Source organism: Ictalurus furcatus, chromosome 27 (assembly GCF_023375685.1).
Source record: "Ictalurus furcatus strain D&B chromosome 27, Billie_1.0, whole genome shotgun sequence".
NCBI classification, from domain to species: Eukaryota; Metazoa; Chordata; class Actinopteri; order Siluriformes; family Ictaluridae; genus Ictalurus; species Ictalurus furcatus.
Genome location: NC_071281.1, coordinates 11760760 through 11900367, shown reverse-complemented (window position 1 = coordinate 11900367; position 139608 = coordinate 11760760). Strand labels below are relative to the sequence as shown.

The window sequence follows — 139608 nt, the reverse complement described above, 5'->3', positions numbered from 1 at the left end:
ATAAATCACTCAAATTAAAGTCAAAGTCTACAGTATAAATTCCCTTGTGGGTTTAGCTAAGATTTATTAAGAAGTCATTACAATGCCATTAAAAATAAATAGCCTGTATTTCTAGCTACAGTATATGAAAATATTGTCATGGGGGTGTAACTTCGTAAATATAATTTGAGTATATGATAGCTCACCTACATATTAACAAAACATCCCGGTAAGGACAACAATAAGATTATTTGTTGTTGTTTTTTTATTAAAGAAATCTTTAGACTCTTGAGGTGATTTTTACAAACTTAGAATGTATATATACCTTGTATTATATGTAATCACATAATCGAAACATTATTAATATTTATATATTAATTATTATAACAATATCCCAAATTGTATATAATACAGCCTATAGTGGTATAAGCATGGATATTTAATCACTTTTTATGATCAATTTCAACCACTGTAATAATTATTTAAAATGTAAGCAGATACAAGGTTGCACATCATTCCCATGTAGAAAGTAAAACATCTAAAGTATAAAATCAATATTCATTAATCTGTTCTTTCCAGCATTTTACCTGACATCTGTCTAAAAGAAAAGGGGGGGGGACACCTTATAAGCTTTGGATCTTAGCTCATCTATAGATAAAGTTCTTTTGGCAATTTGCTTCACTTTGTCTTGATCAGGATCATTTACATACATCAGCAAAATACAGAATAAATGAAGTTTGAGTTTAAGACCAGTCTGTTTGGCATGGAAAGTATTTTTTTTTTTAGTTAGTTAGTGTGTCCATGTGGAAAGTTAGTCATTTGGATGTTGTCTCTTTGCAGTCCAGGATTGTAGTATGCAAATCCATCAAATTTCAAATCCAGAGGCTCACTGTTGTCCAATTGGAGAACTGTAAATAGAAGAAATAAACAAATTAATGCCAGGTACGTAATCATATTGAAATCCAGAAATATTAGTTATCATAACTGCATCAAGGTGTGGTCTGAATCAGATAGGGCATATATACAGCTTAGTGCAAACTTTGCACAGTAAAGACAAAGTAAAGAGGACAAAGTAATAAAGCAACAATATATTTAGTGTGTTTGGTTTGACAGATGTTCCTTCATGATCACAAATAAAAAAATGGTAAAAGGTTTTTGTTAAGAAATTATTAGTTTGAAACCCCAAATAGATATCAGTTCAAAGGTTTGCATTTCAGTTCCTGAATAGGATATTCTGTTATATTATTCTCTAATCCCACACATTATTCCAGCCAGACTGCATAATTTTTGTATGGAAAAAGCAAAATTTATTTTCAAAGATATGTTTCTGTTGAATTTGCTTTCTATTTTGGATTGTTGGATTGATTTTGCTAGATTACATTTTTAAGTTCTTGGAGTACAATTTATTTCTGACAAATTGTAAATTAGAGGTACATTTTCCTTCCTTTTCATTCACATACTATGATGGCATGCAAAGACTTTTGCACTAGAATGTAAAGCAAGCATGTAAACTATGATTGCTATGTTTTTACCCTGTAAAGGTGTTAATGCTATATTATTAAAGCTACCATTCTGCACTTTAATAATTATTGTTTCATTTGTTTCAAAGATCATAATGAGTGAGGATAATGTATAGTTGGTTGTTACCTGGATCAGATGGCATGTCCTCCACCAGTTTCCTGTGTGAGAAATCTCTGTAGTTCCTCCGTTTCACAATGATTAAGATCACCAGAGCAATAATTGCTACTCCAACACCGATACCCAGAATGGCTCCCCATGCCTGACTTTTGGTTTGTTGTTGAATATCTGGAGACAGACCTGCAAAATAATTATACATGATTAGATTACACCAAAACTAATTGCTGATCATACAACCAAATGTTGATAAATATATTAACTACATCTTGCGTTGTTCTTATAACAATAGATGCATAGTTACATGTTCTCTAAAAGTTGGCCTTTGCAATAAATTGTCAATATCTTCAAAGTGATCAACCCAGGTTTATGGCATAGCTGGTTTTGGAAAACATCTTGCTGCTTTCTTTGAGTGGATATAATAAAGTTAGCTCAGTGGTTAGGTATTCATAGACTAGTGTGCTCCTAATCTGGGGGCACAACCCCTCCCAGGACTTGATGAGGGAACACAGAACTCATTGTGCTTTAAGGTTAGGTGTCAGTAACCAGAGAGCTCGGCCCAGCACAAGAGACAAACCAGCCCTGAAACCGAAGCCTACGCATTGAGCCGGTGGGAGTTGTATAACTGAAATGAGACACTGAAAATGTGGGACAGCTTGAGAGGGGAAATGAGGAGATGTGTTGTTTGACTATGGATGCACTTTTTTTTCCGATAAAAAACAATATCAGTGTCTCAGAAAGAATAACGCATCCTATTTCCAGGTTGCAACTGAAACCTTTTTATGTTCCTTGTTGATCTCATTTCCAATTAAGATGGAAACATTTCTGTATTCAGCACAAAAAAAATGAAAACTAGAAGGAGTTCATTACAGTGTATGAGTATAGGATGTCCACTGAGAAATCAAAGGTGAGAAAAAAATAGTGTTAGCTGTTATTTTTCTGGGACCAGATTGCATGCACTCATTTCATATCCACCTTTAAAATGCAAAATAACAAAGCCTTTACTGAAGCATGACCTGGTGGCCTTTACACACACACACACACACACACACACACAGAGCCCTCTCAAGTAATGCTTGCAACATAGAGAAAGTGAAAGAAATGTATAAGAATGTAAGAATGAAACATATTCAGCTTTGAGTTAATCTTGTGGGTTTCACTCTTACCTCTATCCATGCTTCCTCTGGAATCAAGAGATACCCCAGTTGCGTTCAAAGTTGTAGTGGACGCATTGCTAGAGTCATTAATCAGTACAACACTGGTGTGATTGTACATGATAGTTGTTGTAGAGGCCGTCGTATTTGTTGAATTTTCACTAGGAGACTTTGTGTAATTTTCAACTTGTGGTGGACTTGTAGTCGAGAAGTTCCCACTGACTGTTGATGTTGAGCTCTGCGTGATGTTAAAAGCAGGAGTAGAAGTAGTACTAGCTGTATTAATAGTAGTTGAAGTCCCAGGACTTGAAGTTGTGGTGTCGTTCTCTGCGAGGTTTACATGGCTGCCATTGGTTACTGACGGTCCGAGGTTTGGGTTCGGTGTGACCGGATTGCTCGTGTTATTTTGCGGGATCGAGGTTGCATTGGTTGTTGTTGGGTTACTGCTGACATTGAGTGTAGTCTGAGGTGATGAGGTTGTATTCGCGTTATCAACATATTGTCCTGTAGCTGCTCTGACAGTCTGGTTGCCATCTTGAGATTCACCATCCCCACTAAATGTCATGGATCCTGAAGAAATGTCAGGTGAGATTGAATTATATTCTTTGTTCCGTTCATTAGGTATCCCATTGACTGGTGAAGGAGTTACGTCTCCATTCTCAAGATTAGAGGATTGAGTGGAAACCAGCTGGAGACTCTGGAGTGTCAGCAGTAAAGCAAAGGCAAATCCTAAAGACATCTTACTAGCGTGTTTTCCCTGATTAAAGAAACAAAATAGTATAAGGAAGGAGCCATCATTGGTTTGCTTTTACCAAGATCAAATGTTTTAATCAACATCTATCAAAATTTTTCCATTTAATATCAGTGTTTCATAAAAAAAAAAATACATTTTAGCAGTAAAATATGTAACTTATAACCATTTTATATATATATATATATATATATATATATATATATATATATATATATATATATATATATATATATATATGTGTGTGTGTGTGTGTGTGTGTGTGTGTGTGTGTGTGTGTGTGAGTGTGTAGGGTAGGGCATAACATCACTATGGTGCAACAGAAGTCATTTGGCTTAAAAGCCTGCTGAGTTGTCTCAGGAGGAAATTAAATCAACAAAAAAGACAATTATAATAAAAGCCTCTATGTTTCAAAATCAGAATTACACATATTATATTACTTCAGTAACACACCCAAGATTAGCTTTTGCTAATCCCTTCAGGCCTCTTTAGGAAATTTAACTCACTGGACAACCACTATATAACAAGCACAGTTATGCTAATATTTACTTAATATATCACATTCCTTTAAAACTTTATGGATTTGACGCACATAGACAGTAAATTTAATATGTAGGTTTGGGATTTGTAAATTGTTTCATACTTTAAAAGGCTAAATGATAAAAAAAAAAAAAACAAACTACTAAATGTTTTTTTCCCCCTGTAACTAGAAAGGGAAGGCTATGGAAGGGTAAAATTGTACTTGTTTGAATATATGGAAATCTGCGTGATGTGATGTGACCTTTGTTAACCATTGTTATTCGAGTTACATTGACCACATAGTACACTCTAGATTTTACAACTCTTCTCACAACAATATCAGACACAGCAACAAACCAACACACAATACAGTCTCTTAAACCTTTTTACATCAGTATATCAAATAGATCAATACGGGTGTCATTGCTGAGGGTATTTTGTACTATGTCTTTATTTGTATTATGTTTTAAAGTCAGAATACTAGTAACAAACAAGAATGTTGTCCTACCTGCATTTGTCAGTTAGTAAAGGTGAGGCAGCTAAAGAAAACCGTTTGCATAGGATCTGATGATGAACTGAAACTGACAACCAGCTTTCTGTCTCACCTGAGGTTTTCCTGGTACTGAATGTACCTGTTGGCCACACCTCTGTATCAAGCCTACCTCACGAAACACGTCACGCTAATGCACAGAAAAGCGTGTGAAGAGTCCGGAGCTCCATTTTTTTAGAGGTCACTCATACGTCTTTGCTCCATTTACAGACATGTTCTACTGGAAGAACAAGTTTCTGAGATATTTTGGCAAAACCTCCAACATATAATTCCCCTGTGGGAGGGAGCATCTGTCAAACAGGTCTCTAAGGATTGGAGCCGTGCCCTGTCTCCATGGCAGCACCCTGACCAGGTGCTGCCTCGATCTATTCAGTATATCTGATAATGGCATGTATATCTGGTCTGATATGCGTCATAGTATTATTGTTACTATTGCACTTGAGGGCAGGGCAGTGAGGAACCAAGCCCATACAAAACCGTCCACAACAATGAAAAGAGTGTGAGAGACGTTTCTAGAGTGTGTGTGTGTGTGTGTGTGTGTGTGTGTGTGTGTGTGTGTGTGTGTGTGTTTGGGAATGCTTTTGTACAGAAAATGTTGGTATAGCAGTATTTAGACGCACATACATAAGGCAATGAAATATATATATATATATATATATATATATATATATATATATATATATATATATATATATATATATATATATGTATATATTTTAAAAATTGTAATGTGAATAAAATTACTGACTTATCTATACGTTAACCCTTAACTACTAAAATATATTATTATGTACATAATTTCTGTAATATTACACTATTATGATGTACAGTGTATTATGATGTGAAGGACTAAATGCTATATATGACTAATATCAAACTACTACAACCATTATATAAAATTTGTATAGCATTATATAAACTCTGTATCTATATAAATATTTAACTGTGAACATCAGTGATAAGGACAATCTGCGTTTTTTCTTTTGCTTAAAATTCTTATCTCTGCGGTGAATGTGATAAATGGTGATTAATTAGCGGATGAAAGCATTAAAACGTTGACATTAAACATTAAAAAGTAATTTAAAAAATGCTCGTTCTGCTGTCTGAGTTCAAACAGCAGAGGGCAGAATTGACTAATCACAGTTTGTTTATAGCGGGTAAGCAGACATTGATGATCTAATCTTATGGTTGGAGTCCAATAAAGGGTCTTGTGTAAGACTAATATGATGGTTAACATTACTGTGTTTAAAGGGTTTGTGCTGCTTTTCAACCATTCAATGAAGTAATAATAGCTTTGTGTAATATGTAAATTTATAAAATGTAAATTTATCCAGAGGGGAGAAGGATTTAGAAGGACAGTGCTGACACTGAAAAAACATATATGGAAACAATTATTGAATTGTTTTTCATCAGTTTATTAAATGCTATTGCTGAAAGAGTTTTGTTCATTTATTCAACCTTCTCAAATACTGAAACACTCTCAAATGAAAAAACAAACAAACAAAACAAAACAATGTAAGACTAGCAACAGAAAATCACCAGTATATGGTATGCCACTATACAATTATTCCTACATAAAGGCATAGTATAAAAAGACATTTTAAAAGAAATTTTAGAATATCTTTATTTATTTTGTAAATATCACACTTTTATAATGTTGCATAAATTTAGCATTTACACATCCATTATATAGAAACATATGGTGGCATATATTAAACATTATTAGCAGAATTAATAAGCAGCTGGGAATTATAAGGATAAAACAAAATGCCCAACAATACAATAGTACAATGTGAACCAAAAAAAAAAGTTATGCAACAAAGACTGTATTACTATTGCTGCTTTCGGTTGGAAATATTCCTTTAAAAGGTCAAGAAACAGCACTTTCTTCACTTTCATGACGCATTAAAGGCAGCACTGAATACCTTACCCACATCTTTCTATCCAACACTTTATATAAGCATTTTGAGACCTGTTTTTTTTTTTCTTCCTCAGAAGTATTCTGTCATATAAATAAACTGATGAAATGTGCAAACTGGTTAGAAATCTGAAAACATACACAGATCTGGTGATTAAACTACAGGGCAAGTTTCTATAAAACGTCAGCCAGTGCTACAAAGATTTGAGTACTCAGAAAACACCCAAAGCAATTATATAGAGTTGACTGAGGCTGAATGAACTATCGTTTGCCAGTAGCTGTGCATGACAGCAACTTTTAGGAAAAAGCTAGACAATTAGTTGAGGTGAGTTTTCTGTTTCAGCCAAAAGAACTGTTTTTAAGGAACTCATTCAGAGGCCAGACCTAATACAACTCCACAGGGGATCTGAGAGCTACCCTGGATTAAAGAGCTATGACAGAAAATGGAAGTGAGGCAAAACACTGAAGCAATGCAAACCATAAAAATCGAATGATTCCGTGCACTTGACTGAATTAAAGTTGACAGAAGTATGTAACTGAATAATTACAGACTGTAATCATGAGTCCCTGTGCCATGAGGTATCATGAAAGAGGAATTAACCTTTATATTCCAAATCTTTCATCAAATAAATATATCCAGATTGTTGTTTCAATCTACTCGTATTATTTTGCCCTTATGTTTTTAATTTTCTTCTTCTTCAGTCATAAACAATTCCTCACTTGTATACAGAATGTTCCAAGTTTGATTGCTGTTTTCCATAAATCAAGCACTGGTTTATTCAGTCTTTGGCTTCACACAACGGTGCATGTTGTATGTTGGTGTCAGAGTGGAGATCTGGCTCAAACAAACTCTCTATTAAAACCGTAATTTGTGACTGGATCTTATCAAAACTGGCCAATAATGGACTTAATAATTGTGTTTCTGAATCTGTTCACTGTTGCAAGGCATTAAAATGCATTTCTAATGTGTGTGCTGTTACTGATTTATTTGCCAAATAGAACCAATTTATCATTCAGAAGTGAATAACTTTTTTGGAAGATCCTCGAGTGGTCTGGAATGTAAAAGGAATGTTCAATATGATCTACCATCTGCAATCTTAATCCCTCTCACATTTAGACACTGATAAATGTTACCAGGAAAGGATTAACGCATTTGGTAAAATGCTCAACCAGGAGTTACAAACAGAAACTTCTTATTACACGTTCCTCTTTACTCAAAGATACAATATTTACTTTAAAGTCAATCATCATGATCACAGTGATGTCTCCAGGGCAGGAAAGTCACATTGTGTTCTCTGACTGCATGACTCTCCAAGGAAACAGAATAAAATTCATTTAAGATGTCATTTTTTTCTCCCAAGAATAACAATACTTTTATTGCAAAATGCATTAAACCTTTGAGAGGGTGTGACATAATGCTCCAAAGATGTTCAGTTAGAACAAAAATCATTCAGGCAAACTTGCACAACATGTTTTTATGGAGGGTAGACATTAGAGGATCCACTGTCTGCTAGTCATGCACCTCTCCTGGCTGTCTATCAAGACTGAAGTCTGCAAGAGCAGAAAGTCTTTCCTCATTTCCCAGCACGTTGTCTCACTCCTTATATTTTTCTAAACACAGCAGCTGGTTTTCCATTTATCCCGGTATTACATAAAGGCTGGAAAAATGTGGGAGTAGAGAGAAGCTCTCCCATCAAGCATCATTTGAGAGGAGAGCTCAGTCTACAATTTTGGATCCTGACATCAACCTCAAAAATAATATCTCGTTCTGTTGGAGCCCGGATTTCCTCTGTCAGGAATTATTACACGGCTGGTTTTGTCTACTGTATAAAGTATTGCAATGTAGCAGTGCAAAGCTTTTGATTTGGAATAAAGATAGTAAGCCCGCTGGAGTCATCACACTCTTTTTATTTTATTTAATCAAACATAAAATTAAATAACAAAGAAAAAGGAAAGATAAATATAACTTAAAAAGCTGAACAAACCTTTAAAAAAAAAAAACATTCAAAAACTAAATACATTTCTCATACACAAATATGCCATAATGCATAGCTTAGCTATATAATAAACATAACTAAAATCATTTGCTTGTAACTTGTAAAATAATACATAAATAACAATCCTAGTTTTGTAAGTGTTCATTGGATTTGCACGCATTAAAAATGTTTAAACTGATTCAGAAATTGTTCCAGTGCAGACCAAGCACAGACCCCAGCTCTCCTACTGAGGGAAAATGACTCCCTATGCTACATGTGCACATTAAAACCTACAACGAGACATGAGATGGAAGACATTTGGAAAAGCACTTCCAGCATTCTCCAAAAGAGAATTTCCAGATTTAGCCAACGATGAACAAAGTAAAGGAGTGAATAGTGAAGTGTGATTTCAGCATCTTAATGCACTAATGAGTGTAGCCAAGAACAGTCCAAGAGGAAAATGACATTTGGAGGAGTTGCTTTAGTTGAAATGATAGGACATGTAGAGAGAAGATTCCACAGTGAACAACTTGATCTAATTCCCTGTCCGTAAAAACACCCTTACATTCAGAACAGAAACTGTGTCCTCTGAAACAATTCTTCAGTAATTCTGGCAGTTTATTCTGAACTGAGAACCAAACTGACCTGAAACATGCTTCTGAGAAACTTCACATATTACCCTTACACTCACACTTTGGAAATGGCTGATTTGACAGATGGCTTTATTTATTTTTTATCTATATCCTTATTTGCTTTAATGACGTATCCGTCTCATGCTGCTAAAACAGACACTGTAGCCTTGCCACAGTGGTTTAATAATGAGGGAAAACACAGCTAGAACAGCAATATTCATGTTGGGCTTATTTATTTATTTATTTTTACACTTTGGGGCTTTGTGACTGGTAGTGATTGGTAGGGTGGTTGATAAATGCTACAAGAACTTCAAACCCTCCAAGTAAGCACATTCATTTGTTGCAGCATTTAATTTCATTGAGGATTTCATTGAGGATTTCTTCATTTCAAGGTCAGTAAATAAAACCCCCCAGTTCAGTTTCTATCAGAAACTGGAAGTTTAATTCAAATCTGTACACAGAGGAAAGGCTTGTACACAGTCTTGCTGCTTTTCAAAACTTGCCTGGGCGTGCTCCACTCTTTGAAGTGCTCCAATAATAATGTGGAGAGACCAAACACATGCTAAATAAAGGTTAGCTTACTGTTCTTTTCCAGTAATGAGCCTTTAAACAAATGGTTCAAGTTATTTTTAGAACACAACACACTCCCATTATCTGAAGCCCAGATCATGTCATGGAGCTCATTTCAAGGAGCTTCCAGAAACAGTTGCAGGGACTACCAGAGGGCTAATGAGGCTTGTTTAGCACCATAGTGTCTACTGTATTAGAATATTTTCAATCAGGATTAATGGTATGATGTGCACATCTAGGTTGGGTATGACTCACAGGAGTAGACCGTGATTGATTGTATTTTGGTACTCTCTCAGTAAGTGGGGATTTCTCTGACTAACAGACCTGTTTACAAAATTTCAGTTAAACCATTTCCAGATGTGACTATCATGCAGTGATGCATTATTGGTCATCATGAAAGGACACATAGACTCATTAGCAATAATAAATTCCCAGTAATCTCATTTTAAGGTACATAACCAGCGTAGTTTCCAAGCTATTAACGTCATCTGTCTGAAAAAATCAACATCAATCATATAAGGACTTTGAAAATTTCTGTCTTTTCGTGTGTTCTGTCATTTCTTCCATGATGAATGAGTCTTAAAGCAAATTTCAACACCGTCTCTAGGCTTTTGGTGCCTGTGTAGTCCTATAAAGTCTATATAGTATATGTACAGTATAGTGTGTGTATAGTCCTATAAAGTCTATATAGTATATGTATAGTATAGTGTGTGTATAGTCCTATAAAGTCTATATAGTATATGTACAGTATAGTGTGTGTATAGTCCTATAAAGTCTATATAGTATATGTACAGTATAGTGTGTGTATAGTCCATCTGAACCTCAGAAAATTTGTCCTGTTTTTAATAGGAATGTCTGTATAGGACAGTGACGATATCATGACGCGTTGTGGTGTCTGTAAAGCCAGCACTGTTCTTTGCACAATGAGGGCATTATGATGGAGACAGCTCCAGTCCCACGGCAGCACTGCTGGCAGACGCCTGGAGGTTTGATCTCCACCGCAGGCTGAGCGTGCTCCAACCATTAGCGCACTAGTATGGGCACACAACTCTTAACACTTACTGCATATGGAAGGTATGCAAAGTCCTCCTACTCTGGCTAAAAAGAAGCCTTCTAAACCACTGACTCAAGACGTTCTCAACAGCTCCATTGTTTGAATTTACTTCACACCTGTGGGTTTTTAACACATAAACACACACAAATACATGCACATACAGAAATATTATCCTTCCAGCACAGTATTTGATTCACTGAGTCATCATTTGGGTAAGTAAATAAGCAAAATATTAATCGATGAGCTTTACATTTGTCTACATTTTACAACCCCAATTCCAAAAAAGTTGGGACACTGTGTAAAATGTAAATAAATGTATAGTAAATAAAAGCAGAATCAAATGATTTGCAAATCTCATAAAAAATGTTATTCACAATAGAACATAGAAAACATGTAAAATGTTTAAACTGAGTAAATGCACCAACACATCACAAAAAAATTGGGACGGGGCAACAACAGGCTGGAAAAGTAAGCATTACTAAAAAGGAACAGATGGAGGTTAACTGGCAACAAGTCAGTAACATGATTGGGTATAAAAAGAATATCTGAGAGCCAGAGTCTTTCAGAAGTAAAGATGGGCAGAGGTTCACCAATCTGCGATAAACTGCGTCTACAATTTGTGGAACAATTACAGAATAATGTTCTTCAACAGAAAATTGCAAATACTATGAATATCTCATCAACTACAGTACATAATATCAAAAATTCTGAGAATCTGGAGAAATCTCTGTAGGCAAGGGACAAGGGTGAAAATCAATAGTACATGCCCGTGATAATCGGGCCCTCAGGCGGCACTGCATTAAAAACAGGCATGATTCTGTAATGGAAATCACTGCATGGGTTCAGAAACACCTCCAGAACTCATTGTCGTGAACACAGTTCACCGTTCCATCCACGAATGCTGGTTAAAGCTCTATCATGCAAAGAAGAAGCCATATGTGAACTTAATCCAGAAGTGCCACCATCTTCTCTGGGCCAAAGCTCATTTGAAATAGACTGAGGCAAAGTGGAAAACTGTTCTATGGTCAGACGAATCAAAATTTGAAATTCTTTTTGGAAACCATGGACTCCGCGTCCTCTAAACTAAAGACGACTAAAGAGGAGAGGAACCATCCAGCTTTTTATCAGCGTTCAGTTCAAAAGCCTGCATCTCTGATGGTATGGGGTGCATAAGTGCCTATGGAATGGGCAGCTTACACATCTGGAAAGGCATATTCAATGCTGAAAGGTATGTACAGGTTTTAGAGGAATATATGCTTCCATCCAGATTCCATCCTATCTTTAATTCTGAGAGACTCTGCTTCTCCAAGGTACTCTTTTTATACCCAATCATGTTACTGACCTGTTGCCAATTAACCTAATTAGTTGCAAAATGTTCCTCCAGCTGTTTCTTTTTAGTAACACTTACTTTTCCAGCCTTTTGTTGCCTCCGTCCCAACTTTTTTGAGACGTGATGCGGCCACCAAATTCAAAATTACCTTGTTTTTTTTTCTTAAAATGGTACATTTCCTCAGTTTAAACATTTGATATGTTTTCTATGTTCAATTTTGAATAACGTATGGGTTTATGAGATTTGCAAATCATTGCATTCTGCTTTTATTTACATTTAGTTACATTTTACACAGCTTCCCAACTTCTTTGTAATTGGGGTTGTAGATAAATGATATCAATATATTTTGTTGATTTGTTCGAGATTGTTGCAGCATAATTAGCATCCAGTATTTTGTATTAGATAGCATCTGTTTTTAAAAAAAAGGTAGCTAAGTGCTTTGTCTGACACTGCCCTTAAATCACCAGACATGAAGGCATATTTTAGATTCCATCACAACTGCAGCTATTGTAATGAAACATACGGCAAACTTTTGAGCTGGTTGTGGCTATGTTGACCTCTACTATTGAGTTACTGCAGTTTTGGTCATTTTCATTTGTTTTGATTCAGGAATTATGCAATCATTTTACCTGAGCATACAAGTGTCTCATTAATGTTTTTAAATAGTATCTGAATAGCAAATGATCTAGATTGTGTCACACCTTGGGGTTGGGTGAATTGAAGCATCCAGTTATGAATGTACACTCCCTCCACTAATATTGGCACCCTTGGTAAATATGAGCAAAGAAGGCTGTGAAAATTAATTTTTATTGTTTAACCTTTTGATCTTTTGTTAAAAGAAATTCACAAAATATTCTGCCCTCATGGATATCAAACAATTGCAAACAAAACACAGGCTTATAAAAAAAATATTTGTTAACTATAGATGTGCAACAATTATTGGCACCCCTATGAATTCATATGAGAAAAATATACTGACGTATATTCCCTGTGTATATTGTTTCAAAAGGTGAAACAATAAAGACAATTTTTCACAGCCTTCTAATCTCATATTTACCAAGGGTGCCAATATTAGTGGAGGGCACTGTGTATATATATATATATATATATATATATATATATATATATATATATATATATATATATATATAAACCCCATATAAAATTAAACATTGCCTTTAGTCTGTGAAAACCTGACAGATGTCATTAAAAAAAAAAAAAAAAAAAAAAAGCCAAAATGATGTGGAAATGTTTTTATTTAGGTTAGTTTCTCATTTTCACTCGGGTGTCTACCCACAAAGATCATACTTAGTAACGAGCCAGTTTAGCTCCTGCACCGTCACATTATCAGAAAAGAGCTTACACACAAAGTTTTACAATGTTTAAATGACCAAATAAAATGTCAGTAATAACATGAGGAGAACTCACTGAATGAATCAGCGATTATTTTCCACAAACAGAGATCAATAGAGTGAGGAGTGAAGAGATGATGGCGAGGCTCATGTTTCAATGCTGTGAGTGATGTCAGGTGACCTCAGGTGTTGAGTCAGAGGCTGATAATCAGAGTGAGAACTTAATTTACCATTGTAAACTTGTAATATTATGTTTCCATACGTAGATAGGTTATAAACTGCATCAAAGGGGCATCTTTCAGTGGAATTGGAATGGACTCTTGAAATGCAATAATCTCCATTTGCAATTTTATGGGTAATCCAAATTTACTGCAGAAAAACCTGTCATTTTCAGAACTATATATAGTAGAAAATGTCCAAATTTAACCATGTGCAGGGTTTTCCCAAGCCACCACTTATATGTGCTCCTGGGAGTCATTTTTTATGCCAGCGTTGCAAATCGGATATGTCATTGCACCAATTTCAAACCACCTCCAATGTTGACATAATTTCTGGGCTTCTCTGGCTTCGTCTGGCTCTACCGCCTTTTTCAGTGGCAGATTGAGATGCCTGATTAGAACCAGAGCAACACATAGTTTGACACATGGCCTTGGCTGACCTCACTACAGGAAACACAGTTAAAACACCATGCACATACAGTAGTTACTCCTTGAATTTTAACACCACTATTCAAAATCCATCTCCAAAAATAGCCTTTAACGTGAACATGTTTCTATCATAAATCTAGGACCATGGAGTCATTAAAGTCATTATCGTTGCTCATCTAAGCATAACCTTTGTACCATTTAAGGTGTTTCCAATGCTTCTACTGATGTCATTAGATGACTCTGATGTTATTATTAACCCTTTCATGCAAAGTGGTCATTACAGTGGGCAGCTATTCAAAAGCCATTTTCTGGCAATTGTAAGAATTTCAATAGAATAACAGCCACTATAGTGGACACTAATTCGTCGTTTGAATGCATGCGGTCCACTGGAGTGGACACTTCAATAACATTTTGAAAAATGTATGTAAAGTAAATTGAAGGTAAAATAATTTTTTTTATGCCTAAAGAAGAGTAAAAACACACACAGAAAAAAATCCTTGATCAGGATTTCATAACTCGTGCATGCAAGGGTTAAGGTGTGTTAATCTGGTTGTTTGTTGCTGCTACTGTCACATACCAGAACTTCCCAGATCCACGTCACCGGGGCAGGCTTAAAGGCACATGTTCTTTGTTTCTTGTAACTGTTGAACCAATACAATATCATGGATGCCAATCAGATATCAGCACATGATTGCTCTGCTCAAACACATACGATTAAATTCACCAGGTATATACCAGGTTTAACTGTGTCTTACACCAGACTGTGTTCCAGCACTGTCATTTCCACCAAGTCCTGTATCATTGCCCCAGTAAAGACCACACTAGTATTCACAAACTGATCTTAGTTTAGTCAGTTTTTTTTATATATAGCCATAGGTTCTTTGTTTCAAATATTCTGTACATAGTATCTTGTACTACAGCTCTGATTTCCTCATTTATAAGTCGCTTTGGATAAAAGGATCCGCTAAATGAATAAAATGTAAAATGTAATGGATGGTTTTCATTTGTATAAAAAGAAAAGAAATTAAAAGAAAACTTATCTGATTGACTTGCCTTTGAAATCCAATCACTCACTGTATTATTATTGTAAACAGTACAGAAGTAGGAGTGTTATAAATACTCAAACAGTCACTCTGTGTGCATAGCTCTGTGTGCATAATGGGTAAATGTGAGGGCGTTAAATTTTAGGGCGTATTTCACATACAGGTCACATATAGAAATACAGTGAAATAATTAAAATAATTAAAATAAAGAAAGCAATTAAGTAAGTAAATGATGCAATTAAGTAAATGATGTGGGATCTAATTATTTACTCACATTTCAATTCGTTTTTTTTATTATTATTGTCACATTACATAATATATTTAATGAATTATATATTATTTATTATTTATAGCCAATTATAGCATTGATGTTTTGTAAATTACCTGCAGGACACCCAATAACTGAGATCCTAATACATCAGGGCCTAGATGTAACAGTAATTAAACTTCATCTGCATCTTCTGTAACTACTTTGTCCTGGTCAGGGTCATGGTGGATCTGGAGCCTAGCGACAAGGTGGGAGAATTCATCCCAGATGGGATGCCAGTCAATCACAGGGCACTATTCTCACACACAGTTACACTAAAGGGCAATTTAGCATAGCTACTTCACCTACCAACATATTTTTGGACAGTGGGAGGAACCCGGAGAACCCAGAGAAAACCCAGGTGAACATGGGGAGAACATGCGAAACTCTGCACTGACAGTGACAGTAACGGTAACCTGAGCCCAGGATTGAACCATACTTGCTGCATTACGGCGCCACCGTAAAAGTTATTGATAATCATACTCTCAGAAATGTATAACCTTGAGGAATATTCTTTCACCATATATTGCCTCACTGATAGTTCTTCACTTCACGCCTTCACTTGTCTGCTTATATTTGTTTTAGTTAACATTTGGTTTAGATATAAAATATATCAGTGAAGTTAATCAAACCAGGATGTTTCCTAGTCTTTATAAGGAAATCATCACTTCACTGACTAACTCTTGAGAATTCAGCTTAATTGCGGCACTTTCCCAGTTATTTTATTTGCCATGAATTGGAGCCTCCAATTCTACACCGGAAAGTTCTGGATGAGGTCTTCTTGGGTCGCTAATCCTCTGAGTTGTTACAATCTCCTCATAGTTAATCTGTCTGACTCTCTCAGACATTACAAGGTCTGGCCAAAGAAAGAGAAAGAGCGAGGAGCTTTACGCTGGGGTGAACATGCATAGCTGGAAGACTCATACACATGACGAATGCACAAGATAAAAGCCAAGCAAACACATAATGCGTATGCGCAGGTATGGTGTGTCTCTCTGTTTACCCATCTCTGACGTATTCGTTTGTTGTATAACTGGTTTTGGAGTGTCTTCCCTGAAAGAGACACAGATACATATAAACACAGTAACGCAACAGTTTCAGTGTTTGTGTGGAAAAATCCCATTTGACGTTGTTCAGATGGTTCATATAATCCCAGCACTGCTAAATTCAGATATGGTATGCACACAGGAATAACCATCAGGGTTCATGATCAGAGAGAATTACTGCAGTCTAAAGTCAACATTTGGAAATCACATTAAAGGTCAACATTTTGCTGATTTGGCCTCATTCTGCCTTAAATACCTCCCCGGAACAACATATGAAATATCTTTCACACATGTGAACACACCGCAACGTTGGAAACAGATACTATCAAAACGGGTTTCCCATAAATCTCACTGACAGCGCTTGCTGCTGGTTTGTTGTTATGGTGAGATCATTGCTGTAGCAACATTATTTATGCTTGGCATTAAATCCGGCATAGCCATAATTTACATAAGAAAAGGAATTTGACAGGCTCTGAATTTTCCTGTAGAAGCTCTGTTGTAATAAATGAATAAGATGAAGCTGTTTTTTTTGGCTCGATTTACTCCTTGACATTTGGTTTGTTTCTAAATGAAGCATCCTGTTTACTAATTTACCGATTTATTGTGAAACACGATGAATAAATGTTAATAGAACTGTAGCTGAATTTGTCCATTATTGTTAGAATATTCATCAGAAGTAAACCTTCCCTAGAGGAAAAGGTATGTGAAGCAGGCTGTGCTTGTAAAACTGATTATTCCTCAATTAATTTTTTTTCTCTCTTCCACATTTCAGAATGACAGATGGGGAACAAAGAGGCCCCTCATATCCTCATGGATGGAAACTAGCACCAAGCCAGAAAGATCACAGTTTGCCCTCGCTTCTGGGCGCCTGCTGGTTGTCAATTACTGTCTGTCAGTCTTTATTTCTTCACTTCTTTTTTTCTTTTTGATATATTCTGGTATTCTTAATAGAGAGAATTATGAGTCTGCAGTTGGCATTCATGCAGTTGCAAAAGCGGAACATAATTATTGTGATAAAAATCTTGATAGAAATCTTTTTTTCAGGGTCGTTTCTCATTATTACAGACAAAAGGTTTGATTCAAAGAATTGCTGCCATGTGGGAACTTCACAATAGAAATGGTGCAGCAGAGTCAAACCAACTCTACATGGTCATGTAGGAATGTGGAAAAGTGGTGGGTGGTAATATATAGTGAATTTTTCAGAAACCCTGCTGGAATTGTCAACAGTGTCAGTGTGGTGCCAAGAACTATATATATTATTGCACAATTATATATCTATATAGTGTTTAGCCAGCACTGTGCAAAAGTTTTAGGCAACCTATTTTTTTTAGTACAAACTTTGTTATAGATTTTTTTTATTTTATGACATCTACATTATTGAGTCAGTACAAAAAATTTTTTAGATTCCCAAACATTAGTTCTCTAGCACAAAATTAAAATGTAGAAAAAATAAAAAAAAAAAGCAGCGTATTACGTAAAAGGCTACTTTTCACACAAAAAACACAATGAAGGCTGCTGGGTTTTGCTGTAAAAATAAGAAGCGAGTGCAACAGAAGTCTCCAGGAGAACTGTGTCTGTGTTACAAAATGGATTTGAAACGGAAGCAAGTGCAGATTCAAGTATTTATTCACAACCAAAATCAATGTACATGAAACTGGGAAACAAGGTCTAAACGTGAAACGAGAAACAAGGTTTAAACATTAAACTAGAACCGAGGCCTGAAACATGAAACTAGAACAGGACATGGAAACACTACCGCTTGGCATCTAGGTATCTAACACATCCATGGAGTCTATACATTTATTTCTCAAACTAAGGTCAAACACAAAACGACGTCTAAACATCAAACTGGAATTGGGGCATGAAACGAGAACAGGACATGGAACCTTAACCGTATCGACATCTATACACTCCGGTACAGCTTTACACCTTAACGCATTTAATACTGTGCAAAGTGCGCAGCTACACGAGGGGTTTAAATAACAAATGTAATTTACCTTGAACGCTGACAGCTGGTAACAATTAATACACACCCTCGAAAAACAGCCAATGGAGGTTGAACAAGGAGGAGACAGAACAGAAACAAACGCACGTGTCCATTGTAAACAAAGTCTCCATAGTTCATACGCAATCCACAAGCGTGTGCCTGCTCTGGTTCATGCGCGCGCGCGCCCTCCGGCTCTCCGTGCACGTCACCGCCGCAGCGCCATCTGCAGGCGAGATCATGACAGTCTGGTTCTGCAAGATGCTCAATAAAACGTACAGCTCATTTCCTTATAAAACTGCACTAACTGTGCCGGAGACTACTATTTTCATTTTCATTTTTTTTGTCACACCAAATATTTACTTTGTTTCAGTTACTAATGTTTACTGCTCTTTACGGTATTTTTTTTTTTTTTTTAAATGTAGAAACATTTCATTTAATTATTTTGAAGGCATCTTTGCTCTACAGAATTTCTATACAGTACTTTTGCACAGTACTCTATATACACACACACACACATACATACACACACACACACACACACACACACACAGTGTAGTCAGACATTCTGCCATTATCAGGATGTGGCTTGGTAAACTGTTCTCAATAGCTCCATGACATTGCTGAATGGAATAGAAAGTACATGCCAATTACTTAATTTGTTTTTATATCCCATTTCGATCCATGACACAACAACTTCTATTTTTTGCCAAAGCACTGTTGATAAATTACTTCACAAACAATCACAAACAAGACAAATGTTCTGTTCTTTTAACATATCAAAGTTTATGGGCTTTAAAATCACAAACAAGACAAACGTTCTGTTCTTTTAACATACCAAAGTTTATGGGCTTTTGTTCAGCTAGGAGCTAAAAAAAGCACCTAAAGATGCTTCAAAACCTGTAATGGAATTTTAAAGAGATCCTATTTCATAAGGATTTTAGAGTCATACAATTTATTATTCTTTCATACATTTAATACACAACTCAAATTCTTTCTTCAAAAATCGAAAGGAAAATCAAGCATAACTAGGACATACATCCTACCATTCAGCATGATAGTGATAGTGTTCAGATGCTCAAAGGTCAACTGCAGTGACTTCAAATACAAAATGTGTGTGACACTCAGTTGAAAGACTGAGAACTATCCTAGCAATGTTCATGTGATTGCAGCTGAATTGGATTTAATAAAATGCATAACAAACCAAAAGTGAAACGTAAACCCATCACTCCAGCTCTAGAAAGTTAGAGCACTGTTGAGTCTACCCTTTTCCATGATTCAAATCTGGTGTGCTGAAACAGATTCAAATATTTATCAAGTCTTTCTTAGGAATAACAATTCTACATCACTTTGTCAGGACAATCAGGATAATTGGAATAAATACTTTTGAGTTACTAAGACAATTTTACACCATATGTTTTGTTAAAGAGGTAATTGATTATTACTACAAAAAAAAAAAATAAAGATCAATGTTTAAAAAAATCCTGCATCCTAAAAATTTAGCAATGCCAAGATTTCAAAACAAAGATGTGCACATGAGGCATGCACAAGGAAACATGGGTTTAATTTGAGTTTTGGCATCTGTCAAGGAAAATTCAGGAGACTCAACAATAAAAATGTGAGGAAATATCAAGAATCCTGCTCGCATCCTCATGTCCATTGCATTTAAAAAAAAAAAAAATGAAGCTCAGCTGTAACTGTCAGCTAAATAGACTACGTTGATCAGCGTTAATGCAACGTGTCACATTCAAGATCCTTTTAATTCCCAAAGTCCATCACATTTCATTTCAGAGTCGATCACTAGTCTCTTAGAAAAGAGCCCTTTAAGGGTTCTTTAGGGGTTTGTTGGATAATTAAGTGTTCTTGGCTTCCGTAAGGATTTTACTTGGAACCGTATTATTCACTTTGTTGTTTTTTTTTAAAAAAAATTTATAATAGGGAAACACTCTACATAGAACATTTAGGATTTCCATCAGAATGTCAAACCAAAGAACCCTTAAGGGTTGTATATTTTCTAAGCGTTTCCATGCTCAAAGTGATTTCACTGCAGCATTTTAAACTAACCATTACTCATGAGCCACATTTAACACAGTTGTAAAATGTCTTCTATAAGTGACCCACATAAGATTGGTTCTGAACAATAAATGTCTCTGGATTAAACCCAAAATTCATGTGACAGTGCGATAAAATTTAAGTGTGATTAAAATACAAGTATATCTGCTTAACAGGAAGTATGTGCATGTACTGAAGCTCTGCATAGTACTTTTACTTGCAAAACTACAGGAAAAGGAAAATTAACCTATCAGCAATTCATTCAGCATTCATTTGTAAATAAATAGATAAGTATGTATTGTATGTAGCTGTGGATAACACCAGCTGCCAGGGTTGGTGAGAATCACCTGGATAATATGATTGAGGTGGATGGAGGAGGTACAAGTAAGGTTTCACTTACAGTATTGACCCAAAATGTTCAGGAATGGACCTGGTATATCTGTATAGTGTTGCTGTGTCTTTAACCCCATATTTATGCAGAATTCTCTTATGGAATTTTTTTTCTCCCCTCCAGCCATTTTCAGTGTCCTTGGACGCTTATTTTTTCCACACAGTTCAGCAGTGTAGAGTGAGAGAACTAATAGATGGATGGGTCTACTCTTTAGCAGCTGGTTTGGCACTGAACTGCAAAAGCCTCAGTTTTAAAACCTAGTTGGCTTAGTTAAACTTCATAAAAATTTGAATGTGTATGGGGAAATTTTTAGCAGAAATTATAATCTGAATGAACTGTTTAATAAAAAGGTGTATTTAGTATTACAAGGATACAAAGCTCAATGGCGGAAACAGCAGGAAGCAGCAGGGGACACATAAGTTATTGCCAGTGTATTTGACTCAAGGCTGTTTTATAGCTTGTTACTATAATCAACTGCACTTTTAAGTTTCCATTTCCTGGAAATGGAGACTGCTTTTGGAGGATCGTCAATTTTCTTGTGTTTTTAAAAGCAAGGGTAGGAAAAAATCGTTCTCCATGTATCCCAGAATCCACAGGTAAAAATTCTACAAAATATCACTCACTTCCAGTAACTGCTTTATACTGGTCAGGGTCACGGTGGATCCAAAGAGCACAAGGCAAGAGAATCGCCCCGGATAACATGCCAGTCCATTGCGGCTCTACAAAACATAACAGTAATATGCAAACAGCGACTGTTTAGAGTCTGGATGTCTAACCAGTATCTCCTGCCAACTGCATTTTATTTGCTTTTATTTTTTTCTCTTATCCTTCGATAAATTACGTAATGTCACTGTTGATTGTTTCCTTTCTTTCCCCAGTTCTATATACACAATTAAGCCATCATGGGCTAATGAATGTAAAAAGGAAGAGCAGTGTAGTGCAACCGCTGTTTCATAAGCCACATATGTTGGCCATTATGGTTTAACGATGGTGGCTTTCTTCTAGCACAGACATGACTGCAGTCTCTGATCTCATCAATACGGTATCAGCACTGCAAGACATTAAGAAACACCACTCCATGGAGAGCGGCACGCTATGAAGCATTGGGTCTAAAGGACAAGTAGAGTCACTGTGCTTTAATGCTTTTAGCCTCCTTCTCTCTACTATATTGCAAACATGTCAGAGTTAATGTTTTTCTCAGACAGGAGGTCCCTTCAGGACTGTAATCATGTCATGTTTGTCCTGAAGAATCACCTCTGTGATTAGCTCTGTGTTCCTCTGAAGTACAAATGAGATCTGATGTATTGCGTGAACTCAAAATTAGACAAAATAACACCTGTGACCCGATGCTGTGTTCGTTACAAGCACTCAAAAGTTATCCAGTTGAGTGTTGGCTTCAAGCTTGGATTAGTTCTTTGGTTGATTGAGGATTTAAGTCCTCATTTAAGTATAAGCAAATGATGATGTGCTAAAATATTCTGATTACTTCAGATATGACTTGAAGTATTATAATAACAGTAGATTTTTATTTGGCCATTTCTGGGAGATAATAACATACATACATTATAGCCCTGAAAAATCTGATTTCACAGTCTGTCTATATTAAAAGCATGACCGTCAAAATTAATATACAAAACAATTTGTTCTGTCTTGTTCTGTTCCTCATATCTAGCTTTGTTTTTCTTATCTTTTGTAAAACTATAAAGTCATATTGGCAGAATGGCAATATTTTATCTCACAAAAGTCATAATTCAATTGGATTTTTTAAAAATATTATGAAGTCATTTGGAGTCTGTGTGTGTGTGTGTGTGTGTGTGTGTGTGTGTGTGTGTGTGTGTTTGTGTGCGTGCGTGCTAGGGCAGCGATGTCTGACTGAATAAATTTGGCTTCAATATGTTTCCATATGAGGAAAAAAAGTTTTGAAGACCGACAACCCGTAAGCCAATCCAGGGGACTGCTGGTGAGGCATTCGACCACAAATCCGCTGGAAAAATCTCATGAGCAGTTGAGTATGAGTATGAACAGCTTCAGGATCTCTAGGCTCTCTCTGGAGGTCACTCCTGTATTCCGTCCTCTTTCATTACACTGTATGCCCTTGTGAGCACTGAGACGAGAGCACACCCACACACTTTAAACAGAAACACTACAGATACTTTCTGAGATGTTTCATCGCATTAGAGCCGACTGCTGAGTAAGCTTTGACTCAAGCCCCATAATCTAATAGCAGTATGCTTTGTTCTCTCTAGCAGTAGAGCGCACCAATGCACTTGGCTTACTCGGTTTAAGAGTGTTCTTAAAAGTATAAATATCACCACTAGTTTCTGCTTTATCATTGTGCACTTTATAACTGGGTCATAATAATAAACTTCAACATGGAGTAATTACGATGGCGTCAGACATTGGCTCAATATTTTTATGAATACTATGGCTGATATCTAGTTTCCAGTTGAGCCACTATGCTATGTAAATATACAAGTCTTGATTTAGTCCCACAGTCATACTGTGGCTTCTAGTATTGTGTCATGAGGGCATTTAATTGCAGCATACATAAAACCAGGTTTATATGAGTGGGCAGCTGAGCTGCTATTTGGAAGCTTGCTCTGAGGTCAACGCTGGCCTGTGTGTAGGGAACATATGTGTGACAAAGTGAAAAAGGCTGCTGTGGGACTAAAGCATTCATTTGCTCGCTTGCTTCATCATTGTAGCCCACATTTCAAGAGATCTGTAGACCCTCCTGGATTTAAATAATGGTGTGTGTCTGATTTCTGTGCATGGGAATATCCATTGGCTCTTCAGTCTAAATGAAAGCTCAACTGTTACTAGAACACCAGATGTTACAGTAGCTTGCTGTAGTGCCTGGTTTTGTAATCTTGCCCATATCTGCATTTTCAGTCAGGTCTATTCAGAGGGCATGACTTTGTACTGATATATAAAAAGCAAAAAAAATGGCAAATTTGCGAATTTTTGTTTTTTCTTGCATTTCTTTATGTGAGATCCAGTGGCGGCTCGTCCATCTGGGCAGGTGGGGCAGAGCCTCACGCTATACAGTACCATGCAAATGTCTTACATGCAAAGAAATGCAGTAAAGTAAAGATGACTTCAAAAATAATTAAATTAAATATTTCTACTTACGTGAAAAATACTACAACATGCAATAAACAGTAATAAACTAAAGAAAGTCAATATTTAGTAGTCCCAGGTACAATTTGTGTTGTTTTTAAAGGAAATTAGTTGGTATGATTTACTGAGCATCTTGCAGAACCAGCCACAGTTCTTCTGGAGACTTTGACTGTTGCACTTGATTCTTATTTTTGCATGCAGGCCCTCATTATATATTTTTTTGTGTGAAAAGTGGTCTCTTACACAGTATGTTGCTTTCTTTAGTGACATACAAACATTTTTCTGCAATATGATGATGATGATGATGATGATGATTATTATTTGCAAAGTAATGTTAGGAAATCTCAAATGATTTTGTATTGACTGAGTAAAACAGTATTCATCAAATAAATATCTATAACAAAATTTGTACTAAAAAAAGGGTGCCTAAAACTTTTGCACAGTACTGTACGTCAGTTGTTCAACAAATGTTAATGTTTCCCCTTTTAGCTTCCATATTATCACACCTAGTTATAACCGAGTTATCATTGCACTTAGTGGTCAACAATGTGAACTACAACAAGCACAAAGAGACGCCCATTGTGACAAGAATCACACTGCCCCATGCTCACTCTATGAACATTTTCAGTGCAGGAGGAACAGACTTATCTAAAAGCATTCAGTGGATACCAAAATCGTCTTTTAGAGCAAATAATCAGAATTAAATATAAGAAATAAGATATATGTAGATGTATCAATGGTGGGTCTAAAACTAGCTGCTATATTGTATGCTGTATGACTGTATGCTATCAACTATCAATTGCTTATTATGGGGTTACTCTTAAAGTTCACTAGAGAGTAGCTTTTAGCACAAGTGTGATAGCTTAATGTAATTTGAGGCTATGTTGTTATTAATGTTGTCCTGCTCGACCAGAAACTTACAGTCATGAGCCGCATGCTGTCTCTGTAGCTTACAGGACTCAAAAGAGGAAAACAATATCGCTATGTTCTTTTTTCCTGGTGGCTCTGTACACAGCTCCATACATCTTTTATTGCGTTCTTACACAAAAGCTTCAATACCCTTGACTTCTTGCGTGATGGAAAGTATTGTATGTCCTGGGATACAGCGTTTTATTGACCTTCTGTAAGGTTTAATGATCAATCAACCACCCATAAATCCTACCATTTCATATCCAACCTGGCCCATAGACTTAGTTCATATGAGGTTCAATGGCATATTTTCCAGTGCCCATTTTTTCCTTGCCAAATGGATGGCTTGAATTCAGCATGACCTCAAAAGAACTGCACAGAGTTGTGATTTACTTAACGTTCTAGCTACATACAAAATGTTGACTTTAAAGATGTTAATCCTACATCAACTTGGTGCAGTGTCTAGAAGGAGAACTGGGTTTGAAATAGTATCCTCAGCCTGCAACCTACCAATCCATTTGTTTACACAGTTATGTTTATCCGTCAATTATGTGCTCACTGACTCCTGATTGCAATGGCTCATCAGTTCAACTAAACATCTAGCCAATGGAAACTGGAGACTTTATAGCTTGCAAGGCTACTGATGGCTAATAAATACTTTCCGTTACCTCAGTTGTTAAAATATTTGATGCTTATAAAGTACTTAAAACACAGACTGAGGCATGTTAAGAAGAGTCTAAAACTTGATTTGAGAGCAGACAGAGAGAGCCAGCTTCTCAGAGTGGATGTGTATGAAGGGAACCTCGGGGGAACCAGGTTCAAAGGGGGGTTGGGATGTCTAGGAAAAGGTACTTTAGGTAATTTAGAAGAGGCTCTGGAGAAAGCAATGCTGGGAACAAGTGATTCTGACGTAGTGAAAAGTGAAACTAAGTACACACACACACACACACACACACACACACACTCAAACTGTCTGCCTCTCTCTCTCTCTCTCTCTCTGACATTGTGCTCTGTCTATTGGTTTTCTGCCTTGGAAACACATTTGCTGGGAGTTCAGGGAGGAAAATGTTTTCCTGCTTAGCTGTATATGAATTCTTTCTTCTCCTCTTTCCATGTCTGGACCAGGAACACAATTAGTACATGATAATATTTTATTGTGTGTGTGTGCGTGTGAGTGACTGCATGTGTATCTGTTCACACACACACCTGTCAGAGCACACCCCTCCTCCCTCCAAATGTCCAAATGATGTCACTGCCTAGGCAGCTCCTGCTAGTTTTCTGCTTTGCAGAGGTCATAACCTTTAATCATCACTCAGAAGCTCTTTCAGGGAAACTGTCACAAGGAGCATGACGGTGAGAAGAAAGAGACTGACGGAAGAGAACTGTCTGGGCAAATGTCTAAAAACATCTAAGTAAAAAAAAAAAAAAAAAGTACTTTTGTGTGTTCTTTTGACATTGCTGTGAAAAGCAATGTGTTCAGTGTCAAGACCTTGGAGCAGAATCATACACTTGGGTGTGTGGTGCTAGTGTGTTTAAAATATAAGACAGCTGCTGGAGTCAACTGCTCTGACTAATTTAAGTGGAGGGTCAGAGGGTTATAGTTCTTTTCATGTCAATACAAAGTTCAATGTTTAATTGCTTCAGTAAGTACTAAACACCCTCAATACATTCCTCAGTCCCATAACTCTATAGCTGTTCTGTAGTCCACTGACTTTAAAAAAAAGTACACAACTCCTGTAGATTTAAAAATAATAATACGAATAATAATAGCACTAAGGGCAAAAAGGTATGCTACCTTCAGCATGCCTCAATAGAGTTATACACTCACGTACTGTATATTTTTGTTTAATTCATTAGTACTAAAAGCTCCTAATAGCCCCAGCTACTCTAATAACAAACTCCTGTGTGAAATAGTCCTGCTGCCAGCTCAGTGCTGCTTTCTAAGTGTAGCAGTGACGGGCTTGTAATTTGAGAGCAGGAGCAGGGGGATCATTAGCCTAAACCTAGTGCTGTCTCGGAGAACCAGATGTGCAGACACTCAGAGCGAGCACGAACTGCTCGCGTATCATCTCAGCTTTGATGAATTCTCACTGTAGCATGTAGGCACCAAGTCAAAATCTATTAAGGGGCGAGCTTAACGGGACATAGGCTACAAGCAGCACGTTTGTGCACGCGCTTTCAGATCAGAGACTACTCGCATGCAGCGGGTCTGGATATATGACTGTCAGAATGCTTGTCATACAAGACAAACATCAGGCTGCAAGCAAACCCTAACGGAAACTCTTAAAGATCGATGGACTTGTTTTTTTTTTTTTTTTTTTTTTGCTGAATGAAGAAATTGAATAAAGATGCTGTCTGTTGAATTACTCGCGGCGGTTTGTCTGGTTTATCTCCGCCTCGGAGCGGCGTATTTAGGTCCACTGTACCCGGAGATGTCCAACGGTACCTTCCATCACTACTTCGTTCCGGACGGCTACTACGAGGAAAACGACGACCCCGAGCATTGCCAGATGCTCTTCCGGGTGAAGGATGAGACCCGCTGCGTTCTGGAGGAAGACAGCGACGCGGTGATCCGTGACGACTTCACTATCCTCAGGCGTCACGTGGAGGACGCGGCGCGCGTGCTCGAGGGCATCGGCCGGAGCGTGGCGCTCGACCTGGACGGTGAGGAAAGCTACGGCGAGTTCCTGCGGCGTGAGAGCGTGCAGATCGGCGAGGCCTTCGCCAGCTCGGAGAAGTCGCTGCTCGAGCTCGAGGTTAAGTTCAAGCAGAGCCAGGACCATGACGTGCGCGACGAGCACCGAGTCAGCGACGACTTCCTCGCCATGGTGGCGCACGCGCGCGACGCGACGCGCGACACGCTGGACGTGGCGCTCGCGCTCAAGGACAAGCACGAGCTGCTGTCGCTCATAATCCGCAGCCACGGCACGCGCTTGAGCCGCCTCAAAAACGAGTACCTAAAGGTGTGAACGCACGCGCGAGCTGTCTTTAGGCGGGGAAATAATGCAAAGTTCTTGACTTGGGCATTTTGGCTAACACAATGCAGCTATTTTGTGCAATAACTAAGAAGGCAGTTTTCATTTAGAATATAGATGAGCTGCAGCACACTTGACAGGATTTAACAAATTCCTTCTTGTCTATCTATTAAAGGATCATACGATACTCAGGCATTGTGACAATAAATAGAACCAGGGTTTAAACACCTGTTCCATCATTTAGATGATGTGCAGGTATTTATATGCACCGGTGATAGTAGTGTTTTGTTTTTTTTCTTTTGCTAGTCCAAGTGATTTTAGTCATTACTTGAATATGCAATTATTCTGCAAAAAAAAAAAAAACAAATTTCAACAGAATAATAGTTTTTTGTTGTTGTTGTACATTGCACATCTTATCTAAAAATTCATATTCATATTTAGTTCCTCAACATGCCCAGATAAATCCCCAGTGTTGAATTCTCACCTGCAGTGTTCACTCGTCCAGCTGGGTTGAACACAGTGGGTGTTAATTTAGCACAGAGGACTTTTCTGTATATTTGCAACAGTTAAACATGCTGACTAACCTCCTGAAGTACACACTGCTTAATTATATTATGTAAAATAGCGTTTTAATATTATTATGAAAAGGAGGAGAGAATATATTTGTAAAAGCTTTTGTTAAATGGAAACTTTTTTTTTTTACTGTTAATATGAGCTTTGAAAATGGTATACTGTGAGTGTCTATATTCTTCATGCAAAAACAGGCTACATTGTAAGGTCTTCATGTCAGCAGATTTTGCAGTATGAATATATTTGTGCAATTATTCATTGAAAGGAAAAAAAAAACAAGACTGAGATGACTTATCCTCTGACCAACCAAGATAACTGCGGGCAGGAATATTGGACTTCAAAGCTTCTACCATGTGTAGTTGCATTCCTGAGAAGCTGTTTATTCCACTTTGTAATTAAAAAAAATAACTTTCAACAGGGTGTGTGCTTGCGTTTTAGTGTTGGAATGCTACAGCTCTTTTACATGTAACAGACAGGATAAATGTGGAATCTAGGACCATAAAATACTATGCAGGCAGGCAGATTTATTAGTGTGTGAAGAAATCTGCTTTAAAAAAATACAAACACTATAGGCTAGGGACTCGTGCTGTTAGAGGGAGGATTAACTGTAACAGCAGTAACAGCTAAGACTTTCCATTCTGATCATGACGTGTATAAACTACAAATAATTCTCCTAAGCCCGTGGAATTTATTTCTCTGTGGGCTTTTATGGGACTTAAAAGTGGTCTTCCTGCACACATTCACAGTCAATCTGTGAAATTTCTGAGAGAACGTGTGCCAAGGCAGCATCTGTAAACAGACCAGCGAGATTACAGGCAAAGTCTGAGAACAAGTTTTAGAGAAAGAGTGAAAGATGTGGATTTCTGTGTAAAGCCATACAGGTGCTTGGGGAGCTCACAGAGTCATACAAACAGCTGCTGAGGAGCAACCCTGTTTTCTCTGTACAGACTAAGTGGTTTTGTTTCCCCTCATAAATGTGTTATTTTAGGACAGTCGTAAAGTGTAAAATGTCACTGGTCAGTGTGAAATGTTCAAGCAGAGGAGCATGGTATTGCATTTTAGGCAGATGATGCCATAATACAAAATAAAATAAAATATACCAGTGTTATTAAATAAATCACAATAAAGGCCATGGTCTCCAGTTTAAACAAGTTCATGATTCCAAAATAGCCTGTATGCTTATAGATCCATCTAAAGAAGAAGAAGAAGAAGAAGAAGAAGACTCCAGGGGATAACTGTTTCCAGAAAAGCAAGCTGTTTTGGGAAAAAAAGGCTTTCATCAATCTATACAAATACAATATATCAAATTAAAATAAATATACACAATAATGCACAAATGAACACAGAAAATGACTTGTGGGCATGTGTATTTACTTGACTATTAATATTATTTACTTGAATAATAATTGAAATAATTCCTCCTCATGCCTCAATATTGCAAAACATTTTTCTATAATTTGTCTCTGTATTGGTCTCTTATGTCTGTATTTATCCTTTGCAGGTTATTTATTTATTTTTTGACAATGAGGAAGACAAATAAGCATGCTTATAATCATACAGAAGCAAAATACAGAAACAAACAAATTAAAGTGTATAAATAAGGGGAAACATTTATTTGTTTGTTTGATTGTCAGCATTCATTTTTTCTATTCTAACATTGAGATAAAATCTCTATTTCAAGCAAACCCTGGATAAGAAGGTGGAGAAAGTTATCACTAACAATATTCAAACACAGGACATGTACAAATAACCCTTAAACAGCACTTCAATACAATTAAGATTCCAGATTGTGTTCCCTTTTGCTGGTATTATAAACTCCACTCTTCTGGGAATGAGATTGGAGTGTCGCTGTGGGGATTTGTGCTCATTCAGCCACAAGATCATTACTGAGGTCAGACACTGATGTTGGGTGAGAAGACTTGGTCAGCGTTCCAGTTTATCCCAGAGCTGATCAGTGGGGTTGAGGTCACGGCTCTGTGCAGGACACTGGAGTTCTTCTACACCAACCTTGGCAACCCATGTCTTCATGGAGCTCGCTTTGTGCACAGGGGCATTGTCATGCTGGAACATGTTTGTGCCTCTTAGTTATAAAACCGTAGCACACAAAGACATTCTATACAGATGTGTGCTTCTGACATTGTAGCATCAGTTTGGGGAAGAACCACATATGGGTGTGATGATCAGGCGTCCATAAATATTCGTCCATATAGCGTATGCGATGCTTTCTGTTTGGCACAGTACTGACAGGAATACGAAGGGCGTTAAATAAAATACTCTGTCGACTAATTTTGCTATGAAAATACTTATTTAATCAATCAATCAATCACTTTATTTATAAAGCACAATAAAAAAAATCACTAGTTGACCTTTGTGCTGTACAACCAACTACAAATAAATACAACAATGTAAAAAGAGTAAGTACTTGGTACTTATTGGTAAGTATGCTGTTTAGTACTTAATTCTAGTAAGTACTTGTCCATGAAACCTGAGGCATAAGGAGTTTATGTATTGTGGGTGTGTAAAATGATAATGACACAGAAAGCACAGCAACCTTTCACACACTTCCCGTCTTTACACCGTCACTGTGTGTGTGTGTGTGTGTGTGTCTCTTCCTGCAATCACACTCACTGAAGCTTCCTTTCCTTTACACACGGTAAGTTTATTTTCACATCAGCTGGTGCATACGATTGTTTTTCCTCCTTTCTGATCACTCACACATGCTCGTATGAATACCATACACGCACAGGGCTCTAAACACCGACATCATAACAGTACCACTCTTACCCATTGGTTTAGCTGCGCCTGTTGTTTGCTAGCATTCTCGCCTATAAAGTACTTCTACTAATAACGTACTTGCATGTATTCTCGGTCTATGACAGTGAAACTAAACATATATATAGATATATATAAAGTAAGTGTGTGTGATTAAATGATTTAAAAGCGTCTCCTGCTTAGAGAAAACACAGCATGTGTCTGAAACCGGTAAATATAACAGGAAATACAGCCGGTGCTTTGGGCGACCTTTCACCTACTTCTGCCGGCAGGCGCGTGCGGTCCTGATCTGACGTCATGTGGTTTTTTTTTTTGTTTTTGTTTTTTTTTAGTGTCACCTTTTAAATGGTGTATGAATGGTGTTGCTGGGAAGTCTGATCTAGGCTACACTCCAAGTTCATGCTCATTCGTGTCTTTTGATGCTACTTTAGTTTATTCATTGCAAATCCCAGCTACATTTTATCACACCAAAGTAATATTCAGACTGGATAAGATTTCCAGACTTTGATGGTTTAAGTAGGGGGGCACGGTAGCTTAGTGGTTAGCACTTTACCTCGGACATCTGGGGTTGGAGGTTTGATTCCCACCCCTGCTCCAAGTGCGTGGAGTTCTCCCTGTGATTCACGGGTTTCCTCTGGGTACTCCGGTTTCCTCCCCCAGTCCGAAGACATGTGCTGTAGGTTGATTGGCATGTCCAAATTGTCTGTTGTGTGTGAATGTGTGTATGCACATTCATATATGCATGGGTTGGCTCCCTGCCCAAGGTACCCAAGTTCTCATGGATAGACTCCAGGCTTCCCCACAACCCTGTGCAGGATTAGCGGTATGGTAAATGGAAACGTTAGCAGAAGTCTGTAGTAATTTTGATCAGTTAGCATGGGATAAGTGATTTCTGTATAAATCACAGTGCCTTTGTGATGTACACATGATTGTCAAAAATTGCATGCATGTTACATACACCTAATTTTTATACAAACTGATTGTTTTGACATTTAGTATGAATGAGTATTTAGAGTGCATGCAAATTGTGCTTGATTATTAGTAGGTCACATGACTATAGCATGTACACTATAGTACATGGCCAAACATATACAGTACCTGACCATCAGACAGTATACATGTCTTTGCATACTGTAGCATTAAAATTTCCCTTTACTGGAACTAAGAGGCTCAAACGTGTTCCAGCATGGCAATGCCTCTGTGCACAAAACAAGCTCCATGAAGACATGGTTTGCCAAGTTTGGAGTGGAAGAACTTAAGTGGCCTGCACAGAGCCCTGACCTCAACCTCACTGAACACCTTTGTGATGAACTGAAACACCAACTACGTGCCTGACTAATGCCCTTGTGCCTGAATCCCCACATCCATGTTCCAAGATCTATTGGAAAGCCTTCCCAGAAGAATGGAGCTTATTATAACATAATAGGATGTTCAATATATGAGTGTTATGGTCAGGTGTTCACAAACTTTTGGCCATATAGTGTATGTAGGCTTTGTGCATGCTAGGAAATAACGTAGCTAAAAAACTAAATAACTCCACTCTGGCAAGTCCTTTTACACGTTGTATATGTTTTCTTATTCTGCATTTTAAACTCTACTAATACTTGGTTTCATTTTGGCTTGGGCGAGAGTCTGTTGCTGTGGATGGTCCCATGTGGATCCCCTAAAGACAAAAACAAAAACAGTTTATGCTCAAGGCTCATGCTTGCATCAGTTTATAATCTGACATGGATACTATGGACTTGTACCTAGATTTCTGCTGTAATCAAAGCCTATGATGCACAAACTGAAAATTCTTTCAACACACTTAGTACTGTTTGGCTTTTTCATATACAATTGTGGATTGGTAATTTATAATCCCACAAGTTTGTTTCACACAGAAGAGGGATTCCTTTTTAAGTCTGGTTCCTGTCAAGATTTCTTCTTCATGTTGTCTCAGGGAGTTTTTCTTTGCCACTATTTCCTCTAGCTGCTCAGAAGAAGAAGAAGAAGCCTTTATTCGTCACTTTTACATTACAGCACAGTGAAATTCTTTTCTTCGCATATCCCCGCTTGTTAGGAAGTTGGGGCCAGAGCACAGGGTCAGCCATGATACGGCTACACGAGGTTAAGAGAGGGTTAAGGGCCTTGCTCAAGGGCACCACACTGGCAGCCCGGCGGTGCTGAGCCTTAACCATTGAACCGTTGAGTACTCATTAGGGGATCTAATTCTACATGCTGATTTCTATAAAGCTGCTTTTTGACAATGTTTGTAGTCAACAACACTATACAAATAATGTTGAATTGAATTGTGAGGATTGAAAAGGATGCACACTGGAGTAGAAATAGCTCAAAACCTCCTTTTTCCCACTGGATATAATGGAATCTTTAAGAAATGTCAATACGGACTGGATTTACAGTGAATCCGGAAAGTATTCACAGCGCTTCACTTTTTCCACATTTTGTTATGTTATAGCCTTATTCCAATATGGATTAAATTCATTATTTTCCTCAAAATTCTACAAACAATACCCCATAATGACAACATGAAAGAAGTTTGTTTGAAATCTTTGCAAATTTATTAAAAATAAAAAACAAAAAAAAACATATGTACATAAGTATTCACAGCCTTTGCCATGACACTCAAAATTGAGCTCAGGTGCATCCTGTTTCCACTGATCATCCGTGAGATGTTCCTATAACTCGATTGGAGTTCACCTATGGTAAATTCAGTTGATTGGACATGATTTGGAAAGGCACACACCTGTCCATATAAGGTTCCACAGTTAACAATGCATGTCAGAGCACAAACCAAGCCATGAAGTCCAAGGAATTGTCTGGAGACCTCCGAGACAGGATTGTATCGAGGCACAGATCTGGGGAAGGGTACAGAAACATTTCTGCAGCATTGAAGGTCCCAATGAGCACAGTGGCCTCCATCATCCGTAAATGGAAGAAGTGATTGTTGCCAAAGGTGCTTCAACAAAGTATTGAGCAAAGGCTGTGAATACTTATGTACATGTGCTTTTTTTTTGTTTTTTTATTTTTAATAAATTTGCAAAGATTTCAAACAAACTTCTTTCATTTTGTCATTATGGGGTATTGTTTGTAGAATTTTGAGGAAAATAATGAATTTAATCCATTTTGGAATAAGGCTGTAACATAACAAAATGTGGGAAAAGTGAAGCGCTGTGAATACTTTCCGGATACACTGTACATTACCTGGGGTTATTTCCACTGGTCATTTTTTTAAAAGGTAAAATATGGCATAATCTTTCCTGACACATGCACATGCACTGAAATGACGAATTCAGACAGGAATAAAATCCCAGGGATATTCCTGTAAAATACCACAGCTTCCCATTTAAAACTAGTCCTGTTTGAATAGGGCCTAATATAAATGTAACAATCTTATATTTATTTGTGTGAGACTGAACAGTTGATTTGAATATGCAAATAAGGCACAGTAGATCAGAGTTCAGCTCCATGATTACATTTAGTATGTGTAAAGTTAAAGTTCCTGGGTAATGTACCTTTATGTCAGTGTTGTAAAGTTTGGTCATTATTTGCTTTAGTTTAAAATCAATGTATGTTGTATAAACCATGCTAGATTCTTTTTGTAATATAAACATTTTCAATTTCTCGCCTTTTTCATAATCGTACCATGCGGCTAGTTATTTCCCAAACGTTAACTTATCTTCCCCGAAACACAACACAGTGCTTTCACAGTGAATAAAGAGATTATGATCATGTAATAAAATTGTGGTAAATTTGTGTGGTTATCATAAACAAGGCTGTGAAGCAATTATGTAACCACTTAACCCTTTTTATATGTTTCCATGAAGACAGTTGGATTTACACTGCTACACCACAGATCAGGATGTTCTCTAGTCTGGCTCGCTGTGCCTCCAGAGCAGCTCTGCATGTCCTGAAAGGAACCAGTCGTCCTTCCAAGCCAGGAAAAGTGCCTTGTTTTGGGCATCAGACACTGGCAGTGGTCCCGCTACCGACTGTTGGAGGGAGTACAGTGGTTAGACATGCTCAAGTCCTGGACCACAAGAGGCTGCTACAGGTGGAGTGGGATGATGGAAGCTATAGTTTTTACCCATTTACCTGGCTTCGGGATAACTGCCAGTGCCCTCTGTGCATGCTGCAGTCAGCAAAAGCACGGAGTCTGCTCCTCACTGACCTTGATGTGCATACTGGAATGGACCAAGTGCAAATAACTGAGAATAACAAGGTACCTTTTGTATATCTATGAGAAAAGACAATCAAACATGAGGTTTCTGACTATATACTGTTGTTACATACCAATATGTGTGGTGGTGCTGAATTCTTGAAAACAGCTAAAATGTTTTTAAATAGTTACCAGTTCATACAGGATTTAGCTGTACTCATGTTCAATGCATTTGAATCGAAGAGTGCTTTGGCTGAATGTGTGTTATGATGATGTTAAATGATGCTTCTTGTCCCAAAAGTGCTGAAAACCTGCGGTAATTTGGAAAAATTGCAAGCTCCTCTAAATATTGTGGAGCTTGCTTGATTTTGTGATTGCAAAAGGAGGGACAGAGTTATACACCAGAATGAAAGAAATTTAGCCAACAGAATTGACTGAAGTAATGTGCGATTATTTCCTCCCCGATGTTAGTACAGGCAATGATTAGTTGAGTGAAGAGACAATGGAGGCTTGTGTTTAAATGCGTTTTAAATGTGTTTAAAGAGTGACTCTTAGCTCAGATGAGAAGACAGACTGATGTGGATGATGTTGGTAATCAAAGTGATGAAAGGCATTTCACATTGTGAGCTTGCAAATTTTTACAATGTGGCAGTAATTTTGTTTTTAAATGAGTAGATTGGGTAATAAATCTAGAGGTAAGTGGGGATGTGAAATCAGTGGAATTTTCTTTTCACTTTTGGGGGTAACCAGATTTTAAATTGCTAGTACTGAACATAATTCAGCTGAGGAACATTTGTAGTTTTCAGAACTATACTCAGCAACAAAAAAAAAAAAGAAAAAAAAAAAAAGAAACATCCTCTCACTTTCAACTGCTTTTATTTCCAGCTAATTTCTTAATGTGTAAATATTTGTATCTACACACAAATATTCGACAACTGAGACATAAACTGAACAAGTTTCACTGACATTTGATGAATAGAAATGGAATAATGAGTCCCTGAACAAAGGGGGGGTCAATATTAAAAGTAACAGTGAGTATCTGGTGGCCTCCAGCTGCTTTAAGTACTCCACTGTATCTCATCCTCATGGACTGCACCAGATTTGTCAGTTCTTGCTGTGAGATGTTAGTCCACTCTTCCACCAAGGCATGTGCAAGTTCTCCACGTCTGAGAGACACACACGGTTACATGTAATTTTCCACTGCGAGGACGATCTTAGGCGTCTTACATTACAGACATTGCAGTTTATTGCTCTGGACACATCTGCAGTCCTCACGCCTCCCTGCAGCAGGCCTATGGCATGTTCATGCAGGTGAGCAGGAACCTAGGCATCTTTCTTCTGGTGTTTTTCAGAGTCAGTAGAAAGGTCTCTTTAGTGTCCTAAGTTATTGTAACTGTGACCTTAATCACCTAGCAGCTATAAACCGTTCGTGTCTTAAGGACTGTTCCACAGGTGTATGTGTAATAATTGTTTATACTTAATTGAATAAGTAGGAAAAACATCGTTTAAACCCTTTTCAATAAAGATCTGTAAAGCTTATTTGGATTTTACAAAATTATCTTTAAAATACAATCTCCTGGAAAAAGGGCCGTTTCTTTTTTTGCTGAGTATATGTATATTAGACCATGTGAAGGGTTTTCCCAGGCCTCCACACATACTAAAGTACACTCTACTACATATGCATAAACTACTGTACAACATAGGCTACTCTACATAGGCATGACTAAAATAGCACCTGTCAACACTGTTTTTTGTATGTAGGTCTCTATCACATGGCCAGATCAACATAGCAGTGAGTTTGAGCCTGACTGGTTAAAGAAAAGATGCTTCTCACCAGAGGCAAGACAAGCACGGCAGGAGGAACTTTTTCTAAACGGTGAGTTACAATTCTGGTGCCTTCTGTGTCTTACAGTTTGCCTGCTGTGTCTTATGCATCTGAAGAGTTACTTCCTTCACAGCAAGTGATACATCAACACCATTTCCAACTCGGTTCTGTTCTATAAGTGTTACTAACCTGCAGTGACTGGCCAACACAGTCATGACAAATGAATGCAAAGTTCTTCAGACTGATCAACTTTATCCTGTGAAGAATCATATCTATTCTGATGGGAGTGGTCTGTTCCAGGATGACCCCGCCCCCACCCACAGGGTATGAGGGCTCATTGAATAGTTTGATGAGTATGAAAATGATGTAACTCAGTTGATATGGCCTTCACAGCCACCAGATCGCAACCCGTCTGAACACTTGTGGGAGATTTTGGACCGACGTGTTAGGCAGCGCTCTTCCCCACCATCATCATCAGAAAAGAAAAAAAAACAACTTTTGAAGAATCTCCGTAGTATATCTCTAGTGATGTGTAGAATCTATGTCAAAGTGTACTGAAGTTTTTATGGTGGTTTATGGTCACCCAATACGTTACAAAGACACTTCATGATGGTTTTTCCTTTAATTTGTCGTCTGTCCTCTGGGTTACTTTCCTACCTTCAGATTTTTTTTTTATTTATGAAACACTTTGTCCCTCAGGGTGTCCTGCATGGTCATTCTACATTTACCTCAGATAATTCATTTAGTTTTGACTCCTCCAAATCGTAAGAGGTCCAGGCCAGTTTTGTTTTGTGGGAACTAAATGAGCTCTAGTTTTTAGAGGTTTTCATTTACATGGATGGATCCAAAATATGCTTACCTCTACCCTGGATTTAATATGGCCTTCCAAACGGTCACACTTTTTGGGCAGGATAGAGATGTTCACGGTTGGTTTCAGATTTTCTGTAAATGTCTCCACACTGTAATCACATCACTGAGTAGAAATGGACATGTTGCCTGAGCAAGGCCTCTCATTCGGGTTAAAAATGTTATTAAAACTGCATCTAGGGACATTGGTCTTAACAGTTTGGCGCATAGGAATAAGCGCTGATTTTAGTTGGATCTGATTGTGTTTCCTGAACCGCCACATTGCTTTAGATTTTTGTGGACATTTTGTGCAACTGATTTAGGCTAGGGCTTCCTCCAAATTTCTCTGGAAACATTTTGAGTGCAAAAGTTTATTTGTATAATTTAAAAGTGTTTCATTCAGTGTATAATTTCATTTAAATTTTCCATGGTTTCTTCCAGCTCAGATTTGCAAATCTGATGTAATGCATGTTTGAAAAATTTCCTGGTAGTAAGTTATTCTGATGTATGAATCATTTAACATACATATTTCTCGATTGATTCTGAGATGATAACTTGGTGTGCAATATCAGTGTAGTAGCTTCGTTTGTGGTTTCTGGAACGACCAGCCTTAAGCCTGAAGCATTTGTCTGAGGAGACACATCCAAAGGATCACCCTTGAGTGCAAAGTCTTTTCCCACTTCCTGCCATATGGAATCATTATCTAAGGCAACTCGAGAAGAGCGCTGCGACGTGCTCCAAACAAACCCGTGTGTGTCTGGATTGAAGACTAATGGTTCTTTGACTTGACATGGTCAGCCCACAGCTGGATTGTTGCCGTTCTGTGGCTCCATGTTAAAACAAAAAAACCCAAAAAACAGATACAGTCTAGTGTGAATGAGATGACCAGGGTACTGTACACCTGGGTACAGTTTGGAGAGTCTAGGCTTAAAGAGCACCTAACTGTGAACAGTTTCATGAACTGTGTCAAAAAAACCCCTGCCAGTCTCTAGATGGACCACTACTTGAGGTTGTAAATGCCTTCACTCTGAAGTACTTTCCCTCATGGGTGGTGTAAATTATAGCATGGCTCATTGCAACTTCCTGAAGGTCTAACCAACTCTCTAGTTTAAACCAAAGCCATTAAAAAAATATTTTATATCTGCGCAAAACAACTTGGTTGTTAATGAAAGAATAGAGCAAAATCTATCTCTGCTCTATTCTATGTCTTAAACACATCTTCCTTTACTCCTGATTTCTCACTGAAACCAGCAGAGCACCTAAACTACCACCTAAGCCAAAAGGTCACTTTCTGCACCTTGTTAAAACATCTTCCTCATAAAACTCTCTTAAGTTTCCGGGGTCATCTGTGCAGTCTCTAATGCGTCTGTTGCTGATGGCAAAGTGCCATTAGTCCTTTCCGCCTGTTTGCTGTCTTTCATGTGTGATAGTTAAGCGAGACACTGGTGTTTGTTTTTTACATTTGCTCAGAGTAAAGCCAGAGGGGGTTCCTCATTTTAACAACATCTCCAACTGTTCTGAGCTAATTTTACACCCCCTAAATAACTACGTTTATTGGGATGGAGACTTTACAGAAGCCTTTCATTGAAGGTGATGTGTTGGCTGTTTAGCTTGCCTATTATATGCTACTACAGAATCTCTCTTGGGTCTCATTGATGGTGTTGATAACACTGGAGCACAGTGTTTGGCTTTTCTGGATGTTATTTCAGAGTGCTAATTTAATGCAGAAAGAAATGTGGAGGTTTGTTTGCTGAACATTAGATGACTACATCTTTTTTGCATCGAATAAGCCAGGAGTATGAGATGATCTCAGTAACAGCTTAACCGAACTCTACGATTCTCCATGTCAGATTTTACAGTGAAGTTCCTCTAATGATAGATCTGTGATGAATGAAAATGAGTACCTTTTGCTTACATCATCAGTCATTGTGATGGCTTGTGCAGAAAATGTGGTCAGGGTCTTCAGAGTGAGCTTGAGCTAATAAGGATATTTCTTCTGTCCATTAGCATGTTGGCTTCGTGTTTTTTTGCCATTGCCACTACCGTATTTGGAGCTGTTCCGTGAGTTTTGTGGACCCGTATACTGTCCTCCTATTGCTGCCTTTTAGACGAGTGTTCAAACGGCGCTCACCCTAACATTTCTGACACTGCCAAAACTTTGTCGTCAGCTGTCTTTGGTCGCAATGGCAGTAAATCAGCCGCTAGTGAGCACGTCACGTTATGCGTTCTAATCCACCGATCTCAACCAACGGCCAAAGAATTCTCTTACGATCTGTGATTTACGTGTCAACTCAGTCAGGCCAAAAATCAAACAAACAGTGTAAATACAGCTTTAATTAATTTATTACAACTTCCTGATAACATCTTCCAGCTGGGTGATTATGAACACTCCTCTGGGAAGGGAACAGGAGGATAAAATGGTCTAATGCATCTCCAGTCAATTTCCATTGGCTTTCATTGAATGTGAATATATTGCCTCTGCATGAGCTTAATCTTGTGGGAAAGCATGTGGTTAAGTTGTAAAAGATGCTTCATAAAGGATGCGTATGAAACGTGAAAGCCACCCTAAAAGTTATATTGCTATACTGTGAATTCCCTTTTCTCACATTAGATACGCTTGGAGTTCACACACTCCTCATACTAATAAACGTTCAGAAGGAAATGAATGTCGGCAAATGAGTCTTGGAATTTGTTTTCCATCTTTCTGTTCCATTTGCTTTTGATCTGTTGAAACGGTTGACAAGGCCAGCTACAGGGCCAGATTAGTGCTGCTGCTGTTGTAAAAATCTCTCTGTAAGGAATAATGCACAGATGTGTAACACAGAAACACAAGGATTAAAATGCGCTTGTCTGCCTTGCTAGTGAGTTTGCTGGAGAGTGCAAGAGCCATTGAGCCGCTTTGAGACAGAGTGATGTATTATTGCTCTGAAGCCCAGCTGGAAACTATGCGAAAGTGAGACTAATCTCTGATTGGCTCTCAGACTGGAGTGCATCCTGCCAGGAAATCCTAGCAGCGAATGTGTATCGTTATGAAAGGGAATGCTGAGCACCGTTGCATGGTAGTGCAGCACCATCTGAACCTCCTCACCCTGGGCCAAGTGCCCAGCTTCCTCCCTCTCTCCCTCTCTCCAATCCCAATATTCTGTCATTTTTTTTTCTCACCCAGCTCTCTAATTGTAGCACAAGTCTATTAATTGCCCTTTTGACTTCTGTGCCATACTTTCCATAGAGCAATACTTGGAGCCCATGCACTGTACACTCGAATTTTTGAGCTGCTTTATTCACCTCTGACTCAAATTTATTTTTTGGAATAATCATTAGCTGCTTAAATTGGGAAAACTCAACAGAGCACTGGAATTACAAACCACTGCTACCATGTATGTGTGTGTGTGTGTGTGTGTGTGTGTGTGTGTGTGTGTGTGTGTGTGTGTGTGTACACATTAGAGCAGTCAGATTTCTTTAGGAAAGATTTGGGGCTGGGGAAAAAAAGGTCTCTAATGGTTAAATAGGTGTAATTGAATAAGATTTGAATGAATTTTTTATTTGTATTAGTAAGAAATGAAAAATATCTACAATTTCATGTGTAACGGCATTTGAATTTGTAATTGTTTTTTAATTATATTAGAATGCCTTTGAATATTAATTACAAAAAAACCTTATTACATATGTTTATATTACATACATTTTATTTCTTCGGTTTTTGTGTGTATCTCATACTAAACTGTTTCAGAAATTTTTAAATGATAGTAATTTATTGAAGCAAAAAAGTTATCCAATACCAACTGTGTGAAAATGTATTTGCCCCATAGTTACTAATTCCCCAAATCTATGAAACTGTATTCATAATGGGGTTCAGCTGGACTAGACGCAACCAGGCCTGATTACTGCAAACCCTGTTCAATCAAATCAACACTAAATTGGACCTTTTTCAACAGCGTGAAGTTGGTTCAAAGGTCTTACTCAGTAACACACTATGCCAACATTTATGTATATTACAGTGAGCTTATATAAAGGACAAAAGAATGACATTACCTATTACCTGTCATTAACAAACCAAAGAAACCATCTGTCTCAAACACATAGATACAGACATGCTGTTGTTTCTCTCACAGTGAGTCCATGTTTAACCACCATGTTTTGGCTCTGGTCTTGAAAACACAAACAGACTATTCCTATTAAATAGAAATGTGGCAGCTAACTGGGACGCGTCTAAATTTCCATTATTTGATTTAATGATTGCCATGTGGAGTTGGTGCTCACTTCTATCCTGCCAGACTCATGAAAGAAAAAAGACAGGGATAAGAGATAGACTCCACACAATGGCACTAATAATATAGATGCTACTGTTCCCATTGACCGGCGCCTGGGCATGAGTAATAGCACTTACATGTATTTCTTACAGTTAAGGATAATATACTGTACACAAGTGTTGGAGCATTACATCTAAATTTCCAGATTTCCAAATTGCAAGAGATGATGTGAAACCGTTCTATTAAGCTGCTGACGTAAAACTGCAGAATACATAATACGCTGGTCATTTGCGTGTGTTCATTCTCACAGTCTTGCATCATGGGTTTTCTCTGAACATATGGTGATATTTAGTGGAAGGGTTCAATAGGAATTTAACAGCGGATGCATTTCCAGATGATTTCCCAATACAAGCATGTTTTCTTCATTGTTCATAGTTTATGTACAATGTTATATAATAAAACTGTTTCAGTTTGTGTTAGGCTTTCTTGTTAGAAGTGTGTAATGTGTGTTTATGGGGGAGGTAATATGATTTTTAGTCGGGTAAATGTCTCTGGGTTGTTTCAGAGCGTGAATTCTGGGACTCTGCTCTGCAGATCCCCATGGCAGATTTTGAGGAGGTTCTACATGATGATAAGGCTGCTCTGGCCTGGCTTATGGCCCTAAGGCGTTTCGGGATCGTGTACCTGAAGGGGGCGCCAGTGGAGCAAGGCCAGTTGGCTAGACTCAGTCGGAGAATTGGATACCTCAGACTCACGTTCTATGGGTAAGAATCACACACCCACACCGAGTTTTACAGTATAATTGAAAAGTTGACTAGAAGTGTATTTTCCACACTTACATCACAAACTGTTCATGCCTTGTTAGTGTATGCTCCATAGCTGTGAAATTCTACCTTAATTTAGTGTGAAGAAATGCCTAAAAATTACACTTCTGCTAAATCATTCTTTTTCTAAAGGATTCGCTCTGCTGTAAAAGATTAAAAGTTCAACATGAGTCATTTGCAAACTGTGATGAACTTGATGAAAGCATTTCCTGAGCTGAATCTAGGCCAAATCAAACATCTCCCGCCCCCCTTAAATGAGTTCCACTGCCACTGACCTTCACATAAACCGCAGAGCAGTGAATCCGAAGTGCATTATTTGACACTTACAGCCTATCCGTCTCACTAATGTGGTATTTCTTAGGTTTTTGAAAGTCATCCGTCATGTCTTACAAATGAAGACAGCACTTTGAGTAGTTTATACACTTTAAGAACAATTAAGATCCCTCCATGTAGATAAAGCTTTAAATAAAATGAAGAAAAAAAATACAGGAAAAGGGATACGGAAGGAAAACATTGCTCAGATTAGTAAGTAAGGGAAAATAATTGAGAGACAGATAACACAGGAACACACTGAGTGTTCTGTCGGCTCTAGTTGGAGCCAGTGTTGATATACTCCAGAGCTGCACAGTGACTTTAACTCTGATGTTCAGGGACAGCACATGTTCAGGGGCTCACACGCCAGCTGGACCCAGTTTTACCTGATCACAGGCCACACACACACACTCAAACAAAAAGAGCAGATCATGATCTGACCGTGTCCAAAGCTACTGAAGAGGAGAGAGAGAGAGAGAGAGAGAGAGAGAGAGAGAGAGAGAGACACACAGAATGACAGAGACAGATCTGGACTTTCTCATTAATGACATCATGCTGTAGTCTGCAGTTCCATGTGTCTCTAGTCAAAGCAGACCTTCTGTCTCTTTCGTTTAGATAGAAAGTCTGGAGAGACAGAGCGTGTTGCTCCACTGTATGTTTTCAATCCCTAAAACACGCTAGTTTATGTTAAAATGATTCAAATTTGTTGTCATAGTACTTGATCACAACATTAGTCACTGATGGGTCTGAAAATGTTTGCTCTTATTGACCAGAGCTGCTGTATTAAATGAATATCAGGTGCTGGTTAAGAGACTTTATTTTGAAAAATTTTGCATTCATACATTACTATTTGAATGGAATGCATTTGGGGGGAACTGAGCCACTGAAATTTGCACCAGTTAATGAATTTTTCTTCAAGCCTCAACTGTATGCACAGTATGTTTTTCATTCCTGAGCTTGTGGATCTCTTTGCGGAGTTTCACATGTTCTCCCTGTGTCTGTGAGTGTTTCCTCTGGGTTCTCCGGTTTCCTTCCATCTCCCAAAAACATGCCTGTACGTGGACTGGCAACACTAAATTTCTCCATAGGTCTAAATGTGTGTGTGCATGGTGCCCTGTGATGGACTGGTGTCTTAACCAGGGTGTTTTCCTGCATTAGGATAGACTCCAGATCCACCATGACCCTGACCAGGATAAAATGCTCACTGAAGATAAATGGTTTTGTATATGATTTTAATCTCAACAGGAACCATGCATTATCAGTCAAAACTGCCGGTGCATTTATTCACCCAAATGCGGGCATCAATAAAACAGAGCAGAAATTAACATTAACTCACACAAAGGTTCTTAAATCCCTTTGAGGTTTTTATTCATTCATATCCTTTTTGAACTACTTTAAGGATTCCCTCTGTGTCTCTCCATCATTTAGCAGACTTCTCATAACAGAGACATGGGTCAAATTATGCAGTCGTAATCGCAAAACTCATCTGCCGCTGTCTTGTTGAGTGTTGCCATAACACAACATCTGTTATGTCTATTGCAACAATATCTTATGGTTATTAAATTCTCTTGTACAGCTACAAAAACAGTGTAACCATTTTACAGCTGTGGTTTCCTCCAGTCAATTCACACAGACATTGTAAACGCGCACGGTGTTTGACTCAACAGACACACATGGCAAGTGCAAGACAAGCCCATGGCCAACAACGTAGCATATACCTCAGGCAAGCTGAGCCTGCACACAGACTATCCTGCTCTGCACCATCCTCCTGGGGTGAGTACACCACTTTACACACACAAAGTGTATGCATAATCCACATAAACTGACTGTAAATTGTGTGATATTTTGACTGTAAACATTTGGTCATGCATATGGCCATATTTGCTTTGCCTACATTATATAAGCTCTGATCGAATCAACCTGCTAGCACATCATACACTCAAATTTTCCCACAGAACTGGTTAGTCATGCTCTTTAAGGCACTGTGCCCCATAAGCAGGTCATGCTAGCTCTCATAGCCCAGTGGTAGAAACCAACAGCGTATTAAGTGATTTATAGGCTCTAGGCAAAATGTAGGAATGGGGCCCTCATTTCAGTGTTTTAACATTGATATTAAAATTTTTATCATAGTTATTTAGCATTAATAATTAATACTATATATAATTTGCTGGGGCCCAAGGCATTTGCCTAACTTTGCATAGTGCTAATCCGCCCCTGGTAGAAACTTAATCCTAATCTAATCCTCCTTTGGTAAAGGTTGTGAAAATATAGGTTTTATTCTGGGTCAGTGTCCAGTCAGAAACTACAGCGTATACAACTGGCAGCGATTGAACAATTACATATTTACAACTGGGGGGGGGGGGGGGGGGGCATGGTGGATTAGTGCCTCGCACCTCCGGGGTTCAAATCCCTCCTCTGCCATGTGTGTGTGTGGAGTTTGCATGTGCTCCCCCGTGGGGTTTAATCCGGGTACTCCAGTTTTCTCCCCTAGTCCAAAAAAATACTTTGTAGGCTGACTGGCATTCCTAAATTGCCCGTATTGTGTGAATAGGTGTGTGAATGTGTGTGCAATTGTGCCTTGTGATGGCTCCCTGCAACCCTGGGTAGGATAAGCAGTACGGAAAATGGATGGATGTTTGCAATCTAAAACAAAACATAATGATTCTCTATACAAATTCTTTATATAATCAACATGAAGTGAAGACGAGAAGATACGAGCTTGCATGAACCTCCTTTTGGGTCTAAACTCTCCCACACCCAACTCTATAAAGGAGAATTGTTGGTACTTATTATGTATTTACAGTGAGCTACTTTGTAATCACATTGACCCCAATTGTTTTCATATCCTTTCATTGTGGGATATAAATGTGGAAGGACCGTATTATGAAACGATCACGAAAAGCACTTTAAATGTCATATCTATCAAATATTATAGTATCTGTACTAGAAAGTGCTTGCTTTTAGAAACTCACCGCAGAAGTTTCCTTTATAAGAATGCAGAAGTCAGTTACAGCTGTGTCCGGTGGGATTGTTTGATTAAGGTCTGTGCATGGTGATGTAGAAGTAAGGGATATCACAAACTGATTCAAATGATTGCTGGAAAAATCAACTACCCAGAGGGAAATCATTAATAAATCAACAGCTGTGGATGTATAATAACGACTGCTGATCCTGCGTGAAGAATCCCGGAAAAAAATAGCTGACCGTGTAAAAGAAGGCTTACATAGCCAAAACAGATTTTAAGTGAAATTATTAGCAGTAAATTACAATGTTAAAGCCCTGTCAGATATTTAATGTAGTAAGTCATTTCATGGTCTACCTGGACCTGCACTGATTTCCTGTTAATATAATCAGATTTATTCTCTTTAAGGGGATCTTTGTGTAGTCTATTGCAGCACTTACTCTTGGAAACCCTATAAAATAAATGCAGTGTAAGCTTGAGACACCTGAAATCCTAATTAGTGTTACCTTATAAAAGTAGCCCTCTGTTTGTGTGTGTATATATATATATATATATATATATATATAAAAAATGTGTGTGTGTTTGTGTGTGACTTGGTAGGTGCAGTTCCTACACTGTCTGCAGCAGGCCCAGCAGGGTGGAGAGAGTGAGGTGGTGGATGGGTTCCACATGGCCGAGCTGCTCAGGAGAGAGGACCCCGAGGCATTTAACACACTCTCATCCCTCTACATCGACTACACAGACACCGGCTCTGACTACTGCGACTTCATCGTGCAATCCAAGAACCGCATTATAGAGTGAGACAATTGCAAATGTGACCATGTACTATAATTCACTATTAAATACCATCTCTCACACACACACACACACACACACACACACACACACAGTATGCAAAGTCCCTGTTTGTGGAGACCAGGAAAACCCAAAATTGTAGTCATTGAATACTTACTTAGCAGATCAGCACGTTAGAATGCAAATGATAGGATTGGGTACTGTGAATTGAGTAATTAGAAAGTATTTAATTATAATGCTTAATAGCATCTACTATTTTTAAACACTATTTTTAAAACCTTTTTTTTTTTTTTTAGATTTGAATGAAACGGCTTTAATAAATTGAACATACTTATTTCTGTGACCCCCAGTTTGAGAACTGCTGGTTTAATAACTTGTTCCTCCAATGTTGGCTCAGATGGGCTTGTAGTACATGGTCAGCCATGTATATAAATTTTTACTGCACTTGGAAATTCAGATGTATGCTGAGATCATCTAATTTACAGACCAGACCTCACTGATGTAATACATGTTCCCTTGTGCTTCATGTTTTAGAGCCTTAGAGGGCACTTAAATCAAAACACCACCCTAATAAGTCACATAGCTTACAAAAGAAAACAAAGCAGTGAAATATATATACACGTGTGTGTCACATGACTTTTACTTTGTGGTCCATGAGTGCCAGTGTTCGTGTCAAAACAGCACCATCTTTTGTCCACCTGGTAAAAAGGTCTAGTCTGGTCTTTTTTTGTGCAGTGTGGACTGTGAAGGCCGTGTGGTGAGGATAAACTATAACAATGCAACAAGAGACTCTACCCTGGATCTACCTCTCGATCAGGTGCAGCCGTTCTACTCCTCCCTGAAGAGCTTTGTGGAGCTGATGAACCGGCCGGAGAACGTGGTCTCCTACAGGATGGAGCCAGGTCAGTCTAGTGGAACGGAAAGACTAATGAGACACACCTTTTGCTCTGTCCAACTCTCTTTATTGAATTGAAAGTAAAACGTCTGGATCGGCATAAATCCTGTTCACATTGAGGTTTGTTAGCGAAAATTTTAGTTATTACTCTTCGCTCTATTGCTCTTTGGATTTTCTTCATACTGACCTGCAAACGAGCAACAGATTCAGAACTTGGCTGGATATTTTGTTACGTATGAGGAGTCATATTTTTTTCTTTATCGACCTAATTACATGGAAAGTCTTTGGTCTGTCTGGTGTAGAGGCCAACACTTGATGGAAAACAGAGCAGCATGTCCAGTAGCAGTGGCCAGAATGTAAGAGTTTGGAAATGTAGTCTAATTTGTTCATGTTCAGTGAGATAAATAATTGTCTATTATGTACAGGTGACCTGGTAACCTTTGATAACTGGCGTCTGCTGCACGGCCGGAAGAACTACTCTGGCGGCAGGACCCTAAGACACCTAGAGGGAGCATACCTGGACTGGGATGAAGTCATGTCCCGTATGCGCATCCTCCGTAAAGCTGTCCATGGAGACAGCTAGGAATTCCTTTTACTTCATCTGAAACACAAGTACTGTCAGTAGGAGTCCAAGCCTGAAGCTGCACGTCGCTAAATTAAAGTTGGAACTTTTAAGAACCCCAGTGTGAGATTAATGTGAGTAAATATGTTTTTGGGATCTACAAGTACTTCATGAGGGTAAAAAACAACAACAAAAAACTTTTCCTTGACTCTTTTTCAACATGGTCTGAAAGATTTGAACACCAGGATGATCTTCTGGTAAAAAAAAAAAAAAATGTGTCAGACACGAAATTCCCATTTTAATTGAAACGGTTCTATTGAGCCGTAAATAGTAAAAGATTATCTTAACAGCGCAGTGCATGTGAAGCTAATGTTCTCACATCTTTGGCATAATTCATTTAAAAGCCTGACTAAGAAACTGAACACCCAAGAGGTTATTATGTGGAACCTGCCAACACTGTTGCTAAAATTCTTCAGACATTTTAATCCTTAGTTCTGAACTTTGTCAATGAATTGGTAAATTAGTATTTAATAATACTAGTGGTCTAATGACATGAAACATCTATTTTACATCAATTTTATTTACATAGTGCTGTACAGTGCTTCTCACCATGACTTGGCAACAAACGTGAACTCAGAACTATCCGTGTCCTGCCCTAGCGCGTGTTGTTTCCCATTGCACAACTCGACCTGTGAAGGTAGGAGGAGTTTCCCCTGGTGGTGACATTATTAGTGAAATACTACTCAAAAGAAATTCAAACTATTTGGAAAGCATATCTTATCTGATGTTTAAATACATTATTATTATTTTTACAAACCTTGGTACCTGGGATGTCACGGTAACCAAATTCGGCACGGGTACATAAGTACAGCACAGCTCACTTGGCGGTGGGAAACAGCCGAGCAGTGTCACACGGTCCGGTGGAAATGTATTAATACAGCATTTTGTAAATATCCTGCTGACTAAGTTACTTAGAATGAAGCTAGCTTTAAAGTGGGTTTGTTTTCCTAAATATTCTTATAAACTCAGCACCTGCAATGCATAAACAGCCACTTGCTGTTCTATTTATGTTATTTATGTTTAATGGCAAGAGTGACAAGTGTTTTTTTTTTTTTTTTTAGGTACAATGTTATGACTACTGTATGTAACCAGGAAAACTCATGTACTTTTTTTTTTCCTCTTTATTAGTATCAATGTGTAATCATCTTTGTAACATTTTAAGCTCAATGTCTTAAATGTATGTTTGCATGCTGCATAAAAAGCTCACTCTCCCTGTATCCAGATTTAAAACTGTTCAGGATGATATCAGGGGCATCAGTGATAAAAGTAACTTACTTTTAATGTCTTAAAAATAGAGCTTCTCAAAAGGAGATTATGTACAGGTTATTATAGCAGGCCAGGCTGCAGTAAGGTACTAAAATCAAGAGCAGCAGACTTTTTTTTAATTTTTAAAACATTGACCCTGCACTTGTGTTTTCGAGAACCCTTGTCAACTTGCTAGAAATCAGTGGCTACTTGCAGCACAAGTTGTGTGGTAGGAAGTGAACACGCCCTAAAGTGTAAGCACAATTTATTTAAAACAATTATCTTTCAAGTTTTGTCTAATTCTTTCGAACTGCGTAGACTCACCGGTTTGTTATCTAGTTGTAATAATGTTGTACCTATTAACTATAAATATATAACCAATGAAAACTCAATTAAAAGGCAATAAATTTATTTTAAATAACATTTTATAGCTCCAAAAACATACATTTCTGTCCCATTTTTTGTTGTTTTGAAAAGGAAGTTGCATCAGCTCATGATGCTGTATTACCTCAATCCATCAGACCTGACTTGTCTGGCTGAAACATGTGGCTTGTGCATTGGAATGCCCTGCAAGAAACAAGAGAATAAAACCAACCCCACATTCATTTCCAACTCGACATAAAGCATGGATTTCACATAAAAGGCCACTTATTTGGGTTAGACATCTTTTATTGTCATATTGCCAAAGCTGTACAGGTTCTATAAATACTTTTTAAACACTGAAATATTTACATCCAACATGTCTGTGTTCTCCTTTTCCCTCTTGTTCTCAGTAGTAAGTGAAAGCGAATGAAAGACCTGACTAGCTCAGATGCTACAGTGTCTGTTTCTCTCGGTCACTCAGCATTCACATCAAAACATCTGTCTTTGGAGACTCTTTGACCTGACGAATCTTGTGCTATTTACAACTAAGCCTACAGACCGTGGGCCTTTAAGACCATCTAAAAACGAGTGCCCTTCAAGGAGACAACATTTTCTACGGTACATACGCTTCCCAAAAAGGACAACTGTTTTAAAAAAAAAATTAGAACACCACATAAAAGAACATTAAAAATGTGTATCAGAGACAATGTAGGCACACTCCTCCTTGAACACACACACACTTACAAAAGCAAGAAAATGACAATTTAAATGGGACGTTTCTCCAAATGACATATGTAGATTCTCTCAAACGGTGATTTGACGGCAGGACATCAGTACACCTACAGACCCACACCTGAACACGAGATCTCCAAAAGCAGCTGTTTCAGCGTTCACATGTGTCAACTTGCCTCTATTACTATGGTTCAGAAATGCATTCAAATACACACACTCCCTCAGCTTTCACGCTCACGGGGGACAGTGGAGAACTTGTTCTTCGTACCCACTACAGTATTGCACATCTACTCAACAAACCACAGTTTGTTTTAGAACATTACATTTCTTTTTAAACATTGCTCCAGTGAAATGTACAGCATAGGTTTTTCATATTACTATTCAGTGTTTTTCGTTTGCTTTTTTTTTTTTTTCCTTAATTTTGTTACAGCAACATGCAAATTTATCACAGCTGTTCACAGACAGTTTTACAGTAAAACTAGTACAGTAGGCTCAAGGCAAAGCTAAAGATGTACACACACCTTGGACCAAATACAGCAGAGGGAACAGGCTGAATGAAACACTTAAGCACTGTGTGGTTACCTGCTAAGGCTCACATTCTCTCTCTCTCTCTCACACACACACACACACACACACACACACACACACACACACACACAGTCTCCATAGCCCCATAACATGAAGCATTTTAAATCATCATTAGACAGGACAGATGTTACGTTCCCAGTGACTACACAGAATTATTTTTCTAAGATTTCTAAGGATGGGTTAAGGAAAGGGGAAGTTGAAGCGCTTGCTAGGACAGAGGGCACTCTTCTGCACATACCAATGCAAATTTTTAGTGTCGGCATAGTGTGGCACCTCTGATCACATGCAAGAAAAGGGGAAAGCAGCATGGCAATATGGCTTGCTAGAGGCAAAAAAAAAACCCAACAAAAAAACACCCAGGACAGTGACGAATAAGAGCTGAGGAAAAATCTGCAGTGGGCGGGATTACCGTTCCATTCTGATATATATTATAATGTCTGGAGAGAAAACAGTATGTTTATACTTGTAATATGTACTTGTCATTGATCTTGATTAAATACTGTGAGTGGGTGGATAAGTGTAAGGAATACTGTCCAGGACAGGCAAGTAAGCCAGAGGCTCAAGAGAGCAGTAAATAAGCAGATGTGTGGAGAATAAGTTATAGTGTAGCTCTTACAGGAGGGTTTTGGACAAAACCAGAAATATAATACAGCAGGCAGATGATGTGCACTAGCTGGGTAATGGGCGAGGGGACAGCATCTTGGGTTTGCCCTCTGCCTCCTTCCCCTTCACGGCAGCCATGTAGGAAAAGAGACAGAGCACGGAGTAACAGATCTGATGTGCCTGAGTGAATAGAAGAGAAGAAATAACAGCTTACATAAGTTTAGGCTCTTTTAAACTCTGGAAAATATTGAAACATAATACTCTCAATTGAATAGGATATTTACTGGCCTGGCTTTATCTTACCATGGGAGTTTTGTACTTATGGATCACCACTTCTTTAGTTTCAGGAACTGCAAATCACATGTGCGAGAGAAAAACAAAGAGTTTGGAAGAAGTAAGAAAAGACAAGAAAAGAGGAGAGAGCAATGAGCGAGAGAGAGAGAGAGAGAGAGAGAGAAGACATATATGGCCCATGGCAGAATCAACAAATAGTTAAACACATTATAATCTTTATCTTCTTTCTATATAAACATTTTCTCATTAGTTCTTCAGGTAAACCTACCATACAGATGCACCTTATAAGTTTAGGATTACCAACTGCTGCCATGCAATTTGTTAGCTACTTCCTGCACCATATATCTACAGAAAGAGTTCACTGCTGACCAGGTACAATTTGAGTGGTGGGTTATTCTCAACATAGTACCGACACTGGCATGGTTGAGACACTACTATGAGTGGCACTGGTATGAGCGTAGCAGGTGCTGCGTTGTACAAGTTTTAAACATCACGATGACATGACTGGGTTGTGAAACAGTACAACCAAAAATATCCTGTCAGCGGACAGTGCTGAGCATCAGTGGATGATTAACGCATGATATATAATCCCTAACTGGATCAACAAGGTAGGTGAGTGTCACCAAAATAGCCATACAGTGCTATAAAAAATCCCAGCAATGCTGAAATGCCGGATTCACTCAAACCAGCAAGATACATACTATAATGTCAGTGTTACTGCTGTGTCATTAATATTCCACTCTTCAAATAATGTCTGGTCAGTAATGGTCCTGTAGTGGTGTCTTTCCACGGGAGAGAGTCTTGACACACATTCGGCTGTGATTTGGTCGCTGGTCTGAAGGCAAGTGCCGTAGATCTTAAGCTCTTTTGAAATCACACACAACCTTGATTGTTCTATTACATAGTATAGCAAAGAAACTGTACGTTTTATATCGTCCATTTCTCCGGCCACAGATCAGTACCACCAAGTGCCTTGTTGCTAGGCAACAAAGCAACAATACTGCTATTTGGAGAACAAATAGATTTGGTTGAGCCTGGAAACTAGTCACTACTCTAAGTTTCATTAGCTGGCTCCTCAGCAAAACAGCTAATATCAGCTGCCATTTTTAATAGGAAAAGACCTAAATGAGATTATAATAATTTCTGTACAGTGCATAAATATATAGTTGTCGTTCCAACATCTGTGAAAAGTAAACATGATGGTTCCCTCACAGTATGAAGAAATTCCCCCTTTCATGCTGATTTACTGGCAAATAAATTGGCATTGAATTTGTCCGCCATCTAGTGGTAATGAGTAATCAGAGTTACGGTTTAGGCCACTGTTAATAATAATAATAATAATAATAATAATAATAATAATAGTTTAGCAATTCGAAGCAGCTTGCAGTGACAACCATTACAGTTACTTAGCAACCCATGGTGCAAATATGGTAGCACTGCCAGAACACTTTCAGATTGCATGGTCTGCTGTACAACACTTACAAAGTGCTATTATATGGCAGGTTTACCTAATAAAAGTGTAACAATTGTAGCTAAGGTAGATCTACTTAAAATACTGGCAAGTAAGTGTATAATCATCATTATCATCATTATAAAAATCGAATCCTATTAATCAAAAATCAGTAATTCATCAAAAATCATTACTTAAAACAGCTTGTTCAGTTAAATTAACCGAATATAACCATCACAACAGTTAAACAAACCATCCAGTGTCTCTACATGATTGTTTTCACAACAACCATTCCCTACTAAGCTCGGAGCACAGAGACCATTAGTGGAACGTTAAGAAAAGACAAGCAAACTCCTCCACTGGGGGGAGTTAGAGAATGATAAACAGCCTCAGAGCAAGAGACGTGATTTAGGGATTTGCCAGCCTTACAACAGCTCATGGAATGATTACGTGTCCAAGCGAAAGCATGTGATCTTAGCGAAACGTTGGACAGCCAAGGCCATGAAGATGAGATAAAGACAATTATCGGTCAGTTAGGAAGGAGGAATGAAAGGAGTAAAAGTGGAAAGAGGAGTAGAGAAAGATTAAGGTGACAAGCACTTTACCTGCTGGAGAATGAAGGTTTTCATAGCAGCAAAGATGAGGGGCGCATTACAAAAAGGAAGCACAGAGACACGGCAGTAACCCTATCTAATTCTGAAGCTAAAACTACACCATCATAAAGCTGAGAATAAACCAACTACAAGTACCATCATATGGCATATGACTAAAGCAAAAATAAAACAGGTGTTTGTCCCTCTAAAAATGTGTTCTGGCTTCACAAAACAATTGGGACACATACATTTCTGGATCTAGGGTGAGGCTAAAAACACTAGGTGAGGGGGGGAAATAGAGATTAGCATAAGAACTCAATTTTAACAAACAATTCTGCTGTTAAACTGAGGTCATGGTAACCAACAAAGACTGACTGTATCTCACTCCATCACAGATTGAGGCTGATCTATGTTCTACCTTTCTCTATATACACCAGGTTAAACACACAAAGAGCTGGACTTCACTGACATATTACAGAAATATTAGTGTGATGTGAACTATCCCAATCTGATCTGTGATTATACCGAGTCGTTTGGTTTACTGCCGTGTCGCGTACAGGCCGAGAATCAGAATGGGGGTAATTACCAAATTCCTCCAGGACAAAGACTCCCTTCACTGTATTGCACTTTTTAATGTGATTCAGCTCTATGAAAACCTAAAATGAAAAACAAACAAAAGGAAAGAGCACACTGTTAGCAACTCAATCACATTTTTGGAAACAAACAAACAAATAATAATAATAAAAAAAACATTAAAAAGAAAACATAACAGTGATAGAAATGACAAATTGGACAGGCAGTAGACAGTAAAACAGGGAGAAACGAAGACAGCACATAATAAGCAAGCTCTGTAAAAGCTACAAGAACTCAAAAGGACTACAAAGAGAGGAAGTTTCCATGCTGAGAAGCTAACATGGGCTGGAAGTGCAGTTCAAAATGCGATCACAAGCATCGTAGTTCGTTTAACTTTTTTACATCAGACCTGATTTACCCAGCAGCAAAGAAATAAATGAAAATTTGATGCAGTGCTTTCCTGAATTTACCAGCGAAATCGGCATTGAAATTAAGCGTAGCGGTTGTATACATGGAAGATGGTAATATTAATGAGAAATAAGATGGTCTGAGGCCCATGTGAAACACGCATGAAAAATTCCATCATTTAAATAGAAAAGAAAAAAAAAGGGACCAAAATAAATAAACAAACAAATAAAATAAAGAACCGAGGTTAGCTACAACAGCTACAAATGGAGAAAAGAAAGAAAAGAAAGCCAATGGAAAAACATGACCCGCTAACAAGCAAAGACAGCAGAGGTGGTGTACCTTCCGCTCCTTGCAGGGAGAGAGAGCATGGGAGAGAAACGCTTTGGATTATTATCGCACAAAAGAGCAGAAAAATAAACCACCCACTGGCACTACATCCCCCCCCAAGAATCAGTAACCGATAATCAAGGAAAAAAAGAAAAAAAAAAAATTATTAAAAATGCAAACGTAACAAAAAAATGTTTTATTAATGGGTCATTGTGTTCAGAGTCATTTTTGAAGCCTTGCTGTAATCCCACTCCATTGCCCTCCATGCCTCCTCCGCCAGCAGTGCGGACTGGCAACCTCAGGGAAACAAACTGCAGCACAGAAGCAGCACCTACACAGTGCCTACACAACATCCACCTACTACACACCCGAGCTGAGCAACTTCAGGGACACAAAACTTTCAGGTTGGATGGAATTGGTGGAATACAAGTTAACGACAACCTTCATTATGTACACTGATGCTCGGTGAGGTCTAGCTTAATATCATGAAAAAAAAAAAAAATGCTGTTGATACTAAACTAAACAGAAATAAGGATCTTACATTGGTTAAATTGTGATTTCATTGCTTAGAAAAGAGACAGCATTCGCCTACTGTGGTTTATATGTGTGGTGTTCTCATGAGCTTTCTGACTGCAATGGTATAAAATTCTAGGCTGATTAATACTTAAATGCATTTACAATAAATATCACTAATTGTAAACTAGTAATCGAATGCAATATTTGACAGGTGTAACATACAGATGGGTGATGAATTAAAAGAAAACAAAAGAAAAAAAAAAACGAAAAATGGGCCCGCTATCCTGTTATAGGGCACAGCGCGAGTCTACTTGTTCATTTAGAGAGAAGACTCACTGCAAATCAATAGAAAGTTCTTCTGACTGATCAGGTTTATCCTACCATGTAACATTTCTACTCTGATGGGCGTGGTCTCTTCCAGGATGAGGCCCATGCCCCCATCCACAAGGATGAGTTCAAGTGTAGTTCAAGTACTCACTGAATGATTTGATGGAAATGAAAAATGATGTAGATCACATTCTATGCCACCATATCTCAACAGAACGAGACACCTAGGAGAGATTTTGGACTGATGTGTTAGACAGCACTCTCCTTTACCATCATGAATAGACCAACTGAGGAAATATCTTTTGGGAAAATGGTGTTCATGCCTCCAGATACTTGCAGAAGCTATGCCAAAGTGCCCTGAAGCTCTTCCGGTACCTTACTAAGACACTATATTTAGGTTTTTCCTTTCTTTATAGATGATTATGAAAAAGACTGCTCTGGTATAGTAGTACTCTGACTGCTCAAATAGTATTTGTTCCGTTTACTACACCTCATGTCTCATGTGCCCACAAAATGATGGATTTATTGTTGAATAAACAGCATTTCACACAAAAAAAAGCCTCAATTTCCCTCATGGTTAGAAACGGGTCTCATTTCACACCAAATCCCCAAGATGTCAAAAAAAAAGCAATGCTTATATACTGTATATCCATATGTCAAAAGTTCACTGACCTCAAAAAGGCTGGTGTTCAGACTTCTAGCAAAACCCTTCTATTGTGGAATGTATTGAAGTCAGTAGACCATTGCAGTCCAGTCCTGTCACTACTCACTAACCTGCATAGCGTCTCACTGACCCACACACACTCAGACTCATTGTCCTATATCTTACCTCAGACATAACAAAACATTTAAAAATAATATAAAATCACAGCAACACATATCCACACACTGTGAAGACAAAGGATTGGTACCATAGTGAACAACATTTAGTACTGACACAGTTTATGCTTAATGTGCACCTTAAAAAACAAAACAAAAGATAGGCTAGTGACTAGGCAACTCAAACACAAACATCCAGCAAATAAAGCAAAAGAAAAAGAAAGAAAGAAAAAAAGAAAAGAAAAAAAAGAAGAGCTACTCCTCCAAGAACCTCTCTTGTAACTAAAAGGAATTAATTTATTAATGTGTTTTGGAACTCAGGTGCTGTCACAGTTCTGAAGTTTTAGTAACTGCACTGTGATTTTAGTTTGTTTTTGTGGGATGGGGTTCATCCCTCATGCAATCCAATCTTTTGTACTTTTCTTGTTAGAACCATGAATGATCAGGAATAATATCCGTCAGAGTGTACACCAAGGACAACATGTTTCTAGGGTTCACACTCTGTTCTTTTGAGTTCCGAAGTTCTCTGAGGAAGACAGCCATACTAAGAAAGACAGTATGGAAAAAGGCATGGAGGCAAGAGAGAGAAAAGGCGTGAGAAAGACAGAACTGACAGTTGTGAGAGGACGGGAGGGAGTTTGAGGATGTGCAGGTGGTGGGCATTGACTGTTTACACGCATGCATGCATGGTAAACTGGGCCATTGACGTGGCCTCCTACCTGGCTGTGCATGAATTTGAGATTAATCCCCTCGAGGGTGACCTGCAGGAGACCGCCCTCACCCGATTTCATATCCTGCACAGGGAACTCTCCACCCAGTTCTGGACCTATACACGACACAATCAAAAGGGAGTCATGAAGAATTGAAGTTCTGTTCATGTTGGAGACTCAGCAAACACTTTTCTGGTCTGACAAGACCAAAACGTAACATTCTGGCTACATTTGGTAGACGTCGCAAGTCTTCTCATCACCCCGAGCGCACCCGTGCCTTCAGGGAAGCATGGTGATGGTAGCATCATGTTGCGTGTTACCCTTGGCCTCTTATTGGCTTCTCAGACTAATGCCCTCCTCACCCGGACAGTGACTTTTGATGGGTGGCTTGCTCTAGGCAGAGTCACGGTTGTGGCCAGATTCTTTCCATGTTTTAATAATATGCTGTATATTCAGTTTGGGATATTTATTTATTTTTTATAACCAAACCCTGATTAATACTTTTCCAGAACCGTGTCTCAGACTTCTTTTGATAACTCCTTCGTCTTCATGTTGCTGTTTGCTTAGCTCCATTACCAGTCAAAAGTTAAGACACTCATTCATTTTTATTTTCCCCACACATTGTAGAATAATAATAAAGTCATCAAAACTCTGGAGTAACACAAATGGAACTATGCGAATTATGTTGTGATAAAAAAACAACAACAAAATAAATAATATTTTAGCATCTTCAAAGTAGACGTTTTTGCCTAGAATTTCCAGAAATGTATTCTAGGCATTTTCTCAACCGATTTCTTGAGGAATTTCCCTGAGATGTTTTTTAAACAGTATTAAAGGAGTTCACACCTACGCTGGACACTTACTGGCTGCTTTTCGGAATACGCTGGACACTTACTGGCTGCTTTTCATCAGTTTAAAAAATACTTTTTTGTAAATAAAATGTTAGTTTTCTAATGAAAGAAATGAATATGTCGGCACGATTATATTTTTGTCTACAACACCGATTTCAAACATTTAATCATACACCTTCAGAGCAAAAGATTTTTAACATCATGAGAAACATTTTAGTCAAGTGTCCATAAACTTTTGACCGGTAGTGTGTGTTAGCTAACAACTCTGAGCAACAGGTGTATTTATACTGAGATCACAAGGCACTTTAAAAGCACACAGGTGGACTCCAATCATTTAACGTTACCATATAGAAAATCCACGTCGGTGTGGTTTCACAACCACTATACTGAAGTCTGTTGGACAATGAAGTGAATAAATAATGAATAAATAGCAGACCTATGCAACTGCTCTTTCAAAACGTATCATACCTGGTTTGATGCTTTGCTGTCGTGCTGCTGCACGCTCCATGCTGTCTTTGACGCAGTAGTACAGCTCCCGACACTAGTGCAATGAAACGAGTAGGAAATACAATGCATTTATTGCACATCGGTTCATTTTTATGCAGCAGCTTGCTACGACAACTGGAACTATGTCGAATTTAATTTAACCACTGGCATGTGCATGTGTAATAATGTGCATTCTGACCTTCTTCGTGTAGAACTTGTTTAGCTGTGTCTCCAGTCCATTCCTCCTCCATAGACACAGCACTTTGGTCTTGGGACAGTAAGTCATATTGATCAGCTTCTCGTACCACCACCGTTCATACACCGTCCCTATGTTACTGCGTAGTACGATGCAGTCATCACACACCTGCTCTCACACACACACGGATGAAGCAGTTTATAGAAACTCATGTGTATTTTATTAGAATGAGAAAATCAGACCTTGTGTGTCCATCTGTACTTTCCTACATGCACATACCTCCATGAAGAATATATCCCCTGTAGTATCAGTCCCAGCATGCACCACAAAAGTCTGCTTTTTTATATGCCGGCTTCCGCTCGGCCTTATAGGAAGTTCCCTTCCGTTCTAGAATGACAAGACGTAACATAACTGATGATCTCTCATTTGACCTCTAAAACATGTTGAACACAATTTGCAGGAATTTTCCCCACTGTATCTTCTTGGATTCATACTGTCCCGTACGTCAGGAAGGAAACGAGGTACGTCGGAATCAGATGGAAGAAGCGTTTCAAATGAAATCGTTGTGAAAAGTATGACATCTCAGAGTGACGTACGCGATAAAATATTTACGTGCCTCTTACATAAGGATGGCAATAAATTAACATAAGATGTGTGGGTTTACAGTAGTGTTTCTCACGGTGCCATGATCATTAGTGGAGCGTGAAATTCTAAGCATTATGTCATGTCATATGTACAACCCCAATTCCAAAAAAGTTGGGACACTGGGTAAAATGTAAATAAAAACAGAATGCAATGATTTGCAAATCTCATAAACCCAAATGTTATTCGCAATAGAACATAGAAAACATATCAAATGTTTAAACCGAGGAAATGTACCATTATAAGGAAAAAATAAGGTCATTTTGAATTTGATGGCCACAACACGTCTCAAAAAATTTGGGTGGATTTTCCCACTTGGACTAGATCGGTTCTTACCATGTGTGCAAGGCGGTCCAAGACCTCATTGATCTCTTGGCTGTACGTCAAACTGATGTGAGACTTCCCCATCAAACGGCGGACCTTCTTCCTGATGTCGTTCTTATTGACCTAGGCAAAATGTATACACATTCCACCAAAACGTTAAATAATGACTGTAACTAGCTTGAGCAAGAATGCGTGTCTTCGAGTAGCCTAAAACAACGCGCACCTTCATCATTAGCATGTAGGCTATCATGTTGTGCAACAGATTGGCCAGCAGTCTGTCCTCATCCTCCTCCAGTCTCTTACGGTCATGCTCACCCAGTGACAGGTACCTGAGTAGAGACATCAACAGTACATAACCACAACGTCCTGTTATCCCCCCCCCCCCCATCATTCCTTCATGAAACAAAATGCACATTTATCTCTGTTACAAATCACCAGTCACTCACACACATACACACACCTGTCAATCATCTCCTGTGGTCCCTGGTCCATCCCCATTCCCTCTCTTTCGAGCATTACAGCGTCCAGAAACGTGTCCTCCCAAAACTGCACCTGGTCCCACAGAGTAGAGCGCTCCTTACCTATATACATAATCCCACAGACACACACACAAAGACTACTGTGAGATAATTCAACACTTTCGACACAAGCAAGGTGTCAAATTGAAACAGTTGTCCTCACAAATGCCACTGCGGCACAGTACATCGAAGTTTATCAACAACAAAGCAACACGTTTTAAATATAAGACAGAAGGTGCTATATCACACAGCACTCACGCTTAATAACTGTTAATCATCCCCACGCTTCAAAAAACAATGGCTTCAGAGATCATCCAAACATTATATTTCTATGCACTACATACCCAATACTGAACAAAATACAAAAACATACCTGAAAACAGTCAAAATTTCACACACAAGAATGATTCCATCTACTGTGCTTAAACATAATATTGCATAAGGCTGCAATACAAGATTTATATTTAGCAAATATAAATTTAGCAAAAGACATGGTTCAGAGTTGGCTATAAATCCCAGGGGAGAATGCGCTGCTATTGGCAAGTTATTTCAAGTGCTGCAAACAGAGATGCTTTCAATTTCATAATAACAGCAGTAATGCTACTGGGTAGTTATTATGAAAATGTTAAATATGTATATTTATAGTGTTCTCTGAGCTGGGGAGATGTTTTCAGTAAACAGTGCTGAGGTTTCTTGGGTCACCAGCCAAATTGTGTACACACACACACACACACACACACACACACACACACACCCAGTCCATGCTTCATATATAGTACATCCCATGCACAGACACACCCACACCCTCATGCACACACATATCCCAGGTCATTATTCAGAGTCAGGCCCTACTCAGAGAGAAGGTTTCCATGGCAGCGTCCTCCAGCTGATCCCACATTGAGCTCTTATCCCTCCCTATGCCGCATTAAGAGAAACAGAAGAGCGGGAAAGAGTAAAAGGAGCAAGAGGGAAGGGCAGCAGGGCACAGCAGTGTTAGTGCGTTAGTGTGTTAGCAACAATCTGTAGAGTGTTGCAGAGATCCAAACAAGCAATACTCCATACACCGTATACACACCCTAGATGGAAAATGGCAAGATAGTGCCAAAGTGAATATTGCACTAGTTGGGCTCTGTCTTATGGTTATGTAATTTAGGCATAAAAATGATTATCAGTTCTGTAAGCCTACATTTTTTAAAGTTTATTTAATCTGAATATATAATTCCATACTGTATGATTACACAATGAATATATAAAGGACCTAACCTAAAAGAAAAGTAAATGTTATTGTTACACAGATAAACATTGAAGCCATTTTAAAAGAATTAAGAATAAAGCTGTTTACAACAGCACAGAACAATAGTAGTTCAACAGAAGCCATGATTAAATAAACGAGGTGAGGGAATTTATTAAAAGAGAGATGGCGAGAACATTTGAGGGAAAATAAATAAATAAAAAAAATAAAATAAAATAAATAAATAAAAAATTTAAAAAAATGAAAAGTCCTACCCAGAAGCCCCTCACACAGATAGATCCTCAGGCTGAGATCTTCATGGGGCTGGGCAGGAGCTCCCTTAGCCACACCCCCAATAGGTTCCTTCACACCTGGCTTCAGCTTATGGGTCTTTCCCTGAGTAAGTAACAAAATTATACTGATTCAAGTTTATATATACACAAGTAACAAATTATATATCAATTGAATTTGCCAAATTACACATTCCAGTACAACGACAGAGATACAGCTGATGGTTGGTCATATGCAAAAGACCAGTGTTTTGCATACTCAGCCAATTAACATGCCTGGAAAAGGTTGAACTGGGTGATGAGGCAAAACACCATAATGTGCAGGATGGGAATACTCCAGAACCACTGAGAAATACCATAATGGACAGTCTACACCAGGGTTTCAGTCCTGTAAAGCCTCTACTCGGCACAGTTTCAGTGTTTTTTAATCTCCTAACACATCTGATCCAATTCACAAAGAGCAAAATAATCAGGTAACAACCCGGATCATGTATGGTCCAGGATCAAAACCCTACAGTACTTTTGTCAGTTAAAGCATTAAGGCCATTGACACTCACAAACATAGAGCTGGTGGCAGGGTTGGTTTCGATCTCACTGTCTGAGAGAGTGCTGCGAGACAGAGCGAGGTGAGGAGACAGACGGCCGCTCGGTCCATCTCCTGCCGTGCTGCTCAGGTCACTGTCAGCCCCCAGTGTCTCACCTGAGCTGTTACTCACCTGCGGATTAGAAGCCAAAGTTCACGATCGGATCGCGACACCATAGACTTAACGAGAAACACGAGAGCGACTTTGAAAGAGATACAGGAAAGCCGGTCCGCTTAGACGTGAAGAGGTCCAAGTTTGTCCGTTTATGAATATTTAAAGGAAAGGTTTAAAGAATATCCCATGTATAGGCATATATGTGGGGAAGCATTTCAACTGTGGTTGTGTAACTAGAAAGAGAAGGTCACAGACACAGTAATAATTTTTTTTTTTTTTAAATCAAAGGAAAATCTTAATTGGTTTGTACACACAAAAGTATTATACGAGACATTTGTATAACATGTATATGACTAGTGTGGTTTATTTTGCCCTACATACATATTTATAGAAAACGGAATAGTGTTTAAACAGTGAAATTGGTCCCGACTGCCCTAACGTGTAGTGACTCAGGGTTGGTCGTGCCCTACCACTGTGCTGGCCTCAGAGTCCTGACTGGTACTCCTCGTCAAAACTGGAGGCTCTGAACTCGCCAATGACTCCGTATCGCTCTTCTGCAGACAAATGTGAATTTTGTTTTAATCTAGTTCAAGACAAATTCTTTCAAATGTCTGTCGACTAGTCTGACACACACACACACCTGAGAGCCTGAGGTCACACTGAGCCCACTGTCCGCACTTATCTGGGATTTCTTCTCCTCTGTGTCGACCCCTTCTGGACGCTGTTTCGCCCCATCCGCCCCTGCAGGAAACACACAGTCAGTTTATCCTTCATCTGCCTCTCTGCACTGCAGACTGGGATACGTCCAATGACTAGAAGCAAGCCTAAGAATGGGAGCTACACTGGATGCTTGGAAATGTGTTTATTTTGTGCCATTAGGTGTTATTCACAGTACTACTAATTCAGCAATGAACTGAATTATAGCATCATCTCGCCGAGCCTTTGCACAGCGATTTACCAAAATTACGTTCCGACGGAAATGGTCATGTTACGGATGGTTGTGTCTCGTTTCTACAGTCACTACGTCACTATAGCTCACCTTGCACATGAGCTGGCTTCTATACATCGCTGTTGCCTGGCAATAGTGTTCCCACAACTTTTAATCAGGGTAATGGAAAATACTAGCTCTTATTCATCAGTGTTGCACATGGTCAAATCTTATCATGATTGCACACAGATTCCACAGAGAGGGTTTTTATTTATCGGTTTGATCGTCGGCATACCCGTGTGCTCGTAAATTTGAGAAGAAAAGCCTGAAAATACTTGATTTGCATGTATATAATCGTCAATAATTACACCAAATGTTGTAAGTAGTTAAGGGTGTGTTTCATGTAAGTACGTTAAAAAGTACAGAAAGGGATAGTGGGGTGTGTTGACATGATAAATAGAACAAATAAATAAGGGACTGTTTCCGTGCAGGTGAAGCTGACTAGATCATTTGTGTCAAATCGGCGCTCATGTGCTCGTGTTTCATAAAGACGCAGATTCCTTCGTAGGTCATTCAGCGCGCTCAAATCTGTGCAAGTTTGACGAATAAGGGCCAGAGGTGTCCACCTTCCACCATGTTATTAACATTAAATTTGGCCACATTTGTACTAGTTATTCCTACTATACAGATCTATCTTTGATTTTTCTACACCAGTGCCACTGTGCAGGTCGAAACACGCAATACTGAATATACCAAGCACCCAATCTAGCACCTATCCATACCAGAGCCATAAAGGAAGGAATTTTCACAAGACCGGTTTGTTCGCCATATTGCTACCTTATCACAGGTTCACACAGACAAAAGCAGTCATACAGTACATGCAGGCAAACACACAACCAGTCAGTCAGACACAGGAGTGGGGACGAAGCTTGGCTGCCATTAATGTGCCAATATGATGGTGATCTCGGTTTTGCAAACGAGCAGCACGAGATTACACCGTGTGTAAGTGCGCCGACACTGAAGAAGAAAAAAAGTCATCAGAGATCACCAGAAAATGACCAACCTTGTTCCAAAGACTTGGTTTTATAGTCTCGGACATTTGTGTTTTACACGGTGTGACTAAAAGTTTGTGCGCCTAGATACACTGGTTGCTCGTTTATATTAAACAAAACATATCGGTCTTAGACGCCTTTTAGAAAAGAACTATGTAGCAAACTTAAATTCGCCATACGTCTGGGCATTCAACGAGAAAATACATTTAAAAGGACATCATTAATATGAAGGTCACTTTGGCTTTGTTATTTGTTCAACAGGAAACCAAAGAATACCAAGAATAAATTCAAGTCTTTGTGAAGTCTTTGTAGGGACATTACAGTCTACCATGATGTATCCTGATACCATGATCATTTTAACTATCATTTACGGTCCTACCTCCCACTACTACAAAGAACCACTCAAGAAGCTGTGCTTAAAACCTAACTTTTTACAAAACTGCACAGGCAAATATTACAATAGAAACCAGTTAATCTTAAGAAAACGTCCAACACAAAATGAAACCAAAAATTTCTAGGGCATACACCATTCGAGGCATTTCCATTTTGGGCCATGTGTCAGTAGAAGGTTTTTCTGAGGAGAGAAATAATGGGGACCGAGTGCTAGGGTTTCCTAACTGTAAAACAGGATTTAATAAAGAGTTTGCAGGTTGGGAAAGTCTAATTGGGTGCTTAGGGAGGTGATCTTACTCTGTTCTTTTTCCATAGCTTTTTGCTTTCTGTTATCCCGGTGCTTGCTCCACAATTCTACCCAAGATGCATTGCAAGCAAGGAGAGAAAGACATAGAGAGAGTCAGAGAGCTGATTGAATTGTCAGATATGGAGGATGAGCATTTTTGTTTTCAAAATCAAAACGAAACAAACAAACAAAAAGAAAAAGAGTATGATGTGATTTTTTAAATAACCCTTAACAATGCAAATGTCACTTTCCAAGATGAGGAAATTTTGTAATGTTCACACGTAGCTATACTCAACTGTATGCTAGTAAAGTAAATGCTGTTATGTAAATGACATCATAGCCAGAGAGGTGACATTACAAAGCATCCTGAGCTCTACAACCCTGATCCTGGAAAGACAGTTACACATCTGCTGTCATAAGGACAGTCTCCATATTTTAATTAGGTTTTTTTTTTTGTGATGCCCACAGACAGAGTCGACTTTGGCAGGCTGTGGTTTTCCAGGGTCATGGTGGAGGCCCGGGCAGAGTGAAAGGCATGGGATGGGGATGAGAGGCCAGCCTCACAGCTGCTGGGTGAAATGGGATGCTGCAGAAGCAGGAAGAAGTGCAATCTCAAAGACATTCTGTAGAATTGAAGGTGCAACTTTACCAAAGAACAGACAAGGAAAGGTTAGGGAGTAGGGAACTTTCCCCTGTACGCAGACCCGGATATGAACACCAAATTGTGGCCTCAAACCGTGCCCAAGCAGCTCTAATCCAATGCTAATCCTCGGGCTGTTTACAGGGGAGGAGTGTTCTATAATTCATGCTGGGAAGGCGAGACAGCCTTTTTCAGAGAGAGCAGTGGTACAGCCCAAGACTGCCAGAGTCCTAGCTTTCCATGACACACAGCGGCAGGTTGGTGGCTTAAAGGAAACTTACTCTAACATGCAACCAGTGGGTTCAGGGGGAATCTGGCAAACAGGGAGTCGAAAACCAACACATTCTTAACATTCCAGTGGTGAGTTCACACGCACCGGGCATTGATAGCTCCAATAATCCAGTAATGAGTCTGCACCAGCCAGTGATTTTAGAACAAGTTCAACGATTGCCTCCTAGAATGTATTCCAAAAATGAGGAATGATTTACTGAAATCAACGCTTGGTAAAATCTTGGTGCAGACACTTAGTGGAATAGAGGATTTGACTTAAGCCCCAAACAAAAAGACTGACATAGTCCCTTCAGGTCAGGTGGTCTAACAAGCAGGGAGAGGCACATGCAGGGGCTGAGGTTTACACACCAATAGAAGCAATAAAATTCTCTTCGTTCAGACTCCGGGTGTCAAACTGATGTGCCCCTTTCCCAGAGGGAGGGGGTGGCAGCTGAATTCTGGGCATCAGGAGCACGCCTGCCGCTCTGGCACTCTCAAGGCGCACAGACGGGCTCTCCTTACTACCCGGACTGCTCGCCCCGTCCATGGGACTCCGCTTTCGCTTCTCTGGCTCTGTGCCATAAGGAGGCGTCATGTGAAATGACATACATACAAAAACATCGACAAGGAACAAAGATCAGAAGGAGGAAACAAGAAAAAAAGAAAGAGAGACAGGTGGTGGATTTAAAGAGATTGACTTGATTAATTGCTGTAAAAGAGGAGCAGTTGTTAAGCGATTACACGAAGGAACAGAAAAACCAGCAGGAAAGAACCAAGCTCAGATGTTGAGGGAGAAGCCCCTGTGAAATTTCAGAATTAGCATTATGATGCTGCTGCAGCTGATTTTCTTAAATTAACCATTCTTAAGGCCAAAATAATCCATTAAGCATTATTTATTTAGTGATACCTAAATATTCAACCACTCATCAGTTTTGAGGAAATATTTTCTATAGCAAGAGTGTCTGGTTTTGAAACTCAACTAATAGTTAACAATGCTTCTTGCACGTTACCTTTGGTTTGGTAGTGGGTCCGTGCAATTTCTAACAGGCTGAACACACTGGCCATGCCACCCAGGCCTGCATTAGTGTAGGAGTGCTCCAGACTGGAAACTGTGCATTTCAGCAGGTCCAACATGCCTTTATAGACTTTTCGGTTAATCTCCTATAAAAACAGATGCGCACACACACACACACACACACACACACACACACACACACACACACGTATATATACACTTAAGTGATCATATAAAGCCTAGGTGGAAAGATTTACTTCACTCATGTATCTTAACACTGTATAGATTCAAGATTCTTTCCTTTTGTCTCGATTAACTGTCTCACATAACTCTCCCTCCCAGACTAGGTGGCTCACCACGTCTCTGATGACTTCTTGCCGAGCGTCCTCTTCTGACTGGACGGCTCGGTTGAGCTTGCTAAGCATGAAGACGCGCAGCTGCTCGTTTTCCAGCAGGCGGCGCACCTTCTTCATGTTGAGCCAACCGACACCCTGGCCATCCAACACGCTCAGCACCACGTCCTTTAGGAAATGCTGATTTTCACTGCACACACGGACGAGAGCGTCCAAGCCCTGTTCTCTCAGATAGCTTTTAGGTTTAAGGTTGTTGTACAGTTAATTCAGCAGTTTGGTGGCATTTATTATAGAACACAGGCTTGTTCAGAGATGGCCTGGTGAGTCACGTGTAAAGCATGTTACCTGGTGTTGTTGGCTCGGCCTTGGGGCGAAGGTGGCTCTCTCTTTACAGTGGGACTGTGCTTAATCACAGAGGACTTTTGATCCACCAGTGCTCGAGGAGCACGGGAGCCTGAGAAAAGCACAGTTCATCACCACTGTGTATTGATCAAGCACACACAGAATTACAAACACACACACACACACACACACACACCCTATTCAAAGACATATCAAATACATCATTACTATGTGTGGCCAAAACACAAAATCCATTCACTGAAACTGTAAACAATGCAAATATCACACCATGTGCACATGTATACACGCTTTTAAAAAAATTTTTTATAGAACACTGCACTCAGAGAAAACACCGCTTTAAGCATTAAAGCACAGACGTTTGCAAGTTTGCACTTCTATAAAGTCAAATCCATGTTGCACACTGCAGTAGAGCCAGTATGGTCATAGCTGGTATAACAGACGCAAGGTGAGCAGGACAATGGAAAACAGACTACAGATATGGCTATGACTTTCACTTTCACACATACAGTAAACAAAATGAGAAGAATGAGTGGAGAAAGGATCAAGTGAGTGAGAAAAAGACTGCATGGCAACAATATGTCATGTGACAAGTCATATGACTCATGCAGAGACAACAAACAAAATAGTAGAAAAAATAGCTTGGAAAAAGTTCACATGATCAAACCACACATTTTTTTTTTTGGTGGTGTTTAATTGCCCTTTCACATGCGTTATACTGTCATTGTTGATGTGTGGGTAGATCACATGTTGGGTTGGGCCCAATTTATTAATATACATTTTATACACACACACACACACACACACACACACACACACACACACACACACATATATATATAAAAATGTATGGACACACCTCATGCTATGGCTGTATGTAAATACCCTTTAGTGGAAATGTATATACAGGACGCCCGTTCTTTACGAAACAGGAAAATCCTTTATACCCATCAAAAAGGAAGGATGAATGGCTTTTGAAATTAAATGGTTCAAAAGCCTCCAACGATGCAGTACTGAATCTTGGTACTGCACTAGAGGTGTGCATCAGGACCTACCAAAAAAAGGTTGTGGGAGTCTATGGGAGTCAAGGTGGTTACATTAACGCAGGAGCAGGAGGTCAGATACGAAACTGACAGAACAAAGAAAGGCCATATTCATTAACAGCGGAGCATACTGGACGCGTTTGCTTGGTCACTGTGCTTTAAATTACTAATTTGTTTTTATCCTGAGAAATACAATCAAATTAGAGAATTTAAGAAAATATTACAGGTACATACAAAAATAATAGCTACAGGGATAGGAGGGATTGATTTGCGTTCCATCAGGAGGTGGCTGGAGTGGAATAAATAAAAAGAAACATTTATTTGTTTTTTTTTTTTAGATGACTGGACCATCTGAACTGTTGTCATGCTTGCTAAACATTTTACATGTTTACTTAATATCTTTTAGTAAAGCATCATCTTTAATAAGCCTTTTCAAAGCTAAAGCTTAAAGTTATAGTCAGCATATGTTAGATGAAGCAAAACACAGACTCTTCCTTCAGTATTCCCTCCAAAGCCACATCCCAAAACACATCAATGGCCAGAATGCCTGAATGCAATTGCAAGAGATAGAGCTTTCTGAATTAACAAGCAAGTACTGAAGGTTTAAATCGTTTTCCCCCCCTCCTATTTAACATCCTCTGGGGCAACAGAGACCAAGTTCTGCCTATGAATAGATATTTTATCTGACATAGGTAAGTACGCAAGTTAGTACGCAAATTAGGTAGTACGCAAGTATGCACATCTGTATTTTATTTCTGATGTCTTAGCGGTGCAGCCATTTCAGTGAGACCATCATAAATGTATTAGATTTTATCTCTCCATTGGTTGATATAAAAAGGTACCTGCCTAACGGGCTTGCAACCAGAAAACAAGGAAATATAATACCATGATAAATAGCTAAATAAATACATGAATAAATAATTAAATAATAAATTGATGACAAATTATTTCTTCCCTTCACTTCTCCTGCCATAAATAAATCAAATACAACACAACTACCCCCCAAAAAATAAAATAAATAAATAAATAAAATCCTACATTCCTCCGTTTTACCCTACTGGAGAGACAGGACTTGTTGGAAAAAGACAACCTTAGTCAGAAAATATGTACTTTAAATAGAAAATAAACACAAGCATGCTTGTGCCTTCAGACTCAATTAATCTGTCAACCCTTCATTGTGGGGGTGGTGATAGTGATGGTGGTGGGGTGGATGGAGGGTCAGTTCTTTGTTATGTTTCATGTGAAGAATCTGTAACTGACCTTTGTATAAAACCAATAAAAAAAAACAATTGATCACAAAAAAATTAATCTGTCAACTCACTGTTGTTATATTTATCAAGCTAAGAACTTAGTAAATTAAAATATAAATCAAATTAAAATAACACCGTTTCCTTTACTCTAAGGTAATGGGCCCAACCCATATTATTATATATATATATATATATATATATATATATATATATATATATACACACACACACACACACACACACACACACACACACACACATTTTTTTTTTTATCCCGCCCCCCCCGTGGATTTATGACATGAATGAGCACATTAACTGGCTGCACTAAATATTAAGTGTTCTTAATGTATTTCAATAATTGGCCAAGAGTTTAAGTACAGTGTCATTCATATGTGCAAAAGTGTAAATCACTTATGTAGAAAGATGTGCATGTGTAAGGACACTTTAATAGTAAGTGCAAAATTCTTGTCTAATTTAAGAGGAATGATGATGTGCCAAGAGGACAAAGACCAAGAGGACGTAAACGATAAGTACATTAGTACAGCGATGTAGAGAATATGTGAAACACCATTAAACTACATCAAAAGCTGACCATGTACTTTGTTGCTATTACGATTATTATATGTAATCAGAAACTCATTATTTCCTCGTAACTACGTAAAGGTAAGTACACAATTTGTACATGCGTAAGAATTCCACAGTACTTACATACTTTGGCAATTAAGGACAGAATATTTAAATACTTAATAGAAAGTGGAGCCAAAGATGGTATAAACCACACTGACAAAAGACCAGGTGACTCTCAGCGGCATGACAAAAAGCAATGGTGGAAGAAGAGGATGCTGGGAGATGTAGTTGACTGGCTTTGGAGAAGCATGCAGCTCACGCAGCAAAGGGCGGAACCCACCTTCTCCGCTCCCCGGGCCGACCTCTGTTATAATCTCCATTAGAGAATTTAGCCCAAATACTGGACACAGAAGCCAGAATTAGTGCAAAAAGGGGGGTTAAAGAGGGACAGAGAGCAACACCGGCCCAGACAGAACCAGTCCAAACATCAACCCACAAGCACAAACACCAGACATATGGACAGAGCGGAGCGGAGACAACCAGCAGAGAAAACAAGCTAGAGAGTGAGAAAGAAAAGGTGTGTGTGTGTGTGTGTGTGTGTGTGTGTGTGTGTGTGTGTGTGTGTGTGTGTACACGTGTGTGTAAGAGAAGGACAGATGAAAGAGAAGAGACAGAAGATTGCAGATGCTATAAATTGACAGATTTTTTTTTTTTAACCTTAATGTGCATCTAAAGAGACTTATAACGGGTACAAGAGAAGTTACACTGTAGAGCTGTACAGATAAGGTCTAATCCACTGGACACAGTTTTACGGTCTTTCTACTGAAAAATACAAGGTGAAGCATAACAGCAAACATGTACTTTTCCCTCGCTTTCTTCTCGGATGGCATGAGAATAACTCTCTTAAATTAGCCAAGCTCTGAAACTTAGAGGGCTTGTTCATCATCTGGCTCTGCTGAGCTACAATGCTCGGTCTTCTCCTCTGTGCCGTAACAGCAGTGCAGCGAAGGTCAAACCTAATTCTTGCTGAACTTAATGTTCCAAGCCCAGAGTTTACAGTTGCTCATATTCCACTACAATATAGAGCAAATTACACAATAAACTCATCCTTTTTCACGTATAGTATCATACCCAACAACCTATTCTCTCTTTCTGCTGTGCATACCGAATGAGATTCTGGTTACTGTAATGCTGGCTCTTACAACCTAATGAATTTTCCGGCAGTTCCTGCTTCTTGCTGCTGTAGATAATCTCACCGAGATAGAGTACAGACTTGCACTTCCGAAAAACATTACATACGCGTTTAATACGTTTAGTACAGATTCCCTTCCCTTCCGTAACCTGCCTGCTGTAATAATTTAGAATCCAACATCACCCAAAAGAGGATGGGTTCCTTTTTGAGTCTGGTTGCCCTCGGGTTTTCTTCATCGTGTCTTCTCACGGAGTTTTTCCTCGTCACTGTCGCATCTGGCTTTGCTTATTAGGATCTGGATCGATGTCTGGAGTACTTTCTGACAATTTCTAGTGTTAAAAGCGCTACACAACTAAAATTGAATGGAAATGAATAAAAGTAGAACTGTGATGAAACCGCCACAACTCTGTAGAAAACACATACATGGGACACACCACAAGGAGAGTCATAGGAAGTCTGAAAACGTGAAATTCGAAAATGATCTTTCACAGTGTGTGTCAGTATTACACACAGAGTTTATGGAAGAAAAAAAGAAAAAAGAAAAAAAAAAAAAAAAAAAAAAAGAGATCAGCACTATGGAAATACGCTTGACCACACATAAAAAGGTAAATCCTTGGACTAATCAATAATCCAATAGTTTGGAGTAAAAAGGAAGGAAGGATTCTCATTCTGTCAGAGATAAAGGGGCTATGGTTATGAAAAACACAGCAAACCAGCACTAGTTCAGGGGAGGCTACAGCTATAAAAAACATACCAGGACTGTCAGGACTCTCATCACCACCATCTGAACGATAAAAACAAGTCATCCAAAATCATAAACCGACAAAAAGCAAAAAAAAACCAAAAACATACATATGATATATGGTGCTAGGCAGGAAAGTGACAAACACGCATTTTTATAAATGCGTGTATAAATGCCCCCATTTTTCTAGGAAAGACAACTTTCTAATAGATTGAGAAAAAAAAAGGAGTGCATTTAGCTCATGGATCACTTCCACGGTAGTACCTCACAGTCCAATCAACATCGACTACGTTTACATAGACAGCAGTAATCTAATTACTGACCTTATTCTGAGTAAGATAATAATGTGATTAAGGTGTTTACACGAGTCACTTTTAGAAAACTCCTTTCATGTTCCTGTTTTACGTGATATAGAACATAATTAGATTAACGGCACACGTCATTACGTCACCGTGCCACGCTGTCCGACGTCCCTCCAGGATTTCACGTATCGACGTACAGTTCGTCTTCGTTATGGTACCGTATACAGTTTAGGGTGTTTTTATTTAAAATTTTTACGAACGCTTCAAGTGCAGTTAATTATTTGTAATAAATAGACGACTGCTTGAAGCCGTGGGCTGCGTCCCAAACCACGTACTTACCAACTATATAGTAGCTGAGATGCATGTATTTCTCCTACTATATACGTGTATTTTGCCTACTATATAGTAGGTAAGTACGCGGTTTGGGACGCAGCCGTGCTCTCTGGTTTGCCGTTAAACGGTTGAGCACTGCCGTGTGTGTACGTGTCCTGTTACAAAATAGGGCGAGAACTCCCACACGACGTTAATCGTGTGATTAAGGTGTGTACATGTCTGTAATGCACTTCCATAATGCGACTAAAACAGGAATACTCCACACGTCTTAATTCCATTTGTGTTTACTTCGAGTATGACTTTAATCGGATTAAGGTAATAAAAAATTGCTGTTTACATGCTAGTTTCTTAATCAGAGTATCGTCTTAATCGGGTTAATATTGGATTATTGTTGTCCATGTGAACATACTGATTGAGAGAGTAGGGGGAGGATCAAGCAGGAAATCAAGCAAGAAATCAAGCAACATTCTTACCAACCTTGATCTGCTTCTTCTTTTAAATCAAAATTTAAATATTCTTTTTTGGAAAAAAAAACACAAACAAAAAAAAACAAACAAAAAAACAAAAAAAAACAAAACCGAAATCATTTAAGATAATACAATAAAAACAGGTAGGAAAACAAAAGAAAAAAAGAGAAAAAAAAATTAAGTTCTGGTAACCTGGACTCCAGATCTGTGTCCAGTGAAGCATATCTTTTTTTTTTTTTTTAACTCGAATACTGACGACCATTTTGTGTCTTTGACTACTTTTATTTATTATCGTTAAAATCACAGAGAAGTCCAACTCTACAGGGTGTAAACAAGCAAAGAGAATTGAAGCATAATAAGAAAGAAAAAAAAAGAGCTAGATAGATGGACAGATCGAGACAGAGAGATAGACAGGCAGACTTTAAGCAGAGGGAAAGGCAGAGGAGACGTGTAGAAAAAGACAGGCTGAGGTGGAGACAAGAAAAATGGTTGGATGAGGGAGAGGATAAAGGAAGGAGAGATCAAGAACAGTGAGGAGGTAGAGGAAGCTCTACTATACCTTTAAGACTTGGGAAAGGAGTATTCTTCTCTCTGGCCGCTTTGTTAGAAAGAGCCAGGCTGGACAGACTAAAGCTGGTGCCGTGGTTCTTATACAAATTACCTACAAAACACAGAACGCAGAATATATATTCTTAAGGCAAAGATTTATTGATACGTTCGACTCAGAATGTCGTTACAAAAAGAAATGGATTTGGACACCACTGCAAATCGCATCTGATTTATAAAGATTAATATGAAAGTTGTTCAGGATGGATTTTCTCATTGAATACGATCAGTTTCGAGCTCCTAAAGAGCGTAATAAGAGAAGGCCACTTGCTTGCAAAAGACATGAGTCCTCCGAAGCCATCACCGCTGTTGTTGGAGATGGTGGAGTTGGGAGAACTGTTCTTAGAGTCTCCTTCTCCATCACACTCGCCTGGAAGTTTCAGGCTGCTGGGTCTCAACGGGCGAGATGGCCTACACACACACACACACCAGACTGAGTACGTATGTGTACAAACATACTGCGTCGATGTTTTAAAGCTTGGCAAGGTTAAAAATGTAACAGCTCCACGAGTCATTGATTTCCACACTGTGAAAAGCAGTGCCTTATGAACTTTTTTTTTTTTTTTTTTTTTTTAGCCATAAACTCTGAGTCAGAGCCTGAGAGACAAACATACTTGTTTCCGTTGATATTTTGGTGGAAGCGTGGTGTGTAGCTCTCCTCTTGCTCTTCACTGTCGGCCTCTTCTTCTGCAGGGAAGCCGTACTGCGGCTCAAAATACGGGTTATCGTACTCTCGCTTCTTACTCGTCGAGTCCGTAGGCGGCGGCTCTGGGCTGGATCGAGTGAACGGCGGGAGACATAATCCAGGGACAGAGTTCTGTAGAGCCGCACTAGCTGACGCCTCAATCTCGACAGGCTCTAACGGCTCCTTTTCAGAAGAAAACAAAAACAAACAAAAAAACAAAACACATTTAATTGGTTCCTTAAATTGTAATTAACTAATGCTTATAATGATTCCAAAAAAAGATATCTACACACTAAAATATATACTAATGTGAAAAATATCGCCGTCATACTGTCATCTTGTCCTTCCTGCTTCGTGTCTCGGCTCAACCGGTTTGTTGTTTTTGCTTCAGATTTTTTCAGGAAATGAAAATTTATTTAATTATTTTTAATTGCGTTTACCTGGACATCGTTTCCCCTTGTTGCTTTGTGTATTTAAACGGCATCGCCCCTCGTCTTTCTCACTGTCTGGTTATATACCCTACCGGTCAAAAGTTTGGGGACACTCGACTGATGTTTCTCATGATGTTAAAAACCTTTTGATCTGAAGGTGTATGATTAAATGTTTGAAATCGGTGTTATAGACAAAAATATAAATCATGCCAACATATTCATTTCTTTCATTAGAAAACTTTACTTACAAAAAAAATATATTTCTTTAAACGGATGACTTGGAGCGAAATATTCCGAAAAGCAGCCGATAAGTGTCCATTGTAGGTGTGAACTCCTTTAATACTGTTTAAAAAACATCTCAGGGAAATTCCTCAAGAAATCGGTTGAGAAAATGTCGAGAAAACATTTCTGGAAATTCTAGGCAAAAATCGTGTTTACTTTGAAGATGCTAAAATATTAAATTATTTTGGTTTATTTTAGATTTTTTTTATCACAACATAATTCCCATAGTTCCACTTGTGTTACTTTTGATGACTTTATTATTATTCTAAAATGTGGGGAAAAAGCAAAAAAATAAAGAATGAGTGTCTAAACTTTTGACCGCTAATGCATTTGTATGTTCAATTCCAAGTCTTATAGAAGTCTTCTACATATTTCTTTCCTTATTTCCTGGTTATGGATTATCCTTCATTGCACTTGGATGACGACAATTACTGAATAGCCTACAACAACGATGCGTAATCACACACATCCGGCCTCTAAATTCTCATTTCTTAAACTCCACCCCCACCTATTCGATTACAAAATGGATAAACAGCAATCCTTTCAAGCCTTAGTGAACTGAAATTGCCATTTAAATGGTGCTCTTACAGTCTCAATCTGATTCGGTTCAACAAACAGTTCCAATTTGATTTGACAGCTCACAGGAGATCGAGGACGCGTGGAGTCTACTGAAACTTCCGAACGATTCCAGCCAACAACAAACTGCACATTATTCAAATAGAAATGACTGCTTTTGAGTAATTGAATAAATCACCGTAAGCTACTTCCAAAGCCTTTCGCATACGAATTTACGTTGAAAACGCTACTGACGGGAATATACGCGTGTTTCTTTTAGCACAAGGAACTGTCGTTAACTTAAAGAATCATAATGAGGTCATACTGATGAAACAGATAGCCTTTTCTCGAACGTTGCGTGCTTGATCAAAAAAATAGGACTGGCACATAAAGCAGACTAGATAAATGAATTGTATTAAATGTTAGGGGTGCCATCACTTGTGCAAGTGTAATACTGCCTGCCAAGTGCACATGCACAAAGACTGGCATGAGCTCAAGCTAACCATGTAGGCTTTTTCACAACTATGCCTTTTCTTTAAATGCCTTTTTTAGTGTTGCTGTGACAATACTGATAACAGCATTCTGACTCAATAACAGATAAGAGTACTGACATGATTCACGCCCTGGATGATGGTGCTGGGGCTGGAGCTGGCTGTGGTGCTGGAACTGGAGCGGTGCGGCTGGCCATCTGTGGCTTCGGCAGGTCCCTCGACCTCAGACCCGCGCTCCTCGCTCTCCTCACCCTTATACTCCTGGAATTCATGGATTTCTACTTCACTGGCATCCTCCAGTGCTGCGTGTGTCAAGGGATCGACATCTGTGAGAGACCCGGAAAAATGCAGAGCGTTCTAATTAGGAGGAAACAAAACAAACAAAAAAGATAAAAGGCAAGAATGAAAAAAAAAGTCAGCGAGGAGGAAGCATAACTAACTTGGTGTGTCGCCCTGGATATCCCCTTTGATCATTTCATTCACAAAATCTCCCAGTGACGAGTAAGAAGAGCTGGAATCGTCGTATGCCTCGCTGTCACTTCCACTGTAACAAACACACAGCATGTTCATTAGTAAACATTCAGCTAATAGAATGGGAAATTATCCTGGAGGAAAAAAACAAGACTTCATCAGGTTTAACTCTGGTGAACATCTGCTATAACTGCAGAACAGGAAATTCTAAATTAACGAAGCCATTGTAGCATTGTGCAGGCATGAGGTTTTATTTAATACATCAAAACGACTATAAAATATTCCATAAAAAGAGGCAGGATGGTACACTGCCAGTCGACAGGCTGAATTAGACGGTACAACTATCTTTTGTGATTCTGTTTATGGATGGAAAGTTTACCAAGAGCCAAATGAGAAAGGTTAATTAACATAAGTTGGCAACAAATTTCCAACGTACAAAACGTTGTGTATATGTAGAACTTGATTTAATACCCTTATATTAATGTGGAAAAAATGCAAATCAGTCATGGTTAAAATGCTAACTGCAGTAAAACAGAGAATGTGCTTGCTTTGCTGCCAAGCTTTCGGAGTCGTGCATATTTCAACCGTGACTGCAGTTTAACTCTGGGTGACTGGAAGACTTTTCTGAGGTGCCTCATTAGTTCATCAATCCTCTAAAGCAGCCCCCTGGATGAGTCACGCACAAGTCTAACCACCCAAACTGAATATGATTAGCATTTATATGAATTTTTTTTTAAGAAATGTTGGTGCCGGCCAACGAAGGATAACGTTTACTGGACAAACTGGGGGGAAAAAAAAAAAGAATCAGTCGTCTCATTTCAGCGTTTATCTTGAACTGTAACATTTTGGACTATGCGTAGTATATGTGATTGTGGCGGTGGGGGGCGTGGTCGAGAGTCAGCTGTGGGTGGAGAGGAGGCGGGTTGAATCGGCAGGTAACACGTGATTCTGATCTGTGTTGGATAAGCCTGAGCTACTTGTGTGTGTCTGTCTTTACTTTCAGTGCCTCCTGTAACAAGCAAGTGAGAGAGAGAGACAGAGAGAGAGACAGAGAGAGACGACCAGCACAAAGACATGTGCGTGTGTGTGTGGTTGAATGACTTGAATAATGCGAGCGAATCAGAGTTACAGGAGAAGCATGTGAAAATAAATATTTGCGCAGACCCAGAGACCTTATATTTAGGTGCAACTGCGAACGTACTTTGTCTAATGTATGTCTGCATCGTCTTCATATTTTTACTGGACATTGCGTCCGTCAGTTTTTGATTTTATCGGACATTTTGAAATTTTAACGTTCAAAAACGGGTATTTAGCGACTAATGGAAACTCTGAACCGTATGCGTTTCCTACCTGTCATCTGTAGGGTCCGAATCATTACAGTCATCCTCTATTGGTCCACTTATAGCCTCTGCAAGCTGCGAGTTTCCATCGTACACGCGATAAAACACAGGCTGCAACTGATGAGCATACCACTTAGCCTTATCACCTATCAAGGAGGGGTCATACACATCTGAAACACACAAACACAGACACGCATGTTAAGTCTAAAACATGCAGCCAAAATTTCTTAAAGTTTGTTTCCACTGGTACTGTGTGTCCTCTTACTATTATGAATCCTTTGGAAGGCCAGGTTCGTAGGGTTTAGGGCCCACTCCCCATAATATTCCACAGCCTGTGTGTGCGAGAGCTTCTCAGCAAAGCTGGTGCGCCGTGGACGTGATGCCAGGAAAGACATGGCTTGAAAGGCTACCACGGGTCGTGGGAAGAGTCGCAGTGTCCGTGTGTGCATCTGAAAGCCCTGCAGTACGTTTGGAGAGTTGAAGAATCTCACCATTGCCACCCTGAAGCAATGAAAATAAGGAGAATTAACACTATGTTTTACAATTGCTCAACAGAATTCTATAACAATTAACTGAAAACAGTCTGAAAATCCTACAGGAAAAAAAAAGGCAACGTTTTGCCAAGCCCATGTTGGGAGAAATTATTAGAGAATGTTTATATCATATTCACAAAGAGATCCCAGGCCAAAACTTTGTTTTAAAATGAGCTCAAAAACTGTTTGGTTCAAGATATTTTAAAAACACGCACACACATTTTTCTTGCTTGTAGTAATCTTTTGGTATAAAATAAATGACCATGTCATCTTCATTTATTCCTAAGGGTATGCAAAACTTTGCACACAGCCTTCACATTTCTTGAACCGAACCGTTTTTGAGCCTGGGATCAAATTCTGACAAAACTGACCTTGTGGCCACGTCCACAGAGTCGACATCATTTCCATAAATAAGAGGGTTAAACTCGGTGGAGGAGGGGGAGGACTTATCACGGCCTGGGGGCAGAAGAGGCAGATCTTGACCCTCCTGGAACTTCTCCAGGTTTAGAATAGGCTGAGTGTTCAGACTCATACTGGCCAAAGCCTGTGGAGAAATGAATTGAAGGAGAGAGAGAAGGGTGGAGAGAGGTTGAGGGTGAAAGAGGAGAGAATGAATATATATTAAAAAATATATATAACAATATATACACACACACACACACACACACACACACACACACACACACACACACACACACAGCTGATAATAACGTCTGAGCTCAAAGCTATAAGGGCAAAAGGGCAAGGGCAAGCATTCTCACTTCAGGCAATGTTTCATACACACTAAGCCACATATAATGCAGGGATGCTTACAATATCAAGGCTGTGACCCCAAAAGTACTGGCCATGGTTTGAAAGGAATTTGTTTTAGTTCACTGGATCAAAAGGTCATATAAATCATCAAGGTTATTATCTTAACCTCGAGTCTAATTGCCTGAAATGAGCTGCAGATTTTAGTGGGTTAAAGGGTTAAAAAATGTTAGAAAAGGGTGGGTTCATCACACCGAGCTATTTATAAAGCACTCTGGGAATACTGCTATTGCACGCTCAACATCCCACCGAAACAGCTGGCATTCCAGCACCTTTACGCACTATTAACAATCAGGCTGGCCGCAGCGCCAAGTCAAACACAGAATCCATTTGATTTTCAATCTGCTCGTTTAGGGTGACAACCGCTGGCTAACGCAATGAAACATGAGTGCTGGGGGATCCAGGCATGCTCAAGCCAAACTCTGTGAATAGCAGATGATCACATTAATTTGATGTGCTGTGTATGATTGTGCACAAGTAAGACGGACAAAAACAGAATGCAGACAGCTGTGCGCATCTGTGCTAAAGTGTGCAATATGTGGGCAGTGTATGTACGCAGAGGAAAAAAAACAACAACAAAGATTCCGTGCAGATAGGAAGCATGGCACGTTCCAGAAGCAGAGATTTAGGAACCTTTGTGTCGGAGGCGAAGATCTGCTTTTGGGTGATCGCAGTCAACCTAACCAGACACTGGAACACAAGACCAAACAGAGGATGCGTCACATGATTACCGACCCCAGCCGAGTGCTGGTACGGATCGGTAGGCCATGTGACAGTCTTAAGAGACTAAAAGCATGAGAACAGAGACAGTGGGTGATCAGGTCTAAATAGAGACAGACTGTGAAAGAACAAGAGACGAGGAAAAAAAAAAAGGATACAAAACGCACTTTTTATACAAGAGTAGAATAATAAAAACAAAAAAGGAAAAAGAAAGGTAACACACAAGGACGTTAACACTGTATGAGAGAACACAGAAGCTTTGCATCACATACAGACAGACAGGACAGCCAATTAATAACAAAAGACCATCCAGTTATCAAAGTGATAACTCTGCTACAGGTCTGAACTGATGAATGGGTAGAGATGAAGAGAAAGCAGAGGAATCGGTGTTGGTAGGGAAAAAAAAAATACAGCAAATATATAGAAATGTAATTATTACTCTAAGAGTGCAATCTATTTATTTTCTTAATTGCATCATAGCATTTTTTTGCATCAAAATTAAACATGTACTAAGTGTCTATTGCCCGAGTGTGACAAGAAAACAAACTACCTTTTTTTTGTTTTTTTTTTTTAAACATAAAAAGACACACTTCTCAAAGCTGTTCACAAGGATGAACACACACATTTAGCAAAATGGGGAATATCAAAGTGATGATCTGGGGGTTTTAACTCTGTATTGGGTCTGATTCAGATTGCATCGGTGATTGCAGAATCATGATTTATGATTCATCACTGATATCGATATGTGTATATAAGCATTTTGGGTTAGGATCTGCAGGATGAGAACATGTGAATTAGGTCATTCCTTGGTTATGACGATTGTGGGAATCATTCAATAGTAAAGAAGTATTAATGTGATCATAATCAGTTTGGAGTATTTCCAGAATACTTTTGATAATATATTTGCGGCAGCTCGGTTCTGAATCAGACCTCAGTTCTGGATTGTGATCTAATTCAGGTTAAGCGTTTTACTTTAGGGTTGCAGTTAGTTACTTTACAACACTTAAACTTTAGCACATCTGGCCCCAGAAGTCGTATTACCTCCAAAAGCTAGAACAAAAAAAGAGGAAAGGGGGGGAAAAAATGCATTTATTATACCACATTACAACAAAACAGGTAACATAAGTTGCACATTACGATATGGAACAGACTCTAAGGCTGTTTTCACACCTAGTTTGTTTGCTTAAGTCTGTATTAGAGTTGGATTTCTGTGACCCTGTACCTGTATGTGGCTCAGTTTACTTCACACTGCAATGATTTAGAGCACAATTATTTGTGGGTGTTTATTGATTGGTCAGAAACGTGGTGGGATGGGATTTTACGTCGTCCTTTTACATCTGCAGGTCAAGTAAGTGCGTTTATTATTAAAGAAAAGAATGCTGTAGTCATCGAAAGTGTACCAATATTACCCATAGCTTAGCGTTAATAGCAATTTTGGGCTTTTCGAAACATGGACATATGAGCTAGTTTAGACCCATTTCTATTGTTCATTGCAATGATTATTCAAAATGGATTCAAGTTACATTAAACAAAATAAACGTGTGTTTTTATCCACGTGCTCTAGAAATAACTGGTCGGCACTAAATAAAATAGGTGTGAAAGCGCCCTAGTTAAAACAAAAAGTGTTACTGCAAAAACAACAACAACAAAAACGTGAAAAAATATTAAGCATCAGCTATAAATCATAAGAAAAGTATGCTTAAACACATTATATCAATCTAATCGGTGGAAAGCAAATAGCTTATTGTGCTCATTTTACCTGCTTCAGGTGTTTCTTCAGCTCTGTCGCTTCTGGTTCAGGCAAAGGCGGGAGTATTTCTGCATTCTTGGGCACAATTACCTGTGAACAAATAACATATGCTGGTAATATGTAATTAAAACAGCAGATGGATAAGCAGGTTTTTTTTTTGTTTACCACGCCGTCAGACTGACTGACTCACTTATCAGATACAGATTACTGACCTTGCTGCAGTCGAGATCCACCAGCCAAACATCGTCAGGCATCTTAAAGTCGGATTTATACAGGAAGAAGCTGGCGGGCACGCCGATGATGTATGGAGTCGGTGCTAGCAGGAGCTGGAAAGCAGAAGAGACAGGGAGAGAAAGAGATGATATAAAATGCAGAGATGGAGACTGGCTGCTGTTTCTCTCTCTCACACACACACACACACACACACACACACACGTGAAGTCAGGTACTGGTGGTTTATTACTTTTTTACTGCATGTACTGTATGATACCTGTTCGGCTGAAGCCATGCAGGTGGGCAGTAGAGGGATGACCGGGAACATGTACTCCAGAGGATAGATCATGGCCACAAAAGCCATCACGCTCATGGAGAGAGCGTTGTAATCCCGAGATTGAAGTACCACCTACAAACAGCAGAGAGGATAAGAGTGAGAATTCATTTTTAATTCCTAAAAAGCCATTCCTTAGGATTGCTCTTCACTGCAGAGATCGTGTGACTTAAAAGCAATGCGATAAAGGTTCTGCTTTCGTCTTCCACAGGTCACTAATGAAAAGCGATACAGTTTGGGTATTGTATTTCAGGCTTTTTCACCGATGGGTTTGCTTTTCTATCTTAAATGAATCACAGAGTGAAATGGGGTGTGGATTGCTTTTAAAAGGTGGATCATATTCAGATCTGACACAAGATCAGCGTTGTACTCTTAAGAAAGAAATCCCAAACTCATTGTTTTTCATTAAAAGGGCTCAAGCAATGCAAGAGAAATGCACTGGTTTTGCTTTTCAGTGTGGAATGGTTTGATTTGCACGTCACAAATAAAAAGCAACGCTGTTTGTGTGTTGTTTTTCATGTGTTATTTGATCGGTGTGACTGCTTTTGCGTTGGCACGCAATCTTCTCCATACGTCATACACGAGTCTTTTTATGTAGAAACATTTGATTCGGTTTCGCTTTTCCAGTCAATTTTATTTATTTATTTCTTTAAACATGATTACGTAGATTTTTTTTAAAACCCGAAGCTTTCCAAAGCTCAAACTGTCCGTAAATCCGTAAACCTAGAGTCTATGGGTGGGTTGCTCCAATAAGGATTAAGCTTAAATCTAGATTAAATCAAGGTTTATCTAATAATTCTGTTGCACCAAACTTTAAACCTTGTTTAAAAACAAGCAGGCTTACATTTAAACCATCATGTTAATCCTGGATTTAATTTCAAAATAAAGCTGGATTAACTATAATCTTGTTGCTCCATCACTTTAAACTCAGATCTTTTATTTTTTTTATTTGAATTTTTTTCATTTTCTCAACCTGTATCGGTTATGCGAATGAGCGGTTAATAACTTGAAGTTGAATTTTTTTTTTTTAATCCAAAGTTTGAAGTTCACGATCCCTTACATTTGTTGCTGTTTAGTTACACTGGAGAATTCATACATTTCCACGTTTATGAACTCCACGTGCACTGCCGCAATGCTGTCGATGACGAATTCATCATGATGGAGAAAATGAATTGTAAATGGAGGTTTTAATCGCAGGTTAGAATTCTAATCCCCGATTTGTTAATCTGTGTTTAAAATGAAGTGGGGCAACACAACTCGATTTAAAATAAAGCCCAGATCGACAAATCTTAGATTAGCTCTCAACTGTGCTTAATTTAATCCTTATTGGTGAAACCCACCCTATGTGCCTTGAAACAAAAAGGTGACCCAAATTAAAAAGGTAACATACAAAAGGTCACAATAACCCAGTCTTCTTAAGAACCTGTTGTTGTTGACAGGAAAAACTGAACAGAAACACAGTTTCTGAGTTTGAAAAGAGCCTGAGAACACGGCTATGAAGCTAGAGAATAGCTTGTGGGCAACTTCATACCTTGTGTTCAAGCAGGATGCAGCTGAGCACCTGCAGGCAAGCGTCCACCCCCAGCAGCTCCAAGGGCAGATGCAGTGGGAAGTCCACGAGACAGAAACGAGACGAGTCGGGTACAGCGAAAGTAAGCGCCGGCTGCAAATCTGGAGGCAGCACTTCCACGTCGACACGTCGCACGCCTGCTACAGGCACCGGCGAGTGCAGCAGCCTGTACACCCACGATTCAATTTCCCTCAGGTCATGGAGTAGCTGAGTACCTTTCTCCTTCTCCTCGACGGAAAGAGCGCCGGCCAACATGCGCCACATGGTGTCCCTGGAGGATAAACACACGTACATGCGTAAATATCTTGAGGATGAGTATTACTGTCAGTAAAATGACATGCAGAATTCAAAATCCAAAGTCACTGTGCAAACATTACATCTGATACATATCAAACAAAATGGCGCTTCATCGTGGAGTCCCTCAGATATGATTCTTGTTCATCTGGATCAATTCTGGACATCATTATAATCCACACATAATCAACAGCACTGCACGTGCTAGGTTTGTGTGTACCTGCTATGATGACAGGGGCATTGTTTCATCATCACCCATCACTGCCTACTCTACCCACAATTCACAAGTGTGTTTACTCCCAAGATCCTGGGAAGGTGATGACACTGCAGTAAGCAGGTCTAAGAATAGGATCGTTAGTCACAATGACTTGTGACAACCTGGCATCCTCGAGACTACTTTACCCATCCTCAAATCATCCTTCATTCTTCCTCCTTCTATCTCTCTGCTTGACATGGGCCACGTACGGCTAGTCAGGTTTACTGTTCTAAACAACACTACTGTCCCAAAATGTGGCATTTGAGTATGATCACGAGGTCCGCTATGCCATTTTAGTAATCCGTTGAAGTAGCTGGAAATCAGAAAGAACACAAAACTCAGTGGCATCTGGCAGCTAAGAGTGAGGATTAGGCCACCAATCAGTTTAAAGCACTGAAAGTAAAACACTGAGCACGATTCATGACATTTATTGAAGCCCTATACAATGGGAACGTCATAATATCTCAGCTGAAAGAAATCCCACAAACATTTACACCACTTCTCGCCGTTTAGTTACTATATACGTTCATGGCCTATAGCAGTTTAGAATGAGGTCACACACACACACACACACACACACACTATAGCACTTCTCATGCACTTCTCTAGCACTTTTCATGATGAACATTGTCATTAGAATCAACAAAATGAACACTGCTTTATGCTCGGCATTGCAAGTCCCTTTTCCTTGAGACAAATCAGAGCTTGTGTGTGTGTGTGTGTGTGTGTGTGTGTGTGTGTGTGTGTGTGTGTGTGTGTGTGTGCGCGCGCGTGTGTGAGAGTGGGCTGTAGTCAGGGTAGAGAAAGGGGGAGTTTGTCGTTTATGACAGGACAGCGAGAAGGCCGTAATTTTCTCTGTGTGAAAGCCTCCCACCTCCTGCAGCCGGTCCCCGAAGAGAGTCAGCAACCTCAATCTGTTAAAAAGTCTGCTTCAGCTGCCTCGATATTACATAAGCACGTTTCTCGTTTATTTCTCTATACACCTGACAGCTCTTACTATCTCTCTCTGGCAGGCACTCGGTCTTGGTCTCCCTGGTATCTCCGGTTCACACAACCTATCTTGTTGTCTCCAGCATCTCTACCGCATTCAACTGCTGCATTCAACACGTGTTCCAATTCTGATTCGAGACTTTTACGGCTCTGATCTGGCCTTGATAATACTAAAACCAAATCGCAGCAGCGCATCAACCCCAAACCACTGACTGATATTAGGCCAGTGATTATAACTAAAAGAACTATGTTTTTGTAAAGAAAGCCTAAAACTAAAAAAGTTGTAGTTTTGATTTCAAGGACACGGTGAGACAACCCACGTGCTTGTGTAACGTGTTCGGATGTGTGCCCACTGAAACACCAGTGCTGGAACAAAATCGCACTTCCTTTGCCAGGATGATGCTGCGCTGAGACGGAGAGATTGCCTGAGTCAGAATTGCCCTTTGGAGGTGGTCGTTACGCAATCTGCATACTACTAAACTCCCACAAACGTGCTGCACCGGCAGACCAAGAAAATATAATCTCTCGTTTTCAGCGACGCATGCAAAACGAGTCTTGAACATAAATTCTGCTTGCCTGAGATACAAAATTAACTCCAATGATTCCTCCCCCACCACAGCTGAGCTTACCTGACAAGAATACCTGAATGTAGATAGCACAGAGAACGCAACACTGTCATGCTCTACTAATTAAAAACAAATATTCCCTTCCCCCTAGCCAGCTGATTGAATAAGGGGTAAAATTATTAGTGGCTTAGAGCAGTCGCCCGATAATGATGTTTTTTGTTTTTTTTTTCAAGTCCAGCAGATAGCTCTTTCGCAGTGATCTGGGCGTTAAGTGAGTCCTGAGTGATGTTACACTTCATAAAATATTCACCTTCTGATCATATGTGCTGCCCATTTCGCTGGCAACATCCTTAAATTGTCGTGATTTCTTACATTAAAATCGTTGTTTTATATAAAACACAAAAAACACTGTGCTGCTGCAAGGTGCCGTTTTGAAATCGAGCTGTTAGCAAACAGGGGTGAGGTTACACGATTGCCCTGAGCACCGCTGATCATTTACACAGTAATTTGTGCTCAGAGCCCTCCGTTTCAAATACTAGTTTTCTGCTTGGATTTATTCCACACGCTCCGAGAGGAAATCTAGGGAGTTTGGCAGGATGAACAAAATCGAGGGCTGAACCCACAACTGCAACTTGTCACGTAGGCGGTTGCTAGGTTACGACAGAAAAAAAGGCTCCGCAGAGAAAATGGAACGGGGGGGGATGGGGTTTGGAGCAGTCACTCACAATGCTTATTGATCTGAATGAGACTGCTAAAGCGTTCGTGAAGATTGTTTAATGATAGACACTTGAGGAGTGAGCAATCACCACAGCCTGTCATTGCAACATAAGCCCATTGTCACACAAACGACTTACATAATCTTCCTATGGAGAGAACAAGATAATTATCATCATGACCATCATCATCATCATCATCATCATCGCTCTCTCCCCCTCAATCTCACCCTCTCACTCGGAAACACTCTCGGACTATCTCCCTCTCGCACTCTATCGTTCGCAGGATTCACTTCGTTACACGATGAAGGACGTCAGTAAATTCTCTTATAGCGCACCCGCTTCCTTTATAACAAACCGTTACCTCTAACTTACCTCTCCAGTTACAATTCTCTATAACGCTAGCACATGGCAAATTATTAAATGCCTTCTTATTTGCAGCACTAAGTTTTAAAAAAAAATAAAAAAAAGAAAAAAGCAGAGTGCTATCATAATAGATATCCAAAGCTCATAACAATGGATTCAGAATCAGGAAATTGTCTGGTTGGATATCCATCAGGAAAATTACAAGCTGTCTTCGCTCTCTGAAGCCGAACAGTAACAGCCGACCGTTATTAACGTTAACGAGTACGAGTGATTAAAAATGACGCTGCCGCCGTTCTAGTCATATCATACGAGACCTGAACGTGCAGACACAATGTGGTCAGATATACTGCAATCAGCACGGCACCTACCGAGGTGTCTAAAACCATTCGATTCGATCGTTTTCGATTAGCAGTTTTAAACATTCGACACGGTCACAAGACGGCGCTACAGAAACCCAGACTGAGGAAAAAAAAAAACTCTACAGAAAATTCTGTTCAGTTTAAAAAAAAAACCCCAGCCAGAATACTGATGTATGATGATGTGTGTGTGTGTGTGTGTGTCCTCACCGCTGGTTACCCTTGGCAGTTCTCTGGCTGAGTCTGTGGCTGCAGCAGTCCACCATGCGTTTGAGGATGTACAGACACTCCCTGAAGGTGGAGATAAACGGGTAGTGGCTCAGGATGCACAGTGACGTCAGCATGCTGTTGCGATTCCGTGCTGATGCCCTGGCGCTGCGTTTGGGACGCGGTGACCTTCCGGTGCTCGTCTCTGGCACCCTGTCTCCTGCCACGGGCGCTGTGTGGTCACCCGAGAGAGACAAGGTGGAAGGGTCGCATATCTCAGTGGCCTCGACTGCAGGGTCTGTCTGTGGAGGCTTGTCTGTACGAAGAGAAAACCGATGAGGACTAATATGTCTCAAGGGTCTGTATTCAAATCAGTCCAAAAAGGACATTAAACACATTAATGCACATAATACTAAGCTTTGTCTGGTAACGGGACGAGTACTATTAGGCGACGACAGCTGTGTGTGAAGACAGCTGGTGTGTATTAGGAGTGTTGTAGATGACCGCTGTGTGTGTGGAGCACTGGAGACAACCACTGTATGCAGCGACAACAACCTAATACAAGACAAATCCTATATATTGAAATAATGACCTTTGCATTCTGAACGTGAGCGATGGTGGCCTCGCTGGAAGGAGCGGTAAAAGTTGAGGCAGATGCCATAGCGCGTGATGCCCGAGTCCTTATCGGTGAGCGCGAAGACGAAGGACGAGTCGTCGCGCAGGCTGACACGGCGCTGTCGCATACTCAAGCAGCCTTCTGGTTGGCAGAAAAACACCACATCTGGGGGCAGAGGGAAGTCAGGGTGGTCCTCTAGTGGGTAACGCCTCAGCAGCTGGGGCGTCTGTGCCACACTCTCGCTACTGGGCTGCCTGGAGGCGGGGATAGAGAAAGAGAAGGAGTGACAGACACACCAGTTGGAGCACTGCAATGAGTAAGCTTTATTAAAACCCTAAGGGCTAGTTTCTTGATGGGACATTCATCTTAGATTTGGGTTATATTTAAACTGTCTTTAGGGACTGACTGATGAAAATCAAAGTTTTAATCAAAGTGACCAGAATCTAGTCTTACTGCGACATAGCCTCGCTTTTCATCATGATCCAAGCAACAGCTGCATGAATAAATTTCTCTACATGTCCGTCATTGTTTAGCCCAGTGCACTTGCCCAGCCCATTTATACGAAATATGCAGTTTACTGAACAGAATACAAACAGATCAACTGTAAGAATTCCAAGCAGCAGAGGGCCCCTTTTATTTAAAGTACTGAACATGTCAACCTGCCACACACACCTCAGGCAAACATCTTACATAAACTCCCACTGATGCACGCTTACTGACTAACACCACACCCAGTCTACACACACACACACACACACACACACACACACACACACAGCAGCTGCCACTCACCATTGCACCTAGCAAAACAGAGCAAGAACCATATAACACACATACACACACACGCACACAGCAGATACCACTCACCATCACACCTAGCAAAACAAAACAAAGAACATATAACACACACACACGCACACAGCAGATACCACTCACCATCACACCTAGCAAAACAAAACAAAGAACATATAACACACACACACACACACACACACACACACACACACACACACACCCAGTCTTCACACAGCAGCTACCACTCACCATCGCACCTAGCAAAACAAAGCAAGGAACATGCGCGCGCACACACACACACGCACTTACCTGGCTCCAACTACCACCAGGTAGTCCAGGAGGCGCTGACACATTTTCTTTTTCTCCATCTCTGAAAGTGCAGTATGTCTAAGTCATGGCTCTGATAAGCTCGCTGCACAGAAGCTGTCCAATCAGGATGCAGTTAGAAGCAGGCAGATCTAGAAAGGCAGGAGCCAATCATTGTGTTCAGAGCCATGCAGGAAATTACGTTTACCTGGAAGCGCAGACCACAGAAATGAAAAAGGTGGTGATTAGTCATTTCCTGATCACTAAAGCAACGGGCTTCTAGTGGAGCTGAAAATAAAAACCCACTAATAACGATATATTAGCTCGCCCCCGCCTTATGAATATTTACCTTTCCAGCTTATAAATATGCGGTAAGAGACGCGGCTCAGCAAAACCCAAAGAGTGTGCCACATCCGAAACACTGAATTTCACACCTCTAGGTATCACAGACGTGCGTGAGTGGTATCAAAGAGCCTATTACAAATGGTACGATACTACTATTATTCGTCACTGTACATGCTGTTGCATACAGGGAATGCAGCTGGTCATGTAAAACGCATAAAATAAAAACCTAAAGCACTTTATCAAGAAGTTGTTCTACACAATAAACGACTCCTATATCCTTGGTGGAACAAAGAACTGTTTGTAACCATGGTGTATAATGTAACTCAGTAATATTTAGTGGTGCATGCCCTAGAGCAAAAACTAGCTGTAGTGTTAATTAGTGCTAATTTACACAGTTGCATGTTCTACATGCATGTTCTACACAGAGTTCTACATGAGTAGACATTACACATGAGCTCTGCATGTTCTCCTGTGGGGTTTCCTCTGGGTTCTCTGGTTTCCTCCCACCTGCCAAAAACATGCCAGTAGGAGAACTGGATACTCAGAACTGTCCCTGGGTCTGAAGGAGTGTGCGAACACGGAGCGGAGGTGAACGGACCGGTGTCCTATCCTGGCGTGTTCCCCGCCTCACGCTCAGGGTCCGGGACCAGGATCGAGCGCTTACAGAAGACATATGAACGTATAAATGTTTACAAAACCTACAACAGATTAAAGGGAATCAATGCATCAAAATGATCAAGCTACATGACCTGGATCGCAGGTCAAGCTTTTGTTATCCTGACAACACTAATCCGAACACTCGTGCTGACGCATTCTGGATTGTGACAAGAGCTTCAGCAGCGAATGTAAACACATACATACGTAGACAACTCAAAAGATATTTTGTCCTATTCACCATGGGCTCCATCCATACAAGCCAAACCTAATAAGCTCACACTAACAATACGCACTTTTCAGTAAGAAGAAGGAAACCATGAAAACACTGTCTACCAGTATAACCTCAGCATTCTCTCATGTCTACTTTCAGCTGAGACTTGTTTACTTTCCGATGACCTATTCCTACCCACAGCTGGGTTTTATTTATTTATCAGGAGACAAAGACAATGAGAATGACAAAAGAACCCGAGTTCATGAGCCACACTGTACGCCTACCTGTGGCCTGCGGTAAATGGGAGCATTGACTCAAAAGGTGAGTCGTAACTGTAAGTGCAAACATACAGCCACCTGTACACACCAAAGCCTTGTTTTATTCTTGTTATAACATTATTTTGAGCTTTTTAGTGGTTTGATGGATACATTAGTTGACGCGCTGGGCTAATATTTAGTTTTTCTGAGCACCACTAACCAATCAAGACGCAGACAAGAACCATATAGAATAAAAGCGTAGGACCTGTGAACAGGTGACCAGCGTCTCCCTGAAAAATGTTCAACTTAATTAATTTTCTATTTTTATGGGTAATTCAGGCCGTCATTACTCGCTCACGCACTTTCAGTAACTGTTTTAATCTGTGTTGTGGTGGATCTGTAGCCTATCCGGGGAACACTGGGCGTGAGGCCTGCTGGGAGGTTGGAGGAAACTGAAAAAGAACCCAGAGCAAACCCACACGGGCACCGGGAGGACAGGGGACAGGGACCTCCATGCAAACAGTAACACGAGCTATGGAACGAACCCGGGACCCCGGAGCTGGGAGGTGGCAACGCTACCCATCATCAGCAGCAGAAATATCTGCCGATAGCTTAGTCAACTTTCTGCATTAAAAAAAATATTGAATTTACTGTTCAATTCAAACTGGGAATGTAATGTTCAGCAGACGAGTGTCTAGATCCTGATGCCAAAGAAATTGTTTTATCTTCTATGTTCATATGTCCGTTTAAAAATATGTAGAATCTAAAAAAAAAAATAAATAAATAATGTAGCATTTCTCTCTAAAAGCTAATAGATTTTTTTTTTTTTAAGAAAAAAAAAAATGCTTCCATCTTCCACCTCGGTATAGTCAGATCAGGTGTTTAATTTTTTAACGCCATGTCAGCGTCAAGTGCTATATCCGTGACAGGAGCAAGGCTATAAATAATAAAAGAATAAAAATGTATAAACGAATACATGTAAGGGATACCTCACTTCAGGTGGTTCTTTCCGTCCACGTCGTGTGTTAAAATCGTTTAACGCACACCTAGCCGTGGATTATCCAGCTTATACCATGGTCACTTGCCAGCATTGACAAGTTAAAGCGGTCAGTGATGTTTTCAAAAATCTGACTGAAAGGATGAAAATAACGGTTCGTTTTCATTAGTTATTTTATATACAGGTCATTAGATCTAGACTTCTGTCTGCGATAAAATCAGAGATAAAGTACTGCAGTAAGATTACATTTATTTGAATGAATTAATAATAGTTATTAGAGCGAGAGAGAGAGAAAGAGAGAGAGCACGATATTGTGCGTGTGTGAATTGCCTGCGTCTGTGCCGCATCTCTACTACCAATGTAACGGAGACTTTAAATAACGTATGCGACTGTAAACGTATGTTGCCATGGTTACACTTGTTTATAGGCAGTGCATTAATTTAGAACAGTGATTAAACTGACTGGAACTACCTGTGCATTTGAGTGGGACCTTCCAGCCAATCAGAATCGAGTATTCAGACAGACCATGGTATAAGGGTAGATACGCATCGGAACAGACACACAAAGCTAAAACAGGAAACAAATAAATGAACACAATTCAATAGAGGCTGTTTTAAAAAGTAAAACAATTTAAAAGTGTAAAATATTTCACACGGAGCACGCTATACATCTATGTGGATCGTTTCTAATTAATTTCCACCTTGGTAAGGAAAATATATTAAGTGAAGTAATAGATTTGCTATGACTCAACACTGCCAGTGAGAAACGTGTATGAAGAAAAAGTTTCAGGCATGTGGAGTGCGAGCTCTCGGTGGTCTACACCCCCGTGATGGTTCACATATCTGTACTGGCTAATCGCTCTTGTTTTCTAGTGTTCATCACACGGATTCTTCACACCCCTGCTCACTTTGGAAATTAAACACTAGATTTGTTTGATTATTTTACTTACACAGGAAACTGATCCACTGTTTAAACAAAGATTATAGACAATATTTGACAATTCAAGGTTAACCACAGGGAGACAATTGTAATGGATTATAATATTATAATAACACTATTATAATATTTTAATAAAACTATTAACATATTATAACGCACAGCCTTTTAATGGATCATATAATATTGGAACACAGCTCTGAATTTTGGACTGAACCACTGGAAACTTTCAAGATGCACACTGTATTCATGAAGATGCTCATGACACTGATGAATTTTTCTGAAGGAGACATACACTATAATGGTCATAGGTTTGTGGACGCCTGGCGATCACACTTTTGGGAAGGCTTTCCAGTAGATTTTGTAATGTGGCTGCGGGGATTTGTTCCCATTCAGCCACAAAAGCATGATCGAGGGCAGGCACTGATGCCTGGGGCGCAGTTGTTCATGTTGAACTTCATTGTTCATGTTCTTACGCAGCAACAGGGGGCACTGGCGTGCTAGAACAGGTTCGGACCTATTAGCGCCAGTGAAGGGGAAATTCTAGACAATTGTGTACTTTCATCTTTTGTGGCAAGAGTTTGGGGAAGGTCGAAATACGTGTATGATGGACACGTGTCCACATACTTTTGGCCTTTGAATGAACGTGCTCCTAATAAACAGAACCAAAGCTTAATAGTATCAAGCGGGTGAACACATTTCCCCGTTTATCCGATGATAAACTGGGTCAGTGTTTATCAGACCGCTCCACGCAGACACACAGAAGTCTGAACGAGCCGTCTGGTATGCTGAGGACACGGTTGTTGTGTTTCATGCCTTCAATTCTTTCCTTATTTCTAAAGGCCCGTGGCAAGACTCGGCATTACGCAATCCTATATTGAGTTAAGATGGCTCAAGGCATCAGGAAACATCTGACTGTCTGCAGTAACAAAGCAGGAGGGAGAATGAGCTGAAATACTCACTCCCAGATACAAAATCCATCAGCTTTATGTAACACATGAGAAATAAACATTGCTATGAATTTAGAGGTTGTCTGAGACAGATCCATTAGACATAATATAATGACTGAATACTTACTTAATAAATACAAACTATTGTCTGTAATTGGTCAAAACGGGATCCAAATTATTCAACCCGTGACGTTTTATGTAGCATGCTATTTCAAACATGTCACAAACATGCTTAATGTAGGGCTGGGCGATATATCAATATAACATCTATATCGTGATAAACAATTATGCGATACACTTTTCTGAAATATCGTTGGTACGGTGATGCGTTTTAAAAACATTTTCATTGCAAATTAAATGGTATTGAATGCTGGTTGATTTGATGTAATTTTTAAAAAACTTTTTAAAAAAAATATTTAAAAATCTTTGTCTTTGTGTAGGCATTAAAGAGAAATATCGTCAAACTGGAGTTTAAGGTATTTTTTTGTTGTTGTTTATTTTACTACTTTTTGCAGACAGTTTGGTTGCTAAATTATATATCGTGATCTGCATCGTGCAGCATAGAAATGTCCTCAAGTATCCTGATATATTATTTCGGCTAAATCGCCCAGCCTTGACTTAATTCACATGAATTAGACATTAAATATAAACCCTTTAAATTCTGGCAACAATCCTCTATGAAACTGTGATGTTTTCAAGCAAGATGCAGAACTTCAAGAACATCCGTGCTGTTCTTAGCTTATTGGACATATTAATTTCCTAAGGTTTAAGAGCCTTGTGATTGGAGATTTCAAGTTCTTACCGCAAGTATGTTTCAACCCCTGGCACAAACATTACCGATTGTGAAAGAATTGGGTAGCCCAAGAGATTTTGCAGTGGTGACGCAAACGCCACGATATTTCAGCAACAGGCTGAAACAGAAGTGCTATTCAGTTCTGCAAAGCAGCTTGTTTTTTTAGATTAGCGCTATTTCCATTTGGCTCATATTTTTGAGACAGGATATAATTCAGTAGTTGAGGGTTAAGGGCCTTTCTCAGTGCCACTATCCAACAGTAGCAGCCTGACAGTTCATGTGTGAAAGTAATTTGCTCCCAGATTTTCAAACTGGTTGCACTTGTTACTCTTCCTATTGTGAGGAGCGATGGGCATGTTTGGACACTAAATGCCTTCTCGATATATGCAATGAAATAATAATAATAATTCAATCTTAGACATGGACATGAGTATTCTGGTTGGAGTGCCCATTCTGGTTCACCGTATTTAACTGAATGTTCTGTTTAAAGGAGTTGGTCCTCTGGTAGGACAATGCTGATGTCCAAAACATTTGTATTTCAGCAAGCACTGAGTCATCCCAGAAAATCTGAATCCAACAACCACTGGAAGACAGACAGTATATAGTGCAGTCAGCGAGTCTTCCTCTGGCCTGTCCAGCAGAACGCATTAATTCTGTTCTCTGACTGTCACATACTGCCGCAGGCCTTTACTTAGTGATTAATAGGCAACCTCTTCTGCTGTGAAGGCGATTCCTACTTTCCCATTCCACCTACCACGCCAAAAATATCACAGCAGAAGAGGAGAAGGAAGGGAAATCTATAAAAACAATTCAACTTCTAGCTGTTTAATGCTCCAACACCAGGGCCTGAATATTATTCTTAAATTGTGACAGTGCCTCAATGAATCTTCAGAAAAGGGGGCTGGGAAAATAAAAATAAAAAAAGCCAAAACCTCAGGAATTTTTTTTTTAATTTTTTTAAATCACACTTTATGGCTGCCTCATAAAGTGCTTTAGGAGAGAGAAAAAAAACCCCCCACAGACTCTGCTTTCCATTTCTTCAAGGCTCATATGCCAGTCTACATAATTATTTCTCCAAGCATGTCAAAAAAGCTCCATTGAGGCTTAAAAGCTGAGTTTTAAAGAACGGAAGCAAACAAACTGGTTGGGACACTTATAACTCAACTTGGTTCGCACCTTCAGTCTTCACACAATGTGGAAATTCTAAGCATATTTGCACGTATGGAATAATCCAAGAGAGAATAAGATTCTGGCTATGTGGCTCACACAGAACGTACTAAAATGTGTCAACTCATTTGTTTTACCCAACAAAATGAACGAACTCCTGAGCCTTTCTGTGATCAAGAATTAAGAATGAACACGGACAATACACTGGGGTGTGTACTGTATGTATGTGTGTGTGTGTCTTGTTTGATTCAACAACTTGCTCAATTGTGGAGCGTGGAACAAGTTCAGGGACTCCAGAGAATCGTGACGTCATACGATTTTGCTCCCATGTGCTCGCGAGCCCAGATCTCACCCACTGCAATCAACTCCAAGGTAATGAGATTCAAAGCCGACCTGGTTTGTTTTGTTTTCTTTTCCACTGGTGCAGCTGTGACTGTATTTGTGAGCAGACAGTTCATAAGGTGAAATGTTGCAGGGTAGAATACATACAGTAAGGCAAAAAACAAATAACACCTGGGAATCGCAAGACGGAAAATGTAATAATTTTTCAGGACTAGGGCTATCAAATAATTTATGATCAGTGTACTGCTGCACCACAGGATTAAAAGATTAAAAAATAGTTATATGGCAGAATTTATTTTGGATTCTCCACAGCGTCTAATGCGGATAAAGAGTTCCCACTCACGTTTAACCATTTTACATTTGAGTGTTTTAAGAGCCCTGCTTAAAAAAAAAAACCCTAGCAATACCAAACTGCCACTGTGGCTTCCAACTCACAACCTCAATCAACAAATTATTATTTTTTTAAACCTTGATCTGATGAGGTTGTGTAAAGAATTTGACAATTTAGCTCACCAAACATTTGTGTGACCGGCACCATCAGGAAAGGCGTTCACTGTTCATTTGAAGCCAACAAGAAAAAACAAAACAAAAGCTGTAGGCGTGTCCTGTAGACATTACCTTATTATTGAGACACGTGAGGACTAAATGAGCTAATCTATAATCAGATAACACAATCCTAATCCTCACATGGGTTCCTTAGATGGGGGAAAATACTGAAAAATGCATGATATGTACTGTAATTCAGGTTATAAAAATAGAAATAAAAGAAACATTTATGTTTAATCCATCCTTGTGCCTCCTGCAGAGAGCAGACCATTTAAAAATAAATAAATATCACTCCGTGCCTTAAAAGCTTCTTATACATCTATATCCTAAAAGGTCCAGAGCCTTACAGTATATCTGTGTGTTTTCTGTGTCGTTAAAGGACAGAAAACCAATCAAGTCTTTTATAAGTCTGTGCATCAATCTCAAGCCACTGTTATAATCAGAAGTAAAAAAGACAATACTATTGCTGAGGCTTTTAAATGGACCTGTATTGTGTGCTATTGATTTTTCCTTGTGCAAAATTTTAAAATATCGACATAAACTACGAATTATCCAGAAGTGACGCCTTGCACCCCGATTTTATATTATATTATCTTATATCCATCCATCCATCTCCTACTGCTTACTCCTTTTCAGGGTCATGGGGAACCTGGAGCCTATCCCAGGGAGCATCGGGCACAAGGCGGGGTACACCCTGGACAGGGTGCCAGTCCATCGCAGGGCACACTCACACACCCATTCATACTCTACGGACACTTTAGACACGCCAATCAGCCTACCATGCATGTCTTTGGACTGGGGGAGGAAACCGGAGTACCCGTTGGAAACCCCCGCAGCACGGGGAGAACATGCAAACTCCGTACACACAGGGCCACAGTGGGAATCGAAAGCCCGACCCTGGAGTTGTGATATATATATATATATATATAAAATTCTCCATTTACCGGAACGTGAGGGAGCCCGTGTGAGTCAAGACACGTGAGGGAAAGTGTAGGTTAATATTAAGAGTTCAAAACACCTGCGCAAATCATTCCTGATTAATATGCTTGTTTTATTGGGGAGGAAGAGACTGTTCTTTTGACATATTTTGGCACGATCACTCATACTAGCATACTCTGATGTTAAATTGCGGCAGGTCTGGTAACGGAATACAACCAGAATAAATGTCACTACATATCATGTCAGTAATATCATGTACCGTAGGGACGATAATATCCTTAGATCACACTAAACCTATCTGGTATTGCGCAATAATGAAATCTGCTGTGCGCTGCAAAAACAGACTGTGACCTTAATGGACAGGAGATAAGTATCTATAGTTCACAAAACCACAGAGCTTACTAAACTGACTGACATCTGCTCCTCCACCCAGAAAAACAAACAGCCTTTCTGCCTCACACAAACACAGCAGCAGAAATGTTTAACAGCTAAACATTATAAGAAACGTGGAGTAAGAAGGATAACCAACACCAAGGAATCAATACAACCGGTTTTATCCTGAATCGAGGGTCATTCTTGTAAGTTTTTTTTTTTTTTAAATGAGATTATGCATTTTAATCTGACATTAATAGATGTTAATCTTTCATTTAGAGAAAAGTTTTCAGCTAAGGTGATAAGTATGTACTGAGGAATGTACTTTAATTGGGTTGTAAGCAGTGTTGGGTAAGTTACTCAAAAAACAAAAACAATAATCCACTACAGATTACTAATGACTACTTTAAAATCGTAATCTGATTACATTACTGATTACTGCATGTAAAAATTAATCAATCAGATTACTAATTACTTTACTTTCACAACCTATCAAACCTACAAAAGTGAAACTCATAGTTCTTTCAGTAATTTTAGAGCGCAATGTATGACAATCAGAAAAAGTCGGATTTATCATAAAACTTACATCAGGTGTTGTTACCGTTTTTAGAATTACTGGACTGATAAAACATTAAACTTTTCTAACTAGACTAGTTTGGTGTCGCTAGCCAAGTGGAGGCACAGCTAAGCTTTCAGTGTATGGGTTTAGCTGCTACAGTGCCATTCAATGTACATTATCTTTCCTTATGATCTGCTCATATCATGTTCACGTAAACTGGAACTCAAACATTTACACACCTTGTTTCCCTGCTCAGCGTCAGAGGATGTTACTGTTTCAGTTTCAACCCTTTTACTGGTTTAAAAAAAATAATAATAATAATCAGCATGTATCCATTTTTCATCACACTGCCTGTGTGAGTTAGCATTTGGCAGAACTGAGAGACTGTCAGCCAATAAGACACGAGTGTTTCCACGTGTCTGATTGGTCTCGCCTCCGTTCAGTGAAGCTATAAAATTACAACACCACCGTCTTCTTTTACTGACGTTCAGTTACGTAGTGACGAACCGCTCCAAGCGGAGAATTATTCGGGGCTAAAGAAAAAATCTTCCGGGCAAAACGTGATTTCTTTTACAAATACATGTTACTTAATATTGTTTTTTTAACAATAAATTTGTAACGCAAGTAACGTAATTTTATTGACATCAGTAACTAATCAAATTACATACATTTGAAATGTAATGCGTTACATTACTGCGTTATCAGAAAAAGTAACTAGATTACAGCTCTGGTTGTTAGTTGGGGGAAGGAAAAAAAAATAAACAGCTGAAATAGTGCCAAACCTCCCACTACATTATCTAATTCGCTGCTGGGTCTGTGATCTCAAAGATCTGTGACAGATGGCGTCGGGCTTCGGTGATTAGTCTCCGAATGACCCTCTTGGGTTTGAGACCTCTGAAGCTGTTAAGACTAATGTGCTCTGCTCCATGTCACAAACACCTGCTTTAGACACAGGGCTCTCACACTTAGAAAATGTCAAGAGCAAAAACAGTTCCACTAGGCTGTATGTATACAGTTGAAACATGGCTAATGCTTTCACACCCCTGGCCCTCCAGTCCTCTGCAGGCATCCTGAGGTGTTGTGGAATTGGAGGCGCTGGGCTCAAAGGTCAACGCGGCAGGTTTCCAGCTTATTGCTGAGGGAGTGGCATGGGACAGTGTGGAGTGAAAATGTTCTCAAGTGCCTGCAGGGATCACCAATATTAGGCACCTAAAAAGGATGACTGCTGACAGAACGTCGATTTCCAGATCAGCAGGGTGAGAGTGGCTGTGCTGCTGAACCCTTGCAGGTTTACAAACTAGCGTTTGGCTGTCATCTAAATGTACAGGCTGCATGTTATACTAACCTCTTCACCTACTTTTCTTTTAACACAGCGCTGATTCGTTTTCTACTTTTCTGTGACTGGACTTCTGGCTGCGAGGTAAATCACAGGTTAAAACGAATGTGCTCACTCTAATATTTCACCATTTCTAGAGTGCCACCTTATACATGTGGGTGGATGCTCCATGTCAACAGATTAAATAAGTGTGATATAATAATAATAATAATTCCTTAGATTATTACAGCACTTTTCTTGGTACTCAAAAGCATTATACATTGTACAGTGGGGTTGTGGTCTCCTCAAACACCGCCAGTGGGTAGATGATGTGACGGCAGCCATAGGGCACCAGAACACCCACCACACACCAGCTATTGGTGGAGAGGAGAGGAGAGTGATGTAGCGAATTCAGGGATGGAGATTATTAGGGGGCCATGATAGATAAGGACCAATGGGGGAATTTCGCCAGGATTAGAGTGAGAATTTTTAACGACCACAGAGAAATCAGGACCTCGGTTTAATGTCTCATCCGAAAGACGTGTCCCAAATGACGTACTATACACTATGAACTTACACGATGCACCATGTACTCAACCATTTAGTGTACGAATTTAGTCTCAAATAGAAACCTTTTTTTGCTAACCGGACGTATAAACCGTTTCCCAGTCGAAGGCACATGGCGTCAAACGCACGTAATGCTACACCGCTAGCTTTAGCAGAAAACCCAGAGTCAATGAAAATGAAGTTCACTGTATCAAGGTAACAAACTGCAAAATTAAATTAATTTACTGATGGTTTCACACTAATGGGTTTTATTTCCTTTTCTTCTTTTTTTTATATTTTAATTCATGTAGTACTTACTCACGCAAACGTTGATCACATTTGGAATAAAAAATAAACTATTGGCTAATGCAACCAAGGCCGAATTATGAGAAACGGAAATGATTAATAGCTTAGCTGGTCTTCAGTCTATGCAGTATGTTAGTTCATCTCACCTCCCGATCAGAGTTGTTCTTTCTTTTATCACGTCACATTTATATCACGTCTGTGCCCCGGAAACAGAAATGATTATCACCTCTCGAGTCTTTGAGTTCGAGTCGTTCGTTTATCCTGTGACCGCGCCATAGGCTGAATGCAGTGGGGCTGTGACGTGATGAACGAAAGATGAACTAATCATTTCTGTTTCCTGTGGAGAACCTATGGGGGATTTACAGCGCATGCGCGGTCAAAAATGAACGAATCACTCTCCGAGACAACCCGCTGTTCCCGAGTCACATTAAAGACTCGTTCGAAATGAACGAATCGTTCATGAAGGACATCACTACTGCATTCACAAAGCTGAAGCGCACCATCCCGTAAACCTAAACAAAGAACTGCCAGATTTTCCATCCAAACAGTAAATTAAACTAAAGCAAAAATAACTTCACAAAAACACTGAGCGTGTGACAGATTCGATTACTTTCTGATTTCAGTCAAGTAAAACAATTTAAGGACAGAAGCACAGCGCTTTGTTAAAATAAAAAATACTGACATTAGCATTGAAATGCAAATTTCAAACTACACTAATCCAAACACCACACCTGAAAACAAGAGCGTTATTATTTTACTTCATTACTAACTATCCATTGTGACCATCTCGGTTTCTTTTTTTTCTACAGCGCAATGAAACCCAGCACTCATTAGTTTAATAGAAAGTAGCATAAACGCTGATCAGATCATGACGGTGAGGACACAGATCTGATAATGACGCAGGGGAAACAGCTCGTGTGATGACGTAACCTGGATAATTAAGGATGCGGATCTGGTGGCTACCCCGCGGACATGGCATCCTTGTGGCTGTTTTGAATTTTCTCATTACAATTGAGTATTATTAAAACGCTGCATGTTTGGATACAGTGTTGTTTTGGTGGTTAGGGTTAGGTGTTACAATGATATCATTTTTGTAGGTCACCTATATTGGAGGGAGGGTTGGGGGATGGTATAGGAATACTGATTTGGATGGGAGGAGGAGGTGTTCAAATAATGTTTTGATGTACATGTATGTTTGTATTTGTCATACTTGAATCACAAAAAAAAGATTATTAAATTTTTCTGATAACTTGTGTCACAATATGCATTTTCTGCAAGTATCATGTGTGTCATTAACCTAGTTTTCATGTCCGTTTTGAAATATATATTATATTGAATAAAAATAACAACTCATCGCTGATTTGCAAAATGAAATCTCTCACTAATTGTGCATTATGAATAAGGATGGGCGAAACAGACTTTAAACTATATCACGATATTTCACTGAATTTTTCTGCAGGAACGATAGAAATGAAGATATAAAAACAAACATTCAACACAAATCTTTTTGGCTCAAGTCACATCAGCATACAGTCTTTTTTTTGTGTAATTAACACTTTTATTGATTCACAAGTTAACACAAAGAGACAAACATATATAATGAATCAAACTATTTTAACATAAATCCCCACTATAACCCCTCCCCCTACCAACCTCCCACCCCACCCTGGTCCCCCCACGAACACCCGCATGGTCAATAGAATATAAACTCAAATATCCAAAAAAATAAAATAAAATAATTTAAAAAATACACACAATTAAAAAAAAGAGAGGAAAATGCAATAATCAAGTATAATCATAGACTAAACTCTAAATTATACTCTCCACCGCCCCTCCTCGAGAGTCCCCCAAAAACGCCAAATAACTGCTCCATTTCTTCCTGAAGGAATTCCCAACTCCCATCCTTCTGCTCGACCCCTCCTCAAAGGCAGCCACCCTCCCCATATCAGCATACAGTCTTGAGATCCATGCAAACACAAACACTGATCCAAAAGAAAGTCAAACTGAATCCTGACCACCATCAAATACTAAACTATATCAGTTAATTAGGCTAAAAAATAGAATATGTCCAATAATTTTATTCACAAATTAAAATTCCACACTCTCAAGATTCGTAATCTAACCCCATAAAAAAAACTAACGGAAATGCTGTAAAAATCCTCTTCTTCTCTAAAAGAAGTGCATATAATGTTTCAATAGTGCAAACTTCACAAGTCTTAAACTACGCTGCGAAATTTTAAATGGTACAAAACACAATGATGATTCAACTGACGTTTGAAATGTAAACACCGATTCGGACTTTACTCTTAAACTACATACTGTACTAGGGCTGGAACTTGACTTTCCACCATGCATGTTCTCGTTCTACGTGCGAGATGCTCACGTAAACGCATCATCGACAACACCGTCCAATATCGCGGGATGACAAATTCTTATCACGGGGAAGAACTGTACCGGTATATCATGGACAATACGATTTGGCACAGCCATAATTATGAAAACATTAAATATCACGATGTGATTTTTTTTGCTCCATATGTGCTTTAGTTTTTTTTCCCAGAAAATTTTCACTGACCAACATCACAGTGATCCTTCGTGGAAATTTAATGATTATTACTGATTCCTGACTAAAACCAAATAGTGAAACAGATCGCAAAACTCTGAAGCATCACAATACTGTACAAGCCCCAAATTAAGGCTCTCACAACACCAACCACCAACCAATAAAATATCAATGAAAAATAGGACTAATTTTACAATTTAGTCACATGCACTCGATCTTTACTCTGAAGGACAGATTCTTTCTTTTTATAAAAATTCTACAGACGGGCTTGAGAGGAATTATAGACGCTGTGTTTCTGAGGTTAAGGAGTAAGATCAGAGCTACGAGACAGTCAGAAAGCGTGCACTAAACATGAAAGTATTTCAAATGATTCCTCTCTCGCTCGCTCTGTAAAGCAGCACTTCTCGCAGAGAGACTCAGCAACATAACAACATAAATAAAAGATCAAAGACGAGATAGGAGGGTAACAACACCGTGATTAAGCAGAGAGACAGCGGAAGAAACACAGATCTGCTCATATCCGTGCGTCCTCGTAGACTTGTTCGCTGCAAAGGTTTTCCTATTACGGCAGTGTATGAAAGGACAATCTGCAGTGTACACACTCTCGCCCTGTCTGCGCTCCAACGCACATGTGGAGGAGAAACGAAAGAAACACTGCACAGGTACCGGTGACGCAGAATCCTGACTGAGATGAAGATGAAGTCACACTGCAGGGAGTTAGTCAAGGTTCAGAATAGTATAGTATTAAACCGCACAGTAATACAAGCACGACATCATGTACATGCAAGAAACAATCATGTTAGAGCATGATGAGCGGCAGTTTACTGAAACGTTATTTGCAGACAGGGGCACGATGGCTTAGTGGTTAGCACGTTTGCCTCACACCTCACGCCTCTGCCCTGTTCCTCGCACATGATGTTTCCGCCCTGTGTTTGCATGTTCTCCCTCGTGCTTCGGGGGTTTCCTCCGGGTATTCCGTTTTCGTCCCCCAGTCTAAAGACATGTGCTGTAGGCTGACGGGCATTTCCAGATCGTCCATAGTGTGTGAACGGGTGTGTAAGCAATTGTGCCCTGTGATGGGTTGGCACCCCGTCCAGGGTGTTCCCTGCCTTCTGCCCCCAGTTCCCAAGAGTGATACGCTACCCCTCAACCCTGTGCTGGATAAGCTTGCCATTACCAATTCATATTCATGCCAAGAATATGAATCAGTTCGTTTATAAACAGTTGATCATCATCATTACATCATTTCATTTTCTTTGCAAGCACAGTATAATTTTTTTTATTTAAATGTTTGCTGTGCGTCAGGTGTCTCATTCATGCTTTTTGGGTGCGTTTTGGGATTCGATTCCCTGATTCCAGTCAACTCCAAAAGCTTTGGAGTCGCACTGAAAATGATTCACATCATGCAAACTGAATTTAGCAACCAAATGTTTCAGTTATCGAGACAGCCAGTGGATACTGGCCTTTTATTCTGAACTTGACATCCTCTCCCAGTGACTGAGACCACTGATCTAATGGTCATGCTGATATATAGTTGCAAAAAAAGTGTGTGGAACAAAGTAGGTTGAGGAAAAGAAGACAAAAAAAAAAAAGTAGTCTGACATAAGCACTTGATAATATTCTCAGGCCGTGCCAGATTGCCTGATAAATATGTCATTATACCACAGCACGCTTGAATGCTCAAATCTGATTGATCAGAATTTACAATTTATAATTCAGCTGGGAAAAAAAAAGAAAAAAAGAACGGTACCACTGAAGAAACATAATGCATTCAGGTGACCATCTCATGAATCGTTAATGGCGTAGGATGCATGCTTTCAGATAAAACAAACAGCTTGTAACAAATCGATCGGACACGTTACACTGGAGTCACTTAGCATTTCTCTTTCTCTCTCTCTCTTTGTCATTTAAGAATCAGACAGACACACACCCCTTTCCTTAACATCCGAGTTTGAAATAGCATCCACTTGCATTTGCAGCACTTATAGTAAGTAACACAGCTGCACATATACCCAAAGATCCGTCTTCGCTGCATATAATAATATAAAACTCGAACAGATGGAAAGCTACACTTTGCCTCTCTCTAGCTGGAGAAAATGATCCCATGCAGTGTTTCAAATAACGGCACTCGGATGGCCACAATTACAGCTCTCAAGGCGGATTCAAGCCCTAATTTCCCTGCTCGCTCCATCTAATGGCCTCCCTGCAGACCCCTGAAGTAAAGAAAGACCACAAAACTACTAGCTGAACTAATGATGACGCTTTTTAACTTGGCACTATGTAAATCTCAGCTGGACTCTTAAGAGGAAGCAAATATCTATAATAAAGATTTCTTATACCACTGTGCACCTGACTTCTGGAATATGATTGGTCAGAAGGGGTTGATGGTGTAATTTTCTTTAACAGCACGGCTCTGACAACAGTGCTGGCTACAAAGCAAATCACAGGTTAATAATAATGATAATGCGCTTGTTCTAATACGTTATTGTTTCTATAGTAACAACTCATTCACATGGACTAGTATGGCAGACGTTACACATAAAAGTTAGTGATAAACAGATTTTGTATTTTGGGTTTTTTCCAACAAAGTAAAATTATAAATGTTAATACGATGATGTTTTCAGTATGGAGACGTTTATTTAACATTTATGGAAGTCTCCTGTTCAAGGCTTTTGGTAACATATCAATCCGCCCCCCCCCTTCAATTAGACAAAAAAAAATTATAATAATAAAATGAGAGAGAGAAAGAGACGACAATATATAGCTGTTATACCCTAAGTGATGACAGGAACTAACATGTCACAGACATTCCCCCAAATTATGTATGGTAATTTACTTTTGTACATTTATTGAAACTAAAGATGGTTAAAAAGCACAACATAAGGTGAACTCAACCAGAGCGCACCTATGGGGTTAGAACTGTTTCATAATTCCCTTAAAATAAAGAATTTATGACCCATATTGTTGCTTGTTTTCCTTTAGATGTTGTTACAGTGATGCTGTTAGATGGTTAGAACCACTCTCATGTCGTCGTTCCTCATGATCGACCATACTGGAGAGCCTTCATAATACACGAGTTCGGTGCAATAAAACTCTGTTCTGTCCTGACTGTAAAACAAAATTGTGATTGGTTGGAGCAATGTAGCCGTTATCCTATTGGCTTGAGTATACGGTGGGCGGAGTATTTGTGGATTTGTGTGCACTCAACACTAGAAATGTCTCAAACTCCACAAATGCGTGCAGCAAAATCCACAAATGCACAGGATACGGGGCAGAGTTGTGTTTATGACATAAAAACATTTTTAAAATAAATAAATAAATAAATAAATATTTTGGAAATCTCATTTTATTTATTTGTCAATTTTATTTTTGTGAAATTACTAACATAGTTGTGGATCTCATTCAATGCATTTGTGAATTTGTTTAATTTTCCGTAAATCTCACTACATTTATTTGTGGATCGTAATCTATTTATCTTTAAACATTAAACAATTCAAACCCCATACACACCAGCCACCTTGTGACTCGCTAATAGTTCATTTAGATATTACTTTCAACACAGACATAAAATGCTAATCTAATTCCTCTTATTCGAAAGCTCCGAGAGCTCTTAAGGATTTAAAAATGAAGTAATCATCTCTATAACCAGTAGCACTTCAGAATTTAACACCCGAGTACCGTACGGCTTTTATCTCAGTCATGGGGTCACGGTGCATCACATTTGCACTGGATTTGAATAGATTATTTTATTGTGAGAAGTATTACTGAAATCACAAAACCCAACCCAAAATCTCCTTTTTACTCATAGAGATCATAGAAAGGGTGCCATGTAGGCTATTCTGCATGTGATCTGATTATGTGTCATGGAAACCTTATCTCATCAAGTGTCCTATTTCGGGAAAACGAACAAGAGGCAGGAGAGGAAAGAAGCTGGTAATCAGTCCATACCACAGGATGAGGTATAGCAGGCCACACTTATGGCTTTTATGCTCTGTTACGGATGATGGGAAAGTCACAACAAATGTACGCATGCAAATAAAACATACATTTTTATAATTAATAATTGTCTGGATTATTAAGAGCTAATGATTGAAAAAAAAAATCCTACACTTTAAAACTCTCCCAGCCAGAATGCAGACTAATACCTGACATGTCACACGGCAAATTACCTAATTTTACTGATATAAACATTCAAAACAGTTTAAATAAATCATAGGGATGCACCAATCCCACTTTTTGCATTTCTGAACCATTTCTGACATTCGAGACCTGCATATTGGCCAATGATCACCACGAGACAGCAGCATGGTTCAAATAACAATAATAAAACACTACAGGCGTACGGTTGTGGGAAATTAATCAACAACTACAATGATAGATACAGACATATACCTGTTATATCTTTCTTACAGCAGCATGTCCTGGAGTGTTTTATTCACTTTATCCCACACTGATTTGCCAACAATTCATTTTTGATTTATTACTGAATTACATTAACACATTTTTATTATGAATGTTATTTAACCATGTATAGCTGCATTAATATTGTGGAACCCAACTTATCCCTCATGCTATAAAATCGATCTATTGGTAGGTCTCTACTGGTTAAATGTGTGGCCTTGAATGAACTGCTTGGAAGCCAAGTTACAACTCTATAAACATGCCTGGACCGGCATGTTTTTACTCTATTTTCATGAAGAAAAAGTAAATACTTTTGAGCGTGCAGCAAAAGAGTATGCAAGTACTAGTATATACCAACATGTCATGTAACGGTTGTCATAAACAAACTCCCTGTCGCATTTCATCTTTTCTTCATGCGTCATTCCTTATATAGTTTATACTATATCATTTCATTTACCTTTCCAGTGATTTATTTTTCCACATTTCATTTACACTTTTCTAATACGAGTCCTGGAATTCACCAAAGCAAACCGTCACAAAGCTTTCTTTGTGGGCAATATTAGCTGAAAAAGTGTCCACGGATCCACACTCCCAAAATCTACCGGATATACTAGACCTTCCAGGTACCTTTGGGATACTCGTGTCAACATGTTACCATTTGGGACACACTAATTCTAATCTCAGATACCATTTAGGGCGGATAGTAGGCGAATTTAGATGCAGCAATGCACCTTCTCCTCATAATTATTAAAGCACAACTATTATGGTTTTGAAACGTGCCCAATTTTATTTTAAATGTCTCATACAATAGATTTACATGCATCCAAGGTCAAAAAACACTTTAATGTGCTCATAATTTAAAATGCAGCATTACCTTTTGTCCCCCTCAGTGTCACAAAGGACTCGTTAAATGATCCCGTTCTAAAGGATTCACTCTAAACTCCTCCTTTCAGAGACCATACTCTGCTCTGATTGGTCAAATGTCCCAGTCTGTTGTTATTGGTCTACAGCTGTCAGTGTGTGTCCAAAAAGGAAACACCCACTACCATAACGAGTTTCAGCTCCATCTGTTTGCTAGCAGCTATGAAGACCAGAGGCGGGGTTTTTTGTTACGTAGGTTAGTACAGGAAGTAAGTCTGGAATCACTAATGACTCTTTCAGCTGTTCAGAATCGGTTCCTTCTTCTGGGAGTCAATAACTCTGTTTGAAACTTTGCAGATGTTTTTACATTCACAAACAGCTCTATAACACACGAAATGAAAGGTAGTATTTGAAAACCCATAATAGGTACACTTTAATGAGGATGTGAAAGGGTATTGGGGCGTGTCTATAAAATGACTGAGGCTAATCTAAATACAAACAAACATTCAGGACCCGACTGTGGTGGGTGTTTTTTCAGCTACACTTGTTCTGAAATAATGGCTTAAACTATTTTTTTAAAAATAGTTTACACTTCTACATATTATTATTCTATTAATAAGAAGTGAAAAATATTAACTGTTGCACCTTTTAAAAATGTTACTTTAGTGTGAGAGAGTGATGGGAAGTCCGGATCATTTTACTGACTCGGATCTTTGAATCTCGTTCAACAAAATGAACGAATCTTTTTTCGAGTCATTTCGTTCATTTCAGCAGAATACAATTAAACTCTCTCCCTGGAAACGAATCACTCTCCAAGACAAAAAGATTCGTTCAAAATGAACGACACATCACTAGTGTGTTTGCCTGCTGAAACACATTTGCCCTCCAGCAAGGAGAAGCGATTCTCAAATCTACTGATGACATTCAGGCGTTTTCCTCAGAAATTACCCTGGTGTCGTTGATGAAATAAAGAGTATGGCTACATTCAAACCCGCACCTGTCATATATGAAGAGTTATTTGGATATAATTCTGTATATACCGGGCGGAATAAGGCGGTTTTGGATATCGCCTTAAGCGAGAAGCTGCCAGCTAACGGCTAGTCTCACATCTTTCCAGACTGTATTCATTTACTCCTTTAGTTTCTCCTCATATTTTATTCCATATTGCCCATCCTTCCTTCGCGTTAGCTACAACCCCACCGTGAGAAAACTGCTGCTGCTTGTACGTGTGCGTCACCTAATAAAGTCTTTCGAGTCCATTCAGTTCAATCAGCAGCACCTTGCTAGCTGGCTAATTAACGTTAGCAGGAGCGCGGATCAAATGGCAGCGGCGTTATTAGCATCAGTCTACGGCCATCCGAGTAACCCCGCAGGTGTGTGTGTGATTATTTATTCAGGACATCAATCCATTTATGCTTGTTTAAATAAAAACAAACCGGTGTCTGCGGTGCCAGCTGTCATATTATCAGATTAAGAAATAATTCAGAATATATTTGATGGATATAAAGCACACAGTCACTACTACTGACCTCCAGCAGTCCCCGAGCGCGCGCCTGGCTGCTTAAATAGCGTCGATGTCACTTCTTTGCCAAATTTCAGCTCAGAAAAACCGGTGTATTTCCTCCGGACATTGTCATTTGGTGCAGGAAGAGTGCGCAGCACATATGTGTGTGTGTGTGTGTGTATATATATATATAAAGACGCCGTCTCTTGGTCAGTGAGTGATGCAGCGATGAAATGCCAGGCTACGTGAAACCTACGTCCTCATCATCATAACACTCATTTTCACTGTACACCAGGCCGCGTTCCAATCCCCCCTTACTCCGCACTACCTAGTCTATTAATTAGGCCTTATACGCCCTACACAGTGCACCTATTTAGTGAATGATCATCCATTTGAGATGCAGCTATCGTGACTAGTTCCGCATTAGGAGCTAACCGAGTGGACTGTACCATTCATAATAGGGGGGGAAAAAAACACAGACGGTTTTGTGATAAGCTTGGAGTTGAAGCCGTGACACATTTTTTTTGCATCGTTATGCCTAACTTGAAGTTGATTCGTCATCTTGACTGACGTAAATATGCTTTATAAGAACGTACAATGGAAAAAACAAAAGGGTGTACATTTTTGTTACACCCACAGCTGGTACACTGGTATGTCCAGTATTTGCATTACGTTTAACTAAGTCTGCTTTTTAATTCAATGACAGGTAGTATTAGTGTGAATACTTCTTTGTGCGTGTGCAAATGTTTTAGGCACATGCAAATAAATACTGTAGAGCAAAGATGCCTTCAAAATAATGAAATGACATGTTTCTACATTTAAAAAATATATATCATAAAGAGCAGTAAACATTAGTAAATGAAAAATGAAGTTAATATTTGGTGTGACAAAATAAAAATAGTAGTCTCCAGTACAATTAGTGCAGTTTTATAAGGAAATGAGCTGTAAGTTTTATTGAGTGTCTTGCAGAACCAGACACGGTTCCTCTGGAGACTTTGACTGTCGCTCTTGCTTCTTATTTTTGCAGCAAAGCCAAGCAGCCTTCGATGTGTTTTTTTGTCTGAAAAGTGTCTCTTACGTAATACGCTGCTTTCTTTACTGACATACGAACGTTTTACTGTAACATTTAATTTCGTGCTAGAAAACTAATGTTTGGGAATCTAAGCCTGTTTTACCCCACAAAATGGAAAAATGTTTTCAACTCAGACTTTCAGTGAATTTATTTACAAGATAAACTTCTATTAAAAACTGAAAACTGCAGAAGAATAAAAAGACAAAGACAATAAGCAGTTCCATGTTTCAGGTCAATGTATTTCAGTATAAAGAATAGTTGAGGTGTTTAGTCATCTACATTTTCAACAAACAAATATAAGCTATACATACATACTCTGGCAGAACAATACAATTTGTCAGCTTTTAAATTATGTGTATAAAGAATTTTATCCAAAGACTTAAGGCGTTAAAACATAAGTTTGCATTTATATGCCACCATTGTTTCATACCACACCACAGGAGGTCAGATGAATTAAGAGGAAAAGGTTCACCCACAAGGGCATATAAAATAAATTATCATTACAAATTAGATCTGAACTAAACGTGTTAAAAGCCAATACATTTAAAAATAGATTGAGAAAAGGCAAGTGTATACACACACACACACACACACACACACACACACACACACACACACACACACACACAATTGTGGAAAAACAAATGAATGGTGTAATGATCGTGCATTCTCTAAGGCTAAGAAACTCGACACCATAGTTGTGTTATGAGAGATCAACATATCATACAAAAGCCAATAAACTATTCAGAAGATTTGATCACATTATAGTACACACAAATTTATTCAAATCTGATTTCAAAGAACGCTATTTTTAGATGCCAGACACAGTCAGTTATATTTGCACTATCCTTGTAAAAATCTCAATGATTTGTTTGCATTGTTACCTTTCTAATCTTCTCAGACAGTGCTTAGGAAGAAATAATTTTATTAAATAAATTTACAATTAAATGTATTTATTATAGTGTATGCTAAGAAGAGAAGCATGAGAGTTCAAGGGGGAATCAGTCCTTGAAACCACATTTTCAATTGCAGTAAGAACCAGTAAGAATCAATACAACTGCCAATTTAGGTTTACTCCTATGACGAGTTCTGAATAAAACAGTACAGGGTTTTTAATCTGGGGAAGTTACTTTGTCACTAAGGCCAAAGCATAAATAATAGCTGGAGGTAAATTATATAACGCAAAGTCCCCATTTACATTTCAACATTTTACTCGTCTAGAATAATAGGATTATATCCAGATGGAGATTATCCACATTAAAAAAAAATGCTAAAGTGTGAATGCAACAGGAGGCATTTATAAAATATTTTATATGTGATCTGAACAATCAGAATTAAATACGATTACTCGTATGAAATCATAAAAAGGTGCACTGAAAGTTGATGTTTGAAGGAGCCACTGCGCATATTATAATATAAATTTGCATATTAACAACTGTCTAATCTGTCTGACCGGAGACGCATTTGACGTGTATATGCACGTGGGTTAAAAATCTTTAAAATCCGGATACTATCCAGATCCAATTGCACAAAACGACCAGGTGTGAATGGGTTCGAATAAGAATCTTAGATAATAACTTTGAAATGTTTTTGTTTTTTTCCAGAGAATAGCACTGGATTTTGTCAAAGCTCAAATTCTTCACACTATAAGAGGCTCTTCATAACTCCAATACTTATTAGAGCTACAATCGCACAAGAGCTACTTTCCTCAATATTACAGGTACATATTGCTGCGGAAATCCACTTCATCTGACTAACTGGATACAGAGTAGGCTATTCCCTACCAAGCTGCAAAGCAAAACAATGAGGTTACTACAAATAAGCTGATTTAAGGGAAAAATCCAGCCAGAATGAGATAAAGTGGGTGATGCAACATGACCCTGTAGCAGTTTTAATTGGTGTGGCAGTGGTCAACAGATGAGAATGCTTCCAGAGCATGGCTTCAGAAAAGAAGTAGCACTGATCATTAAAAACCAATGTATATTTAACTCCTAGTTCAGAAGACACATTAATTACATCGTACTCTAATTTTGCTTTTTGCACCGTTAGGCCATGGAACTACTGCCAGGAAGGGCACAAGGACACGACATTAATGGTTTCACTGTATAATAAACTGTTACTAGCAGTTACTAAATGACAATGGTTGAAATAAAACAAAGTTATAAACCCATACCTATGTTCAATGTTATATATTTTACACATGAAATTTCTCAACCCACCTTTACAGTAGTTTTTGTAAGCAGCATACTGGTTTATGTTGACAGGTCTACTGACGCCTGCCAATCCCTGTAAGTAATGTGCTGGATTTTTTATTTTTAGATGAAGCAGAGATTGCATTGTGTTCACCATCACCATCACCATCCCATTGCTTCTAGACAGTGTACCCAAGATTGTACGTAGCCTTAACATAGCCATGCCCACTCCTTCTGGAAATTAATAAAGGAATAGCAAAAACGTAGGACTTCATCAAGCCTACAGAGAAGCTTTGTTTCATTCTCCACCACTCAATCAGTTCTGACACATTAGTTCTATGAAAATTTCCATAATGCCTCTTTCACATTACACAAACTATAAATTCCTTATACATAGCTTTCACACTATGTGACTGATGCAGATATCCCACTTTATTCCTGTACTGTCCCTGAAGAGGCTTGAAAACAAGCTCATATCAAAGCAAAAACGGTGATGTACGAGAAAGACTTAACTGTTTCTCAAATTATCCTCAAACAGGTCATTTGTAGGAGCACTGCTCCATGACCATGTGTGAAATGACAGGTTTTTGGCCCCAAATTGGAGGGAGAAATTATGCCCATACAGTATAGAGCCAAACCTTCTGCTAGCTAGCTAATTCACTGCATTCACCTGCTTCTCGAAGGCATCCCTCTGGATTTGAGCTCAAATGGGCTGCAAGTTTTCCCAGTGGAATACGTATTGTAAAAAGAAGTATAATCAACCACCTTAAATGTACAGTCATTCATTCCGATAAGCAAGAATCTGGATCCAAAATGCTTATAGTCAGTCGCTAAACATTTCTGGATGGTCTAGACAGTCTACAGAGTACTGATTCTGAGAAGGCCGACCACAAACCACTGTATCCTGCACAGGAGCGTACAATCATAAGTCCAGAGGAAGATAAAAACAAGCTCCTCAAGGCCAGGGCAGTTAGTGGGCCTGAAGGACAGCATGATCCTGCACCCTTCAGCCATAAAAGCCTGCATGTCTATATCCTTGGGGCTGGCCATTTATAGTTATTTTCATTCATGGACATCCCAGATTTCAGACAGAAGAGGGGGAAGTTTCTTGTCCTGCAGTCGCAGAGCGAAGACCTGCTCAGAGTGAACACTACTCAGGGTGCGCAGGCTGACCAGCTTCATCAGCATACGTGGGAACATCAGGTGATCCTGAATGTAGATTGGACACATGGCATGGTCATTCAGACAGCATTTCATGACACAAAAACATTTAATCAGTTTACTACATACACAGTAACTACAGAATCAATGTTGTACTATCAGTAACATTCTGGATGGATTTTGTGTCCATTCAGCCACAAGAGCATTCGTGAGGTCAGGTGTGCTATCTGGGATTCATTTCATCCCAAAGGAAGGCTTCCAGTGGTGTTGAGTTCAGGGCTCTGTGTAGGACAATCAAGTTCTTCCACTCCAACCTTGGAGCTTACATCATGCACAGGGGCACTGTCATGGAGGAACATGTTTGTACCCCTTCATTCCAATGACAAGAAATCTTTAAAGCTACAGTATACAAAAACATTCTATAAGACAACTGTGTCCTTCCAACTTTGTGGAAGGTCCACATATGGGTGTGATGGTCAGGTGTCCAAATACCTTTGGCCATATAGTGTATATATTGTTTAAAAAGCTTTTTTTTTGTTGATTGGAAGCAGGGTGTGAGAGGGCTCAGTCCTGTGCTTGAGTGAAATCCTTGTGGATTTCTCTGGGTTCTCCAGTTTCCTCCGACATCCCCAAACCATGCCAGTGGGTGGACTGACTACTATAATAAGTTGCCCTTACAGGTGTAGGTGATGCCCACTGAAAAAATAACAACAATGCAAATAGTTTGTGGCCTTACCAGGCCAGGACATCCAGTTCTAAATGAGTTTTTGTCACTGTTTTCAACTCAGTTGAAAACAGCTTTCTCTTTCATGATTGATTCTAAGTCGTGTTGAAGGGAGAACTTGCCAAATAGTGAGAAAACTTCTTTTGGTTGAAGTGGTGACATCAGTCAGTTTGTCTGAGATTCAGGATGTTCCCTTCATTTTAATCAGATCCGAAGTAACTAGTAACTTGCTACTCGAGTAGTCTTCTCATTGGACACTATTACTCTTACTCAAGTAATTATTAACATTATTACTTTTACTGTAATTATTTTTATAAGTAGTTTTACTTGTACTTGAGTAAAATTTTTGGCTACTCCACCCACCTCTTACTACTATACTACAACTGCATGTAGTTTGTGTAGCTAGCTAAAAAGTTTTTAATGTAACCAAGCTCTGAACCCAATGATTAAAACAGCTTACCCACCACTGATAAATACAGCTCAAAGACAGAGGGAGATGGATATAAAGGAAGAATAACCACTTGCTTTTGCATGTACCAATTTACATGCAATTTTTTAGCAAAATCTTTCTTTGCTTGGAACCCTTCTATTCTATCATGACTTACATTTGGTCTCTTGATCCTGATGTACGAATGCAGAGCATCCACATACGGCTGTTGGAGCTTCTCCACCAAATCATGATCCTGCACGTTGGGTCGGTCTAAGGACAGACAGACACGGAGAAAAAAAACAGGAACGGGAATGACTGACACTATAATGTCATACAGTATTTCGTTTATAGAGTGCAGAAGTGCCTTAGAGGAAGGTCACCCAGGCTCATAAAAATATCCTGCAGTATGTCACTAGGACGTCAATCCGCCTCAAGCGAGCACTAAAGACGGCTTTGGGATAATTCACCACCATCCATAAACCACCACTGAAGGAAAAAAAAAATACAGCACATAATACAGTGCTGCATTACAGTAAAGAAGAATTGTTTGTCACTTTCCTGCTGGCATCCTCAGCTAAAATTGATTATTCATCTTCACTCCCACTGTGTCAGCTTAGTTTAATGAAGTGTAGTGTCAGTGTACGACACCCACAGGCATGCTATTATAATCAGTTTTTAAAAACATTTAAAAACAAAAAACATTAAATCCATAGTACCACTGTTCTCTAATTTGTTATATAAGTGTCCTGCATGTGTGCAATAGACTGACCTGCTGAAAAGATGTTTATAGCGATAAGCAGGGCATACTCTGCCTCATCCAGGTGCAAGTCATTCATGCCCTTTGAGAACTCAAAGATGGGGTTAATGAACTCGATCTGCAGCCCTGCAGAGAAGCCAGGTGGATGAGAGGTCATTTTAGGACGTGGGCAGGTTGTAAACTGCTCTAACAGAATGAAAAGCAATAACGTTTTCAGTTTTTAATGCAGTTTGGGCATGTGTGTGGACATTGGGACTTTAGACATTGAGAACGTGATTTGACTAGAGTATGCTCACACACCATGCTAATGTTAAAGAAATCGTGCTAACCAAAGTGTACTGAGAAGTACTTCCATCCATTGCATTCAGACATCCATCGACTACAACCGTCTACAACTATACATTCTGTAATGGAAGCGAGGAGGACGAGGAGGTGCCATTCATCTGTATTTGCAATTAAAGTATCTTAGTACCCCTTATTAGTCAATATAATACAAGTAAAATGTCTGCATCCCAAATTCAAATAACTATACTATATAGAATGGCAAATAGTATACCTCCCAGTAGTAGTAGGACCTATATAGTAGAGATTGTGTAAAGAGTAGAGATTTTTTTAGAACCCAGTATTACTTAAAAAATTACTAATATATCAAATCCATACTACTATATTATATTATATACCAGTCCTTCCAGGATTTTGCAATTTTGCAAATCACAGAACTTAACGCAAAATCAAGAAAACTCTGCAGTATTCGAAGGAGCTTGCACTTTTTCAAATTACCACAGATTTTCTACAGATTTTGGCCAAGACACACCATTTGACATCATCGCAACGCACATTCAGCCAAAGCCCCTTTCGATTCACGTGTTGAACATGGGTACAGCTAAAAAGTTTAATTTACCAACAAATATCACTCTGAAAGAAACAAAACAATTTGGGGAAATTGCAATTTCACCAATTCAAGTAGTTTTCTGTGTTAAAAAAAACAAACAAAAAAACCCCTCAAAATTGCAAATTGCATCAAATACTGTATGGACTGATATACTATGGCAGATTAGTACACCACTTACTAATATCAGTATCTATATATAGTAGGGATTTTATTTTGATATACTCTTCTATAATACTCAATAATACATAAAATATCTATGTCCCAAATCCATACTATTATACTATACTGTCTGGCAAATAAGTACACCACTTACAATCTTTGCTATATATCAGAACCTACGGTATACATATACATATACATATATATATATACATATATATATACATATATAATTTTCACATATTATTTAGTGCAGTAGTATGCATATAGGAATGTTGCCAAACAAACTAGCCTTTTTTTATACTACTATAAAAGTACCATTTTTATACCACTGTGCATCTTATAGCTGTCATAGAGCCAATTAGCATAAATTGAAAAACAAAACCCTCTGCTCTGTCTTAAATGTCATTCAGTTGATTTCATCAGCGCTAAGGTTCTACAGTGAAACAGGTGACAGCCAGCATGGTGAGTCAGGTGTCAGGGCCCTAGCACCTAAAATTAGGATCAAGCCAACTGATATAAATTATTTATGTGCATCCACACCTGCTTTGGCAAAGTCATCCTTATTGTAGCTGAAGTCTGGCGTGAGGAAAGTGATGCTCTCGATCGCTGGATTGTAGCGGCGAGACGTCTCTAGCAGCATGATCTACAGTGCAAAAAATGTATGCTTGAAACTGTAACAAGGAGAGACTGAGAGCAGTGTGGTAACCCTTCATTACCACTAGGGGGCAGAAGGCGCTCAGTTAAAAAGCCACACAATATTTAGAAACTGGCACAGCAGAGGCAGACCCAACAACGGTACATTAGTCCACCTGTGCATGTTTGCATTACGTGGAACACTGAAATATGATTACAAAAGCATTCAAAGTGACTCGAAGGCAGACTGACCTCAATGGTGGAGGTCTTGAGCAGGGCAATCTGGTCCTCACGGGTGAGCTCCAGGAAACCAGGCAGCTGTTTAGCAAAGTCCACGATCTCCTGCACCGACATGATTGCCAGCTCGGTGAAGTGAGCAAAGCGCTGCTGCCGCACTTCCCGGTTCATGGGGTCCTGACTCTGCGGCCATGGCTGAAGGGGAGGACAGGGAAGGGAAGGGGGTCAAAAAAAAGAAGTAATTAAGTAGTAATAAGTGTTAACTAGTAACATTTGAATGAAGCAAACTGGAATGGAGCCACCAAAGTGATAAAATGTAATGTGTAAAGAATTCTGAGGTTTGCAAATTTCGGAGCGGAAAAAGAATCAGTCATCTGAAAGGACCATCTGTGGTGCAGTGAATACGCATTGCTGCAATAAAGGGGATTTCTAACTAACAAGCAGACCTTTACACAAATCACAGCCAGAGGTGACTGACGCAATGTGAAACAGTAAAGGAAAAGTTCAGACAAAAAACAAAAAAACCCCACAGACTTTCCATACTTCCATACTAGATTAGCTTCTTTATTTGGCTGAACATTTTCTTTAGGTGCATATTTTAGTGGTCCTACAGATCTGCTCTGTATAATAGACCGAATATGTGGATACAGTATGAAAGACTGGGTTTACTTACAGTGACTTTGCGCCGGTCGATGAAGGAGCGTTTGTTGCACTGTTTCTGCATGGCGACTAACTTCTCGATCATTTCCTGCTGTTCTGGAGCCAAAGGGAGAACGTCAGCCGCTGGGCTCGGTGCAGCCACGGCTGAGCTACGAGCTGTCTCTTCCTCGTTCTGCTTCTTCATTTTCTTCAACCGAATCTGCTCCTCCGAAAGCACACCTGGTAAAATAAATAAATAAATAAATAAAAATAAACATGGAAAAGGATATCTAAACATTAGTATATTAGTCTGAGTGAGTGTGTGTAATAGAGCAAGTGTTTAAGCTAGTCTTTGGGTTAAAGGTGACGTTTGTAAATGTTATAAACATCATTTCTAAGACATCTTAGAAAGAAATGGATCTCAAGAGTTGCCAGGCAATATATCTATACTTTTAGATTTAATAATTTATTAATAATTTATTATTAATAATTATATTTTGGCTTTCCCTAACATTTTCTCATACAATAAAAGGGGGTCAATTTTCTGCTTGAAGAAAAAAAAAAAAAAAAAAACACATGCTGCATCTCTTTGCTAACTCCTTATTTCAGTTTCATTCAGGAAAAGAAGAGAAGCCACTCACACTGCTCAAGCATGCCCGCCTCCCGACACTTGCGCAGCCGACACTGCTGACACTTTCGGCGCATGTACATGTCCATCTCACAGCGGCCCGAGTTCTTGCAGACGTACTGCGCTCCTTTGATCACGCTGCGCCTGAAGAAGCCCTTACAGCCCTCACAGCTCAGTACATTGTAGTGGAAACCAGAGGCCTTGTCTCCACACACACTACACACCTCGTTCCCCAGCATCTTGGGAGCTGGACCCTTCTTCCTCTTCACTGGCTGCCCCTCTGTACACAGACACACATAAAAAGCAGATGCTCATTAACACAGGTGTGTATATATATATATATATATATATATATATATATAAATTACCAGTCAAAAGTGTGGAGACACTCGACTGAAATGTTTCTCATGATGTTAAAAATCTTTTGATCTGAAGGTGTATGATTAAATGTTTGAAATCAGTGTTGTAGACAAAAATATGATTGTGCCGACATATTCATTTCTTTCATTAGAAAACTAACATTTTATTTACAAAAAAAAATTTCTTTAAACGGATGACTTGGAGGGAAATATTCCGAAAAGCAGCCAGTAAGTGTATGGCATAGGTGTGAACTCCTTTAATACTGTTTAAAAAGCATCTCAGGGGAATTCCTCAAGAAATCGGTTGAGAAAATGCCCAGAAAATATTTCTGGAAATTCTAGGCAAAAAGGGCGTCTACCTTGAAGATGCAAAAAAAAAAAATTAAATTATTTTGAATTATTTTGGATTTTTTTATCACAACATAATTCCCATAGTTCCACTTGTGTTATTCCAGAGATTTGGTTACTTTATTATTATTCTAAAATGTGGGAAAAAATAAAAATAAAGAATGAGTGTGTCTAAACTTTTGACCGGTAGAGTGTGTATATATATATTATATATTTTTATATATATATATATATATATATATATATATATATATATATATATATATATATATATACACACACACATATATATATATATATATATATATATATATATATATATATATATATATATATATAGATAGATAGATAGATAGATAGATAGATAGATATAGATATATAGAAGCAGTGCTTTGCTGGGGCCAGTGGTTTGTGGGGAATGTTTCTATGTCATTGTTTCTTTACTCAGTAGTGCAGTTATTTGAATACATCCTGTGGTCTAACCGCACTATGCTTGACTAAACGTTTCATATGTTTGTTTTGTCAGTCAATATTAAACTTGGGTTTTCACAACTGATTCAAAGGAGGACAAGGAAATAGCAACTGAAAAGAAAGCAATACATTTAATACAAGACATATGCAGTGGTAGCTCAGTGGTTATGACATTGGCCTACTGAATGAAAATGAATTTGAATTCATGATAGGAAGGTCATGAATTCAAATCCCTGCGCCTCCAAGCTGCTACTGCTGGGCCCTTGAGCAAGGCACTTAACCCTCAACTGCTCAGTTGTACAAATAAGTAAGTCACTCTGGATAAGGGCATCTGCTAAATGCCATAAACGTAAATGTAAATGTATTGTTACTGACCGGTCTAGGTCGGGCCGCAACATACGATGAAATAACAGGTTGGTGAGACCAGGATTGTGTTTGCTTTGTATTTATTCTCACCTTTTTTTTTTCTTTTTTTTTTTTTAAGTGGGTTAAATTTCAGAAGCCGACCAGGCCAAAATAATAAAGAAAATTCCCCTCTAACTATACAAAAAGGAACTAATTAACCTAAAAAGAAAAAAGAAAGAAAACAAAAATACACTTCCTTCCCTCACTCCCTAGCTAACCCACAACCAAGAGAAAACGAATGACCATAAATGGCGCCGACTTCCATGATGAACAGTGTACTATTTACAAAGGTGACTATTAGTGTGTGTAATTTACAGGAAATATACATATGCGTATATATACAGACATGGAACACTCGAAACTTAAAGGGGCAGAGCACAGACAGAGTCAAGAACAGGCAGAAGGTCATACACAGGAGGAATCAACACATGTAAAGAAATATCAGCAGTACAATGCAACAACAATGATCTGCCCCGGGGATGGAGACTGAACGTAGTCGAGACTTATGAGTATGTATGAGTTATGATCAGCCAATGGCAACGTGACGCATTGTGGTGGACTGGGCCTAAAGGAGGAGGACGAGGAGACAAAACACACCTATCCCACGCATAGCAAGGACTGTCTCATAGGGAAAGTGAAAGAGCCGATCACTCAGGCCCACCCGCCCTCAGAGGGGTCCTGTAATGACTACACATCAGCTAAAATTATAGCGAGTGATGTCGAGATAAAATCAGCAAGCTGCAAAAATAGTGCAAAACAGCTACCGGAATCTAACGAGAAACTTTTTTTTTATTTTGTCATTGTAGATCAATCATTTACTCAGAGTGTTACTCAGAATGCGATTCTTTGGCTTTAGCTGCTGTGCTGTATCTGAAATATATTTTATTCAACCATTTTCAGGCTTTAACAGCTTCATACTACAAAATTTTACAAAACTACTCAGGGAGATACACGTCCCATTCGGAATCCTTGATCCTAATCATCACTACAACTATTCACTCTAATAATAGCCTATACTAGCATATTTCTTCACTTTTTTTTTTAATTAAAAATGGCATTTTTTTTTTTTTACATTTTTTTAATTAAAAATGGCATGCAATTACAATTTTAGCTCTGAACCAGTGCAAGCTGCATATTTTTCCATAGCAACAGCAGATACCCCAAGATCATTTTCCACTAAAGCTTGCATTATAGATGGGCATCTGTACTTAGTCTGTGTGTGTAATTTCAATTTGCCATGTGGCCACTGTTTACACCGCTAAAACCAAGAGGAATATCTGGCACAGCTGGGGGCTCCATGTGTCCATTCCATGTGTTCAATAGAACAAAATCGTCACTTCTGGAGAAAGTTGCACAAAGTACCAATACAAATGGAACGTGTAAGTCAAGTAAGTGGAAGCCACTGTGGCTCTTTTTTCCGATATAATAAATGACTTGCATGTCAGAGTTCGCAGATGAAACGCTGTCACAAACCTCATGTTTTCTTGGGATCGGAGGCGGATGCCTGATATTTGGGAATCGTGTGAGACAGTTCTGGGAGGTAATCATACCAAATCAACCAGTTACATTGCACCGTTTTTACGTCTCTGAGCCAATTATGCAATCACATGATTTGTTCAGGCAAAGCCGCGTGACTTTTTTAATGCGCGTCGAGGGATTTATTCAGTAAATGTGTGCCTCAATTGAGCGCATGAGTTTTTATGCGCATTTTAGAGATTTTATTCACATCTGGTGTTTCCATCCAGTGTTTTTTTTATGCAATATCCCAAAATTTGCATAAAATTACATGGATGGAAACATAGCTTGTGAAGTTAAGGAATGCACTTATTATCTTAATATCTACATATTATATATATATATATATATATATATATATATATATATATATATATATATATATATATATATATAAACTCTATACTTACATATTTATATATACACACATACATACCCCTACGCCCCACATACCACATGAAGTGGACCTCATGTACTTTGTGTGACCTTAGAACACTTCAGTTCGATTGACAGATCCACCTAATCCTACATCCCACTAATGTCCCATATTTTCCTGTAAATTAAGATCTGAATGCCATTACTAAATGGATTTGACAACTGACCGGAGGAACAGTACTGAAGCCTTTACACATCTTGTACATAGATAAATAATAATACAGAAATCCACCAACACCCTACATCCCAACATACCTCTTGCAGGTGTGTCTGTAGAGGGATCCAGTTTGATGTCGCTGGGGTCCATGTGCAGCGTCTCTCTCGGCTCTTTAGGAGAACTGGTGAATGAAACTGGTTGACTGGGAGAAGTGTGTAACTCATGTTTCACTTCTGCTGCACTCACTGAGTCCTCCTCAGTGACACACCCCAGATTCGCCCCTACAGGAAAAACAGACAGATACACTTACACACTCACACCCACACATACAGCAGGATCCAAAAGTCTGAGACCACAGTGAAAATCTGGATTTTCCACTTAAAACTGGAAACAAACAGAAGGTTTCAGAATTGTTTAATATTTCAAACAAAAAGTAAATGTTCAATATCTTGAATATTTACAGCACACCTATTTTGGTTTTTCAGATATTACCTTTCATGTAGTGTGCTATAGAGCTGTTTGTGAATGTTTAAAAAATCCAAAGTGCACGACAAACGGAGTTATTGACTCCCAAAAGAAGGAACAGAGTCTGAACACCTGAAACGAGTCGTTGGTAATTCCAGACTTACTTCCTGTACTAACCTACGTAATTTGGTAACAAAAAACCCGCCTCTGGTCTTCATCTGCTGCTCGCACACAACGTGTACTTTGACCCGCCCTCAAACACTACAGTTGAGGTTACGTCCTGAAAGAGTTAGGTTCATGTCTAGAAGACGTTGTTTTCTGCGCTGCAAAAGCAAAACCACTTTGCATGGACTCCCAAAGGATGAGGATGTAAAGCGTCAGTAGTTAGAATTCATTTTAAAATGATACCACAGCAGTTTCGTTTTAAAATGATTAAGTTAAAAAGATGAAGTTACTGACTTTCACCAGTGCACAGCTGTCAGCCTGTTAGCCTCTGCTAACCGGCTAACTCATGTTAGTGTCAAACTACATATAAACTTACCACCGAGAAACGTCCTGTTCTCGTCAGGCTTGCGATGGTGGTTCGGGTTAATCTTCCGATGCATCAATACTGGACTCGGGCTCAAACTGATATTGTTGTATAAGTGTACAGCCATTGCACGGCTGTTAGCCGTTAGCCTCTACTGACCGCCTATCAGACATTTTTTCAGACAGAGGTAAAACGGATATGGTAGTGGGCGTTTCCTTTTCGACACGCCTGTAAGACCAATCACAACAGACTGGGACATCTGACCAATCATAGCAGAGTATGCTCTCTGAAAGGAGGAGTTTGGAATGAATGCTTTAGAACGGATCATTTAACGAGTTGTTTGTGACACTAGGAAAAACAGGTTATGCTGCAATTTAAATTATAAGCAAATTGTTTTTTTGACCTTGGATGCGTGTAAATCTATTGTACGCCTTAAAATTAGGCACGTTGAAAAACCATAATAGGTGCACTTTAATATTCAAGTTTCAGCACTATTTCTAGGTCCCTATTTAAATATAAGCATTTGTGATTTATGATATTGATCATGTTATGTGCTTTGTACAAAAGGTCAGATTTTCCTCATGTCTAATCTCCTCTACTGAAGCACACGCTCAGACGACACTCCGATGGATTTGATCTAAAATGGAGGGACACATTATATATGGACACATTGGCCGGCACTATATATGTTGTATATATGTTTCTAAATATCTTTGGAAGATTAATTAGGAGTAAATAGACTAAGTAACATTGTCCAATTAACACAAGTTTCACAACTGGAACGGACAAACGACAAAGTTTTGTATACCTTGGCCTGAATGAAAGAGCTTTCTGACAACAAGCTCAGAGTTTCTGTCGTTACTTGGAGGTGATAAAGAATGATGAAAAACATCAATTACAATAAACAAGAAGCATGAATGGTGCTGCCTATCTGTGCTCCTCTGTGTATACATCCTACTGTAGCTTCATGCCTAGAATAAGAATCCATACTATAAGGCTCAACCCTAATGGTTTCTTAACAGTAACAACAGCTTATTTCTGGTAAGTAGGTAATATATTTAAGCCCTCCCATTTCATATACTTTTTCATTGCTTGGCTAGATGCATAAAAGCAATAATTATTTAAGGAAGATGAAACTTACCATGACCAACATCAGCAATATCAGTCGCAGAAAGGGTGGTCATCATGAGCTTGTCATAACGGCCAACACTCCTCCTGAAAACCACACGAAATCCTGTTGGGGTTTTTTTTGATGTAGCTTTAAACAAGTCTGTCTTTAATATTTCTTGTGCAAGTGTGACTTGGCCTATATATAATATTTAAACTAAAAGTTTATTCAAGTTACTTAACAAGCGAGTTAAAATTCGTGAAATTAGATGGCTTAATATGACGGATGATCTGATTTTGGAGCAAAATCTTGAAATGTGAGCATTGCTAAGATACATTTTGAAAAAAATAAAATAAATCAGCAATAGCCGTCATCCCTTTATAGCATCGGAAGACTATTGTGAGAGAATCTTAATCATATAATCCGACGTAGGAACATAACTGATATTGTACAGTGTGCCATGCAGTAAACGTACCCATTTTTACACTATGATACAAAGGTGAGGAGTTGAGATCAGCAGTCTTTGAATTCATAACATGACCAAAGACGGTCAACGACAAAGTTCTTGTAGTGTCCAAATTTTTTTTCATACATAAGTATGAGATTTTTCAAATCTCATAACGTGACCTCCATTATGATGCTCACCTGAAAGCCACTATCAGTAAGAAGAAACTCACAGGACAGCTAGAAATACTGTAGTGGTAATGGCCGAATATAAAATAAACAAGATAACGGACAGAAGAAACGTTCTTATTACCTCAAGCTCACTCTGAACAATGTTTGTGTTTATGCAAACCCCATTTTCTTCCCGAGCCATTTTCTGGATTGTGCTGATTCACAGGGCTGGGCGATATACCGATATAATATCGATATCATGATAACTGATTACGCGATACACTTTTCTGAGATATCGTTGGTATGGTGATGTATTTTTAAATAATTTTTAATAATTTAAATGGCATTGAATGGATGCCGTTGTTTTGATGTGATTTAAAAAAAAAAAAAAACAACTTAATCTTCCTTGCCTTGTAGGCATTAAAGAAAAGTATTCTCAAAGTCAGTTTAACGGTTCTTGTTCATATTACTACGGTTACAGACAGTTTTCTAGCTAATTATATATCGTGATACGCACGATGTATCGTAGAAATGCTCTCAAGTATCACGATATGAAATTTTTGTCATATCGTCCAGCCCTACTGATTCGTGACATAAGCAGAACACAGTTATTTTCATTCACTGTATCAAACTATCATTAGAGGATCTTCGTCGTATAATCTGACATGGAGAACATGTTATCGCACAGTCTGTTAGAGAATCCGTCCCAGATTTTATTCGGCTCGTCACGTACAGCGTGACAAGGAAAAACTGGCTTAAGCCTCCTGTTATCACACACTGTAAAGCAGTTTTTACTGCTGACTATTGAATCGTCGCGAAATGTGTACGCTATATAAAATCAAGGCTGCATTATTACTCATGTTTTAATGATTTATTTTAATAGTCTTAAATCTTTCATCTAGGCTTCCTCAGTTTAACATAGCTGCCTGATATGACTTTGCAGAAAAGAAAGATAATTGGTTATTGGTCATTGTTTATTCATCATGGTATATTAAACATCCTAAAACTTTGCAAATAATGGAACATGCAGACATTGTGTGCAGATTTGTTTTTGTAGCAGAGACTCAAGGCAACAGCTGTGCTCTTCACTAAACACCCAAGTAAGTCATCAAAAATAAGCAAACCCAAGATGACCAATAAGGTTCAATAAACATGAGTAACTTTTAATCAACACAAGGACCCATGTTGCTCTGTCATTCATTTTTTGGACCGTGGGAAAGTATGCAGATCTACACTGGAGTAAGCAAAATCACCCTACGTATTTAGACATGTCAGTGAGACAGCACATTTTCAACAAACCCAGAGTACCACCATTTCTGTGGGTAAAGGGGAAACGAAAGCTAGAAAGCAGTTTAGATCAATTGAGATTTGCTGAGTGGGAAAATTGCCATTTCTTTAAAGCGGATGGTACTGTAATTATGGGAAGCACATTGGAGAGGCTTCTAGAATACAATGAGCATGCTAATACACCTAATAAATAAACCCAATCTCTTTCTTCATTGGACATGAGATTAGGATTAAAAGTGAAGGGTCTTAATGCAAAATGCTGCAATAAATAAATAAATAAATAGAAATGACGTAAACTTTTACATGCGTTACATACCCCTGGTGTGACTCTCTGTTATTGCTTGTCCATGTTGTTCTGTGTGTCGCTAGCAGGTCATGATGTTTATCTTCTTAACCACTTTGGACACTGTCAGGACAAACTCCACTGCTGAGAAAGAAGAGACAGAGAGATAGAACAAAAAGGGAAAAGAGAAGAGGGAGATAGTTGTTCTTCTTTATTTCTTTTTTTGGGGTGGGGTGGTGGGGGGTGTCAGGCAACCAAACAGAGCTTCAGGAGATCTTCTCTTGCGACAGAAAAAACCAGAGAGAGGGAATGAAAGTGAGAGGCAGGGAGGGAGAGAAGAGAACAAGAGGTTACTATCGGTCGTTTACATGACTGTGAATCCCTATGGGTCCTGCTTCTTCCTCAATGAGTGTGACAGCAAACTACCTCACACACACACACACACACACACACACACACACACACACTCGCGCACACACACTCGCGCACCACACACCTCTAAACACAGGTTAACTATTTCACTAAACAAGATTTTCATAAGATAACTGATATGTAACTGTGAGGTGACTGTAACTGATTGGGGGGGGGGGGGGCATCCTACAGCTTTAGGGTTACGCTCTACCAGTACTCTCTCTCTCTCTCTCTCTCTCTCTCACTACATGGGTTGTGACCGGGTGTTGAATCACACCTACTCAACCAGGTTAAAGTCCAGGTTATGTCACTGTCTGAAACCACGCTGTAAAGCTATTCAATTCGGCAGATTTGGCAGACTAATAAATCGTATTAGTGTTATAGTTTAAACTGAAATTGATCTGAGAGATCAAATGCTACGAAATGTAAAATTAAGACGCATGAATAATTTGCCCATGTTTCCATGTCAGATATTGAACGATTTACTAGACACCCAAAATTGCTGTTTCGAAATAGGTTGAGGCACACAAAAGATGAACAGAAATCAATATGGATTAAAAAAAGTAAAAAATTCTTGCGATAAAAATCGAAACTGACCTAAACAACTAAACTAACCTCAAATAACCCCTCGACATCCTCCAAGTCCAACGTTCTGTACAACTTATCGCTGATGTGTTACCTTTGCCCAATAAACGAATCATCATCAAAAAGGCAACACCTTGGATTACTTACTCAACAAGCCCTTCCTTGCACTCTTTAGTATACATATTAAGCGTACTTCATTACAAGAGCGAAAAGCATGCACCCATTTTATTGATATTTATAAGACATTAAGACTTGACCTGTAATCCTGAACTTGGATTGTTGCTTAGAAAAAGAAATCCTTTGTAGTTCATGTCTACGATTAAAACAGCAGTATCAACAGAAAATCACTCAACAGTGCACTTACTCAACTGCAAAACCAGAAGAAGATACAAGCTCATAATACACTTGCCTTGTAAGAGAGGGGGAAAAAAACAAAGTTATCAAATGAAAGTAATTTAGGAAGAACAGATTACCGCTCCCGTATCACTCAGAATGAGCAGAGGATTGTAATTTAGATCAGACAGACAACAATATTTCTTTTAGCAGTAAGAACCTGAAAATTATCTGGTTACACAAGAGGAGTCATTGACTACGTTTACATGGACAGCAGTAATCTAATTATGGACCTTATTCTGAATAAGACAATATTCTGTTTAAGGTGTTTACATGAGTTGATTTTAGAATATTCCTTACATGTTCCCGTTATACGTTATAGAACATAGATGGATTAACGGCACACGTCATTATGTCACCGCGCCACGCCGTCCGATGTTCCCTACAGAATTTCACGTATCGCCATACAGTTGGTCTTCCTTATGGTACCGTATACAGTGTTCATTTTTAATTTCAAGGAAGCTTCAAGTGCAGTTAATTATTTGTCATGCTGTACGTGCAAATAGACGACTGCTTGAAGCCGTGGGCTGCGTCCTAAACCGCGTACTTACCTACTACATAGTAACCGAAATATATATATCTCGCCTACTATATAGTAGGTAAGTACGCGGTTTGGGACGCAGCAGTGCTCTCTTGTTTGCCGTTAAACGGTTGAGCGCTGCCGTGTGTGTACGTGTCCTGTCGCAAAATGCGGTGAAAACTCCCACACGACGTTAATAGTGTGATTAAGGTGTGTACATGTCTGTAATGCACTTCCATAATGCGACTAAAACAGGAATACTCCACACGTCTTAATTCCATTTGTGTTTACTTCGAGTATGACTTTAATCGGATTAAGGTAATAAAAAATTGCTGTTTACGTGGTAGTTTTTTAATCAGAGTATCGTCTTAATCGTGTTAATATCGGATTATTGTTGTCCATGTGAACGTACTGACTGTTCTTCAGTTCATATGGGACTTCGCAGAGATGTTTTTGTGATTCTCGCGGCCAAAAATGCTTGATTTTGTGGCAGCTATTTAAAAGATTTGCGATGCGACTTGAATTGGCAAAACTGCAACTGCACAAATTGTTTTGCACGGTCTTTTGCAGGGATGTTTGCAGGTAAATGAAACTTTTTAGCTGTACTCACACGTCATGTTCAACACGCGTGAATAGAAGAGCGCTTTGGCTGAATGTGTGAATTGCGAGCTCCCCCGAATATTGCGGCGTTTGCTCGATTTTGCATTGATTTCTGCGAGCGATAAAAAAAAACCTGGAGGACCTGATTCTTCCTTTGAAAATATTACACTAAACAGACTTCAGATTCATAGATACATGATTATTTTCCATCAATTCCATCAAGCTAATTAGAGCAGGATCTACAGCTGTATTATAGTGTTTTTAAAGAGATGTGTAGTTGCAACATCACATGTGAAAGAAAAGAGCACCGTACTGTATGTTTTACTGTCCAAAGAATTACAATAAAAAATATGTACAATTAAAAAAAAAAAAATATTGAATAGTCAGCACAAAATCTACAAGCATGGCAAAATATAGGTGAAAGTTATTTTAACAGGATGTTTTAGGAAGTAGGCTCTTCCTATTCTCAACCCAGGAGCCTCAGTCATGAGAATAAAGAGGAAGGGTGGTTTATTATACACAATATTGCAGACAACATATGATTCAAAGCTAAATATATGTTGTTTTTTTTGCTGAATTGGACTTCATGAATTAGTGAATACTGTTGTTTCCCTTTGAATAGTAGTTTTACTGACCACTTGTTCCTATTTAGTTCCTACTTATGTATGTACAGTACTTTCCAGGTATCTATTATAGTAACTAGGCGTGTATCAGTATCTGTGGTTATAGGTGTAAAAGTAGTGAATTGAAAATCTTTTATACAATTCGTGGCAGATGAATTGACTGATCCAAATACTGTTTAACATATTAATTCATTACAAAATGTCAAAGCTCTCTTTAACCCTGTGAACTACAAAATGTAAAAGCCTTGTGTTAGTATGCGATTGCTAGAGAGTTGAAAGGGCTACAGTGGAGTTAAATGCAGGGTAAAGAACCTTTTCTGAGAGACAAGTTTGATACAGACAAGTGAAAATATTTCAGAAAGACTTCCAGGTTGAACTGAGCTAGTTTCCAGGTGATGTAACTTAACTTTTTTTTTTTTCCTCCTTTCATCATTCTTGTCCTCAACACAAACAAAGTTACACCCATATCTATATAATAATACTGGGTTAAATTCCCTTGATATATTTTGTGATCCAATCGATTATATTTAATGGCATGAATGTGTGTTTTGTTGACTGACGTGACATGGCACAGAACAGAATCACAGAGAGAGCTGGTTCGGTTACTGAGAGGATGTCAGTATCGGATCGGTATCAGGGATCGCATCGAAAAAAGTGTGATCAGTAAATCCTTACTAAAATCTCAGAATTCTGATATTCAACTGGTTTCACATGCCACAACTCCTGAAACACATAGTGTAGTTGAATGACGTCTACTCAGAACATCCGGTCTTTAAAAAAAAGTGTGCTTTTCTGCCATTTTCCAACCACCAGTTTTTTCAATTTTTTTTTTACTGAAAGAACCATACACACTCTGAACACTACTTGTTTTTTTTAACTGAAGTACACAGCATTTCATTCAGAGAACTAAATGTATATGTATATATGAACGAACTGCAGCACACTTATATATATATATAAAATGTATGTGTGTGTGTGTGTAAAAAAGTATTTGCCCCATCCTGATTTCTTCTGTTTTTGTGTATATCTCATACTAAATTGTTTCAGAAATTAAAACTAAATCTAAGGTAAAACAAAGGCAACCTGAGTGAACACAAAATACAGTTTTTAAATGATAATGTTATTTATTGAAGCAAAAAAGTTATCCAATACCAACTGGGCCTGTGTGAAAATGTATTTGCCCCTGTAGTTACTAATTCACCAAATCTATGGACTGTATTCATAATGTGGTTCAGCTGGACTAGACGCAACCAGGTCTGATTACTGCAAACCCTGTTCAGTCAGATCAACACTTAAACAGAACTTTTTCAACAGCATGGAGTTGGTTCAAAGGTCTTACAGAGTAACACAGTATGACAAAATTGAAAGAAATTCCAGAAATGTTGAGGAAGAAGGTGATTAAAATACATCAGACTGGGAAGGGTTATTTCAAAATCTCTGGAACCACAGTGAGAGTCATTATCTCCAAATGGAAAAACTCGGCCCAGTAGTGAACCTTCCCAGAAGTGGCCGACCTTCCAAAATTCCTCCAAGAGCACAGCAACTACTCATCTAGCAAGTCACAAAAAAACCAAGGACAATCAATAAAGGACCTACGGGCCTCTCTTGCATCAATAAAGGTCACTGTTCATGACCCCACTATCAGAAAGACACTGGGCAAAAATGGCATCCATGGAAGAGTGGTGAGGTGAAAACCACTGCTAACCAAGAACAACATTAATGTTCATCTGAATTTTGCCAAAACACACCCTGATGATTCTCAATCCTTTTGGAAGAATGTTCTGTACGCTGATGAGTCAAAAGTGGAACTGTTTGGAAGACAGGGGTCCCATTATATCTTGTGCTGTGGTATCTGGCACAAAAACGTTAGCAGCAGATCCTTTAAGTCCTGTACATTGTGAGGTGGGGCCTTCATGGATCGAACTTGTTTGTCCAACACATATCACAGATGCTCGATCGGATTGAGATCTGCGGAATTTGGAGGCCAAGTCAACACCTAGAGCTCTCTACCATGTTCCTCAAACCATTCCTGAACAATTTTTACAGTGCAGCACGGTGGATTATCGTGCTGAAAGACGCCACTGCCATTAGTGAATACCGTTGCCATGAAGGGGTGTACTTGGCCTGCAACAATGTTTAGGTAGGTGGTATGTCTCAAAGTAACATCCACACGAATGCCAGGACCCAAGGTTTCCCAGCAGAACATTACCCAGTGCACCAGGAATGGTTTGACGAACATGTCAAGGTGTTGACCTGGCCTCCAAATTCCCCAGATCTCAATCCAATCGAGCATCTGTGGGATGTGCTGGACAAACAAGTCTGATCCATGGAGGCCCCACCTCACAACTTACAGGACTTAAAAGATCTGCTGCTAACGTCTTGGTGCCAGATACCACAGCACACCTTCAGCGGTCTTGTGGAGTCCATGCCTCGACGGGTCTGAGCTGTTTAAGTGACACAAGGGAAATCTACACAATATGAGTCAGGAGGTTTTTAATTTTATGGCTGATCGGTGTATATTAAAGAGCACAAACTGCTACATAAAAAAAAGCTGAACTTTTTCCACACCAAGGCCTAAAGAAGACATGAACAGCTAATGAATATTTGTGCTAGTAAACAAAGCCACTAACAGGAGTGACATCTACCTATCTTCCAAAGAATACAGTCTTCTAATATAACACTACAATATTGTAATGTTTTTAAAGTAAACGACCATCTTCCAACACATCTGGCTGCATCCAGACTTAGCTAACTACTTTTTAGCTTCACATCTGTCCGGCTAGTCACAGGACCATTACGGTTTAAATAGAAGTCCAACCTTGGAGTTATTAACCAAATTAAACACAAGAAGACAAACAAAAAGATAAAGAAATCATATAAAACACCTCACAAGCTAGCTTATGTTTCTAGTCCATCTATATTAGAAACAGTCTGGTGGTTGTACTCGGCATGCTAACCAGCTCAGGAGCGTGTTATTCAAAACGTCAGTGTCCAGCACGCATACTTCCATACTGAATAGTACGTCATGGGTGCACGCGCAACCTGCAGGGGTGACAGAGGTGACATACTATGTAGTACACTAGTATGCGAGAGTCAGTAGGAGAGCTGCGTCCATGTATACAACCGCGTTAAAGATGTCCAGGCAGTATGTAATTCAGTGCTTAACTAATAAACTGGATATAACGGAGCGTAAGGAATATGATAAGGAATCAAGTTTGTCTACGGGAACTGTCAAACCCTGATAGATAGTTAAAGCTAAAGCTAAAGCTAAAGCTAATGCTAAGCAATCCACGGACGCTGAACACGGATGTGTAGAGCTGTTAGCATGAAAACAGAGCAGGACACCTTTAACCAGCTTGACTATTCATCATATCATCAGCACATGTGCAGTAATCATGTAGAAACTGTCTAGTATGAGTGACTGTATGGTATAAACACTGGATGTTTACCTGGACTTTAAGAAGCACAAATCCACTGCGAACTTTCCCAGCAACTGGGTGAAGAAGATTATCTCATGAGTGTTTCCTTTTTTTTTTTGTTTTGTTTCCAAAATAAAAGTCGCCTGTCAACATCTTCATCTACATGGGAAAAGACAGTACACTTTGATAATTGTTTGTTACGTTTCCAGTACATGTGAGTCTTGTCATGTTATGTTCTGCATTTTAAATTAAATTAATAACTTCCTATTTTCTTTTCATTCTGGTTTATCTTGGGGTTGGGGAAGGGGAAGGGGGGGGGCATGCATGGTAGACTGATTGGCGTCTCTAAATTGTAAATAGTCTGTAAATATGTGTCTGGCCCCCTGTCCAGGGAGTCCCCCACCTTGTGGCCAGAGTCCCCCACCTCGCTTATCCTTCCTTCAGGGTCACGGGGAAACCTGGAGCCTATCCCAGGGAGCATCGGGCACAAGGCGGAGTACACCCTGGACAGGGTGCCAATCCATCGCAGGGCACACTCACATACACATTCACACACCCATTCATACACTATGGACACTTTGGACACTTTGGACATGCCAATCAGCCTACCATGCATGTCTTTGGACTGGGGGAGGAAACCGGAGTACCTGGAGGAAACTCCCGCAGCACGGGGAAAACATGCAAACTCCGCACACACAGGGCCACGGTGGGAATCGAACCTCCGACCCTGGAGGTGTGCGGCGAACATGCTAGCCACTAACCCACCGTGCGCCCTGTTTGGTATAGTTGGTAAACATTATTTTAAATTATTTTTTTGGTAACAGGTTCAGTTTAGAATAGAAAATACGGAGACCTGAAATTTTACAGAGAGTGCAATCGCCATCATGTGGACATCATTAGAAACACGGATTAGCCAGGAAGAATCATTTCTACTCTGTTTTTATATACAGTACACGAGTCCTCTGAGTGATGTGAAAGTGTCAGTGCAGTGCTGGAGTATTTACCCCCAGGGGAGATGAATGATTAGTGTAATGTATGCACCATAAACATACATAAACGTTTATGTGGTGTAATGATGCCTCAGATAGCATTTAATTTAAACTTTTTCATTACTTTTCTTGTAACAGTGCATTATAAAGTGACAAAAATTTATGTAAGAGAGAGCGAGAACATGGACGTGGCTGAAAAGTGAAGACCAAATGTTCTCCAATGCCCTGTAGTGACTGTGTTTGTCCTAAAAGTTCTCTTTACAACAATGTGTCCCAGTGATTATTTATGATAAAAGTATTTTATAGAAGCTTTTAAAGAAGTATTTTATAGAAGGGGTTAGGATGTTGCTCATACACTATATGGCCAAATATTTGTGGACAACTGACCATCACGCCCATATGTGGGCCTTCCTCAAACCATTGCCATAAAAGTGGAAGCACACAATTGTATTGGATGTCTTTGTTTGCTGTAGCTTTACAGATTCCCTTCGCTGGAACTAAGAAGCCCAAACCTGTTCCAGCATGACATTGCCCCCGTGCACAAAACAAGCTCCATGAAGACATGGTTTGTCAAGGTTGGTGTGGAAGAACTCAAGTGTCCTGCACAGAACCCTGACCTCAACCCCACTGAACACCTTTGGGATGAACTGCTCCCCAGACCTCCTCACCCAAGATCAGTGCCTGAACTCACTAACATTCTTGTGGCTGAATGAACAGATCTCCAAAATCTAATGGAAAGCCTTCCCAGAAAAGTGAAGGTTATTATAATAGCAAAGGGGGACTAAATCTGGAACAGGATGTTTAATGGCACACATGGGTGCGATGGTCAGGTGTCCACAAACATTTGGCCATATATGTAAATTCTGCATCACATTATATAGGTCTGGTTCATCCTGAAAGTGTAGACTATTATTATATGTGATTGGCATCTATGGAGAGTTATAGTTTTGTGAAAAGACATAAATGAGTTTAAGAATGCAAACAATATAATAATATTCCGTCGTTTGTTCATTCATCCATCTTCAATAAGCTCTTTATCATTGTCAGGATCACAGTGGAGCAGGATATTTTTTTTATATAGCTTTGATTTTGCGTTGAATTCTTTAACCTATAACCTATTGTTAGCATTGTTGTGCTTCATAGTTAAATACATTTGAATTCAAGCAAATACTAAATTGAAAAGTGGCCCTGAACACACTGGAGGCTCTATTATAATTTTAGTATTAGTTAAAGTTTGTTGTTCCCTTCCTTTGTACTATTAGTGTTCTAGGTCTTCAACTGTCTCAAATTCAATATTCCAAATGCTTTTCATCAGCTATAAATTTTGCAACAGCTCTAAACTATCCCAAAAATCGCATACCTAGCCAATAGTTATAACCCTGCTTCAACTGCCACTTATAATTTCTTATAAAATGACGAGGCACATGTTTATGAGAGCGTTCACCTGTTTTTAAATGTAGGCAATTTATACATGTAAATGCTGCACGTTGTACTGGCATTTTGGAGAAAATATTAGTTCCTTTTCTAAATTTAATTCAATCCAGTGAGCACAACGTGGAAAGATGCCCCAGCTAAGATGGCGGTGTCGGTGACGTGTCTGAAGCTACAGTCTCTGCTTCCGGTAGTTGCAGGGCGCTTCCTAGTGGTCTGAAAAAGGAATGCAAACTGAAAACCGAATTAAAAACTGGAAGATGGCGAGGAAGCGCGCATAAAGAAAAAGAAATAAATGGGCTTAATACTTTAGTAAGAAATTAATGTTATGAGAAACGATAAAGTTAGCTAGTCTATGGGAAAAAACAAACAAACAAACAAACAAACAAAAACGACTCATGTTAATTAACAGAAGCCTAATAGCAGTTATGTCACCAACTGTGATACATAAAACGCCTCATGATTTGGTTGAAAACTGAATCATATATATATTTTAAACTTTAATTTGCAAATGAGTCATTTCTGTTTTTCTGAAACACTCTTCTGACAGTTTATACTGTCATTTATTCAACATTCAGATGTTAATATTGGCAAAGTCTTTTACCATAAGGTAAACTGCAGCTGATGTTTTTCTTATGTTAGCTAACTAGCTAGCTGCAGTCAGGTTCAGCCTTTCATTTTCAAATTCATGCTGACACAAAAACTAACATATACAGAATACATACAAACAAAGAGGCATTTATATGCTAAAGATAAACAGACATTTATTTATAAGTGTCTCTTCTCTTCAGGTCGGACAAGTGCAGGAGATTCCTGGGAATTACAGGTACATTACAGTGGAATATGTATTATCATGTATGAATGAAGGATGTCTCTATAGTGGTCTAAAGTATCTTAAACAACCTAGAATTGAAATGGATTTCATTTGGATTTCTAGACTGATGTCCAGGCTTTAATGAACACCTTCAGGTTCATAGTTTTGAGCCACTATAGTGTAGCTTTGGTAGTATGCTTAGGGTTGATGTCCTGTTGGAAGGGACTGGCAGACTGGAAATGCTTTCTTCTAGGATTATCCTGTATTTGGCTCCCCGTAACACTGACCAGTTTCCGAGTCCCTGCTGATGAAAATCATTCCCATAACACAATGCTACCACCACCATGCTTCAGTGTAGGGATGCTTTTCTCAGTGATGAACAGCTTGGGGTTTCTGCCGAACTTTTACCCCGGCCGAAAAGTTCCGTTTTGGTCTCATCTGACCACAAAACCATGTTTATCATTTTTTCCCCCATATACTAACAGTTATTAGTAACTGTTGGCATATGGAAAAAACAAATGTATGGTGCCCTTTGTTTTTTGCATATGATAACAGTTACCAATAAGAACACACTCTTGAAGATAACTAATTTAGCGAGAAAAATTATTGGTATTCCCACACCTAATTTATTGAACTGTGCCATTTTCATATATACGCTCCGGAAGGCACATAAAATTTTAAATGATCCAGACCACCCGCTATATCAATATATCAACCCCCTTCCTTCTGGCCGCAGGTATAGTCTACCCATGTGCAGAAAGGCCAGCTATGGTAGGAGTTTTGTTCCTATGGCTAT

At 39.0% G+C, this 139608-nt stretch overlaps 5 protein-coding genes and 1 long non-coding RNA gene across 13 annotated transcripts; 3 read left to right on the top strand and 3 right to left on the bottom strand.

Annotated features, from left to right (window-relative positions):
- Positions 1-765: 765 nt before the first annotated feature.
- On the bottom strand, positions 766-4735 carry muc15 (mucin 15, cell surface associated). The gene is made up of 4 exons (XM_053617017.1): positions 4547-4735; positions 2781-3525; positions 1627-1797; positions 766-887 (listed from the first exon to the last, which is right to left on the bottom strand). The coding sequence occupies exons 1-4, from the start codon at positions 4550-4552 to the stop codon at positions 766-768; spliced, it is 1044 nt and encodes a 347-aa protein (XP_053472992.1). The 5' UTR covers positions 4553-4735.
- A 21891-nt stretch (positions 4736-26626) lies between these two features.
- fibinb (fin bud initiation factor b) lies at positions 26627-28879 on the top strand. The gene has a single exon (XM_053617288.1). The coding sequence runs from the start codon at positions 27268-27270 to the stop codon at positions 27886-27888; it is 621 nt and encodes a 206-aa protein (XP_053473263.1). The 5' UTR covers positions 26627-27267; the 3' UTR covers positions 27889-28879.
- Positions 28880-31041: 2162 nt separating this feature from the next.
- On the top strand, positions 31042-50391 carry bbox1 (butyrobetaine (gamma), 2-oxoglutarate dioxygenase (gamma-butyrobetaine hydroxylase) 1). 2 transcript variants are annotated; one of them, XM_053617286.1, is made up of 8 exons: positions 31042-31117; positions 35061-35455; positions 37154-37268; positions 42879-43077; positions 45117-45222; positions 47012-47208; positions 47942-48108; positions 48527-50391. In XM_053617286.1, the coding sequence occupies exons 2-8, from the start codon at positions 35096-35098 to the stop codon at positions 48682-48684; spliced, it is 1302 nt and encodes a 433-aa protein (XP_053473261.1). In that variant the 5' UTR covers positions 31042-31117; positions 35061-35095; the 3' UTR covers positions 48685-50391. The 2 variants fall into 2 exon arrangements, with proteins under 2 accessions (XP_053473261.1, XP_053473260.1); XM_053617285.1 differs by having other exon boundaries at positions 31048-31117; positions 35065-35455.
- Positions 50392-51359: 968 nt separating this feature from the next.
- On the bottom strand, positions 51360-111905 carry madd (MAP-kinase activating death domain). 5 transcript variants are annotated; one of them, XM_053617280.1, is made up of 40 exons: positions 93670-93864; positions 93416-93557; positions 91750-93050; positions 91306-91430; positions 90960-91164; positions 89832-90109; positions 89243-89555; positions 85453-85762; positions 83865-83996; positions 83587-83700; positions 83384-83464; positions 81538-81594; positions 80466-80638; positions 79827-80062; positions 79572-79731; positions 78191-78294; positions 77871-78076; positions 75921-76174; positions 75578-75717; positions 75260-75361; positions 73611-73640; positions 68790-68898; positions 68448-68679; positions 68087-68237; positions 67446-67649; positions 64148-64248; positions 63978-64061; positions 63367-63525; positions 62795-62915; positions 62141-62203; positions 61231-61351; positions 60994-61099; positions 60783-60893; positions 60084-60191; positions 59808-59972; positions 59591-59663; positions 58281-58387; positions 55178-55247; positions 52558-52604; positions 51360-52434 (listed from the first exon to the last, which is right to left on the bottom strand). In XM_053617280.1, the coding sequence occupies exons 5-40, from the start codon at positions 91016-91018 to the stop codon at positions 52321-52323; spliced, it is 4995 nt and encodes a 1664-aa protein (XP_053473255.1). In that variant the 5' UTR covers positions 91019-91164; positions 91306-91430; positions 91750-93050; positions 93416-93557; positions 93670-93864; the 3' UTR covers positions 51360-52320. The 5 variants fall into 5 exon arrangements, with proteins under 5 accessions (XP_053473255.1, XP_053473257.1, XP_053473256.1 ...); XM_053617282.1 differs by lacking the exons at positions 73611-73640; positions 81538-81594; positions 91306-91430; ... (1 more) ...; positions 93416-93557; positions 93670-93864 and adding an exon at positions 111549-111905 and having other exon boundaries at positions 68448-68634; XM_053617281.1 differs by lacking the exons at positions 67446-67649; positions 90960-91164; positions 91306-91430; ... (1 more) ...; positions 93416-93557; positions 93670-93864 and adding an exon at positions 90309-90945.
- Positions 98797-103288, top strand: LOC128603082 (uncharacterized). Its single transcript, XR_008384962.1, has 4 exons — positions 98797-99674; positions 101083-101283; positions 101401-101447; positions 103004-103288. It is a non-coding gene; the product is annotated as an uncharacterized LOC128603082 (long non-coding RNA).
- Positions 111906-112813: 908 nt separating the features above from the next.
- Positions 112814-135709, bottom strand: nr1h3 (nuclear receptor subfamily 1, group H, member 3). Of its 3 annotated transcripts, none has more exons than XM_053617062.1 (11): positions 135609-135709; positions 129061-129302; positions 126876-126949; positions 124839-125021; positions 121064-121330; positions 120457-120662; positions 119799-119978; positions 119454-119556; positions 117872-117985; positions 117278-117372; positions 112814-115996 (listed from the first exon to the last, which is right to left on the bottom strand). In XM_053617062.1, the coding sequence occupies exons 3-11, from the start codon at positions 126919-126921 to the stop codon at positions 115850-115852; spliced, it is 1341 nt and encodes a 446-aa protein (XP_053473037.1). In that variant the 5' UTR covers positions 126922-126949; positions 129061-129302; positions 135609-135709; the 3' UTR covers positions 112814-115849. The 3 variants fall into 3 exon arrangements, with proteins under 3 accessions (XP_053473037.1, XP_053473039.1, XP_053473038.1); XM_053617064.1 differs by having other exon boundaries at positions 129061-129171; positions 135609-135708; XM_053617063.1 differs by having other exon boundaries at positions 129061-129307; positions 135609-135702.
- Between the last annotated feature and the right edge of the window lie 3899 nt (positions 135710-139608).

Coding starts and splice junctions, on each gene's coding strand:
- fibinb (XM_053617288.1), top strand. CDS start 27,268: ATGCTGTCTGTTGAATTACTCGCGGCGGTTTGTCTGGTTTATCTCCGC.
- madd (XM_053617280.1), bottom strand. CDS start 91,018: ATGGAGAAAAAGAAAATGTGTCAGCGCCTCCTGGACTACCTGGTGGTA. Junction 62,204..62,794: donor TCTGTGTGAGGGGCTTCTGG/GTAGGACTTTTC, acceptor AATGCGGCATAG/GGAGGGATAAGAGCTCAATG. Junction 52,435..52,557: donor ATAAGTACAAAACTCCCATG/GTAAGATAAAGC, acceptor CTATTCACTCAG/GCACATCAGATCTGTTACTC.
- bbox1 (XM_053617286.1), top strand. CDS start 35,096: ATGTTCTCTAGTCTGGCTCGCTGTGCCTCCAGAGCAGCTCTGCATGTC. Junction 43,078..45,116: donor CTCAGACTCACGTTCTATGG/GTAAGAATCACA, acceptor TTGACTCAACAG/ACACACATGGCAAGTGCAAG. Junction 45,223..47,011: donor CTCTGCACCATCCTCCTGGG/GTGAGTACACCA, acceptor GTGACTTGGTAG/GTGCAGTTCCTACACTGTCT.
- nr1h3 (XM_053617062.1), bottom strand. CDS start 126,921: ATGATGACCACCCTTTCTGCGACTGATATTGCTGATGTTGGTCATG. Junction 119,979..120,456: donor TCGACCGGCGCAAAGTCACT/GTAAGTAAACCC, acceptor CCTCCCCTTCAG/CCATGGCCGCAGAGTCAGGA. Junction 119,557..119,798: donor TCAAGACCTCCACCATTGAG/GTCAGTCTGCCT, acceptor TTTGCACTGTAG/ATCATGCTGCTAGAGACGTC.
- muc15 (XM_053617017.1), bottom strand. Junction 1,798..2,780: donor CAGAGGAAGCATGGATAGAG/GTAAGAGTGAAA, acceptor ATTATTTTGCAG/GTCTGTCTCCAGATATTCAA. Junction 888..1,626: donor GGACATGCCATCTGATCCAG/GTAACAACCAAC, acceptor TTCTATTTACAG/TTCTCCAATTGGACAACAGT.